Here is a 144179-nt window from a genome sequence, read left to right as displayed (position 1 = left end):
ATCACTTGATTCAACTGGGAGTTAATCTTCAGGATGATAGCGTCATTGACGGAATTCTTCAATCACTGCCACCAAGCTACAAGAGCTTCGTGATGAACTATAACATTCAAGGGATGGATAAGACGATTCCCGAGCTCTTCGCAATGCTAAAAGTAGCGGAGGTAGAAATCAAGAAGGAGCATCAAGTGTTGATGGTCAATAAGACCATCAGTTTCAAGAAAAAGGGCAAATGGAAGAAGAAGGGGAACTTCAAGAAGAACAGCAAGCAAGTTGCTGCTCAAGAGAAGAAACCCAAGTCAGGACCTAAGCCTGAGACCGAGTGCTTCTACTGCAAGCAGACTGGTCACTGGAAGTGGAACTGCCCCAAGTATTTGGCGGATAAGAAGGATGGCAAGGTGAACAAAGGTATATGTGATATACATGTTATTGATGTGTACCTTACCAGAGCTCGCAGTAGCACCTGGGTATTTGATACTGGTTCTGTTGCTAATATTTGCAACTCAAAACAGGGACTACAGATTAAGCGAACACTGGCCAAGGACGAGGTGACGATGCGCGTGGGAAACGGTTCCAAAGTCGATGTGATCGCCGTCGGCACGCTACCTCTACATCTACCTTCGGGATTAGTATTAGACCTAAATAATTGTTATTTGGTGCTAGTGTTGAGCATGAACATTATATCTGGATCTTGTTTGATGCGAGACGGTTATTCATTTAAATCAGAGAATAATGGTTGTTCTATTTATATGAGTAATATCTTTTATGGTCATGCACCCTTGAAGAGTGGTCTATTTTTGATGAATCTCGATAGTAGTGATACGCATATTCATAACGTTGAAGCCAAAAGATGCAGAGTTGATAATGATAGTGCAACTTATTTGTGGCACTACTTTTTGGGTCATACTGGTGTAAAGCGCATGAAGAAACTCCATACTGATGGACTTTTGGAATCACTTGATTATGAATCACTTGGTACTTGCGAACCATGCCTCATGGGCAAGATGACAAAAATGCCGTTCTCCGGAACTATGGAGCGAGCAACAGATTTGTTGGAAATCATACATACAGATGTATGTGGTCCGATGAATGTTGAGGCTTGTGGCGGATATCGTTATTTTCGCACCTTCACAGATGATTTAAGCAGATATGGGTATATCTACTTAATGAAACATAAGTCTGAAACATTTGAAAAGTTCAAAGAATTTCAGAGTGAAGTTGAAAATCATCGTAACAAGAAAATAAAGTTTCTACGATCTGATCGTGGAGGAGAATATCTGAGTTACGAGTTTGGTCTACATTTGAAACAATGCGGAATAGTTTCGCAACTCATGCCACCTGGAACACCACAGCGTAATGGTGTGTCTGAACGTCGTAATCGTACTTTACTAGATATGGTGTGGTCTATGATGTCTCTTACTGATTTACCACTATCATTTTGGGGTTATGCTTTAGAGACGACTGCATTCAGGTTAAATAGGGCACCATTGAAATCCGTTGAGACAACGCCTTATGAACTGTGGTTTGGCAAGAAACCAAAGTTGTCATTTCTTAAAGTTTGGGGCCGCGATGCTTATGTGAAAAAGCTTCAACCTGATAAGCTCGAGCCCAAATCGGAGAAATGTGTCTTCATAGGATACCCAAAGGAGACTGTTGGGTACACCGTCTATCACAGATCCGAAGGCAAGACATTCGTTGCTATGAATGGATCCTTTCTAGAGAAGGAGTTTCTCTCGAAAGAATTGAGTGGGAGGAAAGTAGAACTTGATGAGGTAACCGTACCTGCTCCCTTATTGGAAATTAGTTCATCACAGAAATCGGTTCCTGTGACGTCTATACCAATTAGTGAGGAAGTTAATGATGATGATCATGAAACTTCAGATCAAGTTGTTACTAAACCTCGTAGGTCAACCAGAGTAAGATCCACACCAGAGTAGTACTGTAATCCTGTTCTAGAGGTTATGTTACTAGACCATGATGAACCTACGAACTATGCAGAAGCGATGGTGAGCCCAGATTCCGCGAAATGGCTCGAGGCCATGAAATCTAAGATGGGATCCATGTATGAGAACAAAGTATGGACTTTGGTTGACTTTCCCGTTGATCGGCAAGCCATTGAGAATAAATGGATCTTCAAGAAGAAGACTGACGCTGACAGTAATGTTACTGTCTATAAAGCTCGACTTGTTGCGAAAGGTTTTTGACAAGTTCAAGGGATTGACTACGATGAGACTTTCTCACCCGTAGCGATGCTTAAGTCTGTCCGAATCATGTTAGCAATTGCCGCATTTTATGATTATGAAATTTGGCAAATGTATGTCAAGACTGCATTCCTGAATGGATTTTTGGAAGAAGAGTTGTATATGACGCAACCAGAATGTTTTGTCGATCCAAAAGGAGCTAACAAAGTGTGCAAGCTCCAGCAATCCATTTATGGACTGGTGCAAGCCTCTCGGAGTTGGAATAAACGCTTTGATAGTGTGATCAAAGCATTTGGTTTTATACAGACTTTTGGAGAAGCCTGTATTTACAAGAAAGTGAGTGGGAGCTCTGTAGCATTTTTGATATTATATGTGGATGACATATTGTTGATTGGAAATGATATAGAATTTCTGGATAGCATAAAGGGATACATGAATAAGAGTTTTCAATGAAAGACCTCGCTGAAGCTGCTTATATATTGGGCATCAAGATCTATTGAGATAGATCAAGATTCTTAATTGGACTTACACAAAGCACATACCTTGACAAAGTTTTGAAAAAGTTCAAAATGGATCAAGCAAAGAAAGGGTTCTTGCCTGTGTTACAAGGTGTGAAGTTGAGTAAGACTCAATGCCCGACCACTGCAGAAGATAGAGAGAAGATGAAATATGTTCCCTATGCTTCAGCCATAGGCTCTATCATGTATGCAACGTTGTGTACCAGACCTGATGTGTGCCTTGCTATAAGTCTAGCAGGGAGGTACCAAAGTAATTTAGGAGTGGATCACTGGACAGCGGTCAAGAACATCCTGAAATACCTGAAAAGGACTAAGGATATGTTTCTCGTTTATGGAGGTGACAAAGAGCTCACTTTAAATGGTTACGTTGATGCAAGCTTTGACGCTGATTCGGATGATTCTAAATCGCAAACCGGATACGTGTTTACATTGAACGGTGGAGCTATCAGTTGGTGCAGTTCTAAACAAAGCGTTGTGGTGGGATCTACGTGTGAAGTGGAGTACATAGCTGCTTCAGAAGCAGCAAATGAAGGAGTCTGGATGAAGGAGTTCATATCCGATCTAGGTGTCATACCTAGTGCATCGGGTCCAATGAAAATCTTTTGTGACAATACTGGTGCAATTGCCTTGGTGAAGGAATCCAGATTTCACAAGAGAACCAAGCATATCAAGACACGCTTCAATTCCATCCGGGATCTAGTCCAAGTGGGAGACATAGAAATTTGCAAGATACATACGGATCTGAATGTTGCAGACCCGTTGACTAAGCCTCTTCCACGAGCAAAACATGATCAGCACCAAGACTCCATGGGTGTTAGTATCATTACTGTGTAATCTAGATTATTGACTCTAGTGCAAGTGGGAGACTGAAGGAAATATGCCCTAGAGGCAAGAATAAAGTTATTATTTATTTCCTTATATCATGATAAATGTTTATTATTCATGCTAGAATTGTATTAACTGAAAACATAATACTTGTGTGAATACATACACAAACAGAGTGTCACTAGTATGCCTCTACTTGACTAGCTCGTTGATCGAAGATGGTTATGTTTCCTAGCCATTGACATGAGTTGTCATTTGATTAACGGGATCACATCATTAGGAGAATGATGTGATTGACTTGAGCCATTCCGTTAGCTTAGCACTCGATTGTTTAGTATGTTTCTATTGCTTTCTTCATGACTTATACATGTTCCTATGACTATGAGATTATGCAACTCCCGTTTACCGGAGGAACACTTTGTGTGCTACCAAACTTCACAACGTAACTGGGTGATTATGAAGGTGCTCTACAGGTGTCTCCGAAGGTACTTGTTGGGTTGGTGTATTTTGAGATTAGGATTTGTCACTCCGATGGTCGGAGAGGTATCTCTGGGCCCACTCGGTAATGCACATCACTTAAGCCATAAAAGCATTGCAACTAATGATTTAGTTGCGGGATGATGTATTACAGAACGAGTAAAGAGACTTGCCGGTAACGAGATTGAACTAGGTATTGAGATACCGACGATCGAATCTCGGGCAAGTAACATACCGATGACAAAGGGAACACCGTATGTTGTTATGCGGTCTGACCGATATAGATCTTCGTAGAATATGTGGGAGCCAATATGAGCATCCAGGTTCCGCTATTGGTTATTAACCGGAGACATGTCTTGGTCATGTCTACATAGTTCTCGAATCCGCAGGGTCTGCATGCTTAAAGTTTCGATGACAGTTATATTATGAGTTTATGAGTTTTGATGTACCAAAGGTTGTCCCGGATGTGATCACGGACATGACGAGGAGTCTCGAAATGGTCGAGACATGAAGATTGATATATTGGAAGCCTATATTTGGATATCGGAAGTGTCCCGGGTGAAATCGGGATTTTACCGGAGTACCGAGGGGTTACCGGAACCCCCCGGGGGCTTAATGGGCCATAGTGGGCCCTAGTGGAGAAGAGGAGAGGCGGCTAGGGCAGGGCCGCGTGCCCCTCCCTCTCTAGTCTGAATAGGACAAGGAGAGGGGGGCACTCCCCTTTCCTTCCTCTCTCCCTCCTCTTTCCCCCCTTCTCCTAATCCAACAAGGAAGGGAGGGAGTCCTACTCCCGGTGGGAGTAGGACTCCTCCTGGCGCGCCTCCTCCTAGCCGGCCGCACCTCCCCCTTGCTCCTTTATATACGGGGGCAGGGGGCACCCTAGAGACACGGCAATTGATTTGATCTTTTAGCTGTGTGCGGTGCCCCCCTCCACCATAGTCCAGCTCGATAATACTATAGCGGTGCTTAGGCGAAGCCCTGCGTCGGTAGAACATCATCATTGTCACCACGCCGTCGTGCTGACGAAACTCTCCCTCAACACTCGGCTGTATCGGAGTTTGAGGGACGTCATCGGGCTGAACGTGTGCTGAACTCGGAGGTGTCGTGCGTTCGGTACTTGATCGGTCGGATCGTGAAGACGTACGACTACATCAACCGCGGTGTGCTAACGCTTCCGCTTTCGGTCTATGAGGGTACATAGATAACACTCTCCCCTCTCGTTGCTATGCATCACCATGATCTTGCGTGTGCGTAGGAATTTTTTTGAAATTACTACGTTCCCCAACAGGTCTTGTTGGGGGAGTCCACCTCACCCTCTTGTTCTCTGTTCCTCTGGCCTTGGCTTTGCTTCGGTTGCCTTGTGCTTCGGCTTCCCTCCTCTGCCCTGCTCAGTGAGGACGCGGGCGCAACTCTGACTGCCCGTGCACAAGTAAAGGGGTACAAAGGAGAGCCCCTACTTTTGTACACCGACAACTATATATTTTACGACCTTCATAGTGGGTAGTAACATAAGTGTGGTGTCATGCAAAGCTTCATTTCTTAGGTTACAGACTCATATTGCATTGGGACATGTGATGCTGCAGTAACTAGCTAAGTTACTAAAACTATCTCTCTCCTCATTAACTTATTGCCACATAAGCAAGTTTGCTGAGGTGTTAGTGTTAATGCTGAAGTTACTCCCACTATGGCTAGTCTGAAACTAGTTAGTCTTTTATGATATACTAGCTACCTCACTAAGAGCATGCATGGTTAATAATACAGCCCAGGGTCGGCTATAAGAAGTTGACATGTCATATACAGCCAATCTCTTAGCGGGCATGTACAATAATAATTTTTATATACATACTAGTTTATCAATAGTTGGCCCACCTTACATCCCCACAAAGTGTCTTGGGTCTTGTGTTGCAGCTGACTCTACTAACCCAGAGCATGCTTCTCTTTTCTTTCCTCCAACTAATAAGCACATATATATTATTCTATTCCTTATAACCAGACTACCCACAGTGGGAGTAACATAGGTAGTAACATCACACATATCTAGATAAAATAGTTGATGTGGCAAGCAATACATGAAGAAATGGAGAAAAGTGGATATGTGTGATGTTACTACCTATATTACTCCCACTGTGGGTATAGTCTTACTATAGTATGAGACTACCCACAATGGGAGTAACATAGGTAGTAACATCACACATATCTAGATAAATTAAGTAGATGATGTGGCAAGCAATAAATGAAGAAAGAGAGGAAAGTAGTAACATAGCTAGTTACTAGTAGTATGAGTAACATCACATGTACATATCAAGGCAAGATGTGTCTATAGCCTAATAAATGAAGTGTTGCATGTTACCACACATATATGTTACTCCCCACTATAGAGGTGGTAACATAGACTAGTAACACATGGGCATCTTACTAGTCTATGTTACTACCCATTGTGGCTAGTCTGAGTAACATCACACATCTCAAGGAAGATGAGTCTATAGCCTAATAAATGAAGTGTTGCATGTTACTACACATATGTTACTCCCCACTATAGAGGTAGTAACATAGACTAGTAGCATTCTATGTTACTACCCATTGTCGCTAGTCTTATGTCACTCTATTGTGTACTTACTTGCTCTAAGTAGTATCATATGTAGTACTTTATTTATATTGTCATGCATGACACATAGTAGCATAACATTTATTATGATATGGTTTCATGATATGATACTTAACCCTCTCTTTCTTCATTTAATTAATTCTATGACAACTCATCAAAATTGCCTAGTTGGCATGCATGATACTAGCTATGATACCCCCTTACTATCAGCCTAGCAAAGGTTTACAGATCATTTGTGCGTCGCTTTGTGAGTTTTCATCCGTTTGTTCGAGAAGTGGGGAGAAGTTTCAAACATTTCGGCCGCGAGGTGCGGCCACTAGCATAGGCCTAGTTGATATTTTAATTACAGAAAATTCAGATGGAGTTCGGACATCATCAAAATCGATGTGTGCCTGTGGCATGCTCTCACGACCCCGTGAAAAAAATTGGTAAAGTTTTCCACAAGGTTTGATGACCGCTCCTTTCAAACCGGAGCATCTCACATGAAGGATCATGGTTTTGCAAAAGGAGACGTGTCAATTCAAACTCCCGTGGCTGGTGACTTCATCGTTTGGCCTCATAAAAATTTCCACGGTACGCAATCACCATTAGACCATGGGTTTGATTTTCTGGCGCATTTCAGGCATCGTTAGCTATATTTAAGACATTTTTTGAGATTAACGTGCATTTTGTGCATAAAAATAAATTACAACCAGAACTGCATGTGCTGTCGAAAGGGATGAGGATCGCTGTTCGATCTGGGAGCATCCAATGGTGCACACATATGATCTGTGGGGTTTGGGTTCTGGCCAATCAGAAAGCACGACTCAGATCATGGGCGGGGTGGCGGGGTTTGGTCAACAGACGGCTTTCATCAACGAACCGTGTGCTATTCGCAAACCATATTGCATATTTTTGTTCACACATACTGTAGTGAGATCGATTGAGTGTGCTACCTCTATGATATAATAATAATAATAATAACAAAAAACATTTTATATTCATTGCCTGAGCTGACAGCATATCAAGGTCAACATATTAATTGTTCTTACATCAACAAAAAACCGGGCATAACTCACAAATTAAGTACACACGACAGTTCTAAATTGAATGAATTAAGTTGTAGGGTAGGCATAAAGACTAGTCTTACGGCTTAATTCCCATGTACATGGGGGAACTGGGATCATTAAGTTGACCCAGAATGAACTTGGTTTTTTAATGATTTTACGCTTCTCTGTTGCACTGGTGCGCGATCCCTTGGTTGGCAACTCATCGAATTCATCGTACTCGTCCTGATCGGCAACATCATCGACACCCAGTACCCTTCTCTTCCCATGCATCGCTAAATGGCCGTTCTTGTGAAAGGGGTCTTCCACAAAGAAAATCTGGGTAGCATCACTGGCAACAATGAATGGGTCTGTGTGATATGCCATAGTTGTCCTGTTAACACATGTCTTCTTGTACTCATCAATCCTTACCTAACCAAGAGGGATCCATGCGCACCTGAATAATGCCACCTTAACTTTCACATAGTCAAGCTCCCAAATCTCTTTGATGGTTCCATAGTATACCCTTTTATCAGCTTCATTTACAGTCATGCATTCTATTCGAACAGAGCTATTCTGGTACGAGGTCTTCTTATCAAGTTCCTCAGTGTAGAACACGTATCCATTTATGCCACATGCTTGGTACGTCAACACCGTAGGTGATGGCTTTTGTGCCAACCACGTAGCAATGTCATAGATGGATCCTTGTGCCAAACGATTCTTCAGCCATTCGGCGTACTTCTTAGTGTGCTCCTTCATCTCCACTTCTGATGAAGGCACCATTGGTAACAAGCTTTGGCGTATCTCTGCCAAGTGTTCTTCGGCATAAGCGATGAGAACTGGGTTGTTAAGCAGTACCGTCAAATGGGCTTTCTCTGCCAATTCTCTGGGTGCAACCATTTGCGTGCCAGCAAGGACCGGCTTACGTTTCAGCCTTCCCTCGTGGTGAGAGAGGGGAAAACCTATAGGTCTTTGTTTCATGTATTCAGTGCAAAACTCAACCACCTCCTCCGCGGTATAACCTTGTAGGATGCTTGCCTCTGGATGGTTTCGGTTCCGACAAAAGCACTTCAGTATTCCCATGAATCGCTCGAAGGGATACATGTTGCGAAGAAAAACAGGACCACAATACTTTATCTCTTCGACAAGGTGCACAGTGAGATGGACCATGACATCAAAGAATGACGGTGGGAAAAACATCTCTAGGTTGGACAATATTCTTGCAATATCATCTTGCATATTAACCAACTCTTCAGGATCTACAACTTTCTGCCATAGTTTGTTGAAGAAATCACAGAGGTCAATGAGTGTGTTTCTTATATGTTTGTCCATCAGATTCCTGATGGCCACAGGTAGGATTTGTGTCAACATTACGTGGTAATCATGTGACTTCATGTGTCCCAACTTCATTTTACCTGAGCTCACATCCACGAGACTTCTGATGTTTGCATAGTAGGAAGAGGGTGTCTTAACTGACAACAAATAGGTGAAGAACTGTGTTGCTTCTTTTGTACTGAAATTGTAACTCTGGCGAGCTTTGATGAATTTGTCATGATCTTCTGCTTCACTCTTGCATTGTGATTGATCAGCAAGCATATCGAGCCGTGAACCGTCACCATCCTTTCTTTTACCTTTAATCTTGAGCAGAGTACCAGGGATGCTTTCACATACGTTCTTCTCTATGTGCATGGCATCGATGCAGTGACATACACGTAGAATCTCCCAGTAAGGTAATTTCCAGAACACCGATTTCTTCTTAAACACTTGATCCTTGGGTGTTAGTTTCACCGTCAAAGGGTGGTTCTTGCCAAGCACAACATTAATTTATTTAGCCATGTTGTGGACCACCTCCCCATCATAGGGTCTTGGGGCCACACATGCCTCTGTCATACCATCAAATTCAGCTTTCATCTTTCGGTATGGGTGATTCATCCGCAAGAACCTACGATGACGCAAATACACTGTTTTGTGCGAGTTGGGAAGTCTTTTGCTAGCTGTCCTATCCATGCATGTGATACACCCTACATCTCCCTTTGTTTTCTGCCCCGATGTGTTGCCTAATGCCGGCATATCTTGAATGGTGTGCACCAGCATCGCATGTAGATTGAAAATATCCTTTCTGTAAGCATCATAACATTTTACAGCAGGCACATCTGTCCACACTGTCAACAGTTCTTCTACTAGTAGCTGAAAATAAATGTCGATGTCAATTCCAGGTTGCTTCGGGCCTTGGATAATCATTGACATCATAATGTATTTTTCTTCATACACAACCAAGGAGCTAGGTTATATATGCACATAAGCACCGGCCATGTGTTGTGATTGGTGCTCATATCGCCAAAAGGATTCATCCTGTCAGTACACTCCCCGAGCCTTATACTTCTAGGATCCTTGGCAAAATTTTCAAACTTGTTGTCGATTAATTCCCACTGAGCCCCATCTTTCGGGTGCCTCATAAAACTATCCGCAATTCGCTCATCATGATGCCACCATAACCTCTTTGCCTCTCTAGGGTTTGCAAACAAATGCCTCAACCTTGAAATTAAAGGAAAGTACCAAACAACCTTGAACGGGATTCTTGTCTTGATCTTGTCATCCAATTTGTACTTGTCCTTCACTCTCCTGCGCTTGTATCGTGCATGCTTGCATATGGGACATGCATGGAAATCTTTGTACTCACCACGGTACAATATACAATCATTCAAACAAGCATGTATCTTCTATACCTCAAGTTCCAGTGGGCAAACAATTTTCTTCGCTTCATTCGTGCTTCTGGAGAGCACATTATCTTCTGGAAGAATATCTTTGAAAATACCTAAGATCTCTGTGAAGCCCTTGTTTGATAGAACATTTGATGCTTTAAATCTGAGAAGCGCCAGGGTGGCACTCAACCTGGAATATTTCTTTTTGCAACCTGGATACAATTCTTTCTTGGAGTCCGCATCAATGGTTGGCAGATCCTTGTACCAATCATATCCTTTTCTGGGCCCTCGAAATCTGCAATCATAGCAGCAAAATTTGGCATATCAAGATCGTCGTCATCCGCATGGACGTCTTGGTTTTCCAATGGGCATTTCGGATTTCCGGTGTTCCATTGGTAGCTTGACGCCTCTACCCCGATGTTAGATTCAACATCCATGTGACACTGATTGGGGTTTGGCATCTCGCTGCCCTGGGTATCTTCATCCATGACCTCCTCTTCACCGTGTCTGGTCCAACGTGTATATCCATCGATGAATCCTCTAGAGACTAAGTGCATCTGGACATCTGCAACTTCATGTGACTCTGTATTGGCACAATCAGTACATGGACACAGGATGTAATCCGCATCACCAATTCTCCTCTGTGTACTTTAAGCCAAATTCATGAACTCTGTCATGCCACTGATAAAATCTACGGTTTTCCGATTCTTCATCCATCGAGATCGTTCCATTTGCAGCACACGAATGGTAATTAAAAACAAAACAAACATTAATACACAGATTAATTGCTGCCCAGAGATGCGTGCATAAATCACAAGGTTTTATTTTAATAATTACTGAGGGCGCTCCATGTTGTTATCCAGATGTGCAATGACAAAAGTTAATGGCCACTCAATTTACACGCAGAGTACTAGTACAACACTACACTTAGGAATTGAATACCTTAATTAAGCCACTCATGAAAAGAATACCTTAATTAATTAGCCGCATGGCGACCTCCACCCAGCAGACAGACAAGCGCGATGCGGCGGCACGCTGAGACAGCAGGGTCGAGGAGCAAAGCTTAGTGCGGATGCCGCTTGAAGTTCGACCTCCACTATCCCGCCATCGACCGCGATGGATGTGCTCGAATCACGCCGCCGCCGACCTTGATGGTTGAGCTCCTCCTATCTCCCGCCGTAGATCGAGGATTGATCTTCTATGACGCCACCACCGCTCACTGACCGAGGATTGAATTCTTCTCCGGCAGCCGCTGCGTAGGCCGCCGCCACCATCTCTAAATGCAGAGCGACTGTTTACATTGTATCTCACCCTAACTCAATTATATGGACATGGTAGTACATCACATACGGTTATGTAATGGCAACCGTGTCTAACCTATGTTGTCTTCTCACACGGTTTGGTGCGGAAATCGTGTGTGACGTTGTAATACCCAACACAGACGACATGTACAAACAGTGTGCCATATACAACATATATATAGTGTCATTAGTAGTTCCCGACCATTAGCTTATCTCCACAGTTTCCCCATTTTCCCCAAACCCCTACATAGCCTCCAAATTCCCTCGCGTGGCGCTGACATTGGGGGAATGCGGACGAGTGGTGCTGATGGTTTCGGTGCGGCTGCTCCTGCTCGTATCGCTACCGAGCACTTGCCTAAGTTCATCAGAAGGCGGGTGTACTGCGGATCCGAATCGTCTTGTCAGGTTCCAATATATGCCGATCTTTTTTAGCATGTCCAAAGTATAGATCCTTGTTGAATCCGTCCTGAATGACCCCCCACCCCCAAGGAAAGCGATCTGCCGCCGGATCCGGAGCTTGACTCTAGACTCCCGCAACACGAGTTCGACTCCAAGTTTTGCGCCACCGAGAAGTACCAAAAGCTGAGTTGTGTGCACGGGCACACTCCCGCTCGACGTGTATGCACGGAGGGATTCAACATTGTCAGGCGGTTTCTCAGTTGCCCCTTAGAGGTTAGTGCTAATTAAGTTCATCATTTTACTTCAGTTAATGCCACCGGTCATCCAGAATACTATTTAACATTGGCAGGGATATGAGGCTTGTGCCTTTGTTAACTGGTTGGATGAAGAATGGAATGGGAGGGCTCGGAGTGTTATCACCAAGCTCGCAGAAGATAACGTAAAGCTGAAGAAGAAACTGGCCGATCTGGAATGTACAGTCGGTACAATGAAGCAAGAAAGAACCAATCACAGGCAGCAGATGAAAGAAAGAGACAAGAAGGAACTAGCATGTGTAGTTGTGGTTGTCGCATTAGCCATGTTCTATGCGCTGTTTGCAATGATGATTAGGGGTTTTGTTTGACAGTATTGCTAAAGCACATCTAGATGTGCTGTAAGTAATGCACATCTAGGTCCTATGCCATTGATGTTACACGAAGATTCATGCAGATATTTTTCTTTGTCTTTTTTCTTTTCCTTTCTAGTTTGATTATTACTGGCTTTATCAATAAGAAGATCTCAATGTATTGCTTGCCAACCGTCCTACTCCGTTCGTATCGGTACTGGTGCATAATCCCAAAACTCGTTCCTTGTTTTTGTCCTGAAAAAGGAAACCAACCAAATGGCCAATAGGAGTCCTGCGCAACCTCGGGAATTCGAGCGACTGGGTACAAATAATTGCAGTTGATAATATCAACGGTTAGATAATACGTCAACCCCTGCTTCAATCCCTACTTCAGTTGGCAGTTCCTCTTCTCTGCATACCCCGCTTAAGTGTCCACCATCTTCATCGTCCCCAGCAGGCCGCGCTACACACTGGCACACACTCTGCAGCCATGTCAAGCGATAGCAAGGACGATAGTTTGGCCAGCAGTCTGGTGCCTGATGATAGGTCAACATCGGAATCATCCTGCTCATCTTCCATGAGTCCAGCATTGAGTCCAGACCTCGATTATATCCGGTTCATGGAAGGGAAGCCACCTCTGGAGTCGTCAGACAACAACCAGACAGACGAGGAGCCATTAGAGGACGATGACGATGATGATGAGGAATGGTTGAACGAGGAGGAGGAGGACGATGACATCAATGACGGTGACGACGGCAGCGGCGATGAAAATCCAACGGTCAGCGGCAAGAAGCGTCCTCGCCAAGACGATGTCGCAGGGCCATCCAACAGGAACAACAAGAAGAAGAATGACTAAATTAAGCAGACTGTATATATCTCTGTTTATCCTGTCAATCTCATCGTAGACGGTTAGTAATATGTATTCGACAGAGATCTTCTACATTATCGCCAACAGGTTGGTTTGTTGAACTGTGTGCCCCGACGAGCACACAATTCACAAAAAAAGACCGTATGGGCTGTCTATAATGATCGCACATAATTCTAATTACCGACCTGTTTGCCGGGTATCACACACATCTTGTTACACCGAATCGTTTTTGTTCACCTCAGTCATCGCAAACGGTTCATCGGAGTGAACTGTATGCCGTATATCGCACACACCTTGATCTAGCTGCCCGTTTCTGTTTTCCTGTCTCATCGCAAACAGTTCACATAGATCAACCGTATGCCCCTCATAGCACATACAACTATAATTTGAACCGTGTTTGATGTATCATTCATCGCAAACGTTTTGCATCATTTCTGATGGTTTTCATGCAACACCGTTTGTGATTATTGCATCGCACAGTTTATCGAAGGGTCTCTGATCATAGAATCGCATTAGCAGCATCCTGCAGTAGTGGAGGTGCGCGGTGGGTAGAGGTCAAATGGCTCTCCTCCCAATGAGCACGCATGGGGGTCTGATTGCACGCCTCCCGTACTAAAATAGCTACCCCGCACGACACCTCCTAGCCAATAAAAAAGGGGATGCGTGGCGAAACGTAATTGGTAAGTAGAACGCCCACGATTTCAATAATACTTGTGTTTCTGATTTGTAACGTGAAAACACTTGTTTCAAAATGACTTTGTTGATTGTTAATGTGTGCGCCTTCACAAATCGGATAGAAAAATTACCACAGCATGTTGGTGCCATGTCATGACACCATGCCAAGTCTCATGATTCAGGCGTGTTTTGGATTTACAGGAATTAAAAAAAAGCAAGTTTCTCAATCTTTCTGGCCAAGCCACGACGCCCAGATGTTTGAATTTCATTCCCATTTCTTGCATGGGACCTAGAAATTCACCCAAGGACACGCATGTGATTTTTCAACCAACTTTGGTGCACTGGAGTATGTGCTTGTAGTTCAAATTTCAATTATGCACATTAAATGCCCAGAAACTCAATTAATGTATAAAAAGGCCAAACAAACCCTGAATAATTGCAAAATTTATCACGATACTTCTATTTGGTCTAATCTGTCCGTGTAAAAAATTAAGACGAGAGAAGGCAGTGTACGTATGTCGTTTCACACACGGAGGTGACACGTTCCCTCTCGGAACCACGAGTTTTCTTGAGGGAAGCTCCGGTTTGCAAGAAGCTTGCACCAAAGTTTGTGCCATTACATGACACCATGCCAAGTTTTATGATTTTCAGGCGTGTTTTGGATTTACAGGAATTAAAAACCAAGTTTCTCAATCTTTCCGGCCGAGCCACGACGCCCAGATGTTTGAATTTCATTCACATTTCTTGCATGGGACCTAGAAATTCACCCAAAGACACACATGTGATTTTTCAACCAACTTTGGTGCACTGGAGCATGCTTGTAGTTCAAATTTGAATTATGCACATTAAATGCGCAGAAACTCAACTAATGTATAAAAAGGCCAAACGAACACGGAATAATTCCAAAATTTAGCATGATACTTCTATTTGGTCTAATCTGCCTGTGTAAAAAAATTAAGTCGGGAGAAGGCAATGTACGTATGTCGTTTCACACATGAAGGTGACACGTACCCTCTCGGAACCATGAGCCTTCTTGAGGGAAGCTCTGGTTTGCAACAAGTTTACACCAAAGCTTGTCCCAATTCGGCTAAAAAAATTTCCGCAGCATGTTGGTGCCATGTCATGACACCATGCCAAGTTTCATGATTTTCAGGCGTGTTTTGGATTTACAGGAATTAAAAAACCAAGTTTCTCAATCTTTCCGTCCGAGTCACGACGCCCAGATGTTTGAATTTCATTCCCATTTCTTGCATGTGACCTGTAAATTCACCCAAAGACACACATGTGATTTTTCAACAAACTTTGGTGCACTGGAGCATGTGCTTGTAGTTCAAATTTGAATTATGCACATTAAATGCCCAGACACTCAATTAATGCATAAAAATGCAAACGAACCTGGAATAATTCCAAATTTAAACACGACACTCATGTACTAGTTGCATGTTCACTGTACGTAAATGTTCTAGCAATTCAAACACCGTCCTTTCCCTCTGTAACACCATTTTGTCTTTCAAAACATAATGAAAAATCCAGGTATGCCACAAATAGTTTACTAGAAAGAATCATGTGGGATGCGATATAAAATATCTTGGCACACCGTCTTGTCTGGCTTACGCAGGAAGCTTCGTCGTCTACAATCCACCGCTCCCGCTTGAACCACACTTGCGCGCCAGTTTCTCGCGGCACCGAGTGAAATTTTTTTGGCACCGCAGAAATAACTATCTCCCCGCCTCCTCCCTCCCACCAAAAGCCACATTTCCACCGTTCCTCCTTGCTTTCCAAGTTCAAATTTTCACTGCTGCTTACTGGCAGCTCAGCCTCCTCGCCGATGACCCTTCTTCTTAGAGTGCCACTCCTCGCCGGCCATCCTTCTTCTTGCAGCGCTGCCTCCTCACCGGCTACCCTTCTTCTTGCAGCATCGCCTCCCCGTCGGCGACCCTTCTTCTTGCAGCGCCGCCACCTCGCCGGCGACCCTTCTTCTTGCTGCATGGCCTCCTTGCCGCCGACCCTTGTTCTTGCTGCGCGGCCTCGTCGCCACCGACCCTTCTTCTTGCTGTGCGGCCTCATCGATATGGACAAGTAATCCACACCCCACCCACACCATCCTCCTCCTTTCCCATCCCACATGCCCCGACCAACGGCGTGACACCTTCTACTGAAATCACTGTCCCCCTCCTCCAATTAAGCGCCGCCCACAGCCGTTTCGCATGTAGTATTACATGGAGCTCAGTAGCATGCGGCCGCACGCGCGCACGAGGTCGCTATTGTCGGATGTGGGGTTCCAGCAAACCCTTATGGTTCGAACACTAGGGTGCGCGCGAAGTCTTCCCTCCTACCAATCTACGCCCTAGCTCGCTAAGATCTTGCGAACGAACTCGACGAACTCACAACACATAAAGACACGAGATTTATACTGGTTCGGGCCACTGTTGTGGTGTAATACCCTACTCCAGTGTGGTGGTGGTGGATTGCCTCTTGGGCTGATGATGAATAATTATAGGGGAAGAACATCCTCCAAAGTTGAGGTGTTCTTGTGCGTATGAACTTGTGGCGTGAGGGTTCGATCTCAGGTCTCTCATCCCTACTATGGTGGCTAGCTCTACTTATATAGGCCCTGGTCCTCTTCCCAAATATTGAGCGGGAAGGGAGCCAACAATGGCGGGCTAATTTGATGGGGGACAGCTAGTACAAGCTATCCTCACAAAAGCGGTCTTCGCCTGCGCAAAGCTCTGGTGGTGACGCCATCTTGGGCTCCACGATGACCTCCGTCTTGCCGTCCTTCTGGTCTTGGTCTCGTTGCACCGAAATGGCAACCTTTGCCTGGGGCCTCGGTGCTCCTCGCCTGCGCTTGCCTCCTTTGCACCAAAGAGGAAATGAGGACGCTGCACGCATCGGCGCCCGCCTGGCACCCGCCTGGCACCATTCGTCATGGCTCATGTCACGAGAGCCTCGTGAGGTTTGCCCCGCCTTGATATCTCCGCTCCTCGTGAGCCTGCCTGACCAGGCCGCTCCGGAGGAGGTCTTGCATCGTCCGCCTCGCGAGGCTTTGCCCCTCGTGAGGGTCTTGGATGCCTTGTTGACGAAGACGGGCCGTACGGCCTGCTGCTTGGCCACGCCGTGGGCCGCAGGCAGGCAAGTCTGGGGACCCCCATTCCCAGAATGCCGACAGTAGCCCTCGGGCCCAAGGCACGCTCGGGCTTGGCTTCGCGGCGAAGCCAAGGGCCTAGTGCGGAGCGCCGCGGGCCCCAAAAGCCTGCGGCCTCGGTTGACGCGTGGCGGTTGATTGGACGTGGGCGTCTCCGCTTCCCCACGTTGCCTCGGCAACTGCTTGACCTGACAAAAGGCTGGCGCAGGCGACACTTGCCTTCATTTCTTCTTCCTTGCCTCGCTCTAGATCTGCTTTCTCTCTCTTCGCCGCCGCTATCTCCAGATCTGCTCCACCCTTGCTCTGCTTCTGCCGCCCATGGCACCCCGCAAGGTCATGACTTCCTTGGCTCCGGCTTGGTATGAGCCCGCTCTTGAGGCGCCCACTGTCATGGAGAAGAGCCTAGCCTCCGTGCGCCTGCTGACGGTGGGAGAGAGCAACGAGTGGGGGAAGACGGAGCTCCGGCTTGCCTCCGACGAGCCAGAGCCTGAGGGGAGCACCTTCTTTCCCTTCTTTTTGAGCAGCGTTGCCGTCGGGTTGGTTCCTCCCTTCTCTAATTTCTTTTATGAAGTCCTCGACCACTATGGGCTGCAAGCGTTGCATCTCCATCCCAACTCTGTCCTCCTCCTATCCATATTTGCCTACTACTATGAGGTGTACCTAGGCGTGATGTCGTCCGTGGTGCTCCGGCGCCATTTCTTCTTCCTCCGCGTTAGTGAGGGTCACATCTCTGGATGCGCCAACTTCGTTGCGTCCGGCAAGGCCAACTCGATCTCGAGCATCGGGAAGAGGGCTGACAACATTTGATCCAAATGGGTCATGGTGGACGCCAAGCTCGCCCATCCGCGCCTGGACTTGCCGATGGAGGCGCCCCTGCAAGGCTAGGAGTGGCCCAGGGCAGAGCTTGTCACCGAGCGGGCATCGTCAGTGTTGGGGCAGATGATGACTGACATGAAGCCGGGCAATGCGAGGGCGGCCAAAATAATGGGAGCGATGCTCCTGAGGGAGTTCTTGACACTGCGGGTTGCCCCACTCCAAGCGTGTGCGCCCCCCTTCTGGGATCTTGAAGGAGGGGAAAACAAGGCCCGCCTGAGGCCGGGGGACCTGCCTGATGATGAGCTGGACGCCGTCCTGCGTCTCATAGTTGGAGACAACCAGGAGTACCCGCCTAGCGCCTTCATTCCCCTGTTCCAACGTAGGGACCGGGAGGAATTCGTCGCCTCCAGGCTGACTTTTGATGCACGCGAGCTGGTGGCGCTGGTGTTTTCGGGAGCTCCTACAGCGCAGAAACCGGTGGAGGTGTCTTCTGGCGAGTCCCGCGGAGAGGGGGAAGAGGAGGTGGACTCGGAGGAGACACCGGAAGAGGTGGGGGAGACCTCCCCTCCGAGCAAGGCCGAGATTCTTCGCGCCCTTCCTGATGATGCCGAGGCTGACACCTTCCAAGGGGAGAGAGAGCCACCCCTCATCCCGACGAAGGGTAGGTCGTCGCTGGTGGCCCGCGATGTTTCCCCTGTCCTGGCGTTTCCCGAGGCGGGCTCCAGTTCTGTCTCTACTCTGCCAGGCACCGCCGGAACCCGAACGCCTGCTCCTTAGGTCCCCATGCTGTCAGGCTTCAAGCTTCCCAAGCGGTCGGTGGAATACATCGCAGTGGATCGGTAAGTGTCTTAAGCTTCGTGTTGCCCTTGTTTGGACCCGTTGTTTCCTGATGCTCGCCCCTGGTTGATCAGGCCGACATCTTTGGCGAAGAAGAGGAAGGAGGATACGGCAACTGTACCCCCCTCAGCAAGGAAAGGAGGCAGCAGCGCCCGCATCCCCCCAACCCGGTCGTCCTCATGGGGCCAAGAGGAGCATCGCCGCGTGGAGTCAGCCCCCATGGCCCCACTGGCTCTAGTGTAGCTGATGAGGTCCTAGCTGCTCCGGAACCCGTGGTCTCCCAAGCCCTGGTGATGATGTCGCTTCCTCCTACTGCTGCATCTCCACTTCCTGGTCCTTCTGCTCCGGCTTCCATCTTGGAGCGTGCCCTTTCGGAGATGACCTAGATGCAGGCGGATGTTCGGAGCGCGGACCCGCGCCTGGTGGCCGGGTGTCTGGAGCTGGCCTCTGGCTGGCTTCACTCCGATCTGGCGGTTGGCGCAGCGCTGGGCCATGATGCTGTGGCTTCCGAGAAGGAGAAGCAAGGAGCCGCCGGCGCTGCAGCCGATCGTGAGGCAGCGCTGAAAGACACCAAGGCCGCCCGTGACCGATGCCAAGTGCTGGAGGGCGAGTTGGAGAGCCTGCGCGACAAGCACGCCGAAGAGGTACGCCGCCGCCAAGTAGAGGAGAAGGAGATGAAGGCCCGGGAGGAAGCCGTCAAGAACCGTGATCCTGAGCTGGCAGAGCTAGGGAAGAAGCAGGCCGCCAAGCGCAACCAGTTGGAAGAGTTGGAGCGGAAGATGGGGACAAGGGAGGCCGATCTTGATGCCAAGGCACGAGTCCTGGCTGAAGACCACGTGGCCTTCGCTGACCTCGAGAAGAGGTCGCACACGGCGCTGAAGACACTCTACGAGCACGGCTTGGAGAAGCCGCTGGACACCGACGAGGGCGGCCCGCCCAGCTACTTCCTCTCGTGGTGGAGGCGCTTGAGGAGGTCGTTGACGGCCTCGGTCCCATGGTGGAGGCAGAAGCCCGCGTCCTGTCTTCAGCTGCACTGACTCACGTCTTCAGCCATCTGCACCTCTGCGACCCCGATGCTCGTCTTGACGAGCTGCTGGAGCCTGTGGCTGAAGATCAATACGAGGCGGCCGCCGCGGCCATGCAGGATCAGGTGGGGGCCTTGCTGAGGAGGTTCCGCGGCTTCGTCTCCGCTCCTCTGTCCGGCATCGTCGATCTTGCGGCTGGTGGTGAAGACAAAACTGCTCGCGAGGGAGCGCCTTCCACAGGCGACGTCTAGAGGTGACCTGAGGCTATTCTTCCCATTTCATTCCTGCAACATGTATCAGGCCTCGTGGAGGCATTTAGACTTTTCATTTGGCATTGTGAAAACAATATGCTTGTAATATTTGCTTTGAGATTTTGCATTTTCCTTCCTATTTGCTTTGTTCTGCGTCGGCAAAGCCCGGCCCCGCACATACCTCAACCGCCATTGGGCCGACTGGAGACCAGGACGGTCCAAGGAGTGAGGGGTTACGTGACCAGTTAGGCTCCTGAGTCGCGATGCTCAGGAGTCCCCCTTGACGCACGAACAACATATATGGAGAGTTCGTGAGGATAGATTAATGTTCTACGTTGGCAGAGCCCGGCCCCGCGCATAACTCAACCGCCATTGGGCCGACCGGAGACCAGGACAGACCAAGTAGTGAGGGGCTACGTGACCAGTTAGGCTCCTGAGTCGAGATGCTCAGGAGTCCCCCTTGACATTGAAACAATTTCCATACCTGCCCTCACTGAGGCCTCGGGAGTGGCGCGCGACGCCTAGGTCCGGGGGACCTGGTTGGGTGGCGTGCACTTGGGCGTGACCCGAGTGCAGCCCCCATGCCCAGCCCCCTCGCGTGACTCTCCCGAGGGGAGGCATCATGGTGAGGCTATGCGCTGAGCTCTGGGCTCCCTGAGGTTGGTACGACCGTGGGGTCGCCCTCAGTTGTTTATCACCAGCACGGAGCATAGTGCTTCCGCTTGTGCACGGGCATAGCCGCTCCTCGGCAGTGTCGACAGCCAGCATGGAGCATGGAGCTTCCACTTGGGCGTGGCAGCATGGGATGGGCCCCCCTCCGGGAGGAGCCCCGGGGCGTGTACAACCCCGCCCTGATATGTGGCTTGCATGGCAGGGCTGTGAGGTGTATCTGGGCACCCGGGAGCTAGCGCGGGACTCACAAGGCCCTACCTCAAGGCGAGTTGCGCCTGGTCTTGAGTCTTGGTGACTGTATGTCCCTGCAAGGCGGTTAGAAGCAAGCACTCTACATCCTCAGGTCCCGGCCCTCGAGCGAGCTCAATCGTCGCTGGTATGCCAGGGGGTGACAGCTGGAGAGCCAGTAAGAGCTCTTGAGTCGTGATGCTCAGGAGCCCCCCTTTTAACGTGGAAGAGAATTGCATAGGGTGAATGGACCTGTGGCGGGCGGTGATCGAGAAGGCGATAGCCGTGAGCAGGCTAAGCATGGAGAGCAGATCAGCTTAGGTAAATGCAGGAAGATACATGCCACCGGGTCTGGCCCGAGCGGCGTGGGGATGATGCAGCCCGAGGGGCGCCCCCAACAAGGTAAGCTAAAGACATAAGCAAAAGGGATACATGCCACAGGGACGGGCCCATGTGGCCTGGGAATAATGCAGCCCGAGGGGCGCTCCCAGCTTAAATGAACCCGGAAGATGACACCTGGTTTTGTAGACGAAATAGAGTTGGTGCAGCTGAAGCCCCGCGTTGAAGGAATGGCTCCTCATGAGCCACCTGGACCCTGAGCCTCGGGAGGCTCTGGGGCTCAGGAGGTTCCCTGAAGACCGTCCCCATATCCTCCAGAACCGCGTGGAACCTGACCTCCTGAGCCGCCAAGACTTGCCGCACGTTGCGCTGATAGGCCGATGCCACGCTCGGCAAGCCAAATGGGCATGCAAACGTAGCTGTGTGGTGGGCCCTCACAGCGGCCCGCACGTGATGGCCAGAAGCGTTCCTGAGATGCGGCCTTGTTGAGCCCTGGGACGACAACGCAGGCACGCAGCCCGGCATCCTCACCTGGATGGGGGGCTGCGCCTTGTGAGCGGTTGTGGCCGCACATGGCTCTTGCTTCTTGCAGTTCCTGGGTGGTCTTGGTGATGAACTCCTGGGTGGTGGGCACTCCTTGCCTTGTGCTCTCCTGAGGGTCGCGTTCCGCGAAGCACGCTTCCAAGTGGTGCCCAAGCGCCTCCCTTGTTAGGTTGGCAAGGTCTGAGGCTCTCCAGGAGAGAGCCCCCGAGTCCTGCCCGAGGAGGGCACCGGGCGTGCCTTCCTATGCGGTGGAGGGAGGCGCCCCTGGAGCGGGCGCTGATCCTGACGAGGCTCCTGGCGCGACGCCATCTTCTTGGGGTCCTATGCGACGCGGCAGGTTCTTCTTGGGGATGGTCTCCGGAGGGCCTTCACTTCTGCTATCAGGGTTGTCGATTGCTGCGGCTTGGAAGGCGCACTCAAGGGAGCACACCGCATCCCTTTCTTCACATGGGACCATGATGATTCCCCCGCTTCCTGGCATCTTGAGAATGTTGTAGCCGTGGTGAGTGACTGCCATGAACTTGGCCAGGGCTAGATACCCGAGGATGGCATTGTACCACAGTCGGATGTGCGCGGCGTCGAAGTCGATGAGCTCGGTGCGGTAGTTCTTGCGCTCCCCGAAGGTGACAGGCAGGCGGACTTGCCCTATCGGTGTGGTGGAACCGTCAGTTACTCCTGAGAAAGGCTTGGTGGGCTGGAGATGTTCATACGACACTTGGAGGCTGTCGAACGCGTGGACGGACAGGACATTGAGCCCTGCGCCGCCGTCAATGAGAGTCTTGGTGACTTGCACATTGTTGATGACTGGGGAGCACAACATAGGGACTGTGCCAGCGGTGGCTGCACACTTGAGCTGGTCTGCCAAGTCGAAGGTGATGGAGCATTGGGACCACCTGAGTGGGCGCGTGGCCTCGAGCTTGGGGACCACCGCGTTCACCTCACAAGTGAACTATTTGAAGATGCGCTGAGAGGCGGGGGCCTGGGCGCCGCCCAAGATGCAGGCGATTGCACGCGGCTCCTGGAAGCCCCCAGCCCCCTCGTCCTGATGGTGGTCATCGTTCCTTCTCGATGGCGGCAACGGGGGAAGACCGGCGTTGCTTCGGGGGCGATCCTGACGAGGCGGGTCCCTCCAGGCGCCCTCGCGAGGTTGGTCCTGCCAACACTCCTCACGAGGTCGGTCGCGCCACTCCTGGCGCGGGCCACGGTCGTCCCAGCATCTGCCTCCGCAGTCGTAGCCCCGGTCATTGCGCTCGGGGCGTCGACCGTAGCGTCCTTCCCGTATGGCTCTGAGCTCTTGACAGTCGCTGGTGTTGTGGGTGTTCAGATTGTGGAAGGCGCAGAATGGTCAGCCATTCTTGGACGACTCGGGTTGATCTCTGCCTCGCTTGGTGTCGGGCTACGCTGCGAGCACTACTGCCTCTTTGCGCTTCACGTCCTTGGCCTTCGTCTCCTCCACTCCTGCAGCTGGCAGCTCAAGGAGAGAGAGGCGCCCCTCCTCAGCTCTTGCGCACTTGGTCGCCAGGTTGAACAGCTACTGAGATGTGCAAAGCTCCTCGTGGATAGCCAGCTCTTCCTTCATCTTGACGTCATGGACGCCGTCTGAGAACGCGGAGATGATGGCTTCGTCCGTGACCTTCGGGATCTTGAGGCGGGTGTTGTTGAAGCGCTGGATGTACTTCGGGAGGGTCTCTCCTGGCTGTTGCTTGATGCGGCGTAGATCGCCCGCGGCCGGTGGGCGGTCGCGAGTGCCCTAAAATTTTGCGACGAAGCGGTCGCGCATCTCGTCCCAGGAGGAGATCGAGCCGTGTTGCAAGTTCAGGAGCCAAGAGCGGGCCCCATCTTTGAGAGCCATGGGATACCAGTTCGCCATGACCTTTTCATCGCTGTTGGCCGCCTCGATGCTCAGCTCATAGAGCTATAGGAACGCCGCAGGGTCAGCGGTGCCGTCATAGCAAGGAGGCAGATCCGGCTTGAACTTGCCTGGCCAGGCGACGCTACGCAGCTCAGGGGTGAAGGCATGGCAGCCAGCCGTGGTTGCCGGTGCCCGCTTCGGAGGTGGAGCTAGGTCTTGATGAGGTCCGCGCTGTGCCACTACAGGCGGCAGGCGGTCTTGACAAGGTGGCGCGGGGAGCACCGGTGCAGCTTCTCGCGGCCGCAGGATTTCTTGGCAGCTTCTTTCTTCACGCGCGGGCGCCGGGCGCGGTGGATCATGCCACGGAGGCGTGCGCCTTGGTGCCAAGACACCGTCTTGGGGTCGAGGTGGTGGAGGCAAGCCATGAGCCCCATCACCCGTGGCTGGTTGAGGGGGAGGCAGAGAGCGGGACGGCGTCAGAGAGCCCCCCGCGGCACGGACGAGTTCGGCGACGCGGTCGAGCCACTCCTCGTAGAGGTCTTCGATGGGACGGTAGCGCAGGAGTTCGTTCGCCGCGAGAAGCGCGGCCCATGCCTCCATGGGAGCACGACGCACGTGAGACAAAGAACCGGCAGGGGTCAGTGATGGAGTAGCGGTGCTGCCGTCCTGCCGCACCGAAGGATGCTACGAGGATGCCTGCTGCTCGTTCCCCACCGGGCCGGTGGCAGCGTTGGCGGCAGGGGACGGAGAACGACGAGGTGGCCCGCCGACGGGAGCCATCTAAGCGATGCGGGTGGTGAGGGTAGCCCGACGCTCAGCTCGAGCACGGCGAGCGTCCGACATGGAGACGATGGAGCGATGAACTGACAGAAAGGAAGCTACAGCGCACCCCTACCTGGCGCGCCAAATGTCGGATGTGGGGTTCCGACAAACCCTTAAGGCTCGAACACTGGGGTGCATGCGAAGTCTTCCCTCCTACCAATCTACGCCCTAGCTCGCTAAGATCTTGCGGACGAACTCGACGAACTCACAACACAGAAAGACACGAGATTTATACTGGTTCGGGCCACCGTTGTGGTGTAATACCCTACTCCAGTGTGGTGGTGGTGGATTGCCTCTTGGGCTGATGATGAATAATTATAGGGGAAGAACATCCTCCTGAGGTTGAGGTGTTCTTGTGCGTATGAACTTGTGGCGTGAGGGTTCGATCTCAGGTCTCTCATCCCTACTATGTTGGCTAGCTCTACTTATATAGGCCCTGGTCCTCTTCCCAAATATTGAGCGGGAAGGGAGCCAACAATGGCGGGCTAATTTGAAGGGGGACAACTAGTACAAGCTATCCTCACAAAAGTGGTCTTCGCCTATGCAAAGCTTTGCTGGTGACGCCGTCTTCGGCTCCACAATGACCTCCGTCCTGCCATCCTTCTAGTCTTGGTCTCGTTGCACCGAAATGGCAACCTTTGCCTAGGGCCTCGGCACTCCTCGCCTGCGCTTGCCTCCTTAGCACCAAAGAGGAAATGAGGACGCTGCACGCACCAGCGCCCGCCTAGCACCCGCCTGGCACCGTTCATCATGGCTCATGTCACGAGATCCTCGTGAGGTTCTCCCCGCCTTGATATCTCCGCTCCTCCTGAGCCTGCCTGACCAGGCTGCTACGGAGGAGGTCTTGCATCGTCCGCCTCACGAGGCTTGGCCCCTCGCGAGGGTCTTGGATGCCTTGTTGACAAAGACGGGCCGTACGACCTGCTGCTTGGCCACGCCATGAGCCGCAGGCAGGCAAATCCGGGGACCCCCGTTCCCAGAACACCGAGAACTATGGCTGCCATGTGTGCCGACCACCATATCTTGGAGGAGAACCTCATCTTCGAGGCCACCGTCGACACCGCCACGCGGTTGTCTATGTTGAAAATACTATTCGTGTTGTTTTCTCGAGGCCACCGCCAATGCCTTCTAGTGATTTGTCCTCTGTAATGTGAACATGAAATCTGATGTTTAGTTAATAGTTTGGTCCTCTGAAATGTAATGTTCAGTTAACACTTTGGTCCAACAATTGCTACATTTCATAGTACTGTTCTCAAGCATTCTTTGTTTGGTCAACTGTCTTATCTTCTAGTACATGTTTCTATTCTTTAATGTCATGCTCAGTTAACTATTTTGATTCATTTGGTCTGCTATCCATTTAACTGTTTGGTTCAGTTCTGCAATTTGATTTTCAATTGTTGTGGGTACAATTTTGTATTGTTATGCATGTGACACCAATCGAATTTGGCTGTACTCAATACATATTCTACTGATAGTATGGCAACTCTAAGTTAACCTGATCAAGATCTTCCTTATGTGTGTTGCAGGGAAACAATGGGAGACACTACGGTTTACCATCGAGGTTTGTTCAAGCATGGTCCTTTGGCTAATAGCACATTATTTTTAATTGCAGGAATCATCCTAATATTTAAGTTTCTTACAATTTGGTCTTGCACATGTAGGTCATGCTGTCAAAGGCTTAGACCCACTGTTTGACCCATTTTGCATATGGGGAAATGAGATGTCCATGAATATCATTCAAGTTAAGAAACTCAGAAAGATTGTGAAAACGCAACTAATCCCTGGGTGATTTTGGTAATTATTAACAACATATAGCTCATTGAACTAATACTCTTTCAAGATGATTATTTCAGAAAGTTCAATGATTGGCATGGCATGGACTAGAAATGTAGACCCCTCAAAATGATAAGGACACATATTGGCTCAAGCTCAAGACTCTACATTTTCATTTTAGTGATCCAAGATCACAATGAGTCCATAGGAAAAGCCAATACTATTAAAAGGGGGTGAGGTGTTGCTTAATGGCTTGCTTGCTCAAAATGCTGAGTGATATGCTCCAAAAGCCCTCAACCACTTTATCATATCCACATATGTCCCAAACCAAAAGTCAAACTCGGCCCCACCGATTTGATCTATCCGGCGCCACCGAGTTCATTTGACATAGCCATAGACAGAAACCCTAATCAGTTTGGTCTCACCAAGGGATCTCGGTCTCACCGAGATTGGATTGGAAACTCTCTGGTTCCCTTCATAACGTTTCGATCTAACCGAGATGAGTGATCGGTCCCACCGAGTTCGCAATGCAAACTCTCTGTTTCCTTTTCGTAACGTTTCGGTCCCACCGAAATGAGCGATCGGTTCCACCGAGTTGGCCTGACCAACTCTCTATTTGCCTATTACAGAAACCGGTCTTACCGAGTTCATGTGATCGGTCTCACAGAGATTATGTTAGGCCCTAACCCTAATGAAATCGGTCACACTGAGTTGACATGTCGGTCCCACCGAAAATCCTAACATTCACATTTTGAACTAAACCGGTCTGACCGAGTTTAACTATTCAGTCCCACCGAGTTTGGTAAATTGTGTGTAACAATTAGATTTTGTGTGGAGGCTATATATATACCCCTCTACCTTTCCTCCATTCGAGAGAGAGCCATCAGAACATGCCTACACTTCCACCATTCATTTTCTGATAGAGAACCACCTAATCATGTGTTGAGACCAAGATATTCCAATCCAACCACAAGAATCTTGATCTCTAGCCTTCCCCAAGTTGCTTTCCACTCAAATCATCTTTCCACCAAATCCAAATCTGTGTGAGAGAGAGTTGAGTGTTGGGGAGACTATCATTTGAAGCACAAGAGCAAGGAGTTCATCATCAACACACCATCTATTTTAACTTTTGTAGAGTGGTGTCTCCTAGATTGGTTAGGTGTCACTTGGGAGCCTCCGTCAAGATTGTGGAGTTGAACCAAGGAGTTTGTAAGGGCAAGGAGATCGCCTACTTCCTGAAGATTTACCCAAGTGAGGCAAGTCCTTCGTGGGTGATGGCCATGGTGGGATAGACAAGGTTGCTTCTTCGTGGGCCCTTCATGGATGGAGCCCTCCGTGGACTCGCGCAACTGTTACCCTTCGTGGGTTGAAGTCCCCATCAACATGGATGTACGATAGCACCACCTATTGGAACCATGCCAGAAACTCCGTGTCTACATTGCGTTTGCTCCCTCCAAACTCCTCCCCTTTACCTTCATATGCAATGATTTACATTCTGCGGCTATACTCTTAGATTTGCATGTGTAGGTTGATTGCTTGACTTGTGATAAGTTTCTAAAATCTGCTAAGACTTAAAATTGGGAAAAGGCTAGATTTTTATTTGGTCAAGTAGTCTAACCACCCCCCTCTAGACATACTTTCGATCTTACAGATTGTTAGGATGAATAAACTTGCGATGAATAACAACAAGATATTTATTTGCACAATGAAGAAGACATCAGTCAACTCAAGGATGGTACTAACTCTTTTACCTTGTTTTTACCCCTTGCGCCCTTTCAAAATTTATAACAACGATTTATGCATATCTTTGTTTTCAGTACTTTTCAAAGAAGTTCACCGATGATTACCTCTCAAACCACCTGCATGGTCAAGAGGCGTGGAAGGTATTCATTCAACACCCACGGTACAATATTGAAGTCTTGCTGAAGAGGACGAAGGTTGGGCGGGCAATTATCCATAGCCACTGGCCTAAGTTGCAAGGACATTCAACATCAATAAAGGCTCAATATTTGCCTTCCGCTACTGCAGTTTCCCAGATGAGATTCATCTGTCTATTTACTGTGTATGATGCTAATTTCCAAAGGTTTTTGATGTTGCATGTGAAACTTGGTGCTGTTGTGTATTGGCGTAACTGAGTGCCGAAGCTATCTGATGTAATTCGATTATGCAATCCTGGTTGCTGTTATTTGGATATGAACTATCTAGTGTGTTTTATAAGAAATATCAATTTGATTAGTACATGGGTTATCAATAATAGACTATAATTAGCCTTCTTATTGGGGTTTTCTATTGCACACGGTTACTCAGACAGCACCGTGGGCGATGAATCAAACAACCCGCACGGTTTCTAGAAAGTAGGCGTGTTCGATCAATTAACAATCACACACGACTTTCAGCAGTGAACTGTTTGCGTTGGGCCATCTTGCACAAACGTTTCCACACAAAGAACTGTGTGAGCACTACGAAAAAAAGACACATCCGTGACATTTTGGGCCGAATGAATTTTTTTTCTGTCATACATATGACACTTCTATGACGATAATTGTGACAAAACCCAGTATCATCATAGATGTGGTGGGCTCCTACTTCCATGACAAAAAATCATGATAGAAAATGGGCTTTTCGTCCTGGGCGGGCCGGAGATGCAGCTGCATGACATTCTTTGGGCCATCCATGACGGAAAAAACCGTGGTAGAAGCGAGGGTGAGGAAAATTTCGGGGAGTTCCCGGTTATGGTGGGAGGTCGGGGGCTGAGCGATGCATGTTTCTCTCGTACATGTACGCACGTGTGTGCGAGGCGTTGGCTCTAACTGAACCCGAGCGAGGCGTTGGGCTCTAACTAAACCCGAGCGATTGCACTGCAGGTTACGCGTTACTGAACCCGAGCGATCGATCGATGGATGTTAACTGAACCTGATCGAGCGATTCCTTTGCTACTGCTGCTAACTGAAGCCGATCGATGCTGCCTCTAGGATGAACAGTGAGCGTTGCGAGGGGGGGTTGGATGAATAGTGAGCGATGGCGTTGCCTCTGGATGAACAGGACCCCGTGGTGTGGTGGAGGGCCGGATGAACAGTAGACGGTGGAGGGGTGCCCGTGGACTCTACTCAAATGAGTGTATGGATCCCTACAAAAGAAGAGAAGACTCACCTAAAAGGAGAAGTAGAAGAGAAGAATCACCTCCAAGAGAGAGAAGGAGTAGAGATGATCGTTATGAATGAAGAACCTCTCGCAGAAGCAAGGATTCAGAAAGGAAGGACAAATCATCAGGGAGCTACAGAAAAGGAAGACATCAAACTCATGTTGGTGAATGGTTATCCGGCTCCGACTCCGACCATCATTCCGAGAGAAGTTATCACTCCGACTCCGAATATACTCAAGATGAAGTTGTTGCTGGTCTAGCACTTGTGACAACCAACTCCTATGACATATTTGACTCACCAAATGAAGAAATTGGAAGATGCTTCATGGCTAAAGGCGCAAAGGTATCACACCCCGAGTATGTTGATTTCAATAGTGATGAAGATGATTTGCTAGGTGATGATGATTTACTTGTTGACAACACTAGTGATGAAAACTATGATGAACTTGCTATTAGTCATGCTAATCAAGATAAAACAAATGACGATGAGAAGAAGTAGATTGAGCATCTAACTAAAGAACTAAACACTCTTAAGTTAGCTCATGAAACTACCTTGGAAGATCATCGAGAGCTTTTAAAGACTAATGAGAAGCTACGCTTTGAAAATTTCAATCTAGAGCAAGAGCATGGGTTCTTAAAAGCAATCAATGATGACCTTCGCAAGAAAAGTTCTTCTTACATCGCCAAGCGTTTACTCTTGTCTAGTTACATGCCACAAGTAAAATCTAGTAACAAGAGCAAGAAAAATTCTACTTCTGGTAGTAATAATAATCATGTTAAATCCAATGCTGTTACTTCTAGTAGTTCTCTTAATTCCATTAATGATTCTCTTAGCCAAGTTACACTTGAGCAAGAAAATAGCTTATTGAAGGGAATTATAGATAAAGGTGTTTACAAGAGCCTTGCTGGAATTAAACAATTTGAGGAAATTGTACACAATCAAGGAAGGCACCGGAAGAATCAAGGTGTTGGTTTTGAATGAAAGTTCAATGCCAATGGATTTGAGTGGGAATAAGATCAATACCCCAAGACGAAGTTTGTTCCTCAACAAGAGAAGTATGATCCTACTTCTTTCAAGGGAACACAATCTCAAGATGATTTTCCACCACAAGACCACAAGCAAAAAGGTAAGGACATGCTTCAAGAAGATATTGATGCTTTTGAAGAAGCTCCCAAGGCCTTGGTCAAGTGGGTTCCTAAGACTACATCAAGTTCTACTTCATCAAGTATGACTACAACTCCAAGGATTCCCATCAAGTTGATGTGGATCCCAAAGAAGAAGAACTATGGAATTCATGAGGGTGACTCTGCCAACATACTTCACTCATATCATTTTGGCGATAACAAGTGCAAACAACTTCCACATCTTGCACTAGTTCAAGGAGTCACAAACCCTCTTGTTGGTAAGACAAGGGACATGGTAACCTAATGCCTTCATGGACATGATCTTGTGTGTACTTCACTCTATGTCTATGGATATCCTTGCTTGTTCCTTGTTGGACTAACCAATGTAGGTATTGAAAGTGCGACTCACTCCAATGGATTGCTCGAAATGATCTACATCAACATTGAGCATCCACATCTTCAACATCTACATGAAGTCATCAATTACCAAAAAGGGGAGATTGAAATTGCAACTAATCCCTGGGTGGTTTTGGTAATTATTAACAACATATAGCTCGTTGAACTAATACTCTTTCAAGATGATAATTTCAGAAAGTTCAATGATTGGCATGGCATGGACTAGAAATGTGGACCCCTCAAAATGCTAAGGACACATATTGGCTCAAGCTCAAGACTCTACATTTTCATTTTAGTGATCCAAGATCACATTGAGTCCATAGGAAAAGACAATACTTTTAAAAGGGGATGAGGTGTTGCTTAATGGCTTGCTTGGTCAAAATGCTTAGTGATATGATCCAAAAGCCCTCAACCACTTTCTCATATCCACATATGTCCCAAACCAAAAGTCAAACCCGGCCCCACCGATTTGATCTATCCAGCGCCACCGACTTCATTTGACATAGCCATAGCTAGAAACCCTAATCAGTTTGGTCTCACCGAGATGGGATTGCAAACTCTCTGATTCCCTTCGTAACGTTTCGGTCTAACCGAGATTATCAATCGGTCTCACCAAGTTAGCAATGTAAACTCTCTGTTTCCTTTTCGTAATGTTTCGGTCCCATCGAAATGAGCGATCGGTCCCAGCGAGTTTGCCTGACCAACTCTCTGTTTGCCTATTACAGAATCGGTCTCACCGAGTTCATGTGATCGGTCTCACCAAGATTACGTTAGGCCCTAACCCTAATGAAATCGGTCACACTGAGTTGACATGTCGGTCCCACCAAAAATCCTAACGTTCACATTTTGTACTAAATCGGTCTGACCGAGTTTAACTATTCGGCCCCACCGAGTTTGGTAAATTGTGTGTGTAGGATCGAAAGTATGTCTAGAGGGGGGGGGTGATTAGACTACTTGACCAAATAAAGACTTAACCTTTTCCCAATTTTAGTTCTTGGCAGATTTTAGCTTTGTAGGACAAGTCAAGAATTCATTACACAATTCAAGCAAGCATGCAAAGAGTATATTGGCAGCGGAAAGTAAATCATGCAACTTGCAAGAATGTAAAGGGAAGGGTTTGGAGAATTCAAACGCAATTGGAGACACGGATGTTTTTCCCGTGGTTCGGATAGGTGGTGCTATCCTACATCCACGTTGATGGAGACTTCAACCCACGAAGGGTAACGGTTGCGCGAGTCCACGGAGGGCTCCACCCACGAAGGGTAACGGTTGCGCGAGTCCACGAAGGGCTCCACCCATGAAGGGTCCACGAAGAAGCAACCACCCACAAAGGGTCCACGAAGAAGCAACCTTGTCTATCCCACCATGGCCATCACCCACGAAGGACTTGCCTCACTAGCGGTAGATCTTCACGAAGTAGGCGATCTCCTTGCCCTTACAAACTCCTTGGTTCAACTCCACAATCTTGTCGGAGGCTCCCAAGTAACACCTAGCCAATCTAGGAGACACCACTCTCCAAGAAGTAACAAATGGTGTGTAGGTAATGAACTCCTTGCTCTTGTGCTTCAAATGATAGTCTCCCCAACACTCAACTCTCTCTCATAGGATTTGGATTTTGTGGAAAGAAGATTTGAGTGGAAAGCAACTTGGGGAAGGCTAGAGATCAAGATTCATATGGTAGGAATGGAATATCTTGGTCTCAACACATGAGTAGGTGGTTCTCTCTCAGAACATATGAGTTGGAATTGTGTATGTGTTCTGATGGCTCTCTCTACGAATGAAGAGGAGGTGGAGGGGTATATATAGCCTCCACACAAAATCCAACCGTTACACACAGTTTTCCAATCTCGGTGGGACCGAATCAACAAACTCGGTCGGACCGAAAATGTAAACCTAGTGACCGTTAGAGATTTTCGGTGGGACTGACATGCAACTCGGTAGGACCGATATGGTTAGGGTTTGGGCATAACGTAATCTCGGTGAGACCGATTACACAAACTCGGTGAGACCGATTTTGGTAATTAGCTAACCAGAGAGTTGGTCAGGCAAACTCGGTGGGACCGATTTGCTCTTTCGGTGAGACCGAAAAGTTACAAAAAGGAAACACTGAATTTACATTGCAATCTCGGTGGGACCGATTCGCTCTTTCGGTGAGACCAAAAAGTTACGGAAGGGAAACCGAGAGTTTGCAATCCCATCTCGGTGAGACCGAGATCCCTATCGGTAGAACCAAATTGCTAGGGTTTGGTAGTGGCTTATGACAAGTGAAACTCGGTGGCGCCGGATAGAAAGAATCGGTAGGACCGAGTTTGGCTTAGGGTTTAGGTCATATGTGGATACGGGAAAGTAGTTGAGGGTTTTGGAGCATATCACTAAGCACATGAAGCAAGAGGCTCATTAAGCAACACCCCATCCGCTCCTTGATAGTATTGGCTTTTCCTAAAGACTCAATGTGATCTTGGATCACTAAAATATAAAATGAAGAGTCTTGAGCTTTTGAGCTTGAGCCAATCCTTTGTCCTTAGCATTTTGAGGGTTCCACTTTCACATCCATGCCATGCCAATCATTGAGCTTTCCTGAAATAGTCATCTTGGAATAGCATTAGCTCAATGAGCTATATGTTGTTATGAATTACCAAAACCACCTAGGGATAGTTGCACTTTCAATCTCCCCCTTTTTGGTAATTGATGACAACATATAGATCAAAGCTTCGACAAATGATAATAAGCACGCTTTGAGAAGTATGTGACAAGTAAGAGCTCCCCCTAAATTTGTGCATATTTAAAATTTGCTTTGGACTGCAAATGCACAAAGAGTTAGAGTCATGGGTTACTCTTCCATGTCACATACATCTTGGTGGAGCGCTTAAAATGATAAGAATGAAATACATGCACTCATCACCAAGAATAGTGAATGATCACATAAGATAGATAAGATGATAATATTAAGCAAACATTAAGTGTAGCTTATGATCAAACACATGATCATCAATGTCTCACGAGCAAAGACATAGTATCTCACACAAAAGCAAACAAAGTTTGAAAAACCACAAAATAAAACAAGGGAGAATAAAAGCAACACTCTCTCTCGAAGCCTATGATCTATACATTTTCTCCCCCTTTGGCAACAAGTTACCAAAAAGTTCCTAGAAAATGCATAGTGCTAAGTCGACACTCAGGCTTGATCTTCAGGTGGTGGTGGAGTCCGGAGCACTCCAAGGTAGTACTCTTCGTTGTCCTTGATGTATTGCCAATCAACCCATCTCATATCACAGACAATTGGCTTCTTGTCTAGCAGCACTGTCTCATAAAAGTCTTGCTGCTCCTTGGTGTGAAACCTGTAGTCAACTGCAGTCCTTCTCCTTGAAGCATACAGGTCTGCTTCTCTCCACTTACGGAGCCCTGAATCTCTCCCGAGTTTCATATCCTCAGCCACAGGATGAGCATCGTTGTGGTCTGGGATCTTGGGCTTGAGCTTTCTAAGAACATTCTCTTCTTCTTCTTCTTCTGCAGCTTCAGGCACTGGGGCCTTGTTCTTCTCAGTAGCTGGGATGCTTCTTGTGTTCCTCTTTGGTGCTGTCTTGACCTTTTATGCAGCCTTGGGTGCTTCCTTGGGCTTAGATGCAGTAGCCCCTGATTTGATAGCATCACCCATTAGCTTGGGTGCCTTAGGTGCTGGTGCAGCAACCTCTTCTTCTTCCTCTTCTTCCATGATGGAAGCCTTTCCAAGCACTCTGGCTGCGGTCTTCTTCACCCTTTCCTTCCTTTTCTTGCCTTCAGCAACAACTGGCTCTATGGGAGTGGGCTTCTCAGAAATCTTGATTGAAGCTCCAGCCTTTGGCATAGGCTGCCTGCCTGCTGGCCTTTTGATCTTTAACCCTGGCTTTGTGCCCTGAGCTGGCTCAATTCTCTTGGAAGTTGCTTCCTCTTCCTCTGCCACATAATCTTCATCCTCAGAATCTGAAGTTCTCTTCTTCCTCTGTCTGGTGGCAGCTTTTGGCAAATTGCTAGGGGTGCTCCTGCTGCCATCATCTGAGGAACTTGAGGGACTAGTGCCCTCACTCATCTGCACTTGCTGCTCTGACAAGTTCTGGCTATCACTTTGGTCTGACATGATGCAAACTCTGACTGCTGACCCTGTGAATAGGTTATAGATGAGATAGAGTGGATAAGCATCACAAAATGCAGAGATTTTTGCAAAAGAATAATTCAAAAACGTAGTTTTAGTTTCCCACTGAAAGCATCTCGGATCTACCGATTTCTAAACTCGGTGATACCGAAGCAGTTTTGGCACCTAAACTAGTGAACTCGGTCAGACCGAGTCACAGTTCGGTGGCACCGAGACTGCTAGGGTTTCACAGAGTTCCAAAATCGGTCACACCGATAAGTAATTCTTGGTCATACCGAGTCTCACTTGTGCAATGGCATAAGCCAAATCGGTGGGACCGAGTTTTTCAACTCGGTGGGTCCGAGATGGTTTCGGCGAAAACCTAACCCTAAAATTTTCGAATTAAACCTAATCTACGAGTTCATTGACTGGATAGAAGTTTAACAAACGTGGCAAGAATCATGATGATCACAATGTGCTAGGAATCGGATTGGGGAATAGCACAAAGATCGAGTCTATACCCTAGTTCGGCGGAGACTCACTACGGCGGCAACGGCGGGGTTGAATTTCCGTTGACGGCGACGGAGACCAGCGACTGGAGGCGGCTGGCGGCGAGGAGACGATCCGGAGACCAAGTTGGCAGAGCAGTCTATCGCGCGGGCGAAGGGGTTCGGAGAAATTTCCAAATTTTTTGCCCGTGACTATATATAGCCCGACCCTGTCGGTGTGACCGAGTGGAACAACTCGGTGGTACCGAGATGCAAAACTGTATACAGTTGTTGCAACTCGGTGTGACCGAATGGTTCAAATCGGTTGCACCGAGATCGAAAACCTAGATCAACTTAATGATCTCGGTAGGACCGAAAGTGGGGTATCGGTCAGACCGAGAATCATAAAGAGGTTTTGGAAGTTTAAGTCTATGATGAATCGGGGACTCCGAGCGCTCCTCACACAGAGTGGTTCGAATCTGACTTGATCAAATTTTGTGATGTAGCATGAATAGAGTTTGAGACGAGAAAAGCATAGATAGCTAGAGGAGGTTCTTAGGCATTCTTGTCCATCCACTTGGCAAAAGGAAATAAAACCAAACAATCAAAACAACAAGTGGATGTCTTCGAATGAGTAAAATAAGCAACCAGCATGCTCACATAATAAGATGGCAAATGAAATATGTGACAAGGCATGCACAACCAATTCTAGCATCTATCAAGCAATTTGCGATGACAAGGTCATCTATATATGAGTATATTGACTTAGGAGTCAAGTGAGAACACTTGATCATAGGTCATACTCATCGTTTAAGCTCAAGTGGGGTTACCACTTTTACATAAAGCATTGTTGTGTTCACATCTTTAGAGTTGCTTTAGCTCAAGTCTTAGAGTAAAGCTCCCCCTAGATGTGATATCCCCCCTTAGAGGGATGAACTAACCTCGGGTTTTGTCGATGATGACTTCATGTAGATGTTGAAGATGTGGATGCTCAATGTTGATGTAGATCACTTGGAGCTATCCATTTGAGTGAATTGCACTTTCAATACCTACATGGGTTAGTCCCACAAGGAACAAACAAGGATATCCATAGACATAGAGTGATGCACACACAAGATGGTATCCATGAAAACTTTTAGGTTACCTTGTCCCTTGTCTTACCAACAAGAGGGTTTGTGACTCCTTGAACTAGTGCAAGATGTGGAAGTTGATTGCACTTGTTCTTGCCAAAATGATAAGAGTGAAGTATGTTGGCGGAGTCACCCTTAAGAACTCTCTAGTTCTTCTTCTTTTGGATCCACGCCATCTTGATGGGAATCCTTGGAGTTGTAGTCGTACTTGATGAAGTGGAACTTGCAGTAGTCTTGGGAATCCACTTGACTAAGGTCTTAGGAGCTTCTTCAAATGCATCAATTTCCTCTTGAAGCTTGTCCTTGCCTTTTTGCTTGTAGTCTTGTGGTGGAAGATCATCTTGAGCTTGTGTCCCTTTGAAAGAAGTATCATACTTCTCTTGTTGAGGAACAAACTTTGTCTTGGGGTATTGATCTTCTTCCCACTCAACTCCATTGGCATTGAATTTTCGTTCAAAACCAACACCTTGATTCTTCCGGTGCGTTCCTTGCTTGCGCACAATTTCCTCGAATTGCTTACTCCCGGCAAGGCTTTTGTACACTCCTTTCTCTATAATTCCCTTCAGTAAGCTATTTTCTTGCTCAAGTGTAACTTGTCTAAGAGAATCATTAGTGGAATCAAGAGAACTACTAGAAGCAACAATATTGGATTTAGCATGATCATTGTTACTGCTAGAGGAAGAATCTTTCTTGTTCTTGTTACTAGACTTGACTTGAGGCATGTAAGTGGATAAGAGTAAACGCTTGGCAATGTAAGAAGAACTTTTCTTGCGGAGATCATCATTTATTGCTTTTAAGAACTCATGCTCTTGCTCAAGATTGAGCTTTTCAAAGCGTAATTTCTCATGAGCTCTTAAAAGTTCTCGATGATCTTCGAAGATAGTTTCATGAGCTAACTTAAGAGTGTTGAGTTCTTTACTTAGAGCCACAATCTTCTCCTTATCATTGTCATTCGTTTTATCTTGATTAGCATGATTAATTGACGTTTCATCATAGTATTCATCACTAGAGTTTTCAACAAGCAAATCATCACCTAACAAGTCATCTTCATCACTACTGAAATCAACATACTCGGGGTGTGTTACCTTAGGACCTTTAGCCATGAAGCATCTTCCAATTCCTTAATTTGGTGAGTCAAATATGTCGTAGGAGTTGGTTGACACAAGTGCTAGACCGGCAACACCTTCATCTTGAGTATCTTCGGAGTCGGAGTGATAACTTCTCTCGGAGTGGCTGTCGGAGTCGGAGCCGGATACCCATTCACCAACATGAGCTTGACGTCTTCGTTTGTGTAGCTCCTTGATGATTTTTCCTTCCTTTCCGAATCCTTGCTTCTCCATGAGTATCTTCGTTCATAACGATCATCTCTACTCCTTCTCTCTCTTGGTGGTGATTCTTTGCTTCTTCTTTTTGGAGAATCTTCTCTTCTCTTGTAGGGAGTCGTACACTCATTGGAATAGTGTCCGGGTCTTCCACAACTGTAGCAGTTTCGCTCTCGACTAGAAGATCTTTTGTCATTGTAGGACCTTTACTTGAAGCTTCTATTTTTGCTTCTACTCTTCTAGAACTTGTTGAAGTTCTTCACCATTAAGCTCAATTCTTCATTGAAGTTTTGTTTTTCACTTGATGATGTAGGGGCTTCACATGAGGCTTTGTAGGCACCACTTGATTTGTTGTGAAGTTCCTCTTCATCCTTAAGTGACATCTCATGAGCAACTATTCTTCCAATCACCTCCGTTGGCTTGAGATCTTTGTAATTGGGCATCATTTGGATCAATGTGCGCACGGTATCATATTTTTCATCCAAGGCTCTTAGAATCTTCTTGATGATGAATCTATCGGTCATCTCTTCACTTCCTAAGCCGGCAATCTCATTTGTGATGAGAGCAAGCCTAGAGTACATTTCAGTGACACCTTCACCATCCTTCATTTTGAACTTGTCAAGTTGACTTTGAAGCACATCCAACTTGGATTCCTTGACGGAGTCGGTACCTTCGTGCATATCAATCAAAGTGTCCCAAATTTCCTTTGCATTCTCAAGACGGCTGATTTTGTTGAATTCTTCGGGGCACAATCCGTTGAAGAGAATATCACAAGCCTGAGCATTGTATTGCAACATCTTCAACTCATCCGCGGTAGCTTCACGATTTGGTTCTTTCCCATCAAAGAAGTCACCTTGCAAACCAACACACACAATAGCCCAAACGGCGGGGTTATGTCCAAGAATATGCATTTTCATTTTATGCTTCCAACTAGCAAAATTAGTACCATCAAAGTAAGGACCTCTATGGTGATAATTTCCCTCGCTAGACGCCATACTCTCCTAGGTTGTGAAACCAAGGCTATGACCACCAAAAGCAATGGAGATCAAAGCAAATGGAGACCAAAGCTCTGATACGACTTGTAGGATCGAAAGTATGTCTAGAGGGGGGGTGATTAGACTACTTGACCAAATAAAAACTTAACCTTTTCCCAATTTTAGTTCTTGGCAGATTTTAGCTATTATAGGACAAGTCAAGCAATCATCACACAATTCAAGCAAGCATGCAAAGAGTATATTGGCAGCGGAAAGTAAAGCATGCAACTTGCAAGAATGTAAAGGGAAGGGTTTGGAGAATTCAAACGCAATTGGAGACACGGATGTTTTTCCTGTGGTTCGGATAGGTGGTGCTATCCTACATCCACGTTGATGGAGACTTCAACCCACGAAGGGTAACGATTGCGCGAGTCCACGGAGGGCTCCACCCACGAAGGGTAACGGTTGCGCGAGTCCATGGAGGGCTCCACCCACGAAAGGTCCACGAAGAAGCAACCACCCACAAAGGGTCCACGAAGAAGGAACCTTGTCTATCCCACCATGGCCATCGCCCACGAAGGACTTGCCTCACTAGCGGTAGATCTTCACGAAGTAGGCGATCTCCTTGCCCTTACAAACTCCTTGGTTCAACTCCACAATCTTGTCGGAGGCTCCCTAGTAACACCTAGCCAATCTAGGAGACACCACTCTCCAAGAAGTAACAGATGGTGTGTAGGTAATGAACTCCTTGCTCTTGTGCTTCAAATGATAGTCTCCCCAACACTCAACTCTCTCTCATAGGATTTGGATTTTGTGGAAAGAAGATTTGAGTGGAAAGCAACTTGGGGAAGGCTAGAGATCAAGATTCATATGGTAGGAATGGAATATCTTGGTCTCAACACATGAGTAGGTGGTTCTCTCTCAGAACATATGAGTTGGAATTGTGTATGTGTTCTGATGGCTCTCTCTACGAATGAAGAGGAGGTGGAGGGGTATATATAGCCGCCACACAAAATCCAACCGTTACACACAGTTTTCCAATCTCGGTGGGACCGAATCAACAAACTCGGTCGGACCGAAAATGTAAACCTAGTGACCGTTAGAGATTTTCGGTGGGACTGACATGCAACTCGGTAGGACCGATATGGTTAGGGTTTGGGCATAACGTAATCTCGGTGAGACCAATTACACAAACTCGGTGAGACCGATTTTGGTAATTAGCTAACCAGAGAGTTGGTCAGGCAAACTCGGTGGGACCGATTTGCACTTTCGGTGAGACCGAAAAGTTATGAAAGGGAAACATAGAGTTTGCAATCCCATCTCAGTGAGACCGAGATCCCTATCGGTAGAACCGAATTACTAGGGTTTGGCAGTGGCTTATGACAAGTGAAACTCGGTGGCGCCGGATAGAAAGAATCGGTAGGACCGAGTTTGGCTTAGGGTTTAGGTCATATGTGGATATGGGAAAGTAGTTGAGGGTTTTGGAGCATATCACTAAGCACATGAAGCAAGAGGCTCATTAAGCAACACCTCATCCCTCCTTGATAGTATTGGCTTTTCCTAAAGACTCAATGTGATCTTGGATCACTAAAATATAAAATGAAGAGTCTTGAGCTTTTGAGCTTGAGCCAATCCTTTGTCCTTAGCATTTTGAGGGTTCCACTTTCACATCCATGCCATGCCAATCATTGAGCTTTCCTGAAATAGTCATCTTGGAATAGCATTAGCTCAATGAGCTATATGTTGTTATGAATTACCAAAACCACCTAGGGATAGTTGCACTTTTAGTGTGTAACGGTTAGATCTTGTGTGGAGGCTATATATATACCCCTCCACCTTTCCTCCATTCGAGAGAGAGCCATCAGAACAGGCCTACACTTCCACCATTCATTTTCTGATAGAGAACCACCTAATCATGTGTTGAGACCAAGATATTCCAATCCAACCACAAGAATCTTGATCTCTAGCCTTTCCCAAGTTGCTTTCCACTCAAATCATCTTTCCACCAAATCCAAATCTGTGAGAGAGAGAGAGAGTTGAGTGTTGGGGAGACTATCATTTGAAGCACAAGAGCAAGGAGTTCATCATCAACACACCATCTATTACCTTTTGTAGAGTGGTGTCTCCTAGATTGGTTAGGTGTCACTTGGGAGCCTCCGTCAAGATTGTGGAGTTGAACCAAGGAGTTTGTAAGGGCAAGGAGATCGCCTACTTCCTGAAGATTTACCCAAGTGAGGCGAGTCCTTCGTGGGTGATGGCCATGGTGGGATAGACAAGGTTGCTTCTTCGTGGGCCCTTCATGGATGGAGCCCTCCGTGGACTCGCGCAACCGTTACCCTTCGTGGGTTGAAGTCCCCATCAACATGGATGTACGATAGCACCACCTATCGGAACCATGCCAGAAACTCCGTGTCTACATTGCGTTTGCTCCCTCCAAACTCCTCCCCTTTACCTTCATATGCAATGATTTACATTCCGTGGCTATACTCTTAGATTTGAATATGTAGGTTGATTGCTTGACTTGTGATAAGTTTCTAAAATCTGCTAAGACTTAAAATAGGGAAACGGCTAGATTTTTATTTGGTCAAGTAGTCTAACCACCCCCCTCTAGACATACTTTCGATCTTACAGATTGTTAGGATGAATAAACTTGCGATGAATAACAACAAGATACTTATTTGCACAATGAAGAAGACATCAGTCAACTAAAGGATGGTACTAACTCTTTTACCTTGTTTTTACCCCTTGCGCCCTTTCAAAATTTATAACAACGATTTATGCATATCTTTGTTTTCAGTACTTTTCAAAGAAGTTCACCGATGATTACCTCTCAAACCACCTGCATGGTCAAGAGGCGTGGAAGGTATTCATTCAACACCCACGGTACAATATTGAAGTCTTGCTGAAGAGGACGAAGGTTGGGCGGGCAATTATCCATAGCCACTGGCCTAAGTTGCAAGGACATTCAACATCACTAAAGGCTCAATATTTGCCTTCCGCTTCTGCAGTTTCCCAGATGAGATTCATCTGTCTATTTACTGTGTATGATGCTAATTTCCAAAGGTTTTTGATGTTGCATGTGAAACTTGGTGCTGTTGTGTATTGGCGTAACTGAGTGCCGAAGCTATCTGATGTAATTCGATTATGCAATCATGGTTGCTGTTATACGGATATGAACTATCTAGTGTGTTTTATAAGAAATATCAATTTGATTAGTACATGGGTTATCAATAATAGACTATAATTAGCCTGCTTATTGGGGTTTTCTATTGCACACGGTTACTCAGACAGCACCGTGGGCGATGAATCAAACAACCCGCACGATTTCTAGAAAGTAGGCGTGTTCGATCAATTAACAATCACACACGACTTTCGGCAGTGAACTGTTTGCGTTGGGCCATCTTGCACAAACGTTTCCACACAAAGAACTGTGTGAGCACTACAAAAAAAGGACACATCCGTGACATTTTGGGCTGAATGAATTTTTTTTCTGTCATACATATGACACTTATATGACGATAATTGTGACAAAACCCAGTATCATCATAGATGTGGTGGGCTCCTACTTCCATGACAAAAAATCATGACAGAAAATGGGCTTTTCGTCCTGGGCGGGCCGGAGACGCAGCTGCATGACATTCTTTGGGCCGTCCATGACGGAAAAAACCGTGGTAGAAGCGAGGGGGAGGAAAATTTCGGGGAGTTCCCGGTTATGGTGGGAGGTCGGGGCCGAGCGATGCACGTTTCTCTCGTACACGTACGCGCGTGTGTGCGAGGCGTTGGCTCTAACTGAACCCGAGCGAGGCGTTGGGCTCTAACTGAACCCGAGCGATTGCACTGCAGGCTACGCGTTACTGAACCCGAGCGATCGATCGATGGCTGTTAACTGAACCCGATCGAGCGATTCCTTCGCTACTGCTGCTAACTGAAGCCGATCGATGCTGCCTCTGGATGAACAGTGAGCGTTGCGGGGGGGGGGGGGTGGATGAACAGTGAGCGGTGGCGTTGCCTCTGGATGAACAGGACCCCGTGGTGTGGTGGAGGGCTGGATGAACAGTAGACGGTGGAGGGGTGCCCGTGGAGGGGTGGTTGAACAGGACCCCATGGTGTGGAGGGCTGGATGAACAGTAGACGGTGGAGGGTGCCCTGAGGTGTTGAACAGTAGCCGGTGGAGTAGCGCGCGGTGGAGGCTGATGAACAGGAGCCCGTGGAGGCTGGAGGAGGTCGACGGTAGCCCGTGGAGGCTGGAGGAGGTCGACGGTGGAGATGAACAATATCCCGTGGAGTCCCGTTTTGCAGTATGCCACACCCCTCCCGATGAACATGACCCCCGTTTCGACCGTAGCGCTCCAACACAAGTCCGTTTCGTCCGTTTTGCGGTACGCCACACCCCTCCCGATCAACATGACCCCCGTTTCGACCGTAGGAGGTCCGTTTCCTCCGTTTTGCGGTACGCCAGACCCCTCCCGATCAACAAGACCCCGTTCAAAATGTAGGAGGTCCGTTTCCTCCGTTGTGCGATACGCCAGGCCTCATTTCCATCGCATGTTCCGTCCAAGCCCTCCCGATGAACACGACCACGCATTCCGTTTTGACCCAGCCGGTTGGCTCCCACGCATTTCGTTCTGACCCAGCCGGTTGGCTCCCACGCATTTCGTTGCCTCCCAATAAACACGATGCATTCCGTTGCCTCCCCATGAACACAACACATTCCGTTGCCTCCCAATGAACACGAAGACGACGCTGTTTCTCTGTTCCGACCCAGCCATGTACACGAGCCCTGGCCGTACGTATGCGCGAGTAGGCATTCGAGACCCCGCCCGTATGTACACATACATGGCCGTATTTTCTCTCTTGCACCCTGGCCGATGTACGTACGTGTACATGCTACGTGCGCGCCTCTACTACGACACGTACGCGCCTCTACTACGACACGTGCACGCCTCTACATCCACCAGTATATATGTACGTACACGTTCGCGACCAGAATGACAACGCTACGTACGCTTCGACCAGGTGGGTCCCGACTGTCAGGCACTTCCTTGCCTGCGAAGATGTAGTTGGTGGGTCCCAGCAGTCAGGGGGCGAATCGTTTTTTTGCCCGGACGCACTTCCTTGCGTGCGAAGATGTAGCTGGTGGGTCCCAGCAGTCAGGGGGAAACGTTTTTTTCGCGAAATACAGTGGCCCGTCCGGTGGGTCCCAGCTGTCAGGTGGAGGAATCATTATTTTCCGCGTAATAAGGAGGCACTTCCTTGCTGCGGCCGTGGACCCAGCTGTCAGCCTCTCCACGTACAGTCCACGTCCGATGGAAGTCGTTCCTTGACCACGTTGACCACGCCGCGCCGAGAGCACCAGGGCGGTGGACGACGGCGAGGCCTAGGAAGGGGACGACGGGAGCCGGGGAAGACGCGGCAGTGGAAGCCCGCGCGGAGAGGAGTACGAGGGTTCACTGGTTCGGCTGCGGTGTGAGGCTGCCGTCGCCGCAGGGCCTGGCCAGCGGTGGGAATAGTAGGGGGCGGTGAGGCCTCCGCGGCAGCACAGCCGGCCACGGGAGGCAGGAGCATGCGGCACGACCGGCACTATTTTGGGTGGCTGGAGCAAGAAGACCAGAGGTTGAAGAAGCACTACGGCCGTTGGATGGACATCGTACGGTCACTGGAGCTAGAATCGTTTATATTGACTAAGTTGACAAAGCCCTCCGTCCCCGTCAACTTAGTAGGCCCACAAGTCAGCCTCCCACCAAGGTGGGTCCCAGCTAGCAGGGGGTATTCATTTTTTTGTGCGTAATAAGGAGGCACTTCCGGTGGGTCCGAGCTGACAGCAGGGGGAACATTTTTTTCGCGAAATACGGTGGCCCTCGGGTGGGTCCCAGCAGTCAGGGGCAAACGTTTTTTTCGCGAAATACTGGTGGGCGTCCGGTGGGTCCCTGCTGTCAGGTGGAGGAATAATTATTTTCCGCGTAATAAGGAGGCACTTCCTTGCGGCTGCCATGGACCCAGCTGTCAGCCTCTCCACGTACAGTATTCTTCCGATGGAATTCGGTCGTTGACCACATTGACCACGCCGCGCCGAGAGCACCACGGCGGTGGACGACGGCGAGGCCTAGGAAGGGGACGACGCGGAGCCGGGGAAGACGCGGCAGTGGATGCCCACGCGGAGAGGAGTACGAGGGTTCACTGGTTCGGCTGCGCTGCCGTCGCCGCAGAATAACAGGGGGTGTGGGTGAGTGGAGTGGAGGGATGGCCTGGCCAGCGGTGGGAGTAGTATGGGGGCGGTGAGGCCTCCGCGGCAGCACAGCCGGCCACGGGAGGCAGGAGCAGGCAGCACGACCGGCGCTGCTTTGGGCGGCTGGAGCAAGAAGACCAGAGGTTGAAGAAGCACTACGGCCGTTGGATGGACATCGTACGTCAGTCGAGCTAGAATCGTGCATATTGACTAAGTTGACAAAGCCCTTCGTCCCCGTCAACTTAGTAGGCCCACTATACTGGGTCCCAGCTAGCAGGGGGAGTATTCATTTTTTTGTGCGTAATAAGGAGGCACTTCCTTGCGTGCGAAGATATAGCTGGTGGGTCCGAGCTATCAGCGACGGTAACGTTTTTTTCACGAAATACAGAGGCCCTTTCGGTGGGTCCCAGATGTCAGGTGGAGGAATCATTATTTTGCGCGTAATAAGGAGGCATTTCCTTGCGTGCGGCCGTGGACCCAGCTGTCAGCCTCTCCACGTACAGTCCACTTCAGATGCATGTCGGTCGTTGACCATGTTGACCACGCCACGCCGAGATCACCAGGGCGGTGGACGACGGCGAGGCCTAGGAAGGGAATGACACGGAGGCAGGGAAGACTCGGCAGTTGTTTTTGTTTCCCACGCGGAGGGGAGTACGACTGTACGAGGGTTTACTGGTTCGTCTGCCGTCGCCGGAGAATAACAGCAGGTGTGGGTGAGTAGAGGGATGGCTAGGCCAACGATGGGAGTACGGTGGGGCGGTGAGGCCTGCGCGGCAGCACAGCCGGCCGCGGGGAGGAGGGAGCAGGCAGTCCCGCCGGCGCTTGTTTGAGCGGCTGGAGCAGGAAGAGCAGAGATTGAAGAAGCACGACGGCCGTTGGATGGACATCCAACAGTATACATGCCATCTGTGGAAAGCCTCAAATCTGTGGAAAACAGCATACAACCCATCTGCCATTATTTCAAATAATTTACAGCCCATTTGCTAATTCTTACGGGTTTTTTTGGAGCCCATATTCTTTTTATTAGCATTACAGCCCATATTGTGGCCACGGTTAAAAAATTATACGAAATTTTGCATATGTCGGTGCGGTCTGAACTGTTTTTAATCCCGAAATTTCGAGTCACATTCAGACTGATTTTAAAAATAAATGTATATCAATATAAAATCCAATAAATTGTCCACGCATAAAAATCAATGCAATTTAAAATCTCGAAATGAAAAAAAGATATTTGAAACTAATTGCCGGTTTGATGTGTTTTAAAAATGTACAGCCCATTTCTCATTACTGATAGGCCATTTTCTCGGCCAGCCGAATGAAGCTCTCCTCGTCTTGAAAGATTTGCAGCCCAACAGGCCTGATAAAGCGACTTACTTGACAAATCACAAAAAAACTGGGCTAGCCATTTTCAGAAAGAAAAAAAACTACTGGGCTGGTCTGTGGTAAACATAAAAGAAAAGGCTGTCTAGACAGGCCAGAGTGTCCCGCACAGCCCAGTTGACACCCTGCTTCCGTCTCAAAAACAAATTAGATAAATGCCACTCCAATTATGGCGATTCATAAAAATGCCACTGCAATTTCCAAACTTTGAAAAATGCCACTGCAATTTTTGCAAACTTTGAAAAACGCCACTGCAGTTTGCAAACTTTGAAAAACGCCACTCCAGACTTCGAAAAATGCCACTAGAAATGGCATGAAATGGCATTTTTCAAAGTTTGGAAATTGCAGTGGCATTTCTCGGATACACCAGATTTGGAGTGGCATTTATCAAATTAACCCAAAACAAAAATAACTGGGCGAGCTGCTGGGTCCCTGGTGTCAGCCGCTCGTTGTGCAATTCTCTCGTTTATTGACTACGTTGACAATGGCATGGGACCCAGATGTCAGAAATCCACTAGGAGGAGCCATTTTTTATTGGCTTGAAATAAGGAGGCACTTGCTTGCGTACTGCCATGACCTTGGCGGGTCCCTGCTGTCATCCTCTCCACGTACAATCATCTCCTGATTGTGTACGCGTCAACTTGCTAGGCCCACAAGTCAGCCTCTAAACCCGTGGAGGACAAATACAACCCATTTAAAAAAATAACAGCCCATTCCATACGTTCAAACGGAAAGTTCAACATTCAGAGCAAAGTAACAGGTCTGATCCACATATAGAGTACTGAACTTCCACGTTGACAACCATCATAGCCAAGTTAACTATCTACTCCCACTAATACTCTAGTAGCGTACAAGTACTAACTTACTCTTAGCTAACTAGACGATGCCGGCCGCCATCTGTGTTACACGCTAAACGCCGGCACCGGCGTCGTGCGCCTTGCCTCGGGCTTGCAAGAGGTGCGATAGGGCGCGTTGCTCGCGCGAGTTGGCCCTTTCCATGCCGGCGTGGTCCACCGAAGCTTCGGCTTCCAAGCGGGAAACCCACTTGACGAGCTGGTAGTAAAAATCGGCGTCGCGAACGTGTGCGTGCCCGACAGCCTCCAGGGCTATTTGCCGGGCGCCGGCCTCCACGTAGTCGGCCCAGTTGCGGGCGCTCTGCTCGCGACTCAGAGCGTCGGTGCGCTGCTACTCCATGTCCCCCTCGCGGCGCAAATCGGCGATACGCTGCTCCTCCGCCAGGCGGTCGCGCTCCAAAAACTCCTGCTCCTCTGCCATGCGGTCGCGCTCCAACAACTCCTCGATCTCCGCATTGCCATCTAAAGACAGATAGAATGCCTCCTCCCTCCGTCTGCCTTCCGGTGAAAACCCGAACACTAGTTCCGGCGGTGACCGCCTCCGGCGTCGCCTACCGCGGACGGGCGGGGGCATGGCGGACGTGGCGAGCGACGTCGGGCCGGTGGGGGCTTATGAGGATATGGCGAGTTGGGTCACGGTGGCACCGGAGAAGGCCGGGAAGCAGTACTTATAGGCGGAAGGTAGCGCGACGGTCATCGGAATTCAATGCATAATGGCTTAGCGCGCCAGCTTGCCGTGGAAAACTAGAGAAACTGAAATTATGACTGTGTCGTCCCGTCCCGTCTGGGTCGCACGCCGGCATGGCGGTCAAACGAGTGCACTCGAATCATCTCCCTCCTTGTCAATAATGATTCCACGGATTTAAAAAGCCCGCAACAATTAAAGCGTATCTTTTTTCGCATCAGTTAGCTGCCTTAATTACGGCCGGCTGCATGCAGGCACTCAGAATCGCTCGCAGGCAGTACGCGAAGCAGCATGCAACGAGTCGCAGCCGAGGGCACGCATGCAGCCACTTAAATCGCTGGAATTAATTAGGCTTAAACTTCTGCATGCCGTTAATTATTGCCATGCCTTGGTCTTGCTGCTTTGCTCACGGAATTAATTAGGCTTAAACTTCTTCAGAGGTAGGCATTTTTATCCATGTAGGATCGATAGTGTAGCTTGTCAGTTTCTTCAGAGGTAGGCATTTTTATTCAAAAAACTGCCACTTCGCATCTTGCGTCGCAAATAAAACTGCCAGGAGCGCATTTGTAGGCTAGCTAGTGATCGATCAGTAACTTGTAAACACTGAGCGAACAGAAATAAGTAACTGTTAATGCATCTCAATGATTCACAGATCATATACAAATATGTAGCTCCAAAAGCAAAGATCAGCCACTTCGGATCTTGCGTCGCAACTAAAACTAACTAGTATGATTCCCATGCATAAGATCAACATGTTAATGCATCTCAATGATTCACAGATCATATACAAATATGTAGCTCCAAAAGCAAAGATCTAGAAAAAACATCTGTTCTTCCTACTAACATGGATGCTTCTCTTGGCCAACATTCAGTACAGACTGAAAGACAAATTTGTTTGTGAAGTCTACAATTCCTCTTGCAAACGTAAGTGGTTTCACCAACAGCTGGAACCATGAGAATGAACCACACATGATGGAGGAACATCCACTGCAATATGATTTGGTCTTCTCTCGATCACACCGCGAGACTATTTTCGGAATACAAACTTTAACTTAGGCAAAATGATGCCCATTGTATAATCAGACCAAAGCAATGAAGCACCTAGTGTTGGCCAATAAATAGTACAGTACTACTTTTCTGCAGTCCATGAAGTGACTATCCAATCTTTCTGTGTCTATTTTCAAATGGCACTGCATGCAGTGACTATACTATTCTCTTGTGCAGTTCAACCAAAATTGCGGACACTTTGTTTGTTTGCCAAATAGCAACGGGCAGACATCTCTGTCTGCACAAATATCAAGCAGCTAGTAAACATATACCACACCTTGTATTTTCGGTTTAAACATGTCTCTTCCGCTTAGCATCTGTCATGTTCTGCACTGGACAATCTGATACAGTTATGTTTTGCCCTGGACAATTTCATACTGAATTGATTTGCTGGTTCAGAGCAGAAATATAGCGCCTATTCTTCATCAGACCAAGGATATCCATGTTCGCAGTGATGGAAGAGGTGAAATCGATACAACCGAAATTGAGCATCCAATCATTGAATCCTGTCCTGCACCTCCAATGTAGGTCCACCCTGCCAATAAATTCACATGCAAACCACTAGTATTACTATCTAATGACAGTACAAAAAGAGTAGCAAGATAGTAGCAAACCATGTACCTTCGTAATGAACAGCTCATAGTGCCACCAATTGGATATAAAGGTTTGGAAAAAAACATGCTCCTAATGTTGAACCAGTTGGACTTTTTGTGCAGTTCCACTAAAATCGAGCATCCCTGTTTGCATAGATATTGAAAGTGTGATTACTCTAAAAGTGGCACTAGTTGAAGCATAGACTCACAAATATAAGCATTCCAATTTCTTAATGGGAAAAGGTAGCAAGACTGTTTCTAACCACCTGTTTGAAGGAATAAATAAAGCAACAACGGCTGATGTCAGGAAGGCATACATAGTTTTTTCTGAAAAACTGAGCCATTCCTGACCTTTCCTCTTCTTTTAAGCAAATTTTGTGCAGTTCTACTAAAATAAAATGCCATCACCGCCTTGACAATTCAGTGACACTGTACAAAAGGAAATGACTTAACATTACATCATGATGTCAGGTATGTAGTCGACAGGCATTAGAGACAAACATACAGACCTCCTCCGATAACATAATGAACATTAATTTTAACAAAGGTGTGACTAGCTTTACCGGGATAATTTGAGTGAACTCTACACCCTTTGTTCCTTAATATAAGACATTTTCGCGGTTCAATTTAAAGTACCCAAACGTCTAGTATTTAGAAAAACAGGTAGTAGTTTTCTTGAGCACATATCTGGGAAAGCTTGCCACACTTTATTTATGTCCATACGCTAATGCAACACCATTCGAATACTACAAATATACACTAATCCAGTGGCTAGTGCAACAGTAGAGTAGTTAGTTTATTACAGGGTACAGTACAATGGTTTTACTGAACAGATTTCAATAAACTCTAGCACTGGAAGGTTTCTATAAGAATTAACAATACAAAATGTAAAGGTAACAAGTTTCAGCATTGGTATACTAGCTGTGCATGAGCATTAAACCAAATACAAAAGTCTGAAGGTAACTAGCATTATTAACTAATGACAGTATAAAAAATTGCAAACCATGTACCTCCAAGGTAAATATCATTTCGAACTCGGGGGGACCTTAAAAATTGCTATCCCAATCTTGATAATCGATCAAACATAAAAACTTGATCGAACGAATCAAGAGAACAGCCGGAGGAGGAGGTGCCCACTCTTGACCTTTCCTCTTGTCTTCATAATTGTCTGTGCAGTTTAACCAAAATAAAATGACATCAGCGCCTTGGCATTTTGGTGACACTGTACAAAAAAATTAACTTATCTCATGAAAGTGAGGTATGTAATCTATAAGCATTAACAGTGCAAAAATCTGAAGGTAGTAACAAGTTTCATCGTTGGTATACTGGCTGTGCAACAGCATTAGAATGCCTTAGCTGAAAAATCTTTAATACATCCACAATCAACAGCTAACCCTGAAATAATCCAGTGACATTAAATGGCATTGCTTAAATTTATCGGTGGCATTAGACTGAGAGCGGCATTAGTTAAATGTGGCATCACTTTAGCAGTAGCATTGCTTGACTTGACTGCTGGCGTTATACTAACAGCAAAAAAAGTGGCAATAAGAGCATGGGAGGCCCATTCGGACAGTGGGCGCACCAGTACGATGTACCTCCACGGACGCAGAGTGGTGAGGGAGGTATGGTTGCCCAGAGCAACAAATATCCAGGCAGCATATGTGGATTACGTCCCATTTTTGCTCTCTTTAGCCACCTTTTTCCTATGCGAGGACAACAAACCGATCGACCTGGTCATTCTCTATTGCGTTGTCATGCCTTTCTACCCTTCTTCAACCAAGAGACACGAGACTCGTTCCTTAGCTACTGATTTTCCCCTTTTCAACCTAGATGCGGGTTCGATGCCTACTCTCTTGGACAGTACAGTCTCCCTTCCTTTCCTTATTCAACCCAGACATGGATTAGTCTGCATGAAGTAGGGTTTCCTTTAATAGTGCAAATTATGGTTTTCGTCTGCGTGGCCAGCAGAGCAGAGGATAGCAAATTGGGAAGATGGTGGAGTGGAAAAAGATCCACATGCAACGACGTGGCAGATGGGGCAATAGAACAAGGTTATGGTTCGAAAAGAGGTAGCATACCTGAGGGTCGGCGGGAAGTGGCTTCGCTCGTGGTCGTCGTCCTCCGCACACACTACGGCAGCGAGCTTGGGGACGGAGGCCATCCCGCGCGGGCGCTAGGTCTGAGAGGACGGCCTTGTCGTCAGTGCGTGACCTCGCTCGCCGACGACGAGTGCGTCAACGCTGCACGTCCTTTTCTTCCCCGGCGGATCTGTGACCACCGGTGAGGAGGGAGAGAGGGGCCGTCTTTTTTAGATCTGGAGAGAGGGTGGTAGTGTGAGAAGCAAGTGGGCAGCCCTTAGCAAGAAAGCGCTCAAGCTCCAGCCTATATATCTTTTTTATACTACTAGTACTGGAGGTGGAGTAGTGGTAGAGTAGTTTATATTTTCTCTGCGTACAGTACCAGTTAGTCGTGCTTCAAAACTGATCGGCACGCCATTAAAAAAATAAAGGTCGATAACTAATGCGGCACCTCGGGCCAACGCGGCCAGATCGCATTTTGCACGAGAAATTACACACCATGTTTCGTTGACATGTGGTCCCGTTCCAACATATCAGTGAGACGACGGCGAGTAGTAGGAGTATTTCCGAACGGACGTGTAGGCCGGGGCGCCTCTTCGTGAACCGTGGCAAACTCGCAACCGTCCACCGACTCTTCGCCTTTCCCTCTCGATTTGGAACTGCTGTCGCACGCTCTTCCTCTCCCTCCTCCATTTTCCTTCAGCCCTTCACCCTTTCTTCTGCCATTGTTCGATCGTCTTCTCCATGGAGGGAACAGGCCGGAAACGACCCCGTTATTCTTGCCCCGATCTGAAAGATGACGTGGTGGAGGAACTCATTGATCGGTGCGACGTCATCACCTCGGCTAGCATGGCAGGTTCGTTCAAGCCCATTCTCGACTCAACTAATAACATCATTACAAAGAACCCAAGAGTCAAGGAGCGGTTTGATCTCCCCTATCTTCTTCGCCGTGACCCTGATGACTGGCGCCGGCACGACGGAGGCCTCGCCCTGTGCCAGTTGATGCCGCTTGATAATGATACGTATGAGTTAAGATGCCATCGCTTGAGGGCAAGGCTTGGGCGGGCGCAAATGGAGATTGGGTTGTTTACATTGGGTCCAACTGCGAGTGGGAACTTGTGAATGTGTACACTCGTGACCGGGTTCCACTTCCAAAAATCTCAGCAGACTGCCCAGAGGTTGAGCACACCGGTATTGTACGCACGTTCAAATACGATCATGGTGACTGTCTTCTACGGAAGATAGCAATTTGTCGAGTTCCCAACCGCTCTTGGAATTACAAAAACTATCAAGTTGTTGCTATCTTCGACAAGCTTGTTGCCGTCCTTTGTGGTTCGACTCGATGGATATTGCTCAAAAATCAGTTTCTGTACACGGATGAGTACTGTGATGCAATTCAATACGAGGGCCTTGTGTTTGCTGCCACCACTCGTGGCACTGTTTTTGCATGGGATCCTCATAGTTTCGGTACGTTTGTCTTCCACCGTAATTATAATTGTTTCATCCACATGCATGCGGGTTAGCAAGTTTCCCTTTACTAATTAACCTTCTTCTTGTGTTTCCAAGGTCCTGTGAACATCCCACCACCTATACTTGAAAAATTTTATAACCAAGGGGGAGATGACGATGGTGATGATCACGAGCATGAGGACGAGCAGCGCCCATATACTCTGTGGCGCCTGGCAACTAATTCTGATGGATCACCTCTTCTTGTGTGTATACAGCCCACTGATGATGTTACTGCTAAGGAAGCAGGTGTAGTCTCCCATGGTCGCACTCTCCGGACCTATTCCAACACCCGTTGCATGGTATTCGGGATGGATACTAGTGTGCTAGCGCCAACTCCTTCTCCCTGGTACAGAATTGATAGTCTTGGAGAAAACTCGCTCTTCCTTGGACAAAACTATCCGATGATGGTGAAAGGCGATCCAACTGCTTTTGACACAACGTTAACAGTACCATTTATGAGAAGCAACTGTGTCTATACCTCGGACATTTGGGTGGTTCCCTACCCTGGTACTGATATAGTAGGCCGCTTCAGCCTGGATGATCAGTCCTGCGTTGGTTTCCAGATCGACAATCGATGGCCCATCCCAGAGAATCACTTGTGGTTCAAAGCAAGCGTTTCCAACGCCGAGGAATGGTTGAGTTGAAGTTCATTTCATTGCTTGTTATTTGTTGTGTGGTGAAAACTTTAGTATTTATAATGTATCCTCGTTGTCAATGTGGGTTGATGACCTGTTGTATGTAATAAAATGATATGCCTGTGATAAACTTACTAAATTTATGAATGGCTTTCGAGTCGCATCTCTAAATTTGTACTAGCTTCACATGCTCCGCGCGTCGGACGGGTGTTTTTACTGTAGCCATATGTTAATGTGTTTGATGTATGTAACCAGCACCTCGAATCTTTGATACTAGTACTATATAGTAGGAGTAAGTAGGAGTAGTAGGGTGGCATGGGCCAGAACAAGCATTCACGTCCAGGAGTACGGCACACGCCACCACCACGACATCCATCTGACACCATATTATTTCTTGGAGTCCGTGCTAGAGCAATCTCTTCAACCTCGTCGTTTCTCTAACTTCAGCCATCGCGCGGCGGGCGAGGTGGGGGTTTGCCGATAGTCGGTTTCCTTAACTGCGGTCCCACTTGTAAGGCCAACTCCAACGCACGACCCCAAACGGACCTCCGTTTTGCACGAACTCCAACGATAATTTTGACTAGAAAAGCAAGACCAAAGAAAACAAGAACCACAAGAATACATTTTACTACTCCTGTAAGTTGGATTAGTGCCTTCTCGATGCATTCATTGTTGATCTGCGGAGGCTCGATCTTGCGTGCTTCTTTCTTCTTCGAGTGTAAAGAAGTAGACGTTGCTTCCTCGCATCTAGTCTCATGTCTAGCCTCTATTCTAGTAGGAGTATCAACAAGTGCACTAATCTCATCTCTAGCCTCTGTGCTAGCTAAAAGTGATAGAACATCTACTAAATTGCGCTCTATCAATATATGGATGTACTCTTCTTCCCAATACAAAAACTTGCATCCATTCTACTCCCTCCGTTGCACAATACATGCCTTCTATTTGTCAAAATATATATGTATCTAGACATGTTTTAGTATATAGGTACATCCATTTTTGGACAAATGGAAGTCAAGTATTTTGGAACGGAGGGAGTACACAATAAATTTTTTAAGTTAGCACAACTAGTCTAATCCGAGAGCACAACCGAAGATTTGGTCGGGTTCTTCCTCCTTTTGCTGACACGTGGGACATCCAGCATCCAGGTCGTGTCATGAAAGAAAATAGAGTGGTAGTTGAAGCCACGAGATGTGCATCTTGGGTTAAACTGTAAATAGAATCTTACTACTCTTGAGTAACTCCAAAAGCGGCCACCGAAGATCTTTATTGGATTTTTTTCATCACTAGCACGACGAGGTGAAAGATGTGCAGGTTCAGTGGGTCCTCTTGCGTTTTCACTGACATGTGGGGCCGATGTGAGCAAACATATGATGGGCTCCGCGCGTCCGCTGGCTGGCTGAGAAGAGGGATAGAGGAGGGCTGAGCACGGACTGCAGGTTTTTTTGAGGGAGGAGGAAATTTGTTCTATGTACCTCGATATAGGCTCAATATAGTGGGGTGGCATGGGCAGCATTCACATCTAGTAGTACGGCACACGCCACCCACACGAGTCCCATCCGACACTAATTTTCTTGGATTCCGTGCTACAGCCATCTCTTCTCCCTCCTATTTTCTCAGCCATCGCGCGGTGGGCGGGGTGGGGGTTTGCCGATAGTCGGTTTGCTCAATGACGGTCCCACTTGTAAGTGAAAATGCAACACCGCACGCATTCCCGCTTGAGCGGCGTGCCGGACCAACCGTGTGGGGGTGCGACGCGAACACGGCAGGCTTTTCCTTTTGAACTCGTAACTTGTAAAATTTGGTTCTGCTCCATGGCGCGACCGATAGATAGAAAATAACGATTTTGCCTAGAGTAATGAGAAGTTTGGTTCTGGCGCCGTTCATGCATGGAGTACGTACGAAAATTATGAAGTTGATGCGAAAGGTAAGATAATTACTGTAGTATCATATACTACTACATGGATTTGACGGAAAGATAAAAATACATACGGATCCATCAACGACATCCTCACGCCCTAGTGCGCCGGGTCACCAACCGACGTGTGAGGAGCAGCGGCGTTGGCGGCGAGCTCAACGTGCTTCTGAACAGTGCCGTCCAAGGTTGCCCTGCGGTCCAAGAAGGCCAGCGTCCTATCGTCCTCCTCTTGCATGTAGTAGTCCTTGTGGACGATTTGCGCGTAGACGTGGGTGATTATGTCGATGGTGTCTTGCTGCGCCAGGCGCTGCGCGGCGAGCGCGACCTCGAGGTGGACATTCTCCGGCGCGACGGCGGGCAGTCGCAGGGCCACCAGTGCGTCGAAGAGGTTGTCACCATAGTGGCCGTTGAGGGTGGCGGGCATCGCAGAGCCTGGGCACGTCGGCTGGAGGCTTACGTCAAAGTCGTCCGCAAGCTTCTTGACGACGGTGAACTTGTCGAGGAAACCGACGAGGACCTCGTCGAACAAGGAGACGAAGCTGTCGTCCAAGCGGCCCCTCGCCCTGGCGGCCTCAAGCGATACTACCTGGAGACGTTCCTCGGTGCCGGGCCGCAGGCCGGCGTCGTGGACCATCTGGCACAGCCGGCTGATGCTCGCGCTCATCGCCTCCATGGGTCTAGCTTAGCTTCTAGTCAACTGATCTTGCGATTCGAGTGATCACTCTTGCCCTTGGTTAGCGTGCGTAGGTGCGTAGGATTTCGTACTACTCCTCGGCCCTCTACTGCACCTGCCTTTGGCTGTATGATAGGTGGGCCAGCCACCCCCTGGGCCCATGTGTCATTCACCAAAGGCAGTTGCCGTAAGTCAATGAAGCTGCGTCCCCCTCCGTGCCGGTGCAGTATAGTCATCTCACCGGACCTCTAGTTGGGGCCAAACGAGAGAAGTTTGATGTTTACTGGTTTATTGGTCCCCTTTGCATTTTGCGCCAAGTTTTGACCTTTGATTTAACTAATAAAATGTTAATGCATGTAAACAAAAATGTTGTGTAAGTCACCTTACGAAAACCAAATAATCCCAAAATACTTAGGCACGGTGCATTAACTCCCTCCTTGTTTCTTATTTCGTGACATATCAACCAATGAGAGATGTGGGCCGTGCATGCTTTCAATGACTTGAGACTACCAAACATGACATGCAGTGTTTAGTTCATTGCATGTAATCCTATTAGTACTCTAGTTAGCAAAAAAACATTAAGTTCTCTCGCCGATAGGAATAAAACACCATGTATTTATTTACAGAGGGAGTAGTACATTTTTTGTGACATGCATTACTAGATATTGCTAGTCAAATACTAAAATCCAGATGGACGTGGTAGTACTCCTAAATCCAGACGGTGGTGCTACTAGTACTAGTAGTAGTACTACCAATGTAGTAGTAGGAGTACTAGCACTGTACTACCCGTTGGTCAAATTATTACGTGCTGCTCCTCACAGTGAAGTGACAAGACCCTGCGCCGGAGATGACACCTGAGTATAGGCGCCGTGTTCGGCATACCATAGTCAGCCTCACCGTCTGCAGTCACTATCATCATGGCTGTAGAGCTAGCCTGCTTACAACTAGCCCTGTTCGACATAATTTCCCGTGCGTAGATGCCCGTGCATTGCACGGAACACCAAGATTGGGGGTGGACGGCTCCGGCAGCGGCCATCGCGCCAGATTTTTCCACGGCCTTCTAGATGTGGTGGGGAGGAGATAAGGCTGATTGTGAGAGACAAGGAGTTGTTTGTAAATAGGGAACAAGTGCGGGCATCTTTTTGCAAAAATGGAGAAGCTTGGTTTGTATGCGTCAGATCTAGATCCGACGGCTATTGGTGAAAGATGGGAGGCACAACATCATCACCAACTCAGGACCTGTTTGATTCGCAGGATTTTGAAAACGCAGGAATAGGACACGGCAATATTACAAGTTTCAAACTGATATTACAAATGTTAGGAGTAATGCTGCACCTACGAAGAGGGAATTACTAGGAAGTTTACGTAAGAACTTTCGTTACTTTAGGTGGATGCAGCATTATCGTACAAACTAAAATCCACCGCCCTGACAAGTCACTAATGGGCAAATAAGTTTTCGAGTCTCTGGCCACTTGATGTTTCAAAAACAAATTCAGCTTCTGCGGAGACTTTGTCATTTAGGCTTAGACGCTTGCGGTGATCAGCACGCCATTCATTGTTGCGCCAGAGAACGCCAAACCTCATTACCTTGAGCACACTTGCCTCCAGAACAAAGAACCTGGCCAATTTAATCTCAGATGTGCTGCCTCGGTAGTCGATCAAATCAATTTCTGTAAGATGGAGATCAAGGCATTCGATGAGATTGTTATAGTGCAGCACATTTTTCACTTTCGGGTCTTTTTTATCTGCAAAAGAAGAGAACATATTAGAGCAGCTGGCTGCATAAGATTGCCGTGTCATCAAGAGGTACCAATATCATTCGCTCATACGATAGGGTTGGCTGGCTAGTGATATTTTTTCACTACAAAATTGGAAGAGTAAACCAGGACGGAGGTAGTACTTGCTCTTAGGGTAACCATAGAGTTACTGGAGTAGTCTAAGTTACTTTCCACTATGACTAGCCTAGGCTACTATAGTAGTACAGCATAAAAACGATGCAGGTGATCACGTGAGAAAAAATACTAAAAACATTTCTTTCGGTGCAGTGCGTAGATGCAGTTTTGAACACTACACTTGTCATCGTAATTTGGGAAAATTACGAAAAAATTGAGCTACATTGTGATTACCGTTTACTTATAGGAAAGAAGTTTCACCTCGATGAGTAGCTTCTCCGTGCACGGAAAGCATGTAAGGAATCCAACAACTTGATCCAGATTGGGGCCGATAGATTTTAGTGCTAAGATCTTCACTGTGCGCATGGACTGGGTCAAGCTTGTGGGAATCATTTTCTGGAAGACGGTCGTAAATACATCAAGAAGAAATTAAAAAATGTGAATTTCAAGAAGACGGAGAAGAAGATGAGTGATGTACCTGAACGATTACGGATCCAATAAAGAGTTCGGAGAATTTGGCAGACGAGTACACCAACGCTGTCAATTTCGGCGCGTCAATGACCCTGATTTTTGTTGGACCTTCTAGATCCGATACAAGCAATCTCTCAAGGAAAGGCGCATTCTCAATGACCATAACGTGGAACAGCTGGAGTGATCTCTTCCCAATTGATGTCTTGTTGCGGGGCCAGCAAGACACATAAATCCATCGGAGATTCGTCGAGGCGATGTGGAGGCTAATGAACCCGTGGATCTGCTCAAGACGAAGGTACTCGAGCGCAGTACAGCTGCGGAGCAGGTGCTCCATAGCCTTCTTCGAGATGACAACGTCGAAGAGGTCGAGCTGCTTGAGTTGAGGGAGAAGAAGGGCGGGCGCGGCATTAATCTGGGGAAGATAGCAGGAGCTGAAGCTGGCGCGGCGCAGCGTTGGCGTGAGGCGGAGCGCGGACGGTGACAGAGAGCGACATCGTCCAACTTCAAAGCTGATCTCCTCGAGCTGATCTAGGGCGGGAGATAAGAACCACTCGTCGAACTTGCGTTGGGCCTTGCAGTTGGTACTGAACATGCGGATGTCAAGGTGTCTGGCTGGCCCAAGGTACGATGAAAGGATCTTGGAGACTGAGGCCATGCGTTTGCAATCCCCATCGCAGAGGCAGCTGTCGACGGTGAGGTTGAGGGGGACGCAGCGCCAGAGGGGGCGCCACCGCCGGGAGAGCAGGGTGGTCTGCATGGCAGATTTTGTGGGGAGGAGGCCGATGATGACGAGCAACATGTCGTTGGGGAGGCTGCTGATGAAGTCCAGGCTCGCCGGATGCGGTTTTTGGCTTGAGCCGCCTCCGCTTGTTGGCTGACTCGCCATCCATCTCAACCGACAGCGACGCCGGTGTACACGTGTGCTGGTGTGTGTTGTGTGCTGGGTGTGCGCGAGTGCGTCCTTCAGTGCATGCCTCCGCGCAGTGGTGAATTATGCGCGAGTGCGTCCTTCGCGTGCAAGAAGTTTTTCCTCAATGCACCCTCAATTTACTAGCGTGCGGGGTGCTACCCCGAGTGGTTTCAACTTTGTTTACTTCACTGCGTGCCAGATGGGCCTCTAGTTTACTTATTTTCACCCACTGCCACATGGGCCAGCACATGAAGATATAGAACACGAGCTGACAAGGCAGCATGTGGATTGGTTGTCCGGTCAACTAAACAATATACGGAGCTATACGCTGACACAGTGAGCGTATAATCCATCGGTATAGAGAGTTCGAGTGAGAGGGGAGGCCCGTGAGAGATAGTAGAGAGAGAGAAAGAGCTACTCCCTCCGTTCGATAATGTAGTTCCAACATTTTTTTAAGTCAAACTTTTGAAACTTTGACCAAGTTTATAAAGAAATTACTTATATCTACAATACCAAAGATAAATGATAGTATGAAGTAAGTACATGTTGTGATGAATCTAATGATCGTTCCAGATGTAAATGTTTTTCTCCACATATACCTGGTCAAACTTTTCTGAGGTTTGACTTTTCAAAACATCCATATGCTTATGGACGTGACAGAGTCCCTAACTAGAGAGAGAGAGAGAGAGAGTGAAAAAAGTGTGTGTGCGTGTGTGAAAGAGACATGGACAACACACGATAAAAGTAGAGAAAAAGCGTGCGTGTCTTATGCAAACATATCACACATGCATCTTCGACAACGGAGGCAAGGTGAGGAGATAGTGTGTGGTTGTTTGGAACCGAGAGAGCAAGACCCCTAGCACGTGGCCAAGAGGGGTCTGACAAACAAGGGAGAGAGGTCGAGAGAGACGTACGGAGAAAATGCAGACATGGGGAGGAGAGAGTGTATGTTTGTCATAGAGAGATCCCCTGGAGATCGTGATGGGACTACATGGGTGGGAGATCGAGTGACAAGGTGTGTGCGCGATAGAAGATGCCCCGAGAGATATCGAGATAGACGTATGGATGGAAGGAGACAATACGTGTGTTCCTGATGGCTAGTAAGAGATAATCATACTTAGGAGGGGGGAGTGCTTGCGCCTATGATGGAGTGAGGGATTATGGTACTTAGGGGGGTGCGTGTCACATGGAGAGAGAACAAGGGCGGAGAGTGTTGGATGGGTCTATATGTATAGCGCGAGCGAGACATGTGTATGTGTGAACCAGGGAGATATAAGGCCAGTTTGGCTTGCGTCCTGAGCATCTTTTGCCTGGCCTGGGGTTGTGGCTGGATTTCATGCATGCTTGTTTGGTTGCTACCCTGTGAAAAAGAAAGCCCGCCTGGCCTGGGTTCCCTTGCACTTTAATTAGCCTGGCTGAACTCCAGACACTGCAAGTAGCCTGGCCCAGGCGACCGATTTCGAACGCCTGGCCGTGCCTGGTCGTGTGGCCACGAGGCTAACAGCAACGTGGATGGATATTAGCATTAAATAATTGATGCATGGATTGATTGATGGGACGTTGATGCTTTGCCTGGCCCAGGCATGAACCAAACGCTTCAGCACCACACAAGCCTGGCCAGGCAGAAATATTTTACATCTCACGTCCACACCAGGCAGTACCGGCCATCAAGGCATGAGGGTCAGGTCACGAACCAAACTGACCAATAAAGTTTGAGAGAGATTGAGGAGCCCCGATAAGGCTGAGTGGTGCGTCAGATAGCTGAGAGGGGGAAAGAGATATTCCATCCGCTCGATAATGCAGTGCATGTAAATTTTTTAGAAGTCAAACTTTGGAAACTTTGATCAGGTTTACGCAAATGTTATTTATATCTACAATACCAAAGATACATCATACAAAACTACATCTCATGGTGAATCTAATGGTATATGTTTGCCGTACTAGATGTAATTCTTTTTCTCCACGTACATGGTCAAACTTTGTGATGTTTGACTTTTCAATAAATCTATATGCTATGGACCGAGGAGAGTGCCTCAGTCGAGACAGATCAAGTGCGTGTGAAGGAGAATGAGTAAGTGTGCAAAAAGAGTATGTGTGTGAAAGAGAAAGTGACAACAAACGATAAATTAGAGAGAGTGTGTGTTTTTTCGTTTCTTATGCGAACATATCACGCATGCATCTCCGAGATGGAAAAGCGAGGCGAGGAGATACACGAAGATAGCTAGTGTGTGATTGTTTGCAACGGAGAGAGACACCCCTGTAGCACATGTCCAATAGAGGTCTGGCCAACAAGGAACAAAGGTCGAGAGGGACACATGGATGGCATGGACGCATGGGGAGGGAGAGAGGGTGTGTTTGTGATAGAGAGATCCCGTCGAGATCGTGAGGGGACTATATGGGTGGAAGATCGAGGGAGTGCGTGCGCGATAGAAAGATGCCCCGAGAGAAATCGAGATAGACCATGCACATGTTTGTGATGGAGACTAAGATTAGCTAGTCATATACATATAGGGGGGACTGCGTGTGCCTACAATTGAGTGAGAGACCATCATACTTGGCTAGCTGGGCATGAGATTGTGTGTGTGCGCGTGTGAGATGGAGAGAGAACGAGGAGGAGAGATAGAGTTTTAGATGGGCCTATCGAGTGCGAGTGAGATATGCATGTGTATGTCTGACCCAGGTGGATGGAGAGTTTGAGAGGGGGGGGGAGAGCTCCGAGACGACATAGTGGTGCGTGAGAGAGTTACGGGCAAAGATCCAAGGAATTTGTGTGCGTACGATGAGTGCACCCAAGATATCTAGCTTGGACTAGCTAGAGTATCATACATAGTGTGCGAGAGAGACCTATAGATGGTGTATATATGCATGCGAACTAGAAAGACCCCCCTCACACACACACAAACACAAAGAGAGAGAGATGGAGAAAAAGGGAGAGGGACCATAAAGGTTTTTGTGTCGGATGCGTGCGACAGAATTGAAGATTGTCGGCGAGAGAGAGAGAGACAGAGAACAGGAGTCCGAGAGAGGGAGAGGTCGCGTTTTATGCATCAAAGACTGATATAAACCATGTTTCGATATAAACTTGCATTCAAATATTGAAATTGGAGAACATGTTGTCTGCAATCCACACATGAACAGATATATGCGTATATCAAACAAGTTCATCAATTTGACTTTCAACATCTTCATGGAGTACTATAATACTGTACAACATGCTACTCGATTGAGGTGTTCAATTTTGGATTTAGTTCACTATTTTGACCTACTGAACGAGCTATTTCATTGAATCGAGATATTTCATTTTGGGTTTGATTCGCGTTTTTGAGTGGGTCAACTATTTGTCATATAGTAAATCGCTAGCAACGAGCATGTAAAAACACATTACTCCCGAGCATTATCTCTCCATCTAAAAAAGAAGTGGCAAGGTAATATTTCAAAATTTGATCCAAATCGACTTGGTAAGGTAGACGTGGATGCTCGTTCTCCCAAAATTTGAACGAACCTTTAAACATCCTCTCTGCTCGGTGGAATTCGCCCAGGCAAATAAATGGGAGACGCGAAATTACCGTCCTATGTGAGACACGTATCAATTGGCCCGTTGTACATCGAGGGTAGGTTCGTAACTTCATCCAAGCGCGCCTTCTCCTCGGCCGAAATGACATGTGCCGAATAATTCATAAACCGTGGTCGGCAAAACACGCTCTCCTCGCCCGAAATAGCTCATGCCCACTATTTCAAAACACGCTCTCCTCGCCCGAAATCGCTCGCGCCCACTATAGTTCAAAACACGCCCTCCTCGCCCGAAATCGCTCCCGCCCACTATTTCTGGAGAAGCAAAGTTACTCTACTATCCCCGACCCTTAGTACACATACCCAAGCCAAGAAGCCTATAGGCAAGGGTAGAACTATAACTCCCCCTCACATTTCAGACAAATGCGTCCGTAAGACATGGTTCCACTCCCCTCCTAATTCCCGCCCACCCGCCCCCATTCATACCTCGTGGGCGCCAAATCACCTTCTCCCTGGGAAGCTCCCTTATCCTGAGCCACGAAACCTCAGCCCCACCTCCATGGCGCCCCCACCGCACCAATTTCACAGCCGCCCTCCTCCCTAATGCCGGAGACGCTGTCCATTTGCCATCGTGCACTGGGCCGTGTGCCTCTTACTCCGTGCTGCTGGTGATGCCTCGACGATGGCCGCGTGAACCGTACCGGAGCCGATTCACCCCCGCCGTTGTTTACGATGCCGGAGCGGCTCCAACTTCGGATCCGTCCAGAGTCCTAGCGCTGCTTCCGCGTAGCCGTCGACCGTCGCGACATCGCTCTTTCCCTGCCACCGGTCGCCACCACAACCGCGCCAGCCTCACCGACTCGGCAGCTGGACCTGCCTACTTCACCATGCCGCCAGATAGGTCGCACCCTCATCTCAAATCACTTTATTTAGGCATCAGTTGTCTGAATTTTTATTCCGCGCCAATTGATTCCCAACGGGAAGCATCACCCCTCGAGGCGGCGGAGCTCCTAGGCTACCGGTTGGCTAGTGTCTAATGTAAGGGTGCGGGGCCGCAAGTTCACCGCAGAAGCAGCGCTTAGATGGCTATATTTTAGAGTTGCATGGGTTGAAGGTACTACCGCCGCCGGATCTGGATGACCGGGAGTCTTTGTGGATTGGCCCGGGGGCGGCGCAACCACGGCAGTGCGGTGGGGCGGGGAGCGGGGTTTTGGCCGGGGCCACGGACGGTGGAGGCAGGCTGCTCTGCCGTTGGTCGCTGGCTCTTCGGGGAAGATTCCGAACAGTGTCAGCCGGGAGGCACAAGACGGCCAGCCATCCGGCGTAGATCAGACAGTACCAAAATAAAATAAAATCGTGTGACCCCAATTTAGTCTTCAGTCAACAGATGTGTGACCACTCTCGTACCTTGCTGTTGATCTCTTAGTGTATTTCTTCAGATCAAAGAGATATGTCGTTCTTAACATTATGCGTTATCTGCATCTTCAGACACACCGTCTTCTGACTCACCGCAGCTGCTCCAACAAGGGAAGCATACACCAGAAGGGAGCTATAGTCCCCACTCAACAGTTCCCTGCATCGAATGCGCGTGCCCGACATGGACAGCCACAACAACTGCAGGGCCATCGACAAGTCAGCACATGATGCTCACTCCTATGGATGGCAGCCAGATAGGTTGTACCCTCATCTTACTTGTGTGCAACATTTATGGCTTTGTTATTCATCTAAGCATGGAAAATAGATCATCACATTTCACTGTATATTCATGCTGATCTCTTACGGGTCTTGTTCAGGAGTTAACGTTGTTCCATAGTTCAGCTAAGATACTTGTTCTTTAGGTAACGCTGTTCCATAGTTATCATCCATCAGCCAATGCTATCCCACAGGCTGGTGATTATAGTATTATACCACTTCTAGTATTACCTATGTTGTTCTTTAATACTTTTGTGTGCCATCTAGTTAATCTTGAGTACAAACGATACATATTCTGTAGCTTTCATCTGTGTTCTCCCTTTAGTTTATGAGACCTGTTGCTGCTAGTTAACCCCAGTCCTACTATTTATGTCGTCTCCTACAGGCACTCATTACATAAATCTAACTACTAGTTGTCTTCCATGCATGTCAGATATAATTGCACACACTGATATATCCACAAGAACCTCACGGAGCAATGTAAAGGCCAATAAACTTGATGTCAATGATACCCAATATGATGGAACATGTAAAGGCAGTTCTTCAGAAGACTTGCAGAAAGATGATGAATCCTCTTCACCCCACAAGGTCCTTGCTCTAACTTGGCCTGTGATATGGGTACAACATGCATATAATGTCCTGGAGTGTATCTACTCTGTTGCAATGCCATGTGCTTAGCATGCTGATCATGCATGTAAATATGTCATGCCTTCCTGTTTTTCAGTACCTATTCCATTCATGATAACATGTTTTCAAATTCAAGTACTGTCATTCTACTCTATCGCAATGCCATCTGCTTAATTTGGACATCATGCTTCTGAATATCTTATGCATTGTTATTCATCAGTATGTACTTCATCTGTCTACCATACCATGTTTTTTACATTGAAGTGTTGTTCTAGTGCTCTGTTGCAATGCCATCTTATTTTCCCAATCATACACGTGTATGTTGCCTTAGTTATTTCTGTACGTATTCCGCTAGCATACAGTTTTACATTCAACTAGTGTTTTTTTGCTGTGTTGTCCTGTCGTATCCCTAGCTCTTACACCATACTCCCTCCGTCCGGATTACATGTTGCCGAAATGGATAAAAAAGGATGTATCTAGAACTGAAATACGCCTAGACCCATCCATTTTTTCCGGATGGAGGGAATACATGTCAATATGTCATGCCTTTCTATTCTTCAGTACCTATTCCATCTCTCTGTTGTCGCATGTTTTATAATTAAAGCACCATTCTTCTATACAAGGCATGCAAGGGGAAGACGACTATGTTAGAATCTGAAGGGTTACAAACAAGGCCTTTGCAAAAGATCCAAACGCCAGGAGATAATAAACCAACTCCAGTTTTTATAGATACTGCTCCAGCACAGAGAAACCCAACTCCTACTGATAATAAGCAGATTCCAGTGGCCAAAGAACTAGTCCGCTCCAGTCCAGCAAAAATATGTCAACTCAATTCTAAGAAGCGTGTGCGTATCCTTGCATCATGAAATTTTATAGCATGCTGATCATATTTTCTACATGTTTCTTACCCATCTCTCTTTTAGAAAATAAGCTTAACAGATAGAAGAATTTCTGCAATGGTATCGTTTATGAGGAAAGATTCTTGCAGGAATTCTCTGTGCTCCAATGTAGATGTAAGTACCTGTTGTATATCACTATATTTTTACATCAGCATGTATTTTGTTAATCGGTGTGAATCCAACCTTTATCTGATCTAAATTTAGTTGTAGCAAAATGTATGATTAAAGGCCACAATGTTGATTTTTGCAAGGAAAACTGCCTGGTAGTTTTGCATCCTGAGCTGCATGAGTGTACTATCTCATATTAGTGGGTTTGAATACTTTGGTTCTGCAGTGGGTTTTTCAGTGTTTTTTTACTGTGTTGTCTTGTCGTATCCCTAGCTCTTACATCATACTCCCTCCGTCCGGATTAAATGTCGCAGAAATGTATCTAGAACTGAAATACTCCTAGACCCATCCATTTATTTCCGGATGGAGGGAATACATGTCAATATGTCATGCCTTTCTATTCTTCAGTACCTATTCCATCTCTGCTGTAGCATGGTTTATAACTGAATCACCATTCTTCTATATAAGGCATGCAAGAGGAAGACGGCTATGTTAGAATCTGAAGGGTTACAAACCAGGTCTTTGCAAAAGATCCAAATGCCAGGAGATAATAAACGAACTTCTATTTTTCATAGATACTGCTCCAGCACAGAGAAACCCAACTCCCACTGATAATAAGCAGATTCTAGTGGCCAAAGAACTAGTCCGCTCCAGTCCATCAAAAGAATGTCAACTCCATTCTAAGAAGCGTGTGTGTATCCACGCATAATGAAATTTTATAGCATTCTGATCATATTTTCTACATGTTTCTTACCCATCTCTCTTTTATAAAATAAGGTTAAACGACACAAGACTTCCTCCATTGGGATCGTATTCGAGGAAAAAATCTTGCGGGAATTCTCTGTGCTCTAATGCTGATGTAAGTACCTGTTGTATATCACTATATTTTTACATCAGCATGTATTTTGTTAATCGACATGAATCTAACCTTTATCTGATCTAAAATTAGTTGTAGCAAAATGTTAAAGGCGCCAATGTTGATTTTTGTAAGGAAAACTGCCTGGTAGTTTTGCATACTGAGCTGCATGAATGTACTATCTCATATCACGCACATTACTGAATTGTAGTGCCTCTATGGTTGCCCATTCATTCATTGTGTCAATGTTGCTTTCGTATTACCTTACCTGGCTGATGATAGCTGTGCCATATTGTGTTAATTTGGTGTAGGCTAGTTGCCCAAACGTTCGTTGTGTCAATGTTGCTTTCCTATTATCTGACTTGGCCAATGATAGCAATGCTAGTGTGTTAATTTTGTGCAGGCTGCTGAAGATAAGAAGACAAACTCTGAAAACAGCAAGGCAACCCCATTGTTTCTTTCCAGTAAATCTAGGCCAGGTAATATGGCAATAACTCATGATTAATCTGTTTGGTTCCCGTCCTAATTTATGTTATGATGCAGTGGTCGAGACACTCTCCACTATCAATAATACAAGCCTGCCAAAATCGCCATCTGAATCTGTTCAGTATCCTCTGTCTCGAATGCAACGGAATAAATGTATGTTTGTGAACCAATTAATGGCTGAAGCAATGATGGAAATGGTGGATGAATCAGAGGTGCAGAGTCGTGCGACACAACAACTGATCAATGTTTTCAGAGACAGTGTAGCAAAGCAGCAAGAACTTGCCCACATGCTTATGGGCGTCATCTGTGCTGAGGTTGCAGATTGTGACGTGGTAGATGGTTAGGTTTTTCTCATTTATTTGCACTGGCATCAATCTTTGATTGCCCAGTGGATGTAATTTCCTGTAATATATGCTGGATGTGCAACGTTATTCCCTGTATGCCGTACCTTTGCTTGATCGGTTTTGGTCCTGTGCATAATTGCTCGTCGTAATGGGCTCAAATTATCTAATTTGGCCTAAAGACATGAACGAACTTTAGTGGGCCCATTAAGTTAATGGGCCATTACTAGGCCGAAAGTTAATGGTCGGCCCTCTTACCTCCCGGGGTCGTTAACAGGCCGTTACTAAGTTTGGGCTACATATGGCCCAACTATACTGTAGGCCTTTAGCAGGCCGAAAGAGACAGCGGGCTTGTACTGGACCATGAAGAGCATGGGCCGCTAAGAGGCTGAAAGTCAGGTTGTATTGTAAACGGCCCAACTGTGTTGTGGGCCTTTAGCAGGCCAAAAGAGAAACCGGGCTGGTATTGGACCATGAAGGGCATGGGCCATTAAAAGGCCAAAACTAAGGTCCGACTACAAATGGCCCAACTCATTTATGGTCCGTTAACAGGCCGAAAGGCACACTATGGCCGGGAATTGGCCCAACACTTAAATGGGTCGCTAAAAGGCCAAAACTCATGTCCGACTACAAATGGCCCAACTGATTTATGGGCCGTCAACAGGGTGAAAGTGACACCGGGCCAGAAATTGGCCCAACACTTAAATGGGCCGCTAAAAGGCCAAACTCAGGTCCGACTACAAATGGCCCATCAGATTTATGGGCCGTCAACAGGCTCAAAGACACACCGATCCGGAAATAAGCCCAACATTTAAATGGGTCGCTAAAAGGCCAAAAGATGTACATCTTGAAAATTGGCCCATCCATTAAATGGCCGTTAACAGGCTGAAATCTCATCGGGCCGATATTGAGCCCAAATATATAGCGGGCAGTTAACGGGCTAGAACTGACGATGGGCTGCAATGGTGTCAAATCTTTAACGGGTCGTTGACGTGCCAAATTGGCACATCTCATATGGGCCGTGGGCTTAAATGGACCTGACACAAGTAGGCCTTATATGGGCCGACCTGCTAATTTTTACTGGGTCGGCCTTTTTCACTGGAATGGGCCACTGTTGGGTCGTGCCACGTGTCGACCTATCATAGGCACCTCCTGTCCAGTGAGTGGATGACATCTGTCCCAACGGTGAGGCAACACGTGTTTCCTTCGGCCAATCAGAATTTTACACGTGGAAATTTCCCATTGGTCAGGGCTGTTAACGGGTTATCGGATCCAAAATCCAACCCGATAGCTTAAAGGCGTTCCGTTATGGTGGATGCCACGTGTCGGTCGCCCTTGACAAAAGCACTTCTGGGACGCGCGATTTATCGTCATGGAAGTGGACACTTCCGTGATGATAATTTTGGTAATGTCATGGAACACTTCTACGATAGCACAGGTATGACTATCTTGATTCTGTCATAAATTTGTCATGGATGTACATGCATGACAAAAAAGGCGACCTACTGTGACAAACACATATCATCACAGAAGTGTATTTTTTTGTAGTGGTGATATACATATGTACGAAAATGTTTTTCTGGGACTCACCGTGTGGGATGTATATACCTACAGAAATGATTGGGTTTCGATGCCTCGCCCGATCGCACACGAGCTCATTTGGTGTCCCAGGAGGGCCTATCCTCGACGGTTTCTGGGTTGTGTGGGAATGACCCCCCTATCGCCCACACTCACTTGGCGACAGTTCCAAATGCCGTCATGGAAAGGGGTTAAAAACCGTTTGTATAACACGTCGATGTACCAGTGTGTCTACATCATGTCATCTTGCTTAAGGCGTTACTCCTTTCTTTTATGAACTTAATACTCTAGATGCATGCTGGATAGTGGTCGATGTGTGGAGTAATAGTAGTAGATGCAGGAAGGAGTCAGGCTACTTGTCTCGAACGTGATGCCTATATATGTGATCATTGCCTTGGATATCGTCATGATTATTAGCTTTTCTATCAATTTCCCAATAGTAATTTGTTTACCCATGGTATGTTATGTTCAAGAGAAAAGCCTCTAGTGAAAAACTGTGGCCCTCGGGTCTATCTTTATCATATATTAAAATCCAAAAATATCTTACTGCAATTTTATTTACTTCATTTTATTTTGTGCTTTGTTTCTCTATCTATCAGATTTGATCCTTGCAATTAACTTCCAAGGGATTGGCAACCCCTTGGTACGTTGGATGCAAGTATTTTTTATTTTGTGTACGTACTGCTAACGAGGTGTTGCATGGTTCTCCTACTGGATTCATAACATTAGTTCTTAACTGAGAGAAATACATATCTCTATTGTACTGCATCATCCTCTGCTCTTCGGGGAAATCCCATCGCAACTCACAAGTAGCAGGATAAATTCTTGGCGCTGTTGCCAGGGAGACATCATTAATATATATCAAGTACCATCGCAGAAACTTTCATCTCCTTACATTTACTTTATTTCTCATTTGCCTCTCATTTTCATCTCCCCCACTTCTAAGACGTTTTTACAAAAACAAAAAAAATGTTTTTTCGTTTTCCTTTTTGCTTGCTTTAAGTTGTTACCATCACTGGTACAGCGAGCTGCTCTACAAATGGTTTTTAACCCCTTTCTGCGACGACGTTTTAAACCGTCACCTTGCATGTGTGTTTGATAGGGGGGGTCCTTCCCACATGACACAGAAACCGTCGGGGATAGGGAGTAGCAATGCATGCCTTTTGCATAACTAAGCGTATGCGATGCCGACAACTATCCCAAACGCGAGTCTTCTCACAACTATTTGTGATATCTCGAATACCAAACGCTCCATCCCTGCTACTCATTTATGCTCATACTACCATCGTAGTCGGTATTCTGTGGTGCTACGTTTACGATGTGTGCCCCATCACAAACAGTTCACAATTATAGAAAGTGTATGATAAGCAAACAATCACACACATTCACTTCTCCCGAACTTGTGTGTGATTGCCGAGGGGTGCCCGAAAGCCCTTCTGGTGACCCGATTCCTTCCTGGTACATTTCGAAACACTTCTGGTGTCCAAATACCATCGTCATATATATCGATCTTTACCCGTCGACCATTTCGAGACTAACCGTCATGTCCGTGATCTCATCCGGGACTCCGACAACATTCATCACCAAATCATATAACTCATATAACACTATATCGTCAACGAACATTAAGCGTGCGGACCCTAAAGGTTCGAGAACTATGTGGACATGACCGAGACACCTCTCCGGTCAATAACCAATAGCGGAACCAGGATGCCCATATTGGCTCCTACATATTCTACGAACATTTTTATCGGTCGAACCATTATGACAACATACATAATTCCCTTTGTCTATCAGTATGTTACTTGCCCGAGATTAGATACCTCAGTATCTTCATACCTAGTTCAATCTCGTTACTGGCAAGTCTCTTTACTCATTCCGTAATACATCACCTCGCGACTAACTCCTTAGTTATTTGCTTTCAATCTTATGATGTGTATTACCGAGAGGGCCCAGAGATACCTCTCGGATACTCGGAGTGATAAATCCTAATATCAATCTATGCCAACTCAACAAACACCTTCGGAGATACCTGTAGAGCATATTTATGATCACCCAGTTACGTTGCGATGTTTAATAGCACACAAGGCATTCCTCCGGTATCCGGCAGTTGCATAATCTCATAGTCGAAGGAATATGCACTACTGCAGGATGCTGCTAACGCGACACTACAATCAGAGACCCTTCAAAGAAACTGTGTGCGATGCAATAATCACAAACGGTGGGGTAAAAGAACCATCAACAAAGGTGGAAAACGTTTGTGATGGCGGAGCCATCAAACACGGTTCAGATTTTAGTTGTGTGTGCGATCCAGGCCATACGGTTCAGTCCAATGAATTGTTTGTGATGAGGCGGAACAAAAGAAACGGACAGCCTGATGAAGGCATGTGCGATATAGAGCATACGGTTCACTCGGATGAATTGTTTGTGATTAGGCAACAAAAAAGAAACGGTCAGCTAGATCAAGGTGTGTGTGATTGAGGGCATACACTTCACAAGGATTAACTGTTTGCGATTAGGCAACAGAACAGAAATAGGTCAGCCAGATCAAAGTGTCTGTGATTGATGGCATACACTTCACATGGATGAACTGTTTGCGATTAGCCACAACAAACTGAAACATTTAGATAGATCAACATGTGTGCACTAGATGGGCACACACATTCTAATTAAAAGAAGCGTGCGCGATGGTAATAACGAGCGTGCACGGTTGTTGGAACAAGATGTGTGCTGACGTTGCCTATAGCGGTGCACCCTATGGTGCAAACGCCACATACGCGATCGAGAAGGCATACGTGCCCACATTACGCCTTCCGGGAATAGTGATGTCTACTACACAACCTTCTTCTTGTAGACGTTGTTGGGCCTCCAAGTGCAGAGGTTTGTAGGACAGTAGCAAATTTCCCTCAAGTGGATGGCCTAAGGTTTATCAATCCGTGGGAGGCGTAGGATGAAGATAGTCTCTCTCAAGCAACCTTGCAACCAAATAACAAAGAGTCTCTTGTGTTCCCAACACACCCAATACAATGGTAAATTGTATAGGTGCACTAGTTCGGTGAAGAGATGGTGAAACAAGTGGTATATGGATAGTAGATAAAGGTATTTGTAATCTGAAATAATAAAAACAGCACGGTAACTAATTATAAAAGTGAGCGTAAATGGTATTGCAATGGGTTGAAATAAGGCCTAGGGTTCATACTTTCGCTAGTGTAAGTTCCCTCAACAATAATATCATAATTGGATCACATAACTATCCCTCAACATGCAACAAAGAGTCACTCCAAAGTCACTAATAGCGGAGAACGAACAAAGAGATTATGGTAGGGTACGAAACCACCTCAAAGTTATTCTTTCTAATCAATCCTTTGGGCTATTCCTACAAGTGTCACAAACAGCCCTAGAGTTCGTACTAGAATAACACCTTAAGACACAAATCAACCAAAACCCTAATATCACCTAGATACTCCAATGTCACCTCAAGTATCCGTGGGTATGATTATACGATATGCGTCACACAATCTCAGATTCATCTATTCAACCAACACAAAGGACCTCAAAGAGTGCCCCAAAGTTTCCACCGGAGAATCACGATGAAAACGTGTGCCAACCCCTATGCATAGGTTCATGGGCGGAACCCGCAAGTTGATCACCAAAACATACATCAAGTGAATCACGTGGATCCCATTGTCACCACAGATACGCACGGCAAGACATACATGAAGTGTTCTAAAATCTTTAAAGACTCAATCCGATAAGATAACTCCAAAGGGAAAACTCAGTTCATTACAAGAGAGTAGAGGGGGAGGAGAAACATAAGATCCAACTATAATAGCAAAGCTTGCGATACATCAAGATCGTGCCAAATCAAGAACACGAGAGAGAGAGTTGAAACACATAGCTACTTGTACATACCCTCAGCCCCGAGGGAGAACTACTCCCTCCTCATCATGGAGAGCACCCGGATGATGAAGATGGCCACCGGAGAAGGATTGCCCCCTCCAGCAGGGTGCCGGAATGGGTCTAGTTTGGTTTTCGGTGGCTATAGAGGCTTCTGGCGGCGGAACTCCTGATCTATTGTGTGTTTTGGAAGTTTTAGGATACATAGGTATATATGGGTGAAAGAAGTACGTCGGTGGACCGAAGGGGGGGCCACGAGGCAGGAGGCGCGCCCCCACCCCCGTGGGCACCTCCCTTCTTTCCTGATGTGCACTCCAAGCTTTTCCGGTAGCTTGCCTTCCAAAAATAACTTCTCTAGTTGATTTCGTTCCGTTTCGACTCCGTTTGATATTCCTTTTCTTCGAAACACTGAAATAGGCAAAAACAACAAATCTGGGTTGGGCCTTCGGTTAATAGGTTAGTCCCACAAATAATATAAAAGTGGATAATAAAGCCCAATATTTCCCAAAATAGTAGATAACATAGCATGGAGAAATCAAAAATTATAGATACGTTGGAGACATATCAAGCATCCCCAAGCTTAATTCCTGCTCGTCCTCGAGTAGGTAAATGATAAAAATAGAATTTTTGATGCGGAGTGCTACTTGGCATAATTTTAATTTAATTCTTCTTAATTGTGGTATGAATATTCAGATCCAAAAGATTCATGACAAAAGTTCATATTGACATAAAAATGATAATACAAGCATACTAACTAAGAAATTATGTCTTCTCAAAATGACATGGCCAAAGAAAGTTTCATTTTCGTCACACAAGAATGCTCTCATCATGCACAACCCCAATGACAAGCCAAGCAATTGTTTCATACTTTAGTAATCTCAAACCTATAAACTATCACGCAATACATGAGCGCGAGCCATGGATATAGCACTATGGGGGGAATAGAATAATGAGGGGGTTATGTGGAGAAGACAAAAAGGAGAAAGTCTCACATCAATGAGGCTAATCAATGGGCTATGGAGCTGCCCATCGATTGATGTTAATGCAAGGAGTAGGGATTGCCATGCAACGAATGCACTAGAGCTATAAATGTATAAAAGCTCAACAAAATAAACTAGTGGGTGTGCATCCAACTTGCTTGCTCATGAAGACCTAGGGCACTTTAGGAGGCCCATTGTTGGAATATACAAGGCAAGTTCTATAATGAAAATTCCCACTAGTATATGAAAGTGACAAAACAAGAGACTCTCTATCATGAAGATTATGGTGCTACTTTGAAGCACAAGTGTGGTAAAAGGATGGTAACATTGTCCCTTCTCTCTTTTTCTCTCATTTTCTTGGGCTTTTTCTTTTTTCTGGCCTTTCTGTTTTTTGGGGCCTTGTTTTTATTTATTTATTCCTCACTTGGGACAATGCTCTAATAATGATGATCATCACACTTCTATTTATTTACAACTCAATGATTACAACTCGATACTAGAACAAAGATGACTCTATATGAATGCCTCCGGCGGTGTACCGGGATATGCAATGACTCAAGAGTGACATGTATGGAAGAATTATGAACGGTGGCTTTGCCACAAATACTATGTCAACTACATGATCATGCTAAGCAATATGACAATGATGAATGTGTCATGATAAACGGAACAGTGGAAAGTTGCATGGCAATATATCTCGGAATGGCTATGGAAATGCCATAATAGGTAGGTATGGTGGCTGTTTTGAGGAAGATATAAGGAGGTTTATGTGTGAAAGAGCATATCATATCACGGGGTTTGGATGCACCGGCGAAGTTTGCGCCAACTCTCAATGTGAGAAAGGGCAATGCACGGTACCGAAGAGGCTAGCAAGGATGGAAGGGTGAGAGTGCGTATAATCCATGGACTCAACATTAGTCATAAAGAACTCACATACTTATTGCAAAAATCTACAAGTCATCAAAAACCTCGGCACTATGCGCATGCTCCTTGGGGGATAGGTTGGTAGGAAAAGACCATCGCTCGTCCCCGACCGCCACTCATAAGTAGGACACTCAAATAACACCTCATGTTTCAAATTTGTTACATAACGTTTACCATACGTGCATGCTACGAGACTTGCAAACTTCAACACAAGCATTTCTCAATTTCACAACTACTCAACTAGCACGACTTTGATATTATTACCTCCATATATCAAAACAATCATCAAGCATCAAACTTCTCTTACTATTCAACACACTCATAAGAGAATTTTATTATTAATCTTGTATACCTAGCATATTAGCATTATTTAAGAAAAATACAATGCTATTTAAGACTCTCAAAATAATCTAAGCAAAGCATGAGAGATCAACTATTTCTACAAAATAAAACCACCACCATGCTCTAAAACATATAAGTGAAGCACTAGAGAAAATGGAAAACTACTCCGAAAGATATAAGTGAAGATCAATGAGTAGTCGAATAATTATGCAACTATGTGAAGACTCTCTAACATTTAAGAATTTCATATCTTGGTATTTTATTCAAACATCAAGCAAATAAAAATAAAATGAAATTCTAAGAATGGCAAACATCATGTGAAGAAGCAAAAACTTAGGATCAATCGATACTAACCGATAATTGTAGAAGAAGAAAGGTGGGATGCCAACCGGGGCATCCCCAAGCTTAGACGCTTGAGACTTCTTGAAATATTATCTTGGGGTGCCTTGGGCATCCCCAAGCTTGAGCTTTTGTGTCTCCTTAATTCCTCTCATATCACGGTCTCCCTAAATCTCAAAAGCTTCATCCACACAAAACTCAACAAGGACACGTGAGATAAGTTAGTATAAACCATTGCAAAACCTTATCATACTCTACTGTATAAAATCACTAAAATTATTATTCAACATTGCATACTAAATGCCTCTGCATATTTAATAGTCCTATCCTCAAATAGAATCATTAAAGAAGCAAACATATGCAAACATAACAGCAATCTGCCTAAATAGGATAGTCTGTAAAGAATGCTGCAACATCCATACTTCCCTAGCTCCAAAAATTATGAAAGAAAATTCCAACTGTAGTAAATTTATCAGATATTAATATTCAAAAGGTTTCAACATTTTATCGCATTCTGACTTTTCTAGGGAATTATTGCAACAGCGGTAAACTTTCTGTTTTCAAACAGCAACATGTATACTTGTATCATAGGCATAGTAAAGGCTATCAATGCCACTTTTATTGAAATAAAAGATGCAGAACATTGTTCTAAATAACAGCAAGCTAATCCTAACAAAATAAATTGACGCTCCAAGCAAAACACATATCATGTGGTGAATAAAAATATAGCTCCAAGTAAAGTTACCGATGAACGAAGACGAAAGAGGGGATGCCTTCCGGGGCATCCCCAAGCTTTGGCTTTTATGTGTCCTTAGATTATCTTGGGGGTGCCATGGGCATCCCCAATCTTAGGCTCTTGCCACTCCTTGTTCCATAATCCATCAAATCTTTACCCAAAACTTGAAAACTTCACAACGCAAAACTTAAAGTAGAAAATCTCGAGCTCCGTTAGCGAAAGAAAATAAAAGAACACTTCAAGGTACTGTAATGAACTCATTATTTATTTATATGGGTTTTGTACCTACTGTATTTCAACTTCTCTATGGTTTATAAACTATTTTACTAGCCATAGATTCATCAAAATAAGCAAACAACACACGAAAAACAGAATCTGTCAAAAACAGAACAGTCTGTAGTAATCTGTAGCTAGAGCAAGATCTGGAACCCCAAAAATTCTAAAATAAATTGATGGACCTGAGGAATTTGTCTATTAATCATCTTAAAAAAGAATTAACTAAATAAAACTCTCCAAATAAAAATGGCAGCAATTCTCGTGAGCGCTAAAGTTTCTGTTTGTTTACAGCATGATCACAAAGACTTCCCCCAAGTATTCCCAAAGGTTCTACTTGGCACAAACACTAATTAAAAGCATAAAAACACATCTAAACAGAGTATAGATGAATTATTTATTACTAAACAGGAACAAAAATCAAGAAACAAAAATAAAGTTGGGTTGCCTCCCAACAAGCGCTATCGTTTAACGCCCCTAGCTAGGCATGATGATTTCAATGATGCTCACATAAAAGATAAGAATTGTAACATAAATAGAGCATCATGAAGAATATGACTAGCACATTTAAGTCTAACCCACTTCCTATGCATAGGGATTTTGTGAGAAAACAACTTGTGGGAACAAGAATCAACTTGCATAGGAAGGTAAAACAAGCATAACTTCAAAACTTTAAGCACATAGAGAGGAAACTTGATATTATTGCAATTCCTACAAGCATATGTTCCTCCCTCATAATAATTTTCTGTAGAATCATGAATGAATACAACAATATAACCAGCACATAAACAATTCTTTTCATGATCTACAAGCGTAGAATTTTTATTACTCTCCACATAAGCAAAATTCTTCTCATTCGGAATAGTGGGAGTATTATAAGAGACTTGAATACTATAAATTGTTTACACATTAAAAGAGTAATGTTCAGAAAAAGAGTAATCATAATCACGACAAGTTTTATCGATATAATCATCACTACTTTTTATAGCATATGTATCATCACAATAATTATCATAAGTAGGAGGCATGCTATCATCATTATAAATTTGCATATCAAAACTTGGGACACTAAAAATATCATCTTCATTAAGCGTAGCATCCCCAAGCTTGGGACGAACATTAATTGCAGGAAATATATTCTCAAAAACATCATCTTCATCAAACATAGCATCCCCAAGCTTGGGCCTTTTCATATCATAAGCATAATCACTCTCATCATTAATAGTATAGATAGCACCAATAGTATAGCAATTATCATATTCTTCGAAGCAAGTGCCAAAAAGATTTTCAAGATCATAAGAAGTATCATTATCTTCCACGATTATATTTTCATGAGGCACAATAGTAATAGGCGCAACATTATTTGGGAGAGATATCTTTTTGCCTCTCTTCCTTTTTCTTTTCTTCTTCTTCTTCACCACATCATGTGTGGGTTCAATCCTCTTTTTGGAGCTCCTTATTAATGAGATTCGTTGAATAGGAGGCTCCTCCTCATTACCTGATCCATCATAAGAAATAATAGGAGGATATTGGGAAGTCTCTTCCCTTTCATTAGTATTCTCTTCATATTCCTTTTCTTTGTGTAATTGGCAATATAAGGATTTTCAATACAATTCTCTGCACAATACATATAAATTTTCTCTAGATCAAAATCAAGAATTCTATCAAGATTAAACTAGGGAATACCCTCAGTTATACGATTCATTTCCTCATACCCCAAAAGAAGACTAAGTTCTTTACGATGCTCAAGGGTAATCAAATTATCACATTTTTTGGATACGATTCGGTCATGAGACAATTTGCGTTGGAGATTTAAATGACCATGTTCATTGCAAAGTTCACAAGGGGTGGGAAAAATATTGAATTTTTCAGCACAATCATCAAGACTTTTTTGCAACAATTTAGTTTCTAAGTACTTATGCCTCTTGCAATATCTATCTTCCCTATTTGGTGTGTACTTAAAAACCCAATGCACTCCACAAAAATTGACATGTTTGTATGAGACATTTTCATCATAACTAGTGCAACCATCATTAGTATTATAGATATTCAAAGAATTCGTACTAACAACATTGCAATCATGCTCATCATTCACATATTTTTGTGCCAAGCATTCTATGTAATTCTTCTTCTAGCATTTGAGCACAATTTTCCTTTCCATCATACTTACGAAAGATATTAAAAAGGTGAAGCGTATGAGACAAACTCAATTCCATTTTTTATAGTTTTCTTTTATAAACTAAACTAGTGATAAAACAAGAAACTAAAAGACTTGATTGCAAGATCTAAAGATATACCTTCAAGCACTCACCTCCCCGGCAACGGTGCCAGAAAAGAGCTAGATGTCTACTACACACCCTTCTTCTTATAGATGTTGTTGGGCCTCCAAGTGCAGAGGTTTGTAGGACAGTAGCAAATTTCGCTCAAGTGGATGACCTAAGGTTTATCAATCCGTGGGAGGCGTAGGATGAAGATGGTCTCTCTCAAGCAACCCTGCAACCAAATATCAAAGAGTCTCTTGTGTCCCCAACACACCCAATACAATGGTAAATTGTATAGGTGCACTAGTTCGGCGAAGAGATGGTGAAACAAGTGGTATATGGATAGTAGATAATGGTATTTGTAATCTGAAATAATAAAAACAGCAAGGTAACTAATGATAAAAGTGAGCGTAAATGGTATTCCAATGCGTTGAAACAAGGCCTAGGGTTCATACTTTCGCTAGTGTAAGTTCCCTCAACAATAATATCATAATTGGATCACATAACTATCCCTCAACATGCAACAAAGAGTCACTCCAAAGTCACTAATAGCGGAGAACGAACAAAGAGATTATGGCAGGGTACGAAACCACCTCAAAGTTATTCTTTCCAATCAAACCGTTGGGCTATTCCTATAAGTGTCACAAACAGCCCTAGAGTTCATAATAGAATAACACCTTAAGACACAAATCAACCAAAACCCTAATGTCACCTAGATACTCCAATGACACCTCAAGTATCCATGGGTATGATTATACGATATGCGTCACACAATCTCAGATTCATCTATTCAACCAACACAAAGGACCTCAAAGAGTGCCCCAAAGTTTCTAAAGGAGAATCACGACGAAAACGTGTGCCAACCCCTATGCATAGGTTCATGGGCGGAACCCGCAAGTTGATCACCAAAACATACATCAAGTGAATCACGTGGCATCCCATTGTCACCACAGATACGCACAGCAAGACATACATCAAGTGTTCTCAAATCTTTAAAGACTCAATCTGATAAGAAAACTCCAAAGGGAAAACTCAATTCATTACAAGAGAGTAGAGGGGGAGGAGAAACATAAGATCCAACTATAATAGCAAAGCTCGTGATACATCAAGATCGTGCCAAATCAAGAACACGAGAGAGAGAGAGAGAGAGAGTTCAAACACATAGCTACTGGTACATACCCTCAGCCCCGAGGGAGAACTACTCCCTCCTCGTCATGGAGAGCACCGAGATGATGAAGATGGCCACTAGAGAAGGATTGCCCCCTCCGGCGGGGTGCCGGAACCGGTCTAGATTGGTTTTCGCTAGCTACGGAGGCTTCTGGTGGTGGAACTCCCGATCTATTGTGTGTTCTGGAGGTTTTAGGATACGTAGGTATATATGGGTGAAAGAAGTACGTCGGTGGACCGAAGGGGGGGCCACGAGGCAGGGGGCGCACCCTAGGGGGGTGGGAGCGCCCCCTACTCTCGTGGGCACCTCCCTTCTTTCCTGACGTGCACTCCAAGCTTTCCCGGTAGCTTTCCTTCCAAAAATAACTTCTCCAATTGATTTTGTTCCGTTTCGACTCCGTTTGATATTCCTTTTCTTCGAAACACTAAAATAGGCAAAAAACAACAAATCTGGGTTGGGCCTCCGGTTAATAGGTTAGACCCAAAAATAATATAAAAGTGGATAATAAAGCCCAATATTTCCCAAAACAGTAGATAACATAGCATGGAGCAATCAAAAATTATAAATACGTTGGAGACGTATCAAATAGTGTCGCACTTATAATAGTCGGTAAATTTTGAGCATGCGTTCCGTCACAATTTTTTTAGAAGAACAGGGAGGCCGCGTCCCGTCACATTCCAAATTGCAAACCTGTTCACACTGATCAAAACCTAAACGGTTTCCCACTTATGAGCGTATTACTACGCGGTTATAAATACTACTACTCCAAGATGACTGCACATTCCTCCTCAACTCCTCATCCACAAAAAGTCAAAAACAAACAAGTCATTCATCATCGCTCCCTTGCATCCGTCATGGCCAACGTGAGTTCTGGGTCGAGAGATTGCCACCAGGGAGAGGCGAGCCTCGAAGTGGAAGCACGAGAGATGTCCCGCCTCACCGTGAAAGCATCCAACATGTCCCGCCGCACGGCCGTAGCAGCAGAGAGGTCCCGCCACGCCACCGAAGCACCACGGGGGTCCCGTCGCACCGTCGATGTAGTAGACTGGTCCGGCCGTGCCGCGGAAGCAGAAGAGATGTCCTGCCGCGTCGTGAATGCAGCAGAGATGTCCTCCCGCACCGCGACGGCCTGGGAAAATGTCTCACGGGCAGGCGAGAACTCTTACAGGCGCATGCATGCATGCCCTCGTCCTTAGGCAGATGGATCAGATCTCCAGGTGGGCGAGGTTACAGGATGCCTTGAAAGCCTCGTTTGAACAGTCTACCGACGTCATCCGACAACTAAATGAGAGCAATGCGAGGCTCCGGGACGAGCGCGACCTGCTGAGGGCGAAGATCGTCGGAAGTGCGGAGCTGTAGGAGCAGACCACTGCCTTGTTGAAGAGGGCCGACGTCATCATGAAAGGATCGAGAAGAGGTGTCTAGAAGGGGGGGGGGGTGATTAGACACTAGGTGCTAAAAGTTGCAGTTTTTAAATTCTTTAGGTTGAAGTGGATTTTTGGCACAAGTTTAACAAACACAATACATATCAAGCAAGCATGCAAAGAGTATATGAGCAGCGGAAAGTAAAGCATGCAACTTGCAAGAATGTAAAGGGAAGGATTTGGATGATTCAAACGCAATTAGAGACACATATGTTTTTGTCGTGGTTCCGATAGGTGGTGCTATCGTGCATCCACGTTGATGGAGAATTCAACTCACGAAGGGTAACGGTTGCGCGAGTCCACGAAGGGCTCCACCCACGAAGGGTCCACGAAGAAGCAATCTTGTCTATCCCACCATGGCCATCGCCCACGAAGGACTTGCCTCACTAGCGGTAGATCTTCACGAAGTAGGCGATCTCCTTGCCCTTACAAACTCCTTGGTTCAACTCCACAATCTTGTCGGAGGCTCCCAAGTGACACCTATCCAATCTAGGAGACACCACTCTCCAAGAAGTAACAAATGGTGTATTGATGATGAACTCCTTGCTCTTGTGCTTCAAATGATAGTCTCTCCAATAGTCAACTCTCTCTCTCACAGGATTTGGATTTGGTGGAAAGAAGATTTGAGTGAAAACCAACTTGGGGAAGGCTAGAGATCAAGATTCATATGGTAGGAATGGAATATATTGGTCTCAACACAAGTGTAGGTGGTTCTCTCTCTCAGAAAATATAGGTTGGAAGTGTAGCTTTGTTCCGATGGCTCTCTCCACGAATGAAGAGGTGGTGGAGAGGTATATATAACCTCCACACAAGATCTAACCGTTACACATAACTTCCCAAACTCGGTGGGACTGAATGGTTAAACTCGGTCTGACCGATTTAGCAAAGCTAGTGACCGTTAGGGTTTTCGGTGGGACCGACATGCAACTCGGTAGGACCGATATGATTAGGGTTAGGGCATAACGTAATCTCGATGAGACCGATTACACAAACTCGTTGAGACCGATTTTGGTAATAAGCTAACCAGAGAGTTGGTCAGGTAAACTCGATGGGACCGATCGCTCATTTCGGTGAGATCGAAATGTTACAAAAGGAAACCAGAGAGTTTACATTGCAATCTCGGTGGGACCGATCACAAGTTTCGGTGAGACCGAAAGTATTGCAATAGGCAACCGAGAGTTTGCAATCCCATCTCGGTGAGACCGAGATCCCTATCGGTGAGACCGATTTGCCTAGGGTTTGTGGCAGTGGCTATGACATTTGAAACTCGGTGGCGCCGGATAGAAAGAATCGGTGGGGCCGAGTGTGACTTTTGGTTTAGGTCATATGTGGATGTGAGAAAGTAGTTGAGGGTTTTGGAGCATATCACTAAGCATTTGAGCAAGAGCCTCATTAAGCAACACCTCATCCCTCCTTGATAGTATTGGCTTTTCCTATAGACTCAATGTGATCTTGGATCACTAAAATGGAAAATGTACAGTCTTGAGCTTTGAGCTTGAGCCAATCCTTTGTCCTTAGCATCTAGAAGGGGTTTCACATCCTCTAGTCCATGCCACTTCACTGTTGAACTTATCTGAAACATACTAGATAAAAATGTTAGTCCAACGAGAGATATGTTGACATTAATTACCAAAATTACCTAGGGAGCACTTGTGCTTTCACATCGTCGAGAAACTTACGGACGAGAATGTCATGCTATGCATCGAGCGCAGAAGGCTGGTGGAGGAATACGTGGATGCTCTCAAGCATCATCTAGAGGACAATAAAGAGCTCGTCGCCGCTTGCCGCAGAGACTAGTTCCTGCGGCCTGCAGCAACGCATCAAGAAAGTAGAGATCTGCGAGCCAGATCATTGTCTTCCTTATTCTTTTGCCCTTGTCTATTTCGGGCGTTGCCGCATGTGGCTTTTTTTAATAATGTTTCTAAATATGTAAGATAATTATTATCCACTATCATCGTCCTTATATTCATCATGCTTGCTATAAGTCGCAGTCGATGCTATATAGGTCCGTCGGATCTTACATCAAGATCCGTGCAAAACTTTGTTTTCAGATTTTCATTTCTCTCTCTTTAATCTTGGTCTAGTGAGACATATAGCCACGCCGTAGAACAGGTCCTCGGGCGCCATTAATGGAGACATTGGGAGGGAGGTGCACGGCTGGTACTGGTCAAAGGGCTCTCCTCCCGATGAGCACGCGCAAGGGTCTGATTGCACGCCCGTAGTACTCAAATAGCTACCCCGCACGGCACCTCCTAGCCAATAAAAGAAGGGGACGCGTGGCCGCATGTAATTTGTAAGTAGAACGCCCACGGTTTCAATAATACTTGTGTTTCAGATTTGTAACGTGACAACACTTGTTCCAAAATGACTTTGTTGATTGTTAATGTGTGCGCCTTCGCAAATCAGATAGAAAAATTACCACAACATGTTGGTGCCATGTCATGACACCATGCCAAGTTTCATGATTTTTAGGCGTGTTTTGGATTTACAGGAATTAAAAAACAAAGCTTCTCAATCTTTCCGGCCGAGCCACAACGCCCAAATGTTTGAATTTCACTCCCATCTCTTGCATGGGACCTAGAAATTCACCCAAGGACACACATGTGATTTTCCAAACAACTTTGGTGCACTAGAGCATGTGCTTGTAGTTCAAATTTGAATTATGCACATTAAATGCGCAGAAACTCAATTAATGTATAAAAAAGGCCAAACGAACCCGGAATAATTCCAAAATTTAGCACTTACTTCTATTTGGTCTAATATGTCTGTGTAAAATAATTAAGGTGGGAGAAGGCACTGTACGCATGTCGTCTCGCACACGGAGGTGACATGTTCCCTCTCGGAACCACGAGCCTTCTTGAGGGAAGCTCCGGTTTGCAAGAAGCTTACATCAAAGCGTGTCCCAATTTGGCCAAAAAATTACCGCAACATGTTGGTGCCATGTCATGACACCATGCCAAGTTTCATGATTTTTAGGCGTGTTTTGGATTTACAGGAATTAAAAAACCAAGTTTCTCAATCTTTCGGGCCGAGCCACGACGCCCAGATGTTTGAATTTCACCCCCATCTCTTGCATGGGACCTAGAAATTCACCCAATGATACACATGTGATTTTTCAAACAACTTTGGTGCACTAGAGCATGTGCTTGTAGTTCAAATTTGAATTATGCACATTAAATGCGGATAAACTCAATTAATGTATAAGAAAGGCCAAATGAACCCGGAATAATTCCAAAATTTAGCACGATACTTCTATTTGGTCTAATTTGTCTGTGTAACATAATTAAGGTGGGAGAAGGCAGTGTACGTATGTCGTTTCACACATGGAGGTGACACGTTCCCTCTCGGAACCACGAGCCTTCTTGAGGAAAGCTCCGGTTTGCAAGAAGCTTACATCAAAGCTTGTCCCAATTCGGCCAAAAAAATTACCGCAGCATGTTGGTGCCATGTCATGACAGCATGCCAAGTTTCATGATTTTTAGGCGTGTTTTGGATATACAGGAATTAAAAACCAAGTTTCTCAATCTTTCCGGCTGAGCCACGACGCCCAGCTGTTTGAATTTCACTCCCATCTCTTGCATGGGACCTAGAAATTCACACAAGGACACACATGTGATTTTTCAAACAACTTTGGTGCACTGGAGCATGTGCTTGTAGTTCAAATTTGAATTGTGCATATTAAATGCGCAGAAACTCAGTTAATGTATAAAAAGGCCAAACGAGCCCAGAATAATTCCAAAATATAGCACAGTACTTCTATTTGGTCTAATCTGCCCGTGTAAAAAAATTAAGGCGGGAGAAGGCAGTGTACGTATGTTGTTTCGCACACGGAGGTGACATAGTCCCTCCCGGAACCACGAGCCTTCTAGAGGGAAGCTCCGGTTTGCAAGAAGCTTACACCAAAGCTTGTCCCAATTCGGCCAAAAAAATTACCACAGCATGTTGGTGCCATGTCATGACACCATGCCAAGTTTCATGATTTCCAGGCGTGTTTTGGATTTACAGGAATTAAAAAACCAAGTTTCTCAATCTTTCCGGCCGAGCTACGACGCCTGGATGTTTGAATTTCACTCCCATCTCTTGCATGGGACCTAGAAATTCACCCAAGGACACACATGTGATTTTTCAAACAACTTTGGTGCACTGGAGCCTATTCTTATAGTTCAAATTTGAATTATGCACATTAAATGCGCAAAAACTCAATTAATGCATAAAACAGGCCAAACGAATCCGGAATAATTACAAAATTTAGCACGATACTTCTATTTGGTCTAATCTTCCTATGTAAAAAAAATAAGGCGGGAGAAGACAGTGTACGTATGTTGTTTCGCACACGGAGGTGACACGTTCCCTCTCGGAACCACGAGCCTTCTTGAGGGACACTCCGGTTTGCAAGAAGCTTACACCAAAGCTTGTCCCAATTCGGCGAAAAAAGTTACCGCAGCATGTTGGTGCCATGTCATTACACCATGCCAAGTTTCATGATTTTCACGCGTATTTTGGATTTACAGAATTAAAAAAACCAAGTTTCTCAATCTTTCCGGCCGAGCCACGACGCCCAGATGTTTGAATTTCACTCCCATCTCTTGCATGGGACATAGAAATTCACCCAAGGACACACATGTGATTTTTCAAACAAATTTGGTGCACTGGTGCCTGTGCTTATAGTTCAAATTTGAATTGTGCACATTAAATGCGCAAAAACTCAATTAATGTATAAAAAAGGCCAAACAAACCCAGAATAATTCCAAAATTTAGCACGGTACTTCTATTTGGTCAAATCTGCCTGTGTAAAAAAATTAAGGTGGTAGAAGGCAATGTACGTATGTTGTTTCGCACACGGAGCTGACACGTTCCCTCTCGGAACCACGAGCCTTCTTGAGGGAAGCTCCGGTTTGCAAGAAGCTTACACCAAAGCTTGTCCCAATTTGGCCAAAAAAAATACCGCAGCATGTTGGTGCCATGTCATGACACCATGCCAAGTTTCATGATTTTCAGGCGTGTTTTAGATTTACAGGAATTAAAAAACCAAGTTTCTCAATCTTTCCGGCCAAGCCACGTCGCCCAGATGTTTGAATTTCACTCCCATTTCTCGCATGGCACCTATAAATTCACCCTAGGAAACACATGTGATCTTTCAAATAACTTTGGTGCACTAGAGCATGTGCTTGTAGTTCAAATTTGAATTATGCACATTAAATGCGCAGAAACTTAATTAATGTATAAAAAAGACCAAATGAACCCGGAATAATTTGAAAATTTAGCACGGTACTTCTATTTGGTATAATCTGCCTTTGTAAAAAAATTAAGGCGGGAGAAGGCAGTGTACGTATGTCGTTTTGCACATGGAGGTGACACGTTCCCTCTCGGAACCACGAACCTTCTTAAGGGAAGCTCCGGTTTGCAAGAAGCTTACACCAAAGGTTGTCCCAATTCGGCCAAAAAAATTACCGCAGCATGTTGGTGCCATGTCATGACACCATGCCAAGTTTCATGTTTTTCAGGCGTGTTTTGGATTTATTGGAATTAAAAAACCAAGTTTATCAATCTTTCCGGCCAAGCCACGATGCCTAGATGTTCGAATTTCACTCCCATATCTTGCATGGGATCTAGAAATTCACCCAAGGACACACATGTGATTTTCCAAACAACTTTGGTGCACTAGAGTCTGTGCATATAGTTAAAATTTGAATTGTGCACATTAAATGCGCAAAAACTCAATTAATGTATAAAAAGGACAAACGAACCCATAATAATTCCAAAATTTAGCACGGTACTTCTATTTGGTCAAATCTGCTAGTGTAAAAAAATTAAGCTGGGACAAGGCACTATACGTATGTCGTTTCGCACACAGAGGTGACACGTTCCCTCTCGAAACCATGAGCCTTCTTGAGGGAAGCTCCGGTTTGCAAGAAGCTTACACCAAAGCTTGTCCCAATTCGGCCAAAAAAATTACCGTAGCATGTTGGTGCCATGTCATGACACCATGCCAAGTTTCTTGATTTTCAGGCGTGTTTTGGATTTATTGGAATTAAAAAACCAAGTTTATCAATGTTTCCGGCAAGCCACGATGCCTAGATGTTCGAATTTCACTCCCATCTCTTGCATGGGATCTAGAAATTCACCCAAGGACACACATGTGATTTTCCAAACAACTTTGGTGCACTGGAGCTTGTGCTTCTAGTTCAAATATGAATTATACAAATTAAGTGCGCAGAAACTCAATTAATGTATAAAAAAGGACAAACGGACCCAGAATAACTCCAAAATTTAGCATGGTACTTCTATTGGGTCTAATCTGCTAGTGTAAAAAAATTAAGGTGGGACAAGGCACTGTACGTATGTCATTTCTCACACTGAGGTGACACGTTCCCTCTCGAAACCACGAGCCTTCTTGAGGGAAGCTCCGGTTTGCAAGAAGCTTTCACCAAAGCTTGTCCCAATTCGGCCAAAAAAATTACCGTAGCATGTTGGTGCCATGTCATGACACCATGCCAAGTTTCATGAATTTCAGACGTGTTTTGGATTTACAAAATTAAAAAACCAAGTTTCTCAATCTTTCCGGCCGAGCCACGGCGCCCAGATGTTTGAATTTCACTCCCATCTCTTGCATGGGATCTAGAAATTCACCCAAGGACACACATGTGATTTTCCAAACAACTTTGGTGCACTGGAGCTTGTGCTTCTAGTTCAAATATGAATTATACAAATTAAGTGCGCAGAAACTCAATTAATGTATAAAAAAGGACAAACGGACCCAGAATAATTCCAAAATTTAGCACGGTACTTCTATTGGGTCTAATCTGCTAGTGTAAAAAAATTAAGGTGGTACAAGGCACTGTACGTATGTCATTTCTCACACGGAGGTGACACGTTCCCTCTCGAAACCACGAGCCTTCTTGAGGGAAGCTCCGGTTTGCAAGAAGCTTTCACCAAAGCTTGTCCCAATTCGGCCAAAAAAATTACCGTAGCATGTTGGTGCCATGTCATGACACCATGCCAAGTTTCATGAATTTCAGACGTGTTTTGGATTTATAAGAATTAAAAAACCAAGTTTCTCAATCTTTCCGGCCGAGCCATGGCGCCCAGATGTTTGAATTTCACTCCCATCTCTTGCATGGGACCTAGAAATTCACCCAAGGACACATATGTGATTTTTCAAACAAATTTGGTCCACTGGAGCATGTGCTTGTAGTTAAAATTTGAATTATGCACATTAAATGCCAAGAAACTCAATTAATGTATAAAAAAGGCCAAATGAACACGAAATAATTCCAAAATTTAGCATGATACTCCTATTTGGTCTAATCTGCCAGTGTACAAGAATTAAGGCGGGAGAAGGCAGTGTACGTATGTCGTTTCGCACACAGAGATGACACGTTCCCTCTCGGAACCAAGAGCCTTCTTGTGGCAAGCTCCGGTTTGCAAGAAGCTTACACCAAAGCTTGTCCCAATTCGGCCAAAAAATTTACTGCAACATGTTGGTGCCATGTCATGACACCATGCCAAGTTTCATGATTTTCAGCCGTGTTTTGGATTTACAGGAATTAAAAAACCAAGTTTCTTAATCATTCCGGCCGAGCCACGACACCCAGATGTTTGAATTTTATTCTCATTTCTTGCATGGGACCTATAAATTCACCCAAAGACACACATGTGATTTTTCAGCAAACTTTGGTGCATTGGAGCAGGTGTTTGTAGTTCAAATTTGAATTATGCCCATTAAATGCCCAGAAACTCAATTAATGCATGAAAATGCCAAACGAACCCGGAATAATTTCCAAATTAAAACACAACACTCATGTACTAGTTTCATGTTCACTGCATGTAAATGTTCTAGCAATTCAAACACCATCCTTTCCCTCCGTAACACCATTTTGTCTTTCAAAACATAATGAAAAATTAGGTATACCACAAACAGTTTACTAGAAAGAATCGTGTGGGATGCGATATAAAATATCTTGGCGCATCGTCTTGTCTGGCTTACGCAGGAAGCTTCTTCATCTACAGTCCACCGCCCCCGCTTGAACCACACTTGCACACCAGTTTTTCGCGGCACCGAGCGAAAAGTTTTGTCCACCGTGGAAATATCTATCTCCCCATCGCCTCCCTCCTACCAAAAGCCACATTTCCATTGTTCCTCCTTGCTTTCCAAGTTCAAACCTTCACTACTGCTTACTGGCAGCTTAGCCTCCTTGCCAGCGACCCTTCTTCTTGCAGCGCTGCCTCCTCGCCGGCTACCCTTCTTCTTGCAGCGCCGCCTCCTTGTCGGCTACCCTTCTTCTTGCAGCGCCGCCTCCTTGTCGGCTACCCTTCTTCTTTCAGCGCCGCCTCCTCGCCGCTGACCCTTCTTCTTGCCACGCGGCCTCGTCGATATGGTCAGGTAATCCACACCCCTCCCACACCATCCTCCTCCTTTTCCATCCCACATGCCCCGACCGACGGAGCGGCACCTTCCTCCAAAATCACTGCCCCCTCCTCCAATTAAGCGCCGCCCACAGCCATTTTACATGCTATATAACGTGGAGCTGAGTAGCATGTGGCCGCACACGCGAACGAGGTCTCTATGGCTGCTTACGTGTCGGCCGCCAGATCTTGGATGAGCACCTCATCTTCGAGGCCACCCTCGACACCGCCACGCGGTTGTCTGTACTTTAAAATACAGTTAGTGATGTTTTCTCGAGGCCACCGCCAGTGCCTTCTAGTGATTATCCTTTGTAATGTTAATATGCAATCAGATGTTTAGTTAACAGTTTGGTCCTCTGAAATGTAATGCTCAGTTAACACTTTGGTCCAACAATTTCTACATTTGGTAGTACTGTTCTCAAGCATTCTTTGTTTTGTTAACTGTCTTATCTTCTAGTACATGTTTTTGTTCTGCAATGTTGTGCTCAGTTAACTATTTTGGTTCATTTGGTCTGCTATCCATTTAACTGTTTGGTTCAGTTCTGCAATTTGATTTTCATTTGCTGTGGGTACAATTTTGTATTGTTGTGCATGTGACACCAATAGAATTTGGCTGTACTCAATACACATTCTACTGATAGTATGTCAACTCTTAGTTAACCTGATCAAGATCTTCCTTATGTCTGTTGCAGGGAAACAGAGACACTGCAGTTTACCATTGAGGTTTGTTCAAGCAGGGTCCTTTAGCTAATAGCACATTATTGTGCAGTTGCAGGAATCATTCTAATATTTATGTTTCTTACAATTTGGTCTTGCACATGTAGGTCCTGCTGTCAGAGGCTTAGACCAATTGTTCGACCCATTTTGCATATGGGGAAATGAGATGTCCATGAATATCAGTCAAGTCAAGAAACTCAGAAAGGTTGTTAGGATGAAGAAACTTGCGACGAATAACAGCAAGGTCTTTGTTTGCACAATCAACAAGAAGTCAGTCAACTATAGGATGGTACCAACTCTTTTACCTTGTTTTTACCCCTTGCGCCATTTCAAAATTTACAACAGCGATTTATGCATAGCTTTGTTTTCAGTACTTTTCAAAAGCAGTTCACCAATGATTACCTCTCAAACCACCTGCATGGTCAAGAGGCGAGGAAGGTATTCATTCAACACCCACGGTACAATATTGAAGTCTTGCTGAAGAGGATGAAGGTTGGGCGGCAATTATCCATAGCCACTGGCCTAAAGTTGCAAGGACATTCAACATCACCGAAGGCTCAATATTTGCCTTTCGCTTCTGCAGTTTCCCAGATGAGATTCATCTGTCTATTTACTGTGTATGATGCTACTTTCCAAAGGTTTTTGATGCTGCATGTGAAACTTGGTGCTGTTGTGTAATGGCATAACTAAGTGCTGAAGCTATCGGATGTAATTCGATTATGAAATCCTGGTTGCTTTTATACGGATATGAAATATCTGGCGTGCTTTATAAGAAATATCAGTTTGATTAGCATATGGATTATCAATAATAGGCTAATTACCTTGCTTATTAGGGTTTTCTATTGCAGACGGTTACTCAGACAACACTGTGGGCGATGAACTCAAACAACCCGCACAGTTTCTAAAAAGTAGGCGTGTTTGATCAACTAACAATCACACATGGCTTCCGGCAGTGAACTGTTTGCGTTAGGCCACCTTGCACAAACGTTTCCACACAAATAAATGTGTGTCCCATACATACGAATGGAAATGTTTTTCCTGGATTAACTATGTGGGATGTACATAAGAACAGAAATGAATTCCTTGGATTGACTGTGTGTGATATACATACCTTCGGAAATGTTTTTCTAGGATTCACCGTGTGGGATGTACATACCTACGGAAATGATTTTCTTGGATTACCGTGTGGGATGTACATACCTACGGAAATGATTGGGTTTCGATGCCTTGCCCGATCGCACACGACCCTAGCCTGGGTCCCAGGAGGGCCTATCCCCGATGATTTCTGGGACATGTGGGAAGGACAACCTATCGCACACACTCACTTGGCGACGGTTCCAAATGCAGTCGTGGAAAGGGGTTAAAAACCGTTTGTTTAGAACCGACGCGTACGAGTGATGTATTTGACATGAAGAAAGTAATAGAAAAAAAACTGAACGCTCATTATGCTAAGCTAACGGATGGGTCTTGTCCATCACATCATTCTCCTAATGATGTGACCCATTATCAAATGACAACTCATGTGCATGGTTAGTAAACCTTAACCATCTTTGATCAGGGAGCTAGTCTAGTAGAGGCTCACCAGGGACACGATGTTTTTTTATGTATTCATGCATGCATTAAGGTTTCCGGTCAATACAATTCTAGCATGAATAATAAACCTTTGTCATGAATTAGGAAATATAATAATAACCATTTATTATTGCGTCTAGGGCATATTTCCATCAGTCTCCCACTTGCACTAGAGTCAATAATCAAGTTAACATCACCATGTAATTCAACACCCATAGTTCACACCGCCATGTGACCAACATCAAAAGAGTTTACTAGAGTCAATAATCTAGTTCACATCACCATGTGATTAACACCCAAAAAGTACTAAGGTCTGATCATGTTTTGCTTGTGATAGAGGTTTAGTCAACGGGTCTGTCACATTCAGATCAGTATGTATTTTGCAAATTTCTATGTCTACAATGCTCTGCATGGAGGTACTCTAGCTAATTGATCCCACTTTCAATATGTATCCAGATCGAAACTCAGAGTCATCCAGATCGGTGTCAAAGCTTGCATGGACGTAACTCTTTATCACCTCCATAACCGAGAAACATTTACTTAGTCCTCTTTAGGTACCTAAGGATAATTTTACCGATGTCCAGTGATCTACTTCTAGATCACTATTGTACCCCCTTGCCAAACTCATGGCATGGCACACAAATAGGTCTGGTACAAAGTATGACATACTTTATAGAACCTATGACTGAGGCATAGGGAATGACTTTCATTCTCTCTCTATATTCTGTCGTGGTTAGGTTTTGAGTCTTACTCAACTTCACACCTTGTAACACAGGCAAGAACCCTTTCTTTGACTGGTCCATTTTGAACTTCCTCAAAACATTATCAAGGTATGTGCTTTGTGAAAGTCCTATATATCAAGCGTCTTGATCTATCTCTATAGATCTTGATGCCCAATATATAAGCTGCTTCACCGAGGTCTTTCATTGAAAAATTCTAATTCAAGTATCCTTTTATGCTATCTAGAAATTCTATATCATTTCCAATCAACAATATGTCATCCACATATAATATCAGAAATGCTACAGAGCTCCCACTCACTTTCTTGTAAATACAGGCTTTACCATAAGTCTGTATAAAACCATATGCTTTGATCACCTCATCAAAGCGTATACTCCAACTCCGAGATGCTTGCACCAGTCCATAGATGGATTGCTGGAGCTTGCATTCTTTGTTAGAACCTTTAGGATCGACAAAATCTTCTGATTGCATCATATACAACTCTTCTTTAAGACATCCATTAAAGAATGCAGTTTTGACATCCATTTTCCAGATTTCATAATCATAAAATGTGGCAATTGCTAACATGATTCGGACAGACTTAAGCATCGCTACGGGTGAGAAAGTCTCATCATAGTCAACCCCTTGAAATTGTCGAAAACCTTTCGCGGCAAGTCGAGCTTTTTAGATGGTGACATTACCATCATCGCCTGTCTTATTTTTGATGATCCATTTATTCTCAATGGCTTGCCGATCATCATGTAAGTCCACCAAAGTCCACGCTTTGTTCTCATACATGGATCCTATCTCAGATTTCATGGCCTCAAGCCATCTGCCGGAATCTGGGCTCATCATAGCTTCTTCATAGTTCGCAGGTTTGCCTTGGTCTAATAACATGACTTCCAAAATAGGACTACCATACCACTCTAGTGCGGATTGTGCTCTGGTTGACCTATGTGGTTCAGTAGCAACTTGATTTGAAGTTTCATGATCATTATCATTTGCTTCCTGTCTAGTTGGTGTAGGCATCACGGGAATAGATTTCTCTGATGTGCTACTTTCCAAATCAAGAGAAGGTACATTTAACTCATGAAGTTCTACTTCCCTCCCACTCACTTCTTTTGATAGAAACTCCTTCTCTAGAAATGTTCCATTCTTGGCAACAAAGATCTTGCCTTCGGATCTGTGGTAGAAGGTGTACCCAATTGTTTCCTTAGGGTATCCTATGAAGACACACTTCTCCTATTTGTGTTTGAGCTTATCCGGCTGAAGCCTTTTGACATAATTGTCGCAACCCCAAACTTTAAGAAACGATAGCTTGGGTTTCTTGCCAAACCACAGTTCATACGGTGTCGTCTCAACGGATTTAGACAATGCCCTATTTAACGTGAATGTAGCTGTCTCTAATGCATAACCCCAAAACGATAGTGGTAAATCCGTAAGAGAAATCATAGATCGCACCATATCTAATAAAGTACAGTTACGACATTCAGACACACCATTACGATGTGGTGTTCCAGGTGGCATGAGTTGTGAAACAATTCCACATTGTTTTAAATGAAGGCCAAACTCGTAACTCAAATATTCGGCTACATGATCAGATCGTAGGAATTTTATTTTCTTGTTACAATGATTCTCCACTTCACTCTGAAATTCTTTGAACTTTTCAAATGTTTCAGAGTTGTGTTTCATCAAGTAGATATACCCATACCTACTCAAATCATCTGTGAAGGTCAGAAAATAATGATACCCGCTGCGTGCCTCAACACTCATCGGACCGCATACATCAGTATGTATTATTTCCAATAAGTCATTAGCTTGCTCCATTGTTTCGGGGAATGGAGTTTTTGTCATCTTGCCCATGAGGCATGGTTCACAAGTATCAAATGATTCATAATCAAGTGATTCCAAAAGTCCATATGTGTGGAGTTTCTTCATGCTCTTTACACCAATATGACCTAAACGGTAGTGCCACAAGTATGTTGCACTATCATTATCAACTTTGCATCTTTTGGCATCATTATGAATATGTGTATCACTACGATCGAGATTTAATAAACCATTCACCTTGGGTGTATGACCACATAAGGTTTTATTCATGTAAACAGAACAACAATTATTTCCCGACTTAAATGAATAACCTTATTGCAATAAACATGATCTAATCATATTCATGCTTAATGCAAACACCAAATAACATTTATTTTAGGTTCAACACTAATCCCGAAGGTAGAGGGAGTGTGCGATCGTATCAACCTTGGAATCACTTACAACATACATCGTCACTTCGCTCTTAACTAGTCTTTTTTCATTCCGCAACTCCTGTTTCGATTTACTAATCTTAGCAACTGAACCGGCATCAAATACCCAGGGGTTGCTACGAACACTAGTAAATTACACATCAATAACATGTATATCATATATATACATTTGTTCACTTTGTCATCCTTCTTATCCGCCAAGTATTTGGGGCAGTTCCGCTTCCAGTGACCATTTCCTTTGTAGTAGAAGCACTCAGTTTCAGGCTTGGATCTAGCTTTGGGCTTCTTCATGGGAGTGGCAACTTGCTTGCCATACTTCTTGAAGTTCCCTTTCTTTCCCTTGCCCTTTTACTTGAAACTATTGATCTTGTCAACCATCAACACTTGACGTCCTCTCTTGATTTCTACCTTCGCCGATTTCAGCATCACGAAGAGCTCGGGAATCATTTTCGTCATCCCTTGCATATTATAGTTCATCACGAAGTTCTAGTAGTGTATGTGCAACAATCCCTGGGTCTGTTGCCCGGACTGTGCACAGGCACGAGATCAAGATTGAAGCACCAACCCAAGTCAGAGATTGAAGGACCAAGAGATTTAAAGAACCAACACATAGTCTAGAGAGATCAAGATCGAGCCAGAAGAGCTAGATATTCGCAAGAGAATGGCCTCCCTTGCCGGGCAGGCGAGCCCGGCAAGGGGCAAGGCCACCACAAGAAGTGGGCAACCGAGGCACCCTATCAAGGTCTGTCGGGGCTCGTAGGGGCAGAACCACCCCACGAACCACTCTGGCATGACCCACGTCATCTATCAGTACGGTGTCAAGCCGCAAGATGATTAAGTGGCAGCCGTTCGCCACATGACATCCATTTCCTACAAAAGAAGCCTATAGATGACACCCGTCCTGCGACGTGTCAAGGAAACAGGCGCGGAGCTGACAACATAGCCCGAGAAGCCTTGCCGGGCGACCAGTGATGTGACACCAAGCAACACATTTAATGCACCCTGTCAGCCCGCATAGTTAGGTATGAAAGCACTGTTTGGTATCATATCAGTGGATAATGACTACTTTGCCTTTATGGTGACCCCTTAATCTATAGAAGAAGGCCCATGGCACTCATAGGAGGGGTTAGACGGTTGGAAAGTTGATGAACCCAAGCCACCATATGCGCGTAGTCGCTATGGCCCCAAGGCGAACCCTGCCGAGCAAATGTACTACGCATCGCCACATTCATTCCACCATCAATCCACCAAAGCAGGAGTAGGGTCTTACACCTCGCGGCGGCCCAAACCTGGGTAAATTGCTTGTGTGCTCTCCGTCGCACTGCCGTACATTGGTCTGCTCTTTGTGCAACGCGACATCCCCCTGCCGAACCAGCAAGGGGCCGCCCAGTCCCATAGGTGGCCGCGGACATCCCGCAACATCTTTGGCGCACCAGGTAGGGGGCTCGCTTGTGTGATCCTGAAAGTGTGCGCAGCACGTCATCTTCATCACCATCTTCATACTTGACGGTGCCATCGACCATGGAGCCCAAGAAGAAATCTGGTGCTTCGGCCCATCCATCCACCTCGAAGGCTCCACCACCCGCGGCCTCTAATGCCGCAGGGTATGCGGGGCGCACGAGGACATGGACACTGTTGGGGACGTGGTTGGAGTAGGAGGCGCCATTACCACCTCCCCCGCGGCCGACATGAGGGCCGGAGCTACTGGAGGAGAACAACATGAGCAACGTCTCGACGGTCAGGCTCTACAAGGTGTGGGTGAGGGGTCACTCCGTCTGTGCCCCCTCCTCTCACCGACGAGCACAACCGTGGCAACGACGCTCGGTCCGGGGTGAGCCATCACCCTTCGATCGCCCCCACTACGGGAGCGACCGCGGAGCATGCGCCTCCTCCCGGACGAGCCAACTAGACTGCTGCGCTCAACGTAGCCACTGATCTTCGAGCACCACCGCCGCGCGACCCCGCTGCCTCGATGGTCGTTCCACACCAGCGCGGGCGCGGCGCTGCCGCCGCCGCCGCGGGCACCATCAGGAGCCAGGCGATGGTGCGATCGACATCATCAACATCCATGCCAAGCACAACCACGGAGGCTATGGCGAGAGCTCAGCTATTACTGAGGTTCCCGCCAGCAGCTGAGCAGATAGATGAATGGCGTGCCACCATCCAAAGCCTGCTCGGTTTCGCCAAAGCTAGGGGACCACGACGAGCTTTCCCACTACAACCTCCCCATGTGACAGCCACCGCCCGCGCTGCTGGACGTATGGAGGGGGCCATCCCTATGGTTCAGTCCCCACCACGGCAGCCGGCGAGGGCGCAACATAATTAGGACCCCGACGACGTCTCGATGGCTGAGGGAGTCCTGGACTAAGGGGTGCTCCGGTGTCCGACCTATTGGATATGGCTCGGACTGATGGCCCGTAAAGATACAAAGACCGAAGACTCTAGCCGTGTCTGTATGGAACTCTCCCTGGCGTCAAAGGCAAGCTTGGAGTCCAAATATGAAGATTCATTTCTCTGTGAGCAACCTTATGTAACCCTAGATCCCCTCGGTGTTTATATAAACCGGAGGGCTAGGTTCATAGACATATATCATCATAATCATAGTCATGCTAGACTTTTAGGGTTTAGCCGTTATGATCTCGTGGTAGATCAACTCTTGTAATACTCATATTCATCAAGATCAATCAATCAGGAAGTAGGGTATTACCTCCATAGAGAGGGCCCGAACCTGGGTAAACATTGTGTCCCCCGTCTCCTGTTACCATCAATCCTAGACGCACAGTTCGGGGCCCCCTACCTGAGATCCGCCGGTTTCCACACCGACATTGGTGCTTTCATTGAGAGTTCCACCGTGCCATCCTCAAAAGGTTTGATGGCTCCTTCAATCATCTACAACGATGATGTCCAAGGGGAAGTCTTCCTTCCCGGACAGATCTTCGTGTTCGGCGGCTTCGCACTACGGGCCAACTCGCTTGGCCATCTGGAGCAAATCGAAAGCTACGCCCCTGGCGACCAGGTCAGATTCAGAAGCTTGAACTACGTCGCCGATATCCGTGGAGACTTGATCTTCGATGGATTCGAGACCACGGCAGCCGCTCCCAGCCACCATGATGAACATGACTTAGATCCGTCATCGGGCCATACCCAGGAATTGCACCTGAAAACGCTCTGGCTTAGATCCGGAGCAGGTCGCACCATCCGAGGACAGGAAGCTCAACCCCTCCACGGAAGTCGCAGACTCCACGGCGTTGGAGCCGCACACAGACCTAACTTCCGGTAGTGAGTGTTTCACCAGAACATCGAACTCGTTTCCGGTTATAAATTCCGAACTATGCGCGTCCGTGCATATCGAGCATGATCGGTCATCGATCACCGAATTCAGTGCCGCGGACATCTTCCGGCACTCGCCATTGGGCGATGTGCTAAACTCGTTAAGATAACGATCTTTAGCGGGATGCTCACAGCCGAATTGTGTCCGGTTTGAACCGGAGGCTGATGATGGAGAATTTCACTTCCCACCAACCGCCCACTTCATAGCCACTGTCGAAGACCTAACTGACATGCTCGATTATCCAAAGATATCGTCGGTATGGACGACGATGCCGGAGAAGAAGAGGCCCAAAACCCACCGTTCACCGGACGCTGCACGGCCACTTCCTCGTATGATGTATACATGGTGGATGCACCAAAGGAGAATAGCGGTGATGACAAGGAAGATCCAGTTGGGGATAAACCTCCCGAGATACAATCGAAGCGTCCGTGTAAGCGGCACCGCTCTAAGTCACGCCGCAATAAAGACGGCAACACCGGCACAGGAGAAGATAACACTCCGGAAGGTGTCGAAGACAACGAAGACCCCGTTGACGCAGCTACTGAACAGGATGAACAGGAAGATGGGCAGGATAGCCCTGGTAAACAGGCCACGCACGAAGACTCAGAGGATAGTAATTACATTTCGCTCTCCGAGGATGAGGCGAGCCTCGACACTGAGGATTTCATCGTGCCTTAGGAACCTCTTGAGCAAGAGTGCTTCAAGCGCCAGCTAATAGCCACTGCAAGGAGCCTGAAAAAGAAGCAACAACAGCTTCAAGCTGACCAAGATCTGCTAAACGATAGATGGACCAATGTCCTAGCAGCCGAATAATACGGCCTCAAGCGCCCATCCAAAAGGTACCCGAAGCGCAAATTGCTACCTCAGTTCGACGACGAGGCACCGGAACACATTCCACTATCGCGCAATGCGGCTGAACGACCACATGATAAAATGGCAATTCAAGCCGAACACCAGCCCACCCCACCTCATCGCAAAGGCAGAGGTAAATTAGCTCGCGGTCATACATATGACCTTCGACGGGACCTGAACAGTAAAGCAGGACATACCAGATCGATCTACGGATCGCGAGGACGTGCCCCGACACGCGACGACGGCCACCTATTCGGACATGACAAACCTAGTCATGCACAGGCTGAAAGCCGCAGGCGGACTCTATCAGAGCTACGTCGTGATACAGCCCGATATAGAGGCACAACACACCCTCATTGCTTCACCGACGAAGTCATGGAACATGAATTCCTAGAAGGGTTCAAACCAATGAATATAGAATCATACGATGGAACCACACACCCCGCGGTATGGATCAAAGAATTCATTCTCCATATTCATTTGGCCCGCGGACATGACCTTCATGCCATTAAATACCTCCCCCCTAAAACTCAAAGGACCAGCCCGACACTTGTTGAACAGCCTGCTTGAAAATTCCATTGGCAGCTGGGAGGACTTGGAAGAAGCCTTCCTTGATAACTTCCAAGGTACATATGTTTGACCTCCGGACGCTGATGACTTAAGCCATATAGTTCAACAGCCCGGAGAGTCCACCAGGAAATTATGGACTAGGTTCTTAACTAAAAAGAACCAGATCGTCGACTGTCCGTATGCCGAAGCCCTAGCGGCCTTTAAACACAGCATCCGCGATGAATGGCTCGCCAGCCACCTCGGCCAAGAGAAACCAAAGTCCATGGAGGCCCTCATGGCACTCATGACTCGCTTTTGTGCGGGTGAGGATAGTTGGCTGGCCCGTAGCAAGAACAATGCAAACGATGTCGGCACCCCTGAAGCTAAAAATAGCAAAGACAAGTCTCAATGCAACAGATACAAGCGTCGAAACAACAATGACAACACCGAGAAAATGGTGGTCAATGCCGGATTCAGTGGCTCTAAGTTCGGTCAGCGGAAGAAGCCATTCAAAAAGAACAATTCGGGCCCATCTAGCTTGGACCGCATACTTGATCGTTCGTGCCAGATTCATTGCACCCCAGACAAACATGGAACGCTGCATGTATCTCAAGCTCAAGATGCCTGGACCACGCAGCGTGATAATAGTCAATGGAAACATGGAACGCTCTCTCCTCACCGAGGAGCACACCACTGCCTTAGCGGCAGAGGTACAGGGCGGCCTTTTCAAGCAGAACCTCAATTCGGTGGCCGATCCCCCGAACACTGTCAGGAGAGAAGGACAACTCGGCTCATCAAGAGCTCGACTAGCAATTTGGCCTCCGTCCCAGTCCTGACCAAGTGGCGGCAATTGTACCACGCGTACATAATTACGCACTAAAAGTACCATGGACACGGATGGAGGCGTAATCAGCTTGTGATCCGCAATACGGCTTGACCGCCTTGGACACACATAATTTCACTATTTCCTTTTTTTCTTTCTTCTTTTTCTCTTTTTCACAGGCCTTTTCTGGCGGCATGACCATCTATTATTTTCGAAGGATAAAAACACCAAGGCGACAAGAAGCATGGACGTACTGGGGAATCTTTAGGTGGTTTCTTTAATGATCCCTTTACCTATTTTTTTGGATCCACACGCAGCTCTCCCTTGGTTAAGGCATAGTAAATAGCCTTCTGCTTATTGCATTACTTGTATAAATGTGCTTTAACACACCAATGAAATTATAATAGAAACAGTTTTTGGCCTAAATTTTACGACTCTAGCTTACCACTTGTTCTTCTTTTGCTTCCTTTTTGTCTTTTCTTTTCTGTTAACTTTATCAGATAACACCCGTACACTCTAGTGCATTTCAATTTGCCAGGGGCTTCATAGAGCCCACAACATGGCAACAAAGGTCCAAAAACTTTTATAGTACAGTTCGGCACCCAGAATATATCACTATATGCATTGGCTCCGTATCATGTCTTTGGTCAATAGTTGGGTTGCCCGGCTCCTGTGCTTACTACCTTACGTTCCGCTGTATCGGCTAGGGTAGTAAAGGAGAACTACTGCGATTGTGCCCTGGTTTACCCGAGTGAGCACCTCAGTAGAGAAAGTCGAAAACTGACTGTCATGATGCGGCGAGAGCCGGTCAGCTCTTCGGAGGTGTCAAATCCTTAGAGATTTTTTCCGCATTACACGAGGGATTGGTACTTACCCGATCGATTGTTTACAGCATCCTAGTCTGGATACTAGGGGCTGCGCCTATATTTCTATTCTCAAACTCCTATGGCTAAGTGAGGGTGCTAAAGCCGTATAGTCCGATTGCCTGGTTCGTCACGCTAAACACCTCCTTCAAGGACCAAACAATTGGATCAAGAGTGTTTAGATTACATACCGGCCTCCGCGGATATCTTTGCTTCGGAACAAAACCCTGCAATCAAATAGATTGTCCCAAGGGCGCCCTGAACACCCCCGTATTTCCTACGTGGGGGCAGAAGCCGATGACTGGCCAACTCTCAGATTTCACATAACACGGCCGCACAGGAGGATAAATTTGTTAACAAAACATTATATTACATAGCGATTTTGTTTCATCATACAAGGAAAAGACAACATGAATGTATTCATTCGAAAATATGTCTTGCAAACATTGCGTTGCTACAATGTGAGACCCCTCCAGGTCATCTACAAAATACCGCTCGGGCATGCGGTGCTCCTTGCCCTCTCGCAGCCCCTCGGTCGTCAGCTTCACGGCGCCCATCTTCGCCCACCACCCCTTGACGCGGACGAAGACCATGCGCGCACCTTCAATGCAGGCTGATCGCTTGACGATGTCCAGCCGAGGACATGCATTCACTAGCCGCTTCACAAGCCCGAAGTAGCTGCCGGGCATAGCTTCGGCAGGCCACAGCCGGATTACCAAATCCTTCATGGCCAGTTCGGCCACCATATGCAGCTTAGCCAGCTGTTTTAGCTGATCAGTGAAGGGCACGGGATGCTCTAGCGCAAGGTACTGCGACCAGAACAGTTTCTCTGTTGAGCTCCCTTCTTCGGCTCGGAAGAACTCCGCGGCGTCGGACAAACTGCACGGTAGATCTGCAAATGCCCCTGGAGAACTCTGAATCCGAGTTAGTAGGAAATATTTGTTCTTCACATACTTACTTTGCATATTAAATGCCTTACCCACTGCGATCTTCTTGGCCTCCTGGATCTCCTGGAGGGCACCCTTGGCTTCAACCCGGGCCGCTTCCGTGCTTTGGCAAGCCTTTGAGAGTTTGGCCTCTTGAGCCGAAACATCACCCTCCAAGGCCTCATACTTCTTCACAGCACCTTGGAGCTCTTGCTGGACCTCGTTCAGCCTGGCCTTAAGCTTCTTACGAGCGGCCTGCTCCTTGACAACTTTCCCCTCGGCTTCGGCCAGGGCCTTTTTAAGGGCCTCGACCTCGGTCATCGCTCCTACACATATCATGACACTACGGTCAATATACATCATTTATTCTTTCTAAATACATAGAGAGTCACTACATACCTTGCTGGTCTTCCAGCTGCTTCCTCCCCTGGCCGAGCTCCTCTTCGGCCCGCTCCAGTCTCCGCTTTAGTCCGGAGACTTTGGCAGTGTGAGAGGTCGCGACCAGCAGCGACGCCTGCTTATTCACATCAGACACAGTTTGGTTAGTTTCCTGCAAAATTTAATTGATCCTCTGTCCGGCTTTTCTTTCCGAACACCGGATAGTGTCTCAGGGGCTATTTTCTATATTGGGATTTTCTCGATTAACACCGCTTACCTCAAAACCTGTCAGCAGGCCGCTGCAAGCTTCGGTCAGTCCGCTCTTGATGAACTGAACCTTCTCAATCACCATACCCATGAGGATACGGTGTTCTTCCACAATGGAAGCGCCCCATAGCGCTTCTAATAGATTATCTGGTGCCTCTGGTTGGACAGAGGTCGCTGGCAGGACAGACATGCCTCCTTCTCATGAAGGAGGCTTCTTGTCGGACTCCGGGGCCATATGGGTCTCCAGATCCGTGCTTCGATGAGGGCCGAACTGAGCCCGGCCCCCATCATCAGTCTCCATGGTGGTCTGTTCCCCCATGTGTCTGGCGACCGAGGTGTCGCCCTCCGGTGCCACCACGACGGCCTCATGAACCTCTCCCTGGCCTGGGAAGGTCCTTTGGGACAGCACCTCATCGTCTCCCTTGGCCTTGGGAGAGTAAGCGGCTGACGGTGTCTCGCTGGCCATTGCCTTTGAATCCGACGAGCCTCTTGATGAGGATCGTTGGGAGCTATCATGGGCCGGACTGCAATAACATGATTAGAGCATATAAAATACCATAAGGTGGAGAGGCCAGATAAATGGACGTGTGTGGGTTCATAGTACTCACGATGCGGCCAGGGGCTTGTTCCGGGGGCATCGCTCCGGACTGCTGTCGACGTCCCACGCGGAGCTGTCCGCGAGAGGGCCTTTCCCCCTCTTTGGCGCCTCCGCCTCCAGATTTGTGGAGGCCGCCCTCTTCTTCCTCCCCCCATCGGGGGGAGAGTCGCTCTCCTCCTCCTCCTCATCGTCGTCGTCTTCGGCGGCGGAGGAGCGGGTCTTGTCTTCAGACGTCACGTCCGAAGCGCCCTTGCGACGGGGGCCACTCCGGACCCCCTTGGCCTTCCCCTTGGCCTTCTTCTCCGGTGCCGTATAGGGCGTCTGCACTAGCATCTTCGCCAGGCGCGAGATGATTGGTTCCTCGGTACCGGAGTCGGACACCGAATCCGCTTCGCCCTCTCCATCCATTCCTGAAGAAGCAATGATGATAAAAGTTCAGATATCGTCCTTGTAACAAGCAAGTAGAGGATGTGTTAAAGGCTTACCTCATTGGCGAGGTGGTTAATGTCGTGCCAGCAGTCCGAGTCTGTGGCTGGCGGTGTCTCGTTCCCCTCAAAGAGCAACTTCTAGGCATCTTCGTGAGTGGTTTCAAAGAGCCTCTTCAGGGTTTGGTGCTTCTTCGGATTGAACTCCCATAAAGGGAGACTTCGGCTTTGGCACGGAAGAATCCGGTGAACTAGCATCACCTGGATTACATCTATGATCTTGATATCTTTATCCACCATGCTTTGAACACGCGTCTGTAGCGCTAGCAGCTTGTCTGATGAAAACCAATTTGGGCTATTCTCAACCCAGGAGGTGAGTCGCATCGGAGCGCCGGAGTTGAATTTGGTAGCCGCGGCCCAGGTGGCACCGCGGGGTTCTATGATGTAGAACCACAGTTTCTGCCATTCCTTGACAGTCTCCATGAAAGTACCTTTTGTCCAGGAGACATTGGTCAGCTAGCTCACCATGGCTCCTCCGCACTCCGTGTGCTGGCCACCCACCACCTTCGGCTTCATGTTGAGCCACAGCCTGAAGTGGTGCTGGATGCGGAGGAAGCCCTCACACACGACGATGAACGCCGAGATGTTGAGGAAAGAGTTTGGGGATAGATCATGGAAGTCTAGCCCGTAATAGAACATCAGCCCACGGACGAAAGGGTGGAGTGGAAACCCTAGCCCGCGGAGGAAATGAGGGATGAATACCACCCTCTCGTTGGGCTTCGGTGTGGGGACGACTTGCCCTTGGCTGGAAGATGGTGGGCGATTTCCTTCACCAGATACCTGGCCACCCGAAGCTCGGTAATGTCCTTCTCCTTGATGGAGGAGGCCATCCACTTGCCTTGACCACCGGATCCGAACATGGTTGAGTGCTTGCTCGAGTGGGGAAAAGATGAGAACTTGGGCGCTAGAGCTCAAGAGTGGAAGAGCAGAGGAAGAGAGAAGGCATGGGAGAAGAAGGGGAATCCTTATCCCCTTATAAAGGCAGTGAATATCGAACGCCTCCCCACTCTCCCTAAAACTCGCCTATCCCCAAGGGCTGTGTAAACGGCGCAGTTGGATTACTCACGCCCGTATTGATGAGAATCCCGCAATAAGGGGACATGATCTCTGCTTTGACAAGACATGCCAATGGAAACCGCATCTCGAAACAAGGAACAACAGACAAAAACAGTTCGATGTAATGACTGGATAGACGTGATGTCATCTTACAAAAAGTTGTCAGCAGATGAGACTCGTGAAATATTATATTCTCTGCAGTTGTGTGTGGTACTTGTGTTGCAGATCCGGACACATTCATTTTATCCGAAGACTATCTTGGAGTATTCGGAATGGGGAACCCGCCTTGCAATGCCGAAGACAATCTGCGCGCCGGACACCTCGTCATTGAAGCCTGGTTCAGGGGCTACTGAGGGAGTCCTGGACTAAGGGGTCCTCGGGTGTCCGACCTATTGGATATGGGCCGGACTGATGGGCCATAAAGATATGAAGACTGAAGACTCTACCCGTGTCCGGATGGGACTCTCCCTGGCGTGGAAGGCAATCTTGGAGTCCAAATATGAAGATTCCTTTCTCTGTAACCGACATTATGTAACCCTAGGTCCCCTCGGTGTTTATATAAACCGGAGGGCTAGGTCCGTAGACATATATCATCATAATCATAGTCAGGCTAGACTTTTAGGGTTTAGCCATTACGATCTCGTGGTAGATCAACTCTTGTAATACTCGTATTCATCAAGATCAATCAAGCAGGAAGTAGGGTATTACCTCCATAGAGAGGGCCTGAACCTATGTAAACATTGTGTCCCCCGTCTCCTATTACCATCAATCCTAGACACACAGTTCGGGACCCCCTACCCGAGATCCGCTGGTTTTGACACCGACAATGGCCTCTTTTGACCCTCGAGCATCTCTAGGCCAACATTGAACCCCGAGAGACAGGCGGCAGGGAGACACGCGCGTCGTCACCAAATGGTGCCGCAACGACCCCCGCCAGACCGACGGGTGCGACGACCTCAACATCGATGAGCCTGCACTCGGTGTTGGCGGGTGCCTGCCTTTCGAGGTCTGCTACCCTGCCTTTACACGAGAGCTGCGGCAAGTCCGTTGGATGTCCGTTCGCACGTTCCCGCCAGAGATACTTGAGAAGTACGATGGGAGGCTGAACTCGGCAGAGTTTCTGAGCATCTACACCATCGCTATTCAGGCTGCCGGGGGAAGAGATGAGAAGGTGTTCGCCAACTACTTCCCTTTGGCCCTCAAGTCCAATGTGAGGTTTTGGCTGATGCATCTGCTGGAGAACTCCATTTAGTCATGGACAGACCTGTGCCACAAGTTCATTGGTGCCTTCACCGGTGGCCACCAAGAGCCCGACAGGCCCAGCGACCTGCAGCTTCTCCAGCAGAAGGAAGGAGAAACCCTCCATAAGTATTTGCAGAGATTCAGTAAAGTTCATAGAAATATTCCAAATATCCATCCGATAGCCGTTATAGCAGCTTTCTAGTCCAATGTGCACAACCTCCGCATTCATTCCAAAATGAACGTGCGGTTGCCCAAGACTGTGAAAGAACTATATACGCTGGTAGATAAATGTGCCTAGATGGAAGAAGGAAGGAAGTTGTCCGGGGATGAAGATAGCATTAATGTTGATTCAGAAGATGAAGATGAATCAACTAGTCAGAAGAAGGGCAAGAAGCGCAACAAGAAGCCAAGGTATAAGGCACTAATGATGGTGGAAGGATCGGGCACGCGTAGTACCAGCAAGAAGGCCAAGGTTGAGGTCCCCGGCAAGGAAGCTGCCACGTGCACTGCCTGCTCGGAAGCCGCCACCACCGAAAAAGTTGGGAAAGGCGATGGGCCCTACTGCAAGATCCACCGGACCAAAGGCCACGACCTTCAGGAGTGTTATCAGGTTGAGTAGCTTGTGAAGAAGCAGAGGGCAGAGTATGATAAGCCTGACAAGGAGAAAGGTCATAATGTTGTTGGAGATAAGGGACGGAGTGGTGAAGCAAATCACCTCGGTAGACCCTTTCGGAACCAAGGAAAGCTCGCCAGGGGCCAAGAGAAGGAAATTTGTGATGATGCCAGTGATGGAGGGGATGAAGAGGAAACTAGTGAGCAAGAATTTCAGAAGGCCACTGACGCCCTATGCATTGATGGGGGTGCATCTTTGCACACCTCTCATCGCCAACTGAAGCGGTGGGTACGAGAGGTCAATGTTGTGGAACCAGCGCCAGAGGCCCGGAAACCGCTCAAATGGTCCCGCACATCCATCATCTTTGACGAAGAGGATCACCCTGATTGCACCACTGTGGTAGGGTGTTTTCCATTGTTGGTCTCCCCAACAATTCGCAACCTCAAGGTTACAAAGATGCTAGTGGCTGGCGGGGCTGGGTTGAATCTGATTTCCCCGGCAGTTATCAGCAAGCTTCAGATAGGAGAAGAGGATCTAGAGGTCACCAGCATGTTTCAAGGAGTTAATCCCGACAGGAGTCATCCTATGGGGAAGATTTCGTTGCCGGTGAAGTTTGAGGGAGAACTGAACTATCGGACTGAGAAGATTGTGTTTGATGTGGTCGATCTCCGCCTGCCGTACAACGGGATTCTTGGACGACCAGCCCTGGCCAAGTTCATGGCATCATCTCACTATACTTACAACACCTTGAAAATGCCTGGGCCACTGGGGGTCCTCACTATCCCATCTGATGAGAAGGACACAATTATCTGTGTGGACAAAATGTATCGGGATGCAGTTGCAGCGGAAGCGGCAGCAACGATAGTTCCCGCCAAGGAAAGCAAAAGAAAGAAGAGGGATTGTAGGACCTCCGACAAGGAGTCCGAGAAGCGTGCCCCCTCCAAGTGCACGACACCTATTGACGACGTGCCAGAGTGTTCCAATAATAAGAGATCCAAGGTTACTGCACCCTAAGTGAAGAAGGTCCCAATAGGGCTGGCTGGCGTTGATGGTACTTTCACTATTAGCGCCACCCTCGATGACAAATAGGGAAGCGCACTCATTTCCTTCCTGCGGGCGAATATTGATGTGTTCGCTTGGCGACCATCTGATACCCCCGGTGTTCCCAGGGAGGTAATTGAGCACGACCTTGATGTGTGCCCACATGCCCGACCCGTCAAGCAGACAGTACAAAAGTAGGCCTTGGAAAGGCAGCAATTCATTGCCGAAGAGATTAAGAAATTGGAGGCAGTTGGTTTGGTCAGACGAGTACTGCATCATACATGGTTAGCAAATCCAGTGGTGGTCCGGAAGGCTAATGGGAAGTGGAGGCTTTGCATTGATTTCACAGACCTCAAGAAGGCTTGCCCAAAGGACCCCTTTCCCTTGCCGCGCATCGACCAGATCATGGATTCTACTTCGGGATGTGATTTGCTCTCCTTTCTAGATGCATACTCCGGATATCATCAGATCTTCATGTCCAAGGAAGATGAAGAGAAGACATCATTCATCACTTCGTGTGGTACGTACTGCTTTGTCCGCATGCCGTTCGGATTAAAGAGTGGCGGGTCCACTTTTGCAAGGGCAGTCCAGATCGGTTTTGAGCCACAATTGCACAGGAATATAGAAGCCTATATGGATGATATCATGGTCAAAACCAAGGATAAGGCCACCCTTATCCAGGATTTGGAAGAAACATTTGCTAATCTGCGCAAGATCAATCTGAAGCTTAATCCGGAGAAGTGTGTATTCAGTGTTCCCTCCGGCAAGCTACTTGGGTTCTTCGTGTCCCATCGGGGGATCGAAGCTAACCCCGACAAGATCAAGGCCATTGAGCAGATCCAAGCGCCAAGGACAGTTAGGGATGAGAGGCGCTTGATGGGATGCGTCGCCGCGCTGAGCAGGTTCATATCCATGTCTGTTGAGCGTGCCCTGCCGTTCTTCAAGGTTTTGAAGAAGGCATGCCTTATGAAGTGGACCTCGGAAGAAGATGCAGCTGTGCAAGAGTTAAAAGCCTACCTGTCGTCTGTACCCACCTTGGTTGTGCCCAAACACCAAGAACCATTGTTGCTATACTTAGCGGCAACCAACTAGGTGGTCAGTGCGGCTTTGGTAGTGCAGTGAGAGGTGGATGAGACAGAAACTGGACGGAACACAATAGAGTCAGAGAAAGATCAGGACAGCAGTGAGCACGACAATGGAAACAACCCCAGGGACACGACAAGGAATAAAGTGGTGCAGCGCCTAGTGTACTTCGTCAGCTCCTTGTTACAGGGGGGCTAGATCGAGGTACTCTGGTGTGCAAAAGTTGATATTTGGTCTCATTATGGCCTCAAGGAAGTGCGCCACTACTTCCAAGCCCATGAGATCACAGTTGTTACTCGTTTTTCGTTACAGATGATACTTCGAAACCCTGAGGCAACTGGAAGAATAGTGGAATGGGCTTTGGAGTTATCCAGCTTTGGTTTGACGTTTGAGAGCACTTCAACTATTCAGAGCAGGGCATTGGCAGAGTTTATTGCAGAATGGACGCCAACCCCTGATGAGGAAAGGACAGAGACATCCATCCCTCGCATGGAATCACCCCAAGAATGGATCATGTATTTTGATGGTGCTTTTTCCCTACAAGGTGCAAGGGCTGGCATTCTTCTTGTTTCCCTCTCCGAGGAGCACTTGAAGTACGTCGTCCAGATGCACTTTGCACGGGAAGAAGCCACCAACAATACAACAGAGTATGAAGGGCTCCTTGCCGGGCTCATGATTGCAGCAGAATTGGGAATTAAGAAGCTGGTCATTCGAGGAGACTCACAGCTTGTGGTGAGACAAGTCAACAAGGATTACCAAAGCCCATTGATGGATGCATACGTCGAGGAAGTAAGGATATTGGAGGAGCACTTTAACGGGTTGCAAACAGAGCACGTACTCTGCGGGAAACAACATAGCTGATCACCTGTCAAAGTGTGTTGTGCAGAAGCTTCCTGTGGAACCAAGAACTTTTGTTCGCCATCTCTCTCAACCCTCCATATCACCAGCCACAATGGCCCGGAAGAGGAGAAAGTTGGACTACGGTAAGCCTCTCCAGGCAGAGCCATCCACTCCCGGCAGAGACTCTGCCGGAAACAAGTCCTCACAGCCTGCCGGACCACCCCCTCCAACCGGGCCTATGGACCCCGCGAACGAGGCTGGTGCTCCCGCAGCAGAGGAGGTGCCGCTAGTCCTCGTTGCCGAGCCCTAGGCTCCAACATGGGAAAGGCACATTGTCCACTTCCTCCAAACCGGAGAACTCCCTGGCAACCAAGATGAAGCTGAAAGAGTAGCCCGGAGGGCCAGTATGTATCAGTTTGTCGATCACACTCTATATAGAAGAAATCCCAACGGTGTGAAATTGAAGTGTGTTTGCCAGGAGGATGGAAAGGAACTGCTCGCTGAGATTCACAGAGGAATGTGCGGCTCCCACATTGGATCAAGGGCATTAGTTGGGAAAGCATTCCGGCAAGGATTCTATTGGCCCACAACCCTCCAAGATGCGGTTGAGTTCGTCACAAAATGTGAAGCCTGCTAGTTCCATTCCAAGAAAATACACCTGCCTGCCCAAGCTCTTCAGACAATCCCTCTATCATGGCCATTTTTGGTCTAGGGGCTCCATATCCTCGGCCCCTTCCCACGAGCAATCAGGGACTTTGAATTCTTGTTCATTGCCATCGACAAGTTTACAAAGTGGCCGGAAGTGACTGCCGTGAGAAAGGTGACAACTCAGTCAGCTATCAAGTTCTTGAAAGAATTGGTGTGTTGTTTCGAAGTTCTGTCAAGGATCATCACTAACAACGGCACCCAGTTCACTGGCCACGCCTTCATCCAATACGTTCATACCCTCAGATGCGAAATCTCATTCTCTTCTATGGCACACCCCTGGAGCAATGGACAAGCTAAGAGGGCGAACGCTGAAGTGCTTCGTGGACTCAAGACACAAACTTTTGATACACTACGGAAGCACGTTAGGCGGTGGATCAAGGAGCTGTCGGTAGTTCTCTGGTCCCTCAGAACGACACCTAACCGAGCTACCAGGCAGAATCACTTCTCCCTGGTCTATGGTGCAGAAGCAGTTATCCCTACAGAACTCATTTATGAGTCCCCTCGAGTGCTTGCCTATGATGAAGTAGCGCAAGATCGGCACCGGTGTGATGACACTGTGCTACTCGAGGAAACTCGTCTCCGGGCTGCTACACGTGCTGCACGCTACCAGCAAGCCTTGCGTCGCTATCATAGCCGCAGGGTTCATGCCCGGTGTTTTGAGGAAGGTGACCTTGTCCTTAGGCGTGTTCAGTCCGCCAAGGGTACAAACAAGTTGTCACCGAAGTGGGAAGGCCCTTACCAGGTGGTACGAGTCACTAAACCTGGCGCAGTCCGTCTGGAGACTAGGGATGGCACACAGTTGCACAACTCATGCAATATTGAGCATCTCTGTAAGTACTACCCATAAGGTGCGGGGCTGCCAGGCACTGCCCGGCAACCACCCTTTTGTACAGGCCTTGCCTTAGTTGCATGTAACCCCTTGTACAAAGCCGGGGCGATGACACTGTGCAAGAGAAAATAAAGAAGCGTTGTGGGGGCCCCGATCAAGATCACATGCGTGCACGAGCACACCTAGATCACTGCATAAGCATTTCATGAGCATTTGCATATGCATATATATAGGATTGCATTCTGCATTCATTCTCATCTACATGAAGTTGCAGGTTCCTGTTGTGAACTTGACTTTGATAAAGGACGAGAAGATTGCATGGCAGAGTGATCCTCGGCAAGCCAAACAGATAAGTTTACCTCTTGTCCGTTTGTGTTCTGTAAGCTATAACTTGTGCATAGAGAAACCTCGCCGCTCTCTTGGAACCAGGGTGCTCCCATCCTTGGCTCGAACGCTGCTTCGGCCTGGATGGTCGCAATGGCCCTTGGTAAAAAGGGAGTCGACGGGGGGATGGCACCTCAGTCTGTTCCCCGGCGGACATGGTTCTCCGGTAGACGAAAAGGGTACCAGCAGGATATGCTGCCGGGGAAAGCTCGTTAATTACAGTAAAGAGGCACTCCACCTCTGCATGGACATATACATGCACGGGTTTCCGGCAAGGTTTATCTCTTTCATTGACATGCAGATACAAGTATAAGCATTACAGAACACAAACATGGATGAAAGGATTACATTATTTGAGTTAAAATTTGGCTATTGCCTACAAGTTTAAGGTTGAAAAAACATAAGTGCCCCGTTACACCTTTGCCCCTGTCCATCTCCTACAACAAGAGGTCGAAGGGGCCGAAGGCGAGCACAACTGTGATTCGGTGCCTCCCCGATCAGGACGCTGCCGATCCCCGACAGGGAGGAAGAAAACGGAGGGCAGACATGGATGGTGACGCTGCCGGAGAACCAGTTGGGAGGCACGAAGTCACCGGCAAACACAACTCATCAGAACAGTCGTCCCCATTCTTGACGCACCGTGGGTTGCCGCTGCCGTCCGCATCACTACCACCCAAAGACCTCGGCGCGTCCACCTCGCCGGGCACCATGCTCTCTAGGCCCTTCCACAGACAGCATGGTCGTCCCTGGGAGCCCTGACGTTAGAAGTCACCGCATGTTCTGAAGACGTGTGAGAAAGCAAGGAGCCTTCCTGTCCGACAAGAAAACCGCGCCTAGGAGGAGCCAAATTTGCCCCCCGTTAGTGGCGAATCTCTTCTACAGCTCCTCCCCGATGCCGTTAAAGGAAGAAAAATGGGGAGCGGTCGACTACCACGCGTCGTGCCCATCTCGAGCTGCGACGTGGGTTTGGCCATGTCCCCTCCCACTGAAGTCGAGGCCACGGGCGACCCGACGGCAAGCACGCCAGGGTTTCCACTCCCGGCGTCGGCGCCGCGCTGTCCGAACCTTCCTCTCAGATCCAAGGGAGATCCCAAGCAGTAGCCCCGGGGGCTAGCCCTAGGCTCTTCTCTTCAGCATCGCCGACGGAAGCAGGAGAACAAGGGAAGAAGAGGGGGAATGCAAAGATGGGTGACTCAACCCTCCTCCTCCCGTCCCTTTTATAGGCTGGGCGGGGAAGGGCAATTGCTCCATCAATGGGTTACCACCGCCCTCCTCCTCCAATTCAAGGCGGCCGAACCCTTTCCAAGGTACTCTCATGCGCCACGCGCCTCCGTTACCTACCCTGCGCGATGCATGCTGCATACGTGGCTAAGGATAAGGGCGCGCTGTGGGAAGAGTAAATTGGCAGTTTCTACCCTGTGCGTTAAAGTCATTCACGGACCATCATTGGAGTGGCCCCACCACTATTGGCTTTACACCATGCACAGGAAACCAGAAACTGGTCCGGAATCAAGGTTGATGGAGCAGCAATGGAAAACTCAAGAGGCCAACCCCTTCAGGAACCTTGCACGTGCACTTATTAGGTCCTACCCTGACGACACTCAGCAGTGCACTCGGGGCAGGCCCGGGGGCTTCTGTCGGTGCAACAAACCATGGGTCTGTTGCCTAGACTATCCACAGGCACGAGATCAAGATTGAAGCACCAACCCAAGTCAGAGATTGAAGGACCAAGAGATTTAAAGAACCAACACGCAATCCAGAGAGACCAAGATCGAGCCAGAAGAGCAAGGTATTGGCAAGAGAAGGGCCTCCCTTGTCGGGCAGGCGAGCCCGGCAAAGGGCAAGGCCACCATAAGGAGTGGGTAACCGAGGCACCCCGCCAAGGTCTGCCGGGGCTCGCGGGGGCAGAACTACCCCACCATCCACTCAAGCATGACCCACGTCGTCTATCAGTGCGGTGTCAAGTCACAAGATGATTAAGTGGCAGCCAATCGCCACATGGAAGCCATTTCCTACTAAAGAAGCCTACATATGACACCCATCCTACGACGTGTCAAGTAAACAGGCGCGGAGCTGGCAAGATAGCCCGGCAAGCCTTGCCGAGCGACTAGTGATGTGACACCAAGCAACGCATTTAATGCACCCTGTCAGCCCACAGAGCTAGGTATGATAGCATTGTTCGCTATCATATCAGTGGATGAGGACTACTTTGCCATTGTGGTGACCCCTTAATCTATAAAAGGAGGCCCATGGCAGTCTTAGGAGGGGTTAGAAGGTTGGAAAGTTGACGAACACAAGCCACCATACGCGCGTAGTTGCTACGGACCAGAGGCGAACCATGCCAGGCAAGTGTACTACGCATCACCACATTCATTCCACCATCAATCCACCAAAGCAGTAGTAAGGTCTTACGCCTCGCGGCAGCCCAAACCTGGGTAAATTTCTTGTGTGCTCCCCGCCGCAGCGCTGTACGTTGGTTTACTCTTTGTGCAACATGAGGTCCCCCTGCCGAACCAGCAAGGGGCCGCTCGGTCCCATAGGTGGCCGCGGACATCCCGCGACAAGTAGCTTGGTGATAGTGACTAGAGAACTCTGTCAATCACTATCTTATCTGGAAGATTAAGTCCCACTTGATTCAAGCGATTGTAGTACCCCAGACATTCTGAGCATATGCTCACTGGCTGAGCTATTCCCCTCCATCTTGTAGCCAATGTACTTGTCAGATGTCTCATACCTCTCGACATGGGCATGAGTCTGAAATACTAATTTTCAGTTCTTAGAACATCTCATATGCTCCATGGTGTTCAAAACATTTTTGAAGTCCCGGTCCTAAGCCGTAAAGCATGGTGTACTAAGCTATTAAGTAGTCATCATATCGAGCTTGCCAAACGTTCATAACGTCTGCATCTGCTCCTGCAATAGGTATGTCACCTAGCGGTGCATCAAGGACATAATTCTTCAATGCAGCAATGAGGATAATCCTCAGATCATGGACCCAGTCCGCATCATTGCTACTATCATCTTTCAACTTAGTTTTCTCTAGGAGCATATCAAAAAAGTAAGGGAGCTAAAACGCGAGCTATTGATCTACAACATAGATTTACAAAACTATCAAGACTAAGTTCAAGATAAGTTATGTTCAATTAATCAAAGTACTAACGAACTCCCACTTAAATAGACATCCCTCAAGTCATCTATGTGATACGTGATCCAAATCAACTAACCCATGTTCGATCATCACGTGAGATGGGGTAGTCATCAATGGTGAACATCTCTATGTTGGTCATATCTACTATATGATTCAGGTTTGACCTTTCGGTCTCCAGTGTTCTGAGGCCATGTCTGTACATGCTATGCTCGTAAAGTTTAACCCAAGTATTCTGCATGTGCAAAACTATCTTGCACCCATTGTATGGGATCGTAGAGTCTATCACACCCGATCATCACGTGGTGTCTCAACACGATGAACTATAGAAATGATGCATACTCAGGTTGAACACTTTTAGCTTGAAATTTAGTGAAGGGATCTTCTTATAATGCTACCGCCGTACTAAGCAAAATAAGATGCATAAAAGATAAACATCACATGCAATAAAAATATGTGACATGATATGGCCATCTTCTTGTGCTTTTGATCTCCATATCCAAAGCATCGTCATGATCTCCATCGTTGCGTCATGGTCGTCTCGCCAACTATTGCTTCTATAACTATCGCTAACCCATAGTGATAAAGTAAAGCAATTACATGGCGTTTGCATTTAATACAATAAAGAGACAACCATAAGGCTCCTGCTAGTTGCCAATAACTTTTACAAAACATGATCATCTCATACAATAACGTATACCACATCATATCTTGACCGTATCATATCACAACATGCCCTGCAGAAACAAGTTAGACGTCCTCTACTTTGTTGTTGCAAGTTTTATGTGGCTGCTACGGGCTTCTAGAAAGAACTGTTCTTACCTACGCATCAAACCACTATGGTGTTTCATCAAGTTTGCTGTTTTAACCTTCTTCAAGGACCAGCCGCAGTCAAATTTGATTCAACTAAAGTAGGAGAAACAGACACCCGCCAGCCACCTTTATGCAAAACTAGTTGCACGTCTGTCGGTGGAACTGGTCTCATGTGCGTGGACATGTAAGGTTGGTCCGGGCTGCTTCATCCCACAATACCGCCGAATCAAAATAAGACATTGCTGGTAAGAAGTATGACTATCACCGCCCAGAACTCTTTGTGTTCTACTCGTGTATATCATCTACGCATAGACCTGGCTCATGATACCACTGTTGGGAATCGTTGCATTGAAAACAAAAAAAATCTACGCACACACAATGATCTATCCATGGAGATGCATAGCAACGAGGGGGAGAGTGTGTCTACATACCCTCGTAGGCCGTAAGTGGAAGCCTTTCACAATGTTGTTGATGTAGTCGAACTTCTTTGTGCTCCAACCGATCAAGTACCGAATGAACGACACCTCCGCATTCTGCACACGTTTAGCTCAGAGATGTCCCTTGCCTTCTTGATCCAGCAAGACCTAGAGGTAGTAGATGAGTTCTGTTAGCACAATGGCATGGTGACGGTGATGGTGAAGTGATCTCCGCAGGGGTGTAAACGGTGGAGGGGGGCGTCGCACACGGCTAGGCAATTGTCGGGTGTGTGCTTGGTGCCTCCCTCCCACATATATATATAGGTGGGAGGGAGGGAGGAGAAGCCAAAGGAGGCGCCCGAGTAGGAGGAATCCTACTTGGGGTCCTTCCCAAGCCGTGCCCCCTTCTTTCCTTACTTGGAAGGCGAGGAAACGCAGGGGAGGGTGGCGCCCCTCCCTTTCCTTTCTTCCATGAGAGGGAAAGGCGGGAGGGGCTAGCCCACCCCCTTTTCCTTCCCTAGGTCTGTCCAAACAAGTGGAGGGGCGCACCAGCCCCCTTGTGGGCTGGTTTGTCCCTCCCTCTGGCCCATTAAGCCCATAACTTGCACGGGGGGTGGGTGTGGGGGGTGCTCAGAACCCCCTCCGATGACCAGATTCCTTCCCGGTACGTCTCGAATCACTTCCGGTGTCCAAATACCATCGTCCAATATATCAATCTTTACCTCTCGACCATTTCAAGACTCATCGTCATGTCTATGATCTCATCTGGGACTCCAAACAACATTCAGCCACCAAATCATATAACTCATATAACACTATATCGTCAACAAACGTTAAGCCTGCGGACCCTATGGGTTCGAGAACTATGTAGACATGACCAAGACACCTCTCTGGTCAATAACCAATAGCGGAACCTAGATTCCCATATTGGCTCCTACATATTCAATGAATATCTTTATCGGTCGAACCGTTATGACAACATACGTAATTCCCTTTGTCTATCGGTATAATACTTGCTCGGGATTCGATCGTCGGTACCTTCATACCTAGTTCAATCTCGCTACCGGCAAGTCTCTTTACTCGTTCTGTAATACATCACCTCACGACTAACTCCTTATTCATTTGCTTGCAAGCTTATGATGTGTATTGCCGAGAGGGCCCAAAGATACCTCTTCGATACTCGGAGTGACAAATCCAAATCTTGATCTATGCCAACTCAACAAACACCTTCGGAGATACCTATAGAGCATATTTATGATCACCCAATTACATTGTGATGTTTGATAGAACACAAGGCATTCCTCTGGTATCCGGGAGTTGCATAATCTCATAGTCGAAGGAATGTGTATTTGACATGAAGAAAGCAATAGAAATAAAACGGAATGATCATTATGCTAAGCTAACGGATGGGTCATGTCCATCACATCATTCTCCTAATGATGTGATCCCATAATCAAATGAAAACTCATGTCCATGGTTAGGAAACCTTAACCATCTTTGATCAACGAGCTAGTCTAGTAGAGGCTCACTAGGGACACAGTGTTTGTTTATGTATTCACACATGTATTAAGGTTTCCGATCAATACAATTCTAGCGTGAATAATAAACCTTTATCATGAATTAGGAAATATAATAATAACCATTTTATTATTGCCTCTAGGACGTATTTCCATCATAAAGCGTGTATGGTAAGGCGACTATCACAAACATTTAGTTTGCTCGCATTGTTTGTGATATTGTCTAACATCACACACACTTTGCAAACGACAACTGTGTGCATGGTTACACATGTTTCCTCTCTGTGAACCGTGTCGGGTTATGATGTATATCACACACGTTGTGCTTTACAGACCGTGTGCACTGTAATGACCCGCAGAGCGTAATTTTACCCTAATTTAATTGCTGCTATTTAAAATTGTACCGATTTTGAATTTGAAAGTAGGCTATAACTTTATTCATATCCATCAGGTTCAACAACCAATGCATTATTCAATTTGTAGGTACATATGTTCAAGAATTACATTAGCACCAACTAAAGAATGATGAATGATACGCCCATTTTGCATCATGTTTTCTTACTGTTATTTATAATGTTTTTATCCATAATAATGCTTTTTGGAGTAATTCTAATGCATTCTCTCTCATAATATGCAAGGTATACACAACGAGGGAGAATTCTAGCAGCTGGAAATCTGGACCTGGAAAAGCTACGTCAGGCCACCTATTCTGCACAACTCCAAACAAGCTGAAACTTCACGAAGATTTTTATGGATTATTTGAGGAATATTGGAGCATATAACTACCAGAGGGGCCCCACTAGGTGGGCACAACTCACCTGGGTGCGCTCTGGTGGGTTGTGCTCACCCAGGCCCACCTCCGGTGCCCATCTTCTCGTATATAGGTCATTTTGACCTAGAAAAAAAATAGAGAGAGGACTTTCGGGACGAAGCGCCACCGTCTCAAGGCGGAACTTGGGCAGGAGCACTTTTGCCCTCCGGCGGAGCGATTCCGCCGGGGGAACTTCCCTCTCGGGGGGGGGGGGAATCATCGTCATCATCATCACCAACAACTCTCCCATCTTGGGGAGAGCAATCTCCATCAACATCACCATCTCATCTCAAACCCTAGTTCATCTTTTGTGTTCAATCTTGTTACCAGAACTATAGATTGGTGCTTGTGGGTGACTAGTAGTGTTGATTACATCTTGTAGTTGATTACTATATGGTTTATTTGGTGGAAGATTATATGTTCAAATCCAATATGATGTTTAATACCCCTCTGATCTTGAGCATGACTATCATTTGTGAGTAGTTACTTTTGTTCTTGAGGTCACGGGAGAAATCATGTTGCAAGTAATCATGTGAACTTGATATGTGTTCGATATTTTGATAGTATGTATGTTGTGATTCCCTTAGTGGTGTCATGTGAACGTCGATTAGATGACACTTCACCATATTTGGGCCTAAGGGAATGCATTGTGGAGTAGCAATTAGATGATGGGTTGCGAGAGTGACAGAAGCTTAAACCCCAGTTTATGTGCTATTCCGTAAGGGACCGATTGGATCCAAAAGTTTAATGCTATGGTTAGAATTTATTCTTAATACTTATCTCGTAGTTGCGGATGCTTCAAGGAGGGTTAATCATAAGTAGGAGGGTTTTTCAAGTAAGAACATCACCTAAGAACCGGTCCACCCACATATCAAATTATTAAAGTACCAAACACAAATTAAGCCAACATGATGAAAGTGACTAGATGAAAATCCTGTGTACCCTCAAGAACGCTTTGCTCATCATAAGAGACCATTTTGTCATGTCCTTTGCCTCAAAAGGATTGCGCTACCTTGCTGCACTTTTGTTACTACTATCTTTACTTGCTTGTTACAAATTACCTTGCTATCAAACTACTCTTCTACTTATAATTTTTAGCACTTGCAGACAGTACCTTGTTGAAAACCACTTGTCATTTCCTTCTGCTCCTCGTTGGGTTCGACACTCTTACTTATCGAAAAGAGCTGCAATTGATCCCCTATACTTGTGGGTCATCAATGAACCATGGTTGTATACTTCTACTATTAAAGACGATAAAGAAAGCGGTGAAAGACATTCTGGTTGGTGAACAAGGTGAAGTGGAATGCCCATATTGTGCCCTCCTCCATGCAAAAGGCACGCATGACTCTAGTTCAACCCCTTGTGATGGCCGGCCGCTCATCCTTCATTGTCTTCATGAGGACATCTACATAGTCATCGTGTTCTTGTAGAAATACTTTATTCTTTGCATGCCCAACAATCATGTAGTTTGAGAGGTAATCTTCAGCAAACTGCTTTGGGAACCATTTCAAATGAAAAAGATTTAGACATTGTCATCTAACACAAGTCATTATGGGCAGTAAAAAGAAGGCTGCAGAGTACTTACTTACCATCCTACAGTTCACTGTTGTCTTGGATAAAGTGTAAACAAATAGTTTAATTTCCATATTTTGACCCATTTTACTAAGAATCTTTATCAGTTTCCTCACTTGATGATGGTTCATGAATATCTCATTGCCCCATACGCTAAAAGGGTCGAAGCGCGGATATTTACCAATGACATATGTACCTAAAAGCACCAAGTTAATATTAGAAGCTAAACAGCAATTGCACAATGATGTAGTACAACACTCCCTCCGTACCATTATATAAGATCTTATTACATCCAATATACTCACATATTAGATGAATTAAGATCTTATATTATGCGGCGGAGGGAGTTTATTACATTGTTACAAATATCGAACGATTAACTGTAGTTAACTGCTGCTGTGTGGTTGTTGTTGTTGTTGCTCTTTTATGTATATCTAGGCATCATCAAAACATTAAGGTAACACTCTTCCTTGTTGGTATGTAGCCTAGGATTGCATATTTAGACATTCAGTACAATGCATGTTTCTATGTAGCCTCAGATATATTAGATATGACCCTAGTTAACCTAGCAATAAATGGGTTACAAATATGTTCAGTTAAATGTCCGATTTTCCGATTAATCCCTTATCATCCCCCGACCTATATGGTACCAGCTACTGATATACTAAACAGTGAGTATATATAAGCCATGGGATGAAACTAATATTGATGAAAAACAACAGTCGTTCCCAATATTATCATGTGTAAGTACATCAAAAGGCATGTTAAGCACAACAGGCTAAACATCAACCAAATATGCCCATGTGAGGGAGCCCTGGACTAGGGGGTCCTCGGGCTGTCGGCCTATCTCTTATGGGCCGGACAGATGGGCCATTGTACGACAACTATCAGGCCAGACTATAAGGCGACTCCGTGTCCGGACAGGAGACCTTCAGAGCTTTGTGTGCCCTACAAGTCAAAGATTAGAGAATTGGCATGTTTATCCCTCCTTTAACCGACCATGTGTAACCCTAGTACCCCTGGTGCCTATATAAACTAGAGGGTTTAGTCCATAGAGGCTAGACTAAGAACCAACATCCTACTCACCTAGGGTTTAGTTCATCTGATCTCATGGTAGATTGACTCTGTAATCATCATATACACTTCAATATAATCAAGAAGGATGTAGGGTTTTACCTCTTTAAGAGGGCCCAAACCTGGGTAAACATCATGTTCTTCGTCTCTTGTTACCCATCGATCCTAGATCCACAGCTCGGGACCCCCTTGAGGGAGTCCTGGACTAAGGGGTCCTCGAGCGTCCGGCCTGTTATCTGTGGGCTGGACTGAGGGGCTGTGAAGATTGAAGACCATACTCGTGTCCGGATTGGACTCTGCTTGGCGTGGAAGGCAAGCTTGGCGACCAAAGATTCCTTTTTATGTAACCGACTCCATCTAAACCTTAGATCTCCTCGATGTCTATATAAACCGAAGGGAATAGTTCGGAAAGGACAACACATATACTCATTACCATACCCATATAGGCTAGATTTCTAGGGTTTAGCCATTACGATCTCGTGGTAGATCAACTCTTGTAATACTCATATTCATCAAGATCAATCAAGAGGAAGTAGGGTATTACCTCCATAGACAGGGCCCGAACCTGGGTAAACATCGTGTCCCCTGTCTCCTGTTACCATCGATCCTAGATGCACAGTTCGGGACCCCCTACCAGAGATCCGCCGGTTTTGACACCGACATTCGTGCTTTCATTGAGAGTTCCACTGTGTCATCGACAAAAGGTTCGATGGCCCCTTTGATCGTCAGTAATGACATCGTCCAGGGAGAAACCTTTCTCCCCAGACAGATCTTCGATTCGGCGGCTTTGTATTGCGGGTCAACTCGTTTGGCCATCTGGAGCAGATCGACAGCCACGCCCTTGGCCATCAGGTCAGATTTGGAAGCCTGAATTACGTCGTGGACGTCAGTGGAGATTTGATCTTCGACAGATTCGAGACCACGGCAACCGCTCCCCATTGCCTCGAGGAACATGGCTTAAACCTGTCATCAGGCTGCATCCAGGAGATAGTTCCTGTAATAGCTCTGGCCTTAAATCCAGAGCAGATCAAGTCACCTGAAGACAGGAAGCTCAACCCCATCACGGGGGCTACCGATTCCGCGGTGCTGGAGCCGCACACATATTCCACTTCATACGGTACCCGCATCAACGGAACCTCGGACTCGCCCCAATGTCGAACTTCGAACCCTGCGAGCCCGCGTATACCGAACTCGATCGGTTATCGATCCTTAGGTTTAGTGCCGCAGATGTCTTCCAACACTCACCCATGGATGACATGCTAAACTCGCTAAAAAACCTATCCCTGGCAGACGACCCGTCACCGAACTATGTTCGTTTCGAACTTTCGGCGGACGATGGAGAATTTTGTTTCCCACCCGCCACCCACTCCGTAGCCACCGTTGAATACCTAACCAAGACGCCCGACCCCCGCTCCGAAGACATCGGCAGTGTAGACAATGATGAGGGGCAGGGCCAGAGCTTCCTACCCGCTCGGCACAGGATAACTACTTCCTAGTATGACGTGTGTATGTTAGACACACCTTATGGCGCTCTCGACGATGATACGGAGGATAACATCGAGAATAAACCGCCTGGTACACAGCCTGGACACCGGCACCCTAGGTCACATCACCCAAGAGAAAACACTGCCAGCACCAAAGAAGACGACACTCCGGACAACAAAGACCCTGTTGAAGTAGAATCCGAGCAGGATGAACATGACGGCGGGCAGGACAGCTTTGATGAATATACCACATATGGGGACTCGGAGGACAACAATTATCTCCCACTCTCCGAGGAGGAGGAGATCCTCGGCAATGAAGACTTAATCATGCCCAAGGAACCTCTCGAGCAAGAGCGCTTTAAACGCCAGCTTATAGCCACTTCAAGGAGCCTAAGAAAGAAGTAGCTGCAGCTTCAAGCAAGCCAAGATTTTCTCAATGATAGATGGACCGAGGTCTTGGCCGCCTAAGAATACGGCCTTAGCAGCCTAGTCAAAAGCCACCCCAAGAATAGGTGGCTCCCTGAATACGATGGCAGGGCGATGGAGACCATACCACCACCGAATAATACGGCGGGCCGACCACAGTTCGGTCCAGTAAAAGCAGCAACCCAAGCAGAGCACCATACCAACCCATCCGGCCGTCCAAACGAAACAGCTTGGAGGAATACCCGCGATATCAACCAATACACTAAGGGTAGAGTAGGACGTACACGATCGACATACAGATCACGAAGATATACCCCGACTGATGATGATGGTCGCCCATTCGGACGCTATAAAGCCGACCATGCTCGGGCCGAACACCGTAAACGGAACCCGCCGGAGGTGCTTCATAGTGTGGCCCAACATAGAGGAGCCCCACACCCTCGCTGCTTCACCAACAAAGTAATGGATCATGAATTTCTAGATGGGTTTAAACCCATCAACATCGAATCATACGATGGAACAACATATCCCGCGGTATGGATCGAGGATTACCTCCTCCATATTCACATGGCCCGTGGGGATGACCTCCACGCCATTAAATACATACCTCTCAAGCTTAAAGGGCCATCTCGGTACTGGCTAAACAGCCTGCCAAAAAATTCCATTGGCAACTGGGAAGACTTGGAAGACGCCTTTCGAGACTACTTCTAGCGAACATATGTCCGGCCATTATATGTCGATGACTTAAGTCACATTGTCCAGGAGCCCGGCGAGTCAGCCAGGGAGCTCTGGACCAGGTTCTTAGTAAAAAAGAACCAAATTGTCGACTGTCCGGATGCAAAAGCCCTTGCGGCCTTCAGACATAGCGTCCGGGATGAATGGCTAGCGCGTCACCTCGGCCAGGAAAGACCCAAATCCATGGCAGCCCTTACCACTCTAATGACCCGCTTCTGCGCGGGAGAAGACAACTGGCTGGCTCACAAAAGCAACGATGCCAGCGGCCCGGGCACTTCTGAAATCCGAGACGGCAACGGCAAGCCATGACGAACCGAACACAACAGTCGTAGTAACATATGCGACACAATGGTGAACGCCAGATTTCACAATCCAAAGCCCGGTCAACGGAAGAAGCCACTAAAGGCAAACCAGGATGGACTATCCACCCTTGACAGGATACTGGACCGACCTTGTCAGATTCACGGTCACCCTGATATGCCAGCTAATCATACCAACCGAAACTATTGGGTCTTCAAGCAGGCATGCAAGCTTAACGCTGATCACAAGGGGAGGAGGCCTCCAGGCGATAAAGGCGATGGATTCGCTCGCCAGCCGAACGCCAGGGGCCAGAAACAGTTTCCCTCCAACGTTTGACCACTCTCGAAATGCGAATAGCAGTTCGTCTTCCGCCACACACGTACCGTACTGGCAAAATTTGCACCACATGCACATCACTACGCACTCAAGATACCATGGGCATCGGCGGAAGCACAATACGGACAATCCTGCAAACATTCCCGTAACGTTTCTATCTGCTTACTTTATTTTTTCTGTATCATCCCTAAAGAACAGGTGGCCAGCTGGACAACATCTACAACAGACTCTATCGGAGTTTGGATCCGTATGCTCACCTAAGGAGCTACTTCCGTTAAGGACTCCCCTCCTTGAGGACGGGAGACGCAGACGTGCGACAGGAGGTCCAAAATAACTTTTTGTGGACCATACTCTTTATTCCGAGCCTATAATATGCCCCTTTTCCTCTGATCTCGACCCCGAGCATGTCAAATAGGTGGGTGCACGGTTTCTTTTTTTATTATTATACATATACACATAATTTTATCATTGGCACATCGCTCCGTTCTCAGTAAGTCTCATCCGAACCGATCTTTCATACTATTTCAACAATAAGTATGGCCTTAACGGCTGCACTGCAGATACACCTCGACATACCCTGCCAGGGGCTCGGCATGGGAACGAACAAGCTACCAGTAAATGTCCGAATAGCTCTATAGGGTACATCGACGTCGCAAGTTTGGCCTTATATGCATCAGCTCTGAATCATTGTCTTGGGTCAATAGTTGGGTTGCCCGGCTCCTGTGTTTGCTACCCTATGTTCCGCTCTATCGGCTAGGGTAGTAAAGGGAGAACTACTGCGATTGTGCCCTGGCCTAGACCGAATGAGCACCTCAGTAGAGAAAGCCGAAAACTGACTGTCATGATGCGGCGAGAGCTGGTCAACCACTTGACGACTTCTTGGAATCCTTAGCGATTCTCCGTGTAACACGAAGGACCTTTTTCAGATCAGATATGCAAGGCACCACACGCCGCATACACACCAGGGGCTCTGTTGTAGCCCCACCATAAAACTCCTATGGTTAAGTGAAAGTGTTAACGCCTTATAGTCCGATTGCCAGGTTCGCTGCATTATCACCTCCTTCATGGCCCAAGACATTGGATAAAGAGTGATTAAATGGTTTGCGGAACACCCCTGTACTTCCTACGAGGGGGTTCAAGCCGACGAGTGGAAAACTTTCAGATTATATTAAAATAACCGCAAAGGAGGAATTCAAGCTTTCGAGCAAAACATAAATAGATTAACCATAAAGTTGTCTTTTACAATCATCATACACCTCAGTCGAACACTATATTTTTCGAGCACTGACCCTCTATCAAGCGGGCGGCCTCCAGGACGTCTTCAAAATAGCTCTCTGGTTCCGGACGGTCCCTACCTCCAGGCGGACCCTTCGTGGCAACATCGATGGCCCTCATTTTTCCCCAGAATGTCTTGACTCGGGCAAGGGCCATCCATGCACCTTCAATGCACGCCGATCGCTTCGCAGCATTGATTCGCGGCACCACGTCGACAAGCTTCTGCACCAAACCGAAATAACTACTCGGCACAGGCTCAGTTGGCCACAACTGGATTATAACATCCTTCATGGCAGTGCCAAATACCCTATGAAGTTCGGCCCATTGGGACATCTGTTCATTGAGCAGCAGCGGGCGCTTAGATGCACCGAACTGTGACCAAAAAAGCTTCTTCGTTGCATATCCATCTCGCGCTTGGTAATACCGCGCCGCATCGGAAGAACTCTTCGGCAAGTCCAAATACTCGTCCAGAGAACTCCACACTTGGTTCAGCTAAGCATAGTCCGGGTCGCCGAACTTAGTCTGCAGCAGAAAGGGCTTTCCAGCCACTATCTCTTTCGTCTGCCGAACCTCCGATCGCTTCCTTCGGAAGACAATCCGAGTCTCAGGGGCTACTGCATATACAACAGGTGCATTCTATTAATAAAATTCAATTGACAAAACTACATCACAAACCTCAAAACCTCTTAGAAGGCTCATGTAGGCCTCGTTCAATCCACTCTTCGCGGATAGAACCCTTTTGACCACCGTAGCCATCAAGGTACGGTGCTCTTCTGAAATGGATGCCCGTTGTAGCAAGCCCGTCAGCATGTCCGGCGCTCCTAGGTCTTCGGAAACCGCGGCCGGAGTACAACATTCCTGTGAAGGAATCCGCTTACTTTCCTCCAGAATCGTCTTCGACTGTGAACCGTACGGTTCGGACTCGCCGGTCTTGATCCCGGAACCTCGAGTGATAGAGGCACCGCCTTCGGGTAACACCTCCTTCGTTTCCTGTACTACTTGGTGTTTAGGAGGAGCCCGTCGGGACGATACCTCGGTATTATCTCCCCTGTGGGGAAATGGGGCAGGAGGAGGCGTGTCACTCTCCATCATCTCCGGAAGAAGATCTCCCGAGGAGGAGGACGATTGAGAAGCACCAGGCGTTAACCTGCGTGGATGAACATATATCGGATGATTAGTTCACTAATAGCAAAAGAATGAGGTGCGTTTAAAGTACCCCAGCCCCGCTTACGGTCTGCCTCGAGGCTCGTCCTCATCATCAAACTCTACGACAGCCTCGCGTGCCCGACCCAAGCCACTCGACGACGATGTTTTTCCTCTCTTGGAAGGCTTCCCCTCCTGATCTTCGGAGGCAGCCCTCTTCTTGCCCTGTGTAACATCCCAAATTTTCAATTTGGAATGTTATACATTAGATAATCAATGCATATCATATTTTGTTTTGCATTTTGGTTGATCCTATAAATTCTACGCAACTCAATGACCCACGGAGAGAGTTGGGGGTTTCATTATTTTCATATTTGAGTTTTCTCAAATTTTGAGAATAGGATCATTTGATTTTATTTATTTTATCATCAATTATTTCTATTACAAAAATATGAGAGAGGGAATAAAATGACTTTCCCACAATAAAGAAATATTGAGGATTTAATAATAAAATCAAATAAGATTTTATTTCAGAGTTTTTCGGTGTTTTATTTGAATTTAGGAAAAAAGTGTGTATTTCAAAATTGCATCTAGGGCCCAAATAAATGTTCACCTTGTGCGGCTTGATTTTAGAAGCCCGGGAAAATTTATTTCGAAATTTTTGGAGTCCGTTTAGTATTTATTTTTATTTTTTTCCGAGCGGAATAATTAAAAAAACGAACCGACTTAACGGGCCGTGTCCGACCTGGACACCGACCCGGGGGGGGGGGGGGCTTTATAAGCCGAGGCAGCCCACCCCGAGGGGAACCCTAGCGAGCCCCCAGCCCAGCCGCCGCCGACGTCCGCCGCCGCCGCCGCCGGATCCCGCCGCCAAGGTTCGTCGTGCCTCGTTTTCCATGCCAAAAAAAGAGAGAAAAAAATCGGCGTTCATCATTTTTCTTTTTCTCGGATTAAATCCGCGATTTTTCCGATCGCGATTCCTGATCCTATTTTCGTTTTAGTATAACTTTTCGCTCGTTTATCGGAATCAGGCGATTCGAGTGCCTAGAGTTTCGTCTCGAAACCCTCTATCCATTTAACCAACTTAAACAAGATTTTGCTACTGTAAAATTTGCCCTAGATCCAGATTACTAGAACGAAGTTGTTTTTTCTTTCGTTGTTTGACTTTCGTTGCTTCGTTCGATTTGATTCTTTTTGCCAACCGGAGTTCTTAAGTTGAACCTTCTGGTTAGATCTCTTATTTGAGTTTTATCTATGCATTAGATGAGTAGTTATTGTATGCTTGTTTGTTTGTCTGCGATAGAATACCCGGAGTGCGCCGCCTATTACTTCAAATCGTTAGGTTTCGCGGATCATCAGCAAGGCAAGTAACACTTTGATCATACCTCTTCTACTACCCAGTTTTATTGCATTAGATCAATCCTCACACATTGCATGATTAGGATCTAATTAAATTTTGGGATGGGAAGTAGATGAGGTAGTACCTATTACCTGTTATTATCCAACCTTTGGGAGTTACTTCTGCGTTGCTTATTATGCCATGCTATGCTAGTAGACGTGGATTGGGTGAGTGATATCCATGACAAATGTGAGATTGTTAATTAATGGTTTATCTAAGGTGGCAACTTAAACACACATCTGGGTGGATTGAGGCACCTGGGTATTCTAGGACTTGCCTGTTTTCTTTTGGACCGCCACCCAGGCTCAAAGGGATCATGAGACTATTCATACTAGAAACTTCCGTGTGCAGCCACAAGCTATTATGGGCTCTAGCATAGTTGAGTAAGTCGTGCGAACTCTTACAGTGGTAGACTAGCAGATGTAGGGGATGTAGGTGGTACGGTCTACCCGATCGTAAGGTGCTAGCGCTTCTGAAAGACTATGTCTCGGTCATCCATCTTCTCAAACACCCTATAGTGCGAGAAAGCAAACGGAGGTGATCGAGTCTTGTGGGGAAAAGTGCGCAAACCTCTGCAGAGTGTAATAAACTAATCATGGTTAGCCGTGTCCCCGGTTTTGGACATCTTGAGTATCTGGTACCTGGATTTTCATGTGAATCTCAACATGTTACTCTAAATTAATTTTGTTGGGTTATGTTTAATGATGATGCTTAATTGGGATTGAGAATGCTGTCAACCATTCTCAATGTTTAACAACCACCATGATAGTAATTAAATTTATTCCTTTGAAGTAGGGAAAAATTGGCTTTACGCAAAACTGTAACCATAGAGCTTTCCACCAGCCAAATATGCATATAGTATAGCTGTTTCATTCCATTACTCTCTATGTGTTACCTTGCCAGCATATTCCATGTGCTGACCCGTTTTCGGGCTGCAACGTTAATGTTGCAGACTTTTCAGACGATGATTAAGGAGTTTTTAGGTCGTGGTTCTATACTCAGTGATGCCGTTGGAGTTGATGGACTCACTTATCTTCCAAGCCTTCCGCTGTTATCGTTATTAGATGGCCTTAAGCCATATTTATTGTAATAAGTTCTCTTTTGAGACACTCGATGTAATAAGTGTGTGATTGCTACTCTGCTATAAATCCTCCGAGTACTGTGTGGTGTCAGCATTACTGATCCAGGGATGACACCGGAGCACAGAGATCAGACTGTTTGAGGTCTGGTCGCTACAGAGATGGTATCAGAGCACACGCTGACTGTAGGACACGACCACTAAGCACAAGACCTAGATCACTATTCACTCTCTTCTCTTCTGACCTCTCATCATTTCTACTCTTTAGGATGGCGGATGCAAGGAACAAGTTCACACAACCGGATGAAGATACACCCTTTGGACGACACTTGAAGGAAGTCACTAGATATCTGAACATAGGAGTACCAAGCTTCACGGGAACCTACAACGCCACTTTACCTGAAGAAGAGCGCTGGATGATTCAAGTTCAAGTTCCAGGAAGGACGTTCATGCCAGTCACTGAGCCCATAGAGTTTTCTTTTGATGCACCAACTTGGAGTCTAGGAAAGAGCATGGCAGCTCACATCGCCATGGGACGCATTGGAGAAGTCTACCGCAAGATCTCAAGGATACTATCTACCAGATTTGTGGGCGCCGAGATGAGCACTGGGAGATGATCAGCACCAGGAAGGATAGGTCAATCGCAGCTTTTATCCAGGAGTTAAACCAGCACATTCGACGACAGGAGAACTAGATGTGCACCGACATGATAGATCTGAAGAAGGCTAAGACTAGAATCAAGGAACTGGAGGAAGAACTCAAGGCTACACGTGAAGATTATGAAGAGGAAATTGAAGTATTGGTGGAGAAGAATGACGACCTGATCAAGAAGATTGGAATATTTATGGGAGGCCCTATGCCAGTAGATGAAGACGAAGAACCCACGGAGATTAGCCCGGAAGACTACATCATCATCGACGGCACCGACTCGGAACCAGATAGTAGCGATGATGACTATGTTGATGAAGCTGGAGCAGATATCATGGAGTCTGCAACCGAAGAATATTTCTAGTAGACCACCTTATTAGTAGTAGTAGTCCACCATGTAAATATAGTAGTCCGAGCACTTTTGCGATAGATAGATCGATTGTATGCCCTTGTTTGATTGATTGAAGTGAATTGTTTGTTTTGCCTCATGTGCATATGGGTAGTGTTTTCTCTTTAGACCCCCTCTATTCTTACATCTCATCTTTTCTAAACCCTTAGATGCCTCCGAGACGTGACCCCGGATTTTCCTTTCCACCGGAGCTCACCCAGTTGATCCAGCAGCAGAACATGTTGATGCAGTTGCTAGTCCAGAATCAGAATCAGGGGAACAACAACAACAACCCACCACCACCACCACCACCACCTGTTGACCACTTAGCCCGTTTTCTTAGGCTGAATCCGCTGGTGTTTTCCAGTAGCATCGAGCCGATAGTAGCAGATTATTGGCTCCGCAAGACAGCTAGGGAGTTGACCATAGCAGGATGCACAGATGCGGAGAAGGTGAAGTTTCCCGCACATCAGTTAGAAGGACCCGCAACATCATGGTGCGAGAATTTCACCGCCAGTTTCCCTATCGACACTGTCACATGGGACCAGTTTCAGCAGGCTTTTCATACTGCCCATGTTTCAGCAGGAGCTATGGCCATGAAGAAGCGTGAGTTTCGCAACTTGCGCCAAGGAGGACGGACAGTTGGCCAGTATGTGGAGGAATTTAGTAAGCTAGCACGTTATGCCCCAGATGACGTCGCTACGGATGCAACTAAGCAGGAGAAGTTTCTGGAAGGACTGAATGATGAGCTGAGCATGCAGTTGATGGTAGCAACTTTCAACAACTACCAGGAGTTGGTAGATCGTGCTCTTATGATTGAAGGGAAGAAGCAGCAAATTGATAATCGCAAGAGGAAGTATGGACAAGGAAAGTACAATTCAGGAGCTCAGTAGAAGCCACGTTTTACCCCTAGATCGGGAGGACATTTTCAACATACCCATGGAGGAGGTAGCACGCACAATCACAATGGCACCAAGAATGGTAATGGCAATGGAGGAAGCAACGACCAGAACCACACCAACCCATCAACCCCAGCCAAGAAGGACTTAAGCCAAGTCACTTGCTTTAAGTGTTCGAAGACCGGACATTATGCCAATGAATGTCCTGAATTACAAAATGGAAATAGCAATGGAAGTTCTGGGAAGAAGCCGAACCCTTTTAACAGGGGACAAGTGAACCACGTTAGCGTGGAGGAGGTTGAAGCTCAGCCCGATGCAGTAATAGGTAAGTTTTTGGTTAAGTCATTTACTGCACTCATTCTTTTTGATACTGGCGCATCACATTCATACATCTCAAGGGGATTTGTGGATAAGTATAACCTACCAACCCAAGCCCTTAGGTCACCCATGTTAGTAACCTCGCCCGGAGCAGAGCATGTGGCTAGTCTATGGTGTGATCGGTTACCATTAAGGATTGGTAACTATGTTTTTCCCTCAGACCTAATAGTATTGGAATCTCAAGGATTGGATGTGATATTAGGCATGGATTGGTTATCAAAGTATGAAGGGAATATTGAATGTGCTAGTAAGTCAATTTTGCTTACCACCCTAGAAGGGAGAAGGATCAAGTATGTATCCCGGCATGTGGCAAAGAGGAGTCAAGTAAATTGCCTAACAGGAGTTGTGCAGGAGGAAGTACCAGTGGTAAGGGATTTTCCTGATGTTTTTCCAGAGGAGTTGCCAAGCATGCCACCGGATAGAGATATTGAGTTTTTGATTGAGCTATTGCCAGGCACAGGGCCAATATCAAAGAGACCATATAGGATGCTAGCAAAGGATTTGGTGGAAATTAAGAAGCAGATTAAGGAGTTACTGGATAAAGGATATATTCGCCCAAGTTCTTCGCCTTGGGGATCGCCCATACTACTAGTGGAGAAGAAGGATGGATCGTTAAGGATGGTTGTTGATTATCGAGGATTGAATGAAGTAACGATCAAGAACAAGTACCCACTACCAATGATCAATGATCTATTTGATCGATTGCAAAGAGCTAAGGTATTTTCCAAGATTGATCTGCGATCAGGATACCACAGTTGAAGATTCGAGAACAGGATATTTCGAAGACAACTTTTACCACCAGGTATGGGCTGTATGAGTATACCGTTATGTCATTTGGTCTGACTAACGCACCTGCCTATTTTATGAACATGATGAACAAAGTGTTTATGGAGTTTTTGGATAAGTTCGTCGTAGTGTTCATTGATGATATCCTGGTTTATTCGAAGAATGAGGAGGAGCATAAGGAACATTTGTGTTTGGTACTTGGAAAGCTCAGAGAACATCAATTATATGCCAAGTTCAGCAAATGTGAGTTTTGGTTGAAGGAAGTAGGATTCCTCGGACACGTTATATCTGGAGAAGGTATATCAGTAGATCCCGCTAAAGTTGAAACCGTGACCAAGTGGGAAGCCCCAACAACAGTTGGAGAGATCCGGAGTTTTCTTGGACTCGCAGGATACTACCGGAGATTTATTGAAAATTTCTCAAAGATTGCGAAGCCTATGACTGAGTTGTTGAAGAAGGATACCAAGTTCATATGGACAGAGGAGTGTGAGGCTAGTTTCCAGGAGTTGAAGAAACGTTTGGTTACTTCACCAGTGTTGATTTTGCCAGACCAGACCAAGGATTATGAGGTGTATTGCGACGCTTCACGTCGAGGACTTGGAGCAGTGCTTATGCAGGAAGGGAGAGTTGTTTCATATGCCTCAAGACAACTGAAGCCTCATGAGTTGAATTATGCTACGCATGATTTGGAGTTAGCGGCCGTAGTGCATGCTTCGAAAACATGGAGACATTTCCTCATTGGAAATCATTGTGAGGTGTACACGGATCATAAGAGTTTGAAGTACATTTTCACACAGAAGGAGTTAAATCTCAGACAAAGGAGATGGTTGGAGCTTATCAAGGATTATGATATGAAATTGCATTATCATCCTGGAAAGGCTAATGTAGTAGCAGACGCATTAAGCCACAAGAGCCATGTCAATACGTTAATGACGGGAGAAATACCAAGGGAGTTAGCCGAAAATCTTCGTGAACTATGTTTGGAAATAGTTCCGAGAGGCTATGTAGCAGCATTGGAGATTTAGTCAACTTTGATGGATAGAATCAGAGAAGCTCAGAAAGCTGACAAAGAGATTGCCGCTATAAAGGAGAAACTGAGCAAAGGAAAAGCTAAAGGATTTCGTGAGGATGAGCACGACACCCTATGGTTTGAAGACCGCGTTTATGTGCCTAAGGACCCGGAGATCAGGAAGTTGATTTTACAAGAGGCACACGACTCACCGTATTCAATTCACCCAGGAAATACCAAGATGTATTTGGATTTGAAGGATATTTTCTGGTGGACCGGAATGAAGAAGGATATTGCAGAGTATGTAGCAGTTTGTGATGTATGTCAGAGAGTAAAGGTAGAGCATCAGAAGCCAGCAGGATTGTTACAACCATTGCCGATACCCGAATGGAAGTGGGATAAGCTAGGCATGGATTTTATCACGGGATTACCCAGGACTCGTTCAGGCTATGACTCGATTTGGGTTGTAGTTGATCAATTGACGAAGGTAGCTCATTTCATCCCAGTAAAGACCACTTGTGCTAGTGCTAAGTTGGCAAAGATGACCAGGATCGTATGTTTGCATGGAGTTCCAAGGAGTATCGTATCAGATAGAGGAACCTAGTTTACCTCAAAGTTCTGGAAGCAGTTGCACGAAACTTTGGGTACCAGGCTAGAATTCAGTACAACTTTTCATCCACAGACAGATGGACAGATCGAGAGAGTCAATCAGATTTTGGAGGATATGCTAAGAGCTTGTGCGCTAGATTACGGATCTAGTTGGGACGACAATTTGCCATATGCAGAGTTCTCTTACAACAACAGATATCAAACCAGTTTAAAGAAGGCCCCTTTCGAAGCTTTGTACGGAAGGAGGTGCATGTCACCGTTGTCGTGGGACGAAGTTGGAGACCGCCAGTTGTTTGGACCTGACTTGATTAAAGAGTCTGAACAGAAGGTGAAGTTGATTCGCGATAGGCTCAAGGTAGCCCAGTCCAGACAGAAGAGTTATGCGAATTCTAAATGCAAGGAGACAGTTTATGAAGTTGGGGATAGAGCTTATCTTCGAGTATCTCCACTTCGAGGAACAAAGCGTTTTCGAGTAAAAGGGAAGTTAGTGCCACGATTTGTAGGACCCTATCGAGTTTTGGAGCGTATGGGAGAAGTGGCCTACAAGTTGGAATTGCCTGAAGGATTGTCAGGAGTTCATGATGTGTTCCACGTTTCCCAATTGAAGAAGTGTCACGTGGAGATGGCTGACATACCGTTGAGAGACACAGTGCCTTTGGAAACTATTCAGTTTGATAAGGATTTGACCTACGAGGAGAAACCAGTCAGGATTCTCGAGTTTGCCAACCGAGTTACTCGCAACAAGGTTATCAAGTTTTGCAAAGTTCAGTGGAGCCACCACACGGAGGATGAAGCCACCTGGGAGCGAGAGGAAGATTTGCTCAAAGACCACCCTCACCTATTTTCTAGCCAACCTGAATCTCGAGGGCGAGATTCATCTTAAGGGGGGTAGGTTTGTAACATCCCAAAATTTACTTTTGGAATGTTATACATTAGATCATCAATGCATATCATATTTTATTTTGCATTTTGGTTGATCCTAGAAATTCTACGCAACTCAATGACCCACGGAGAGAGTGGGGGATTTCGTTATTTTCATATTTGAGTTTTCTCAAATTTTGAGAATAGGATCATTTGATTTTATTTATTTTATCATCAATTATTTCTATTACAAAAATATGAGAGAGGGAATAAAATGACTTTCCCACAATAAAGAAATATTGAGGATTTAATAATAAAATCAAATAAGATTTTATTTCGGAGTTTTTCGGTGTTTTATTTGAATTTAGGAAAAAAGTGCGTTTTTCAAAATTGCATTTAGGGCCCAAATAAATGATCACCTTGTGCGGCTTGATTTTAGAAGCCCGTGAAAATTTATTTCGGAATTTTTGGAGTCCGTTTAGTATTTTTTTTGGGCGGAATAATTTAAAAAAAACGAATCGACTTAACGGGCCATGTCTGACCTGGACACCGACCCGGGGGGGGGGGCTTTATAAGCCGAGGCAGCCCACCCCGAGGGAAACCCTAGCCAGCCCCCAGCCCAGCCGCCGCCCTAGCCGCCACCGACGTCCACCGCCGTCGCCGAGGTTTGTCGCGCCTCGTTTTCCGTGCCGAAAAAAGAGAAAATAAATTGGCGTTCGTCGTTTTTCTTTTTCTTGTATTAAATCCGCGATTTTCTGATCGCGATTCCTGATCCGATTTTCGTTTTAGTATAACTTTTCGTTCGTTTATCGGAATCAGGCGATTCAAGTGCCTAGAGTTTCGTCTCGAAACCCTCTATCCGTTTAACCAACTTAAACAAGATTTTGCTACTGTAAAATTTTCCCTATATCCAGATTACTAGAACGAAGTTGTTTTCTTTCGTCATTTGACTTTCGTTGCTTCGTTCGATTTGATTCTTTTTGCCAACCGGAGTTCTTAAGTTGAACCTTCTGGTTAGATCTCTTATTTGAGTTTTACCTGTGCATTAGATGAGTAGTTATTGTATGCTTGTTTGTTTGTCTGTGATAGAATACCCGGAGTGCGTCGCCTGTTACTTCGAATCGTTAGGTTTCGCGGATCATCAGCAAGGCAAGTAACACTTTGATCATACCCTTTCTACTACACAGTTTTATTGCATTAGATCAATCCTCACACATTGCATGATTAGGATCTAATTAAATTGTGGGATGGGAAGTAGATGAGGTAGTACCTATTACCTGTTATTATCAAACCTTTGGGAGTTACTTCTACGTTGCTTATTATGCCATGCTATGCTAGTATACGTGGATTGGGTGAGTGATATCCATGATAGATGTGAGATTGTTAATTAATGGTTTATCTAAGCTGGCAACTTAAACACACATCTGGGTGGATTGAGGCACTTGGGTATTCCAGGACTTGCCTGTTTTCTTTTGGACTGCCACCCAGGCTCAAAGGGATCATGAGACTATTCATACTAGAAACTTCCGTGTGCAGCCACAAGCTATTATGGGCTCTAGCATAGTTGACTAAGTCGTGCGAACTCTTACAGTGGTAGACTAACAGATGTAGGGGATGTAGGTGGTACGGTCTACCCGATCGTAAGGTGCTGCTCTTCTGAAAGACTATGTCTCGGTCATCTGTCTTCTCAAACACCCTGTAGTGCGAGTAACCAAACGGAGGCGATCGAGTCTTGTGGGGAAAAGTGCGCAAACCTCTGCAGAGTGTAATAAACTAATCATGGTTAGCCATGTCCCCGGTTCTGGACATCTTGAGTATCTGGTACCTGGATTTTTATGTGAATCTCAACATGTTACTCTAAATTAATTTTGTTGGGTTTTGTTTAATGATGATGCTTAATTGGGATTGAGAATGCTGTCAACCATTCTCAATGTTTAACAACCACCATGATAGTAATTAAATTTATTCCTTTGAAGTAGGGAAAAATTGGCTTTACGCAAAACTGTAACCATAGAGCTTTCCACCAGCCAAATATGCATATAGTATAGCTGTTTCATTCCATTATTCTCTATGTGTTACCTTGCCAGCATATTCCATGTGCTGACCCGTTTTCGGGCTGCAACGTTAATGTTGCAGACTTTTCACACGACGATTAAGGAGTTTTTAGGTCATGGTTCTATACTCAGTGATGCCGTTGGAGTTGATGGACTCACTTATCTTCCAAGCCTTCCGTTGTTATCGTTATTAGATGGCCTTAAGCCATATTTATTGTAATAAGTTCTCTTTTGAGACACTCGATGTAATAAGTGTGTGATTGCTACTCTGCTATAAATCCTCCGAGTACTGTGTGGTGTCAGCATTACTGATCCAGGGATGACACCGGAGCACAGAGATCAGACTGTTTGAGGTCTGGTCGCTACACCCTAGAGGGCCCCCTCTGCACTCTTGCCCTTGGGCAAAAGGACTTCGGTTTCCCTGAACGCAGCCACCTGGTACGGTGTCGGAATCAGCATTCTCGTCAGCAGGTCGGTCGCAGGGCCTTTGGGAAGAGGCGTCGGACACCAGATTAGCACCACTTTCTTTATCCAGTCCTGTACAGGGACGGATTGCTCCGTATCTTTATTAAGAAATGCCTGAATGGAAGGTGCATGGATATAGAGTACTTACCGAAGTGCCCGGATGATTGCTGTCAAGGCCAACGTCTTCGGTGGTGTATGGCCATTGCTCCCGTTCCCCAAAATATAATTTCGATATTCCTTCATGCGTAGTGCTGAAGAAGTGTTGTGGAGTCCACCGCCCTTCTGGGTTAAACTCCCACATATGAAGAGGTCGCCGCTGACATGGCAGGATCCGGCGGACCAGCATTGTTTGAATGACGTTCGCAAGATCAATGCCTTTCTTGGTAAGGCTTCAGATGCGACTTTCAGAGTCTGCACTTCATCGACGGATCCCCAGTCCAATCCCTTCTTGACCCACGAAGCGAGATGAATTGGAGGTCCAGGTCGGAACGCAGGTGTTGCCGCCCACTTGGGGCCCCGCGGCTCGTTGATATAAAACCACCCCTGCTACCATGGGTCGGAAGATTTGGCAAAAGATCCTTCGAGCCAAACAGCGCCGGCCAGCTTGCCTATTATGACACTACCGCACTTTGCGTGCTCCTCTTCTGCTACCTGCGGCCTCACATTAAATGTCTTGAGCCACAAACCAAAGTGCGGAGGAGTCCGGAGTAAGGCCTCACACGTGACGATAAATGTCGAGATGAGGAGAATAGAATCCGGGCCAGGTCATGAAAATCTAGGCCGTAGTAGAACATAAGCCCCCGAACGAAGGGGTTAAGCGTGAACCCTACCCCGTGAAGGAAGTGGGATACAAATGCTACCCTCTCGCCAGATCTGGGGTTTGGTCTGACCTGCCCTTGTGCCGAAAGCCGATGAAAGATTTCCGAGGTCAGATACCTCGCTGCGCGGAGCTTCGCGATATCCTCCTCTGTGACAGAAGAGGCCACCCACCGGCCCTAAGGGTTGGATCTGGACATGACTAGGGCTGGTGGCGGTTGGAACCTGAGGATTGGAACTTGGGGTGGCCGGGGTTGAGGAAGGAGCAAGCGCAAGGGAAGAAAACGAGACTGGGCCTCTATATAAAGGCCCCGAATATTGGGCGTCTCCCCCAGGGTTTCTAAACTTACCTATCACCAAGGAGTTGTACCCCGGGGATGGTTGGGTTACCCACGCCTGCAATAATGAAAATCCCGTAAATAAAGCGACACGATCTCTGCCCTGATGGGACATGCCATTAAAACCGCACCCCGAGACGTGGTGCGGCTCGCTAGCTGACGGTTGGAAATAGCAACCGAGCAGGCATGATATGATGTCATGAACAGTTATCAAGAAGTTATGCTCGTGAGGTATTATATTCTTTGCCATTATATACACATGTCTAGATATACCTACTTCGTCCGAAGACTATTCTGGAGTTCGGAAGGAGGGAACCCGCCTTGCAATGCCGAAGACAAATCTGCGCGCCGGACTCCTCGTCATTGAAGCCAGGTTCAGGGGCTACTGAGGGAGTCCTGAACTAAGGGGTCCTCGGGCGTCCGACCTATTATCTGTGGGCCGGACTGATGGGCTATGAAGATTGAAGACCATACTCGTGTCCGGATTAGACTCTGCTTGGCGTGGAAGGCAAGCTTGGCGACCAAAGATTCCTTTTTATGTAACTGACTCCATGTAAACCCTAGATCCCCTCGATGTCTATATAAACCGAAGGGAATAGTCCGGAAAGGACAACACATATACTCATTACCATACCCATATAGGCTAGATTTCTAGTGTTTAGCCATTACGATCTCATAGTAGATCAACTCTTGTAATACTCATATTCATCAAGATCAATCAAGCAGGAAGTAGGGTATTACCTCCATAGAGAGGGCCCTAACCTGGGTAAACATCGTGTCCCCTGTCTCCTGTTACCATCGATCCTAGACACACAGTTCGGGACCCCCTACCCGAGATCCACCGGTTTTGACACCGACACCCCTACCCGAGATCCGCTGGTTTTGACCCCAACATTGGTGCGTTCATTGAGAGTTCTGCTGTTAGATCGCCAAAGGATCGATGGCCCACCTAATCATCGGAGATATCATCCATACAGAGGACACCTTCGTTCCTAGCCAGCTCTTCACGTTTGGCTGCATTGTTTTGCACGCCAACTCGCCTGCGCCTCAACCAGGTCGACAGCTTCGCCCTTGAGCACCATATCAGATTCGGCAACATGGAGTATGTCACTGATGTTCGAGGCGATCTGGTATTCACCTGGTTCTTAGCCTCGCTTAAGGAGATCTAAAACCATGAGACTTTGACCTTGGGCCCTCTCTTCGACCCAGCCCTTGGGTCGGCCCTCACATCGGATCCGGCTTCGAGCTTGGATACGACTTCGACGTCCGAAGACCGGGGGCCAACCTTGGCCAGACCCACTCCTCGTTCCTCGGATCCGGCTTCGAGCCTGGATACGATTTCGGCGTCCGAAGACCAGGAGTCAACCCTAGCCGGACTCACCCCTCACCCTACCATACCGGAGGTTGACTCCGATGAAATCCCAGATGCCTATTTGGCTGGTCTCTCCCTCTTAAGTGGGATGCTATATCGGATCCATGTGATGAACATCATGAATGACCCATTCTCGACCAATGCTCGGCTTGGTCTTGAGGCAGGCCACGGGGAATTTTACGCCCCACCGACCACCCACTTAGTAGCCACTGTCGAAGATTTAACCGACATGTTGGACTATGCTTCCGAGGAGGCCAATGACATGGATGAAGACGGCGAAGCCATAGCCCACACTGCTACTCCCATCAACGGAAGATGGACGGCCACCTCCACCTATAATGTCTATATGGTGGACACTCCTAAGGACAACGGCAATGGTGCTAATAATGGTGACGGCACCCCTAGGAGAGATGGCAACAAGCCCGACGAGGAGCTGCCCAAACGCCGATGATAGCACCGACGATCCAAGGGGCGTAGGGACAGGGAAAGCAACACGGGCACCGGAGGAGAGGACACCCTGGACAATATGGAAGACCTTGGTGACCCCACTGCCCCCAAGCAACAGCCTGATGACTCGGAGGGGCACGGGGATCTGTATAATCCCTGGGACGTTAATGACTCTGAGAACAGCAACTACCTACCTCTCTCCGAAGAGGATGTCAGCCTCGGAGCCAAGGATTTCATCGTTCTGGAGGATCCACTGGACCAAGAGTGGTTCAAACAATAACTTATAACCTCTGCGCGAAGCTTGTAGAAGAAGCAATGACGGCTAAAAGCCGAACAAGACACCCTCAATGATAGATGGAGAAAATTCCTAGCAGCTGAAGAAGGCTATGGCTATGAGCGACAAACCAAAAGCTACCCCAAGAGAAAACTGCTGCCACAATTCAATGAAGAGGCTCTTGATCCCGAACCCCTAAGATATACTCAGGCAGATCAGCCCAACCGCCCCCTCGAGGACGGGACATGATGGTTGTAAAGGCCGAAGACCCACCCCCAACGTGTTGTTTGAGTGGCAAGGAGCCATTGCGGCGTGTATATGAATATGACCTACGACGGGACCTGGCCACTAGAGTAGGTCAGACAAGATCCATCTATGGATCTTGAGGGTACCCTCCTGCTAGACAGGACGAATACCAAGCTTGGCTCGACTGAAATGATAGATCTTGGGAGCAGCACCAGGCCCGAATGGCAGCCGAACTCCGGCGTGACGTGGCCCAAGTCAGGGGTGCCGCTCACCTAATGAGTTTCATAGATGAGGTGATGCAACATTAGTTCCCTGAAGAGTTTAAACTTGTAAACATCGAACAATGTGATGGGACCATAGACCCGGCCATGTGGATCGAAGATTTTCTTCTCCACATTCATATGGATTGAAGAGATGACCTCCACGGCATAAAATACCTGCCATTAAAAGTGAAAGGCCAGCCAGCCATTGGTTGAACAGCCTCCCCAAAAACTCCATAGGGAGTTGGGAAGAGCTAGAGGATGCTTTCCAAGCTAACTTTCAAGGCACTTATGTCCGACCTCCAAATACCGATGACCTAAGCCATGTGGTCCAATAGCCTGGTGAATCAACCCGGCAATTCTGGAATCGGTTTTTGACCAAAAAGAACCAAATTGTCGACTGTCCGGATGCCGAGGCGATAGCTGCATTCAAGCATAGCATCCGAGATGAATGGCTAGCTCGTCAGCTTGGCCAAGACAAGACAAGGACGATGTTGGCTCTTACCTCACTCATGAGCCGCTTTTGCACGGGCAAAGACAGCTGGCTGGCTCGTAGAAGCAACAACCCAGAAGACCCTGGCACTTCAGAAGTCCGGGACAGAAACAGGAAACCACGGCGCAACAAAGATAAGCGTCGTCACAATGGTGGCGAAGCCGAGGATATGGCAGTATTTAGCAACTCCAAATCAGGATCGTAGAGCAAGCCCTCTAAAGGGAACAGGAACGGCTCGACCGCACTTGAAGAAATACTGGATAGGCCCTGCCAGATCCATGGCACCCCGGACAAGCCTGCCAACCACACCAACCATAACTGTTGGGTAATCAAACAGGCTGGCAAACTCACAACCGAGGAGCAAGGTGAAAGTGCAACTATCCCTAGGTGGTTTTGGTAATTCCTAACAACATATAGCTCATTGAGCTAACATTATTCCAAGATTAATATTTCAGGAAAATCTCAATGAATGGCATGGCATGGATGAGGAATGTGGACCCCTCAAAATATTAAGGACAAAAAGATTGGCTCAAGCTCAAAGCTCAAGACTCTACATTTTTATATTTTAGTGATCCAAGATCACGTTTAGTCTATAGGAAAAGCCAATACTATCAAGGAGGGATGAGGTGTTGCTTAATGGCTTGCTTGCTTCATAGTGCTTAGTGATATGCTCCAAAACCCTCAACTACCTTCCCACATCCACATATGACCTAAACCAAAAGTCAAACTCGGCCCTACCGATTCCTTCTATCCGGCGCCATTGAGTTTCAAATGTCATAGCCACTGCCACAAACCCTAGGCAAATCGGTCTCACCAATAGGGATTTCGATCACACCGAGATGGGGTTGTAATCTCTCTGTTTCCCTTCGTAACGTTTCGGTCCTACCGAGATGAGCGATCGGTCCCACCAAGATTGCAATGTAAACTCTCTATTTCTCTTTCGTAACATTTCGGTCCCACCGAAATGAGCAATCGGTCCCATCGAGTTTACCTGACCAACTCTCTGGTTAGCTTATTACCAAAATCGGTCCCACCGAGTTTGTGTAATCAGTTACACCGAGATTACGTTTTGCCCTAACCCTAACCATATCGGTCCTACCGAGTTGCATCTCAGTCCCACCGAAAACCCTAACGGTCACTAGGTTTGCTATATCGGTCCGACCGAGTTGTTCACTTCGGTCTCACCGAGATTGGTAAATTGTGTGTAACGGTTAGTTTTTGTGTGGAGGCTATATATACCCCTCCACCCACTCTTCATTCGTAGAGAGAGCCAT

Source organism: Triticum aestivum, chromosome 3A, assembly GCF_018294505.1.
Source record: "Triticum aestivum cultivar Chinese Spring chromosome 3A, IWGSC CS RefSeq v2.1, whole genome shotgun sequence".
Classification (NCBI taxonomy): Eukaryota; Viridiplantae; Streptophyta; class Magnoliopsida; order Poales; family Poaceae; genus Triticum; species Triticum aestivum.
This window is presented reverse-complemented; position numbering follows the sequence as displayed.